This window comes from Phyllostomus discolor, chromosome 10 (assembly GCF_004126475.2).
Source record: "Phyllostomus discolor isolate MPI-MPIP mPhyDis1 chromosome 10, mPhyDis1.pri.v3, whole genome shotgun sequence".
NCBI lineage: Eukaryota > Metazoa > Chordata > Mammalia > Chiroptera > Phyllostomidae > Phyllostomus > Phyllostomus discolor.
The window spans coordinates 28,999,160-29,107,041 of record NC_040912.2 but is presented as its reverse complement, the minus strand read 5'-3'; the positions used below and the strand labels follow the sequence as shown (position 1 = coordinate 29,107,041).

General features: G+C 36.7%; 1 protein-coding gene across 1 annotated transcript; it reads left to right on the top strand.

Moving 5' to 3' along the window:
- Window positions 1–61,476: 61,476 nt before the first annotated feature.
- CASD1 (CAS1 domain containing 1) lies at window positions 61,477–107,667 on the top strand. The gene is made up of 18 exons (XM_028525335.2): window positions 61,477–61,843; window positions 69,336–69,432; window positions 69,981–70,101; window positions 78,117–78,161; window positions 79,575–79,637; window positions 85,334–85,378; window positions 85,792–85,915; window positions 87,066–87,280; window positions 89,092–89,514; window positions 90,536–90,625; window positions 95,986–96,105; window positions 97,110–97,266; window positions 98,650–98,729; window positions 100,937–101,038; window positions 102,367–102,507; window positions 103,016–103,093; window positions 104,333–104,425; window positions 106,191–107,667. The coding sequence occupies exons 1-18, from the start codon at window positions 61,711–61,713 to the stop codon at window positions 106,458–106,460; spliced, it is 2,397 nt and encodes a 798-aa protein (XP_028381136.1). The 5' UTR covers window positions 61,477–61,710; the 3' UTR covers window positions 106,461–107,667.
- The last annotated feature ends 215 nt before the right edge of the window (window positions 107,668–107,882 follow it).

Here is a 107,882-nt window from a genome sequence, read left to right as displayed (position 1 = left end):
CCCTTTAGGATTTAAACAAGGAGTTTTAGGGATTATACGAAACAGACAAGAGGACGGTGACAGAAAGAACAGAGGCTTAGGAAGCAGAGCCATCTGGATTTGAATCCTGTCTCCACCACTTCCTCACCTATCAAATGGGGCTAACCATGACAGTCCACAGGACTGTTAGGATCAGAAATAGGAATGCAGAACAGCTTGTAAACTGCGGGGAGAGCTGGTACCTAGCACCATTGCTATCATCCCCACAAGGCTGGATCTTCCCTGAAAGCCATTAACTCCATGGCTAAGGAAAGTAATCACCTTCCCACAAGTCCTATCTTCTCTGACAGCAGTGGCCTAAAATGATAGCACATCTACAATTCAATTACACTTCAATTTCTCCTACCACAAACAGATTCCAGCAAAGCTCCAAGCCCTCACAATTTTGGTGAGTCCTCCACAATACAATAAAAGGACCCCAAGCTTTTATTAAAAGCTTGGAAATGTTTTCATCTTACTTTACAAAAACCAAAACAATAATTTCTCCTTAACAGTTAAAGAATAAGTAAAGTTTCTGATATAAGTATTGCTACCCCCGGGGGTTTTTTCCTTTCTGTTTGCTTGGAATATTTTTTCCAACCCTTTATTTTCATTCTTTGTAGGTCTTTTGTTCTGAGGTGGGTCTCTTGTAGACAGCATATGTGTGAGTCATGTTTTCTTATCCATTCAGCTACCCTATGTCTTTTGATTGGACATTTAATCCATTTATATTTAAGGCTATTATTGATAGGTATTTATTCATTGCCATTTTACCCCCTTTGTACCTCAGATATTTCATGCAGCTATATTTTCACCAATATGTCCTCTTAAACAAAGGACATAAAGGAAAGAATAAACAAATGGGACTTCATCAAAATAAAAATCTTCTGCATGGCTAAAGAAAACATCAGCAAAATGAAAAAAGAACTAACTGCATGGGAAAATATATTTGCCAATGATACCTTGGACAAGGGTTTGATCTCCAAAATATGTAAAGAAGTCACACAACTCCACTCCAGGAAGACAAACAACCCAATTAAAAAATGGGCAAAGGACTTGAACAGACACTTCTCCAAGGAGATCATACAGAGGGCCCAGAGACATATGAAAGGATGCTCAGCATCACTAACCATCAGAGAGATGCAAATTAAAACCACAATGGGATATGACTTCACACAAGTCAGAATGGCCATGATAACCAAATCAACAAACAATAAGTGCTGGCAAGGTTGTGGAGGAAAGGGAACCCTAGTACATTGTTGGTGGGAATGCAGACTCATGCTGCCACTGTGGAAAAGAGTCTGGAAATTTCCTCAAAAAACTAAAAATGGGACTGCCTTTTGATCCTGCAATTCCACTGCTGGGATTATACCCTAAAAACCCTGAAACACCAATTCAAAAGAACCTATGCACCCCAATGTTCATAGCAGCACAATTTACAATAGCCAAGTGCTAGAAGCAACCTAAGTGGCCATCAGTAAAGGAATGGATCAAAAAACTATGGTGCATTCACACAATGGAATACTACACAGCAGAAAGAAAGAAGGAGCTCCTATCCTTTGCAACAACATGGATGGAACTGGAGAGCATTATGCTAAGTGAAATAAATCAGGTGGTGAATGACAAATACCATATGATCTCACCTACAAGTGGGACCTAGTGAACAAAAGAAACAAGCAAGCAAAATATAACTAGAGATACTGAAATAAAGGACAAACTGACAGTAACCAGAAAGGATGGAGAAGGGGGATTACAGGGGAAAGAAGAGGAATAGTCAAGTCAAGGAACATGTATAGAAGACCCATGGACAAAGCCAAGCGGGGAGGGATTGAGGGTGGAAGGTAGGGGAGTGGTATGGGAAAGTGGTGAGGGGAAAATGGAGACAACTGTACTTAAACAATAATAAAAAAATTGTTACATAGAAAAAAAGTGAAGTTTCTGACAAAAAGAACAAATTTGCATTCAACTGATCTCTTGCCCTGTGTCATTTGGTGCATCCAATTTTAGAGAGAGAGTTTTCTGAGCTTAGAAATGGTCCTTTTGCTTATTTGAAAGCCAGCTCTACACAAACAAACTATAATTCATACATATTAAATTAGCCAAACTTCTGACACTTAATTTTCACAATTTAATTTTCTAAAACTTTGTCTCTGTCTCTGGTAGTGGAAATCCTAATTCAACAGCTATCAGCACAAGAAATGATCATAATTATTAAATTCGTGTCCTCAGGGAAATTTCTTAGCCTATTACATCTACTCAAGGGCTTTAAACATCATTAAATCACCTATTATTGCCAGTGCTCTGAATGTCTATGTGAGTAATATTAAAGTGGATCCACTTCAAAGAAACATAGAAGAAGCTTTGATTATAGTTATTTCCAATGTAGTTTTTCTGTCACTGATTATAGGTCTCTTTCTCCCTATAACACAGAAGTCTAAAATAATTTCAAAAACTTTCATCACTATAACTAAATTAAAGTTTCCATCTTCTAGTTTGTTCATCATGATATGTTTCTAATCAAAGAATTTTTAAAAACCCGCCTCAGATAACATCTATAAAAATCACCCATTTAACCATTTCTCTGGGTTTTTTACAATGAGTATTTACTTTTAGTTATTTTGGGGCATGCCATTAAACTATAGGGAACTTAGGGTTAATTTGAAGCTCCACATGTTTTCTTAGATTTTCTTCAACTAAAATGTCACTATAAACACCTTGCCACAACAAGTTAAAAAAGGAGTGTTGCTTTTCTCTCAAGCTTGGGAGAGCTATCTATCAAACAGAGTAAATCCTTTGAACCTTTGGAGAGAGAAAAGCAAATCAATGCCCAAAATGACGTGCCTTCTCACCAATACACAAATTTAAACTGTGTATTTTATAATTTATAAGGTAAATGGGCTTCTTTTTATTATCACTTTTGCTAGGTTTCTGACAAGTGAGTCTAATTCAATAAAATGGATTGATATATTGGGGAAAATCTCTAGCCTCTACTCTGGGTTGGAGAAGATAGCATGCAGAAAGATTAGTCACCCTATGCCACTCATATTATCATTTAATTGGTCTCAAATATTGTTTTAAAAAATCCCTTGGTGATGGTAATATGCAGTCAGCCTTGAGAAAAATTGTACTAGACTAAAGCCATAGGGCGGTCGAACTCTGCATTCAAGTCACCGTACTGTCAGAAGTATGCGCACAGGTATCTTTTTCTGGGACGACAGGGTACAATATTTCTCCAAGTTTTCAAGACCCTGCACACGGTCTACCCAACCAGAATTGCCAAGGTTTCCGCATTTTCAGTGAACATACTGAGGTGATTCTCATGTATTCCTAAAGTTTGGGAACCACTCGCTGTGGCTATGATCATCTTATTGTCGTGTTCTTGGATGATTCTGTGCCCTTCTCCCCAAAATCTTTAGGACCACAGCTCTGACATCATGGACTCTCTAAGCTGCTTAAATGAAACATGGAATGGCTCATTGAACACGTAGGCAATTAATTTGGGAACAGTTGCAGTATTATAAATGTGATTACTTATTGCAAACCTAATTAATCCAGTCAGGAGGAATGTTGATTACAAAGGAATATGAAAATTAGCATGAGTGCATGACTAAATGCCTAAATTTTGACCTATTATATTGTCTTTCTGGTAATTTACTTTAGAAACACTTCCACAGGAAGTCTCAAGTATATATGTATATGTGGGTAATAAGGTAACATTAATCCAGACTTTGGGGATGACTAAGTAACCTTGGAAATAGCCTAATTAAGAAAACATACACCTTAGATGTGGCTACTCTGGTATTTCAAATAGCATTACTGAAATCTATACCAGAAGACATATTAATTAGCATAAAAGATGTTAAAAATAAATTTTTATTGTTGAAGTCATGGTCTTGAAGATATCTGACTAGCAAACAAATATTTAATATTAACACAATTTGGTCTAAGGCTTGCTCTACTTGTAGCATACCATTTAACAGCAAAATTGACAATAAAAAACATACAGTCCAATTTATTTTCCTGTCTTTATTTTTTAAATTTAGTCTTCTTGCATTTTTTCCCACTACCATTTAGTCCCTTCAATCCCCCTTCCCCCAGCAACCACCACACTGTTGTCCATGTCCATGAGTCCTTTTCCCTTATCTGTTTTCAACCACCAGAGGCTAGCTATATTTACCTAAAATTCTTGACTCACTAAATTGGCTTAGATCAGTGCACACAACAACTCCAAAACAAAACAAAACAAAATTTGAGGAATGGCCAAAGATGGCAAAAAAAAAAGACAAAAAAAGCAAAACTGTATCAATTTATTTTTTTAAATGGAATAATGCTCAAAACAATAATTGTATTTCTTTTATGAGCTTGAAATATCAATCAACAAATCCAGATATAGTAGAAAGCCATTGAGAAGGCTTCCAAAGCTCCCAAGAATCTCTCCTAATTAGGGAACAGCCTAGATAGACAAAGTCTATGCATTTACAGTCCTTCCTGTTGGGCATGCTGAAAAGAAAGAGGCAGAGCCTTAGCCAAGCTGAGCCATTCAACAACTCTCTTCTGAGAATTTAAAACTTGGAGGGGAAAATGACAGAGACTGGGGGCCACTGAACTTGAAGCTTGCTAGCGATGACACTTGAGAGACATCTTTAAACTTCTGAGAAGGTCCCAGCACTGCACTGTTTTGGGTCCAGAATCCTTCCATTGATTTTCTTTTTTTGCGTACAGAAAGTTGGTTTCTCTTACATAAAACAGGAAAAAAAGTTGTAGTATATCTATAAACAGGAGATGGCAACAACAAAGGAATATAGGACAATCTTAAATTAAGTAGGTACTTAGGGTAAGTAAAAATCAGAACATAAAGCTTAAGTGGTTTAAAAAACTGTCCAATGAAAGAACCTTGTTAGGATACAATTCCCCATGGGTAGCGGGTGTTGCTGCAAAATGCCCCGCTAGCAAAGGCACTGGAGACCTTCATTCTGGACAATCTTTTCAAGAATGTTTGTAATGACGGTAAAGAATAGTCTCAGGAGAGAGGGAGTGTGTGCGTGTCCCTGCAGAGCGGAGTGCAGGTTACTGCCCACTGTAATAAAGACAGTGTTTCACAGGGCAAATGTCAGGCTGGTGTTCCTGCAGCCCATTGTAAAAGACCTGGGTTCCCTGTGCTTGCTGACCTCAGTTACAACACAGCCACCCGGGTCACTCTGTGTTGCCCCATGGGCAAGGGGAGCAGAAGCAAGCATAAAACTTATGTTGCTTGCCTTGCTGTGAGTAATAAAGTCCTTTGTCTCTGATTCAGAAGTCACATGTCTTCTGCCAGCATCTATTAATTGTGACAGGCTAACAGCTTTAAAGTAGAGAAAATTTCAGACCCTTCACAGATCTTGACAAACATTTCAAAGAATTCATATCAGAATGAAGCTGCATCCGTTCTGTATTTCTGTCTTTCAAAGTTGCCTAGCAACTAGCTGGTCACCATTGATCTGACAGTCTGCAGTAATGAAAGACCACGCAATGTAGAAAGGTGTGATTGAACTATATGCTTCTAGATGACAGAGATGGTCTGATTCATCACTGTATTTCATTTACCACCTAACCCAATTCCTAATATAAACTGTATGCTGAATGATTTTATATTGAAGAAATTGCTGAAAGAATTAACTATAAAAATAACTGTTGAAATTTGATTAGAGTCACAGTAACTAAGATAGTTTTAAATCTGTATCATAGATACTTTTCCTAAGAACCATTCTGATCTTCAAGTTCACTTAAATCTAAATAATAGAGGCCCACGGAAGGAAGCCCAAGAAACAGGAACATACACAGAGGAAGAAGAGTGGGGAAGGTAAACAGCCTTGCTGAGAGGGGTGGGGGGGGCTCTCCATTGAAGGTGGTTTTAGAGTTCGCAGAAGCAGGACTTTGTGACTCCTTTCTCCACAGCTCCACTATGAATCTAGTTAATTCATGTTCTGCATGTTTGTCCTTTCAGACCTGCTATTAATTGGCAACCTTTTTTTTTTCTGCTTGCTAGTCTAAATCTCTCCTGGGGGAGAGATTCCAGTGCAGTTCATAAATCCCTTGGCAGCCTATTAACTGGTGACCTTTGAGTAGGTATCCCATCAACTATGATCATTAAAGTCATGTGGTATAACACGTGGCTACCCAGGCACCACAAGCCATAGGTGGGGCAATTTTGAAAGGGGGAGAAGGTGTGAAAAGCCCTAGCAACATCTCTACTTGAATGGCTGCTGCCTAGCTACCCTCGTCACCCTCTTTCTATTCCTACTTTCTCCTGAAAAACATGAACCTTATTACACAGGTTTTGAGTAGTTTGTCTATAGGTAAGAATATAAAACACAAAGAGTTCTTAGACATTAATTAAAACAAATATGCTTACACCAAAACTTGTGGGAGGTGGGGATGAAGAACAAGAATAAAATTATAAAAGACAAAGGGTCATTAAGCGTGCCAAAAAATGTTCAAGTCTTTTAGTGAAGAAACACAGAGTATAAGCTAGCCTGGTCTATGGCTATGCTTCTTTTAAAAATAATAGTGTTTTAGCCAAAAGATCAGTCTTATATACAATTGGTATGAGTATAAATTGGTACAAAATTTCTGGAGAGTAATTTATCAGTGTGTGTCAAAAGCCTTACAAAAAATTATACTTTTGACCACTTACTATTTCACACCTGGTATTACATCCTAGGAAGGGAATCTTTGATTTTTCTAAAGATTTTTGAACAAAGAGAGCCCATCTGGAAATTTCTCACGAAGCTGTGAGACCCTGGTTTTCCTTCCACTGCCGAAGTCAGAACGACACACAGCTGTCCGCCAGGTCAGCTGTCCGGAGCAACCTAAGTTCGGAGGGAGAGCTCTCTTGGCCTGAAGGGCAAGCACAGGAAGCACAAAAGTCTTCTCACTTTGAGAAATGCTATGGCTATTTGCAGCATGAAGCCAACAGAAGGAACCAGAACACTACACCTCTCCAAGAAACCACAGCAAATACAGTTTTTGAACTGGTCCACATGAGTAAGTGCCGACCCAACCATTTGCACAGGAGGTATCATGGCAAGAAGTCTCCACAACACACCGAAAGGTTGTATTAAGAATGTATGTTTTATTACTTCCTCTTCTACTGAAGGCAATCTTCTATTGGTTATTATTCAGTCAAATACTCCTCTTTCCTATATGTTATCAGCACAAGTGGTAAAAAAAAAAAAAAAAAACAAAAAAAAAACCCAACACCTGAAGGAAAGACAGAAAGACACGACAGTAGCTATAAGTATATGCACAAGAATAATGGCTGACCATTGCATCATATCAAGGGCACAGCAGTTGTTCATGGCCTTATTTATGGCAAATCTTTGGAAATCAACCAAGTGTCTAAAATTAGTGGGGTGGTTATAGTAGATATGACACATCCATATGATAGATCTCAGTGAAGTTATTAAAAATGAAAAGCGTTCTCAAAAAATCCTTAGTATGGGAAAAATTAATGCCTATATACTAAAACAAGTAGATTACAGTGAAGTTGTGTCTCATGCAGGAGATAGGTTTTAAAATCAGCAACTGATGAAAAAAATCTCATATAGTTAACATTACCATTAAAAAGCTCCTGGCTAGACACCAAATACTGTAACTCCAACACAGATTTTTTCTTTTTGGTACTAGAATAGACAACTGTTTCTGTGGTTGAGCATGGGTGCCGTTGGTTTGAGCTTGGGCCATGTAGTAGGACAAATGTGCATTTTTACCATCAGAATCACAGTCATCGCAACAAGAGGTATACGCTATGAAAGACGGCAAAACTGAGACTGATTCAGGAAACCCGAAGTCCTGTCCCCCATCTCCAGGGTCACCATTCTCGTTATTACCAGGCATACCCTCATGAACCAACTGAAGGGGAAGTTTTAAAAATCTGTTTAAATTGTTGTCTCTCTCACATACACAGAGTAAATTCCCATAGTTAAAGGTGTGTAGTGATTATCTATACAAATCATTATATACAATATAAATCCAAGTTTACTTAAAATTTTCCATTTTATACAGAGACCCATGAAAAATCCAAAAAGAATATATGCAGAAATTTTCACAGCTACCATCTCCAGGGAGATTATAGGATTGCTGGGATTTCTCTTTTATGTAGCTGTACTTTTCAAAAATTTTAAATGAACTTTTATTACTTTCATTATCAGAAAAAATAGTCCTCATTTTAAAATGGCATTCACAAAACAAAGAAGATATCTTTAAAACGAAGCCTTATTTGACTACAAATGCTTAACAATATATAGTGTTTTGGTGTGCACTTTCTGCATCAAAAGAATAAGCATTTGGTTAAACCACTGGTAAACAAGCCAGGAACACATCTATAATGCAGGAAGTTCTAATCAACAGAAATCTATTACTCTCTCTCGCTAAAGCAGTGCTATTAGGGACAATTGAACAGGACATGGAAACAGCCCCTTTCTATCGAACTGGATATTAAAAATACTTGTCAAAAGAAAAAAAAAAGGGTTCTGTCCAGATGTGTATTATATATACTTCCAAAGTCTATAGTAAATTACCTTAGAAGGTGCCTCCTGAGCCTCCATGAATTCCTACCATTTATGTACTTCCCTAAAATATCATTAAAAGACCTATTACGGCAATACTTTGTCTGCTTCATTCATAAAAGATGCATAGACGCATTCATGTAATAAAGGCAATCTCTTACTGAAACACATATATAACTCCAGCAAGTCCGATTGAAAAAAATAAATGTCTCACATGAAAAAGATTTAAAAGACAGGTCAGTTAAAATAGTTCTTTGATTATATAAAATTGCTGGCGGTTGATCCATTGTGTCAGATGTGAAGTGAGATCAAACTGTCAGAGTAAGTTTCAAATTCTCAGTGTTTAACCGAATTAATACATTGAGCAAAGATGTGGTTCAAGTAGGATTGAAAGGTTCTGCTAAACCCAGACTGTCCAGATCCATTAGCAGCACAGTTACAAAGAAAGACTCTCTTATCAGAAAGCAGTGGAGGCTGTGGAAAATTAATAAAGAGTGCTAGACCCAATCTTGGTGTCGAGTTACATGGAAGGGATTAGGAAGTGAGGGGAAGGTAATTAAGTAGAAAGAACAGCCGGAAAGAACTGAAAAGCAAAAGATCAGATGGTCTGAGGTTAAGCCCCTCACCATCTGTTGGCAATCATCAAAATTTATTTGATCTTATTATGTATTTACTTTGTAAAAGGGGAAAAAACCCTCATTCTAATGAATAGGTGATATACAAGGTGAATGCCCATTATAACAGAGCTCATTATTATAGCAAGTAAACTCATTCCCATTGCAACATAACAAGTACAATTAATGCAATCTAATTGCTCTGTCTCGGTGAAAACGTTCGTATGTGTTTCCTGGGCTTTTGTGATTTAGTTGGAGGGCTTTGTCTGTAATTTTCCTGTCATTGTTTATTGTATATCTGTCTATACAATTTGCTCTTGTAAAATTTCTGAGTAATAAAATAGAAACAGACTCAGACACAGAGCACAGACTGACGGCTATTAGAGAGGAGGGGAATTGGGGGACTGAGTGAAAAAGGTGAAGGGATTAAGGGAAAAAATCCTCGAAAACCTCAGACACAGACAACAGTATGGTGATTACTAGAGGGAAAGGAGGGTGGGGGAGGTAGAAGAGGGTAGAGGGGACAATAAATGACTTAGGGTGGTAAACGCACAATACAATATACTCAATGATGCATTAGAGAAGTGTACACCTGAACCTTGTATAATTTTATTAACCAATGTCACCCTAATAAATTCAATACAAATTTAAAAAATTTCTGAGTAACTGCACGTATCCATTAGGAAAGTAGGTCAGCCAGCCTCTTACATTCCCCTTCTAATGGCCATCAGCACCTGTGATTCCAATATCAGTGAAGGGTGCTGCTATCTACCCAGTTATATAACAAAGAAAACTCAACTCTTCCCTCTGCTTTATCTCTGGCACCCATAGTCACTCAGCTACCAATGTTCTTCCTACATGCTTTACCTTTTAAATACTTTTCTCCTTCCTCCTCTCTTTGGACTTGGACTGCAGCACTTCATTTCAAACTTTCAGTCATTCACTTAACCACTACCTGCCTCTTTCCCATCCCCCTTACACCCAGCAAATATGAATCTGACCTTTCAATCTCCTATTGAAAGAGCTCTGTTTCCACAGCACTTGTAGGATAAAGTCAAATGGCCTCTTTGTGGTGTTTGAAACCCCTAACCACAATGTCCCCTGACAGTTTACCTCTCTAGCTCTTCTCTCCCATCTCACAATTTATATCCTTCAGCAAAACCCAAGTAATTTATAAAGCAACTATCAATAAATAATTAAGCAATTTCTATTATAATCTACTGAAGACATGCCTCAGGGATGAGTATTTTCATTCATTCTTTACGCCTGTGCCATGCATTACTATTTTTAAATTAGCTGTTTGGGTTTGAGCGTGCAACTCTTGCAAGTAAGGCAGAAAGGGCTAGACAGCCAGCTGTGACACAGGAGAATCAGTACAAAAGGTCCCCGCACAGCCAGCTCGGCAAGACTAGCAGATACATCATCGTATCTCTGGGTACATATTAGTATTGTCCGCCAGTCAGGCAGTGCATAGTTCCACAGGAGGGCTATCTGGTTTTCTTTATTAAAAAATGATTAAGACAGTGTCATTCTTTGTCTACTATCATCTTTCACATAGCCAGCAACACACTTTTAACATGCCGGATATTTGAAAGCTTTATCAGAAAAAGCCAGCTGTCTCAAATCAAGGGTTTTTATTTCATTTTAGTTCTAAAGTTGCTTGAGGAAAAGAAATGGATGTCAGGTTTTTCATTTTGAAGTTACCTTTGCATCAAAGACGGACTATTTAACAGTTCACATAATCAGTAAAATTACTACTGACTCCAAGAATGTGTTAATGAGAGACTCTACAATCTGAGTATTTTCCTTTGGAAAAGTTGGATCATGTTTGCTTGCTTGTTCGTCTATTATAAGAAATCATTTTCTTTTGTATTATCCTCGCCCAAGGACATTTTTTTTTTCCATTGCTTTTTAGAGAGAGAGAGAAAGGGAGGGAGAGAGAGAAACACCAATGTGAGAGAGAAACATTGATTGGTTTCCACCCTTTTCATGCCCCAACTCGGCACTGAACGCACAACCTGGGTATGTGCCCTGACCAGGACCCTTTGGTCCATGGGACAACACTGCAATCAACTGAGTCACACTGGTCTGGGCAAGGAAATCATCTTCATTTGATGAAAAAATAAAAATAGTTGAATGTTTTCACAAGGAAGTAAACTCCTTGTACGTGATGTCAATTTTCTTTTAGGAACTAACATATTTTGATAAGTGGAAATAATCAACACCACTCCCTCCTACTCCAGAAAAGAATATGTAGATCTGAACTCATGTGAACTGGTTTAAAGCACTGATTCATTACTGTGCCAAATGCCAGTGAGGAAATATTTTTAAATGTCTCGGGTATTCTACCTACCTACAAATGGAATGAAATACCACTGAGCTAGTAAAAAGCTAACACTGATTTTTAAATATTTATTTTTTTAGAAACAAAATAGAGTCATTTTTTATTTTTTTATTGGGTAGCACACTTTTTTATTATATATTTTAGCAGCTTTATTGAAGTAATAATCAATACACAATAAGCTGCATGTACTTAAAGCATATTTGATGTACATATTTGATGTATGTGCAAGGACTTACTTTACTGTTTCTAGTTAAAAAGTTAGAAATGAATAAAGAGGAAAATACAAGGTATATCCATAGTACTATAGATAATCACAGTTAAAACTTTAGCACATACCCTCCCAAGTTTTTGAAAATCTTGTGTGAATAAAATAGATACATCAAGTTGGAAACTGCATAAAACTGCGCATACATTTTCTTCTTTTTAACTACTTTTCCTAAAACTTTCCACATCATTAAATATCTTTCTAAAGATGATCTTAACATATATAATGTACATTTTTATCAGTAGTAAAATTATTTTAAAATGAATGTCAAAGAAAATAAACACCTATAGCCATAGAAATAACAATACAAAATTACTATTAAAATTCTAAAGTAATTTTAATCTACCTATATGAATTATAAATACAGATAAATATATGCACACGTTTTTATTTATATTAAAATAATAAGCAAACTAAATGTATTCGTATACATCCTAGTTTTAAAGGAATTTTAATGAGCATTTTATATATTTACAAGTTCTTGCTTTCAAAAATTAAAAAGTAGAGAAATGAATGCAGAGGACAATTTATCACTAATAATTCTAGTCACACAGATACTATTAAAACTGGAATAACATTCTGGAGAGATAGGTATAGACAAAAATATGTTACTATTAAACACTGTAATTTAACTTTGCTACAAGCATTTTTAAAAGAATAATTTCAAACAAAAGAATAGTTCTATAACATGGAGCACTTTTGACAACACTTAGTATAATAAAATTTTATAAATTGTGGCCAATTTTATAGCTGAATTTTTCATTTTTTACAAAATGTTTAATCCTTTGATTAGTAATGAGGCTAACCTTTTCTTTTAAATGTTCATAGTCTTAAGAAATGTCTTATTTATATTGTCAGTTCTGTATGCTGTAAATATTTTTCCCAGTTATCATTTGCTTTTATGGTGATATTCACACACAAAACTTTTCAGTATGTTCCTTTATCATTTTTTTCTTTGCATTTCTGCTTAGCCTAAATATTCATGTACATCTTTTTAATTTATTTCACTTTGTATTTTTAATTTTTCACATCTGGAATTTATTTGGTAAATGATATGAGGTAACCAAGCATCCTCACGCATGAATTTGAGATGGCATCTCTATCACATAATAAATTCTCGTGTGTGCATTTGAATTTAAAATCGGTGCGAGTGGAGTGGCAAGAGCCGCAGTTCGGTCTCCAGGCTTTTGTTCCTTTTGTATCTGTTTAGTTAAATATGGCATCGCTTTGGGGTGGCGCTTTTTTCTCAACACTGCAAAACGCCTTTATTGAAGACTTACATTTCAATTTATATGCATATATACAGTTATTTTTCCTCTTCAGACTTATCTTTTCTTTTAAGGCGATACAAGCTTTCAGTGGAAAAAAAGTAACTAAATAAAAAGTGTAAATTATTTTAATCCCTCTTCTTCTTAGTACTCAACAGCAAGCAAGGATAACACTTTGGCATATTTGATTCCAAGACTTTTTTAAATCACTTCTCCCCTTTGTAGAAGAAACAAGAAATGTCAAAATAAAGGTTTTTCACTGATTTCATCATAAAGATTTTTAAAAATTTCGGTATAGCTTTCATTATTTCGTAATAAAGAAATTCTATATTCTCCTAATGACATGCCAAATATGTATTTGTAAAACTAAATGTATAAATTCCTATCTGGAAAATAGAAAACAAGCACGTTTTCTCACACTACTAATTAAAATGGAAATTCTCTATCTTACCAGCGGGTGGCAATCTCAACATATGCACAGCCCGGTATTTCCAGCAGACCCGGGTCTGGCAAAGAGGAAAACTGCCTAAAATGTCTGACCACTGCAACTCCAGCCGCTGCTGGTTGCCCTTCATTTGCTGTGATTTAAAAAAGAGAGAGAGAGAACAAGAAACCTGCAGGAATAATCACAAGGGAGAACATTTCACAACATGGAACAAAATTACCTTGACCTAATGTGGGCTGGGGGAAAATAAAAGCTATGTGGTAAAATGTTTTCATCATGTGCTCCCAAAGAACAACAAAATGTTTTAAATATAGCCAGAGAAGACCAAGAGTTTACCTCAAACAAATGTCCTGCAATAACGTGAATTACAATGATTGCTAAACAAAACAAAACAAAACAAAAAGAAATGGAGACTGGAATTGGGATGGGAAAATGGCAAATCTGAATTGTTTAGCAAAATATCCAAAACACAGCACTGAGCCACCATTGTAGTTAAAGGCAGTCAGGATGGTAGAAGGCAGGCAAGGGCAGGAGACTCCACATGGGCAAGTTACTTGCAAATAACAGTCTGAAACGGACTTACCTCCAATTTTAAAAACAAAAAATGAACATAAAATCAAAGCAACTGCCTCTGTGAGTGCAGAGTTTCAATAATCCCAAAGATCAGATCCTGAGAGACAGCAGTTTTTGAAGCTTTCACAGGTGGTTTGGATGTATGTACTCATATACTCGGTTTCCAAACCAAATGTAGTATAAATATGTCAATTATTTTTATTTTGCAGAAAAGCCACACTCCCATACTCTTTTTGCATTGGTAATTTAAACTAAACTAAACAGAAAAACCTCTGTAGAAAAAGAGAGGGGGGCACAGAGAGAAAGCAAACCTCCAAGTAAAGGGAAGCCTGAAACTGAGGGTAGGGTCATAGAAGCAAAGCTGTAGAGTTTGTCTTCAAACCAAGTGCATAACGTGAGACAGAGAGCTGTGATTTCACTCTGTCCAACCCACTTTTCTCTTATTGATTATGAATCTTGGACCCTTGGCTACCTACAGTTTGTTCGTTCCGATTTCTGACCTGTTCCCATTCCACTGGTCTAGAACATAAGGAGGAGGGCACAATGCTTGTTTCACTCAAGATTCGGCTATGATGAGGGCCTCTGGGAAACTGGTGTGCACTCTGTCAAATCAACGTCTGTCTGCCTGTCTCTCTCTGTGTTTCTCTCTCCCCCTCTTCCCTTCCTTCTTCTCTCTCTAAAATCAATAATTTTTTAAAAAATCAAAGTGTGGTTAACTCTTGACAGTAAGTACCCCCAGGCCAGCCTTAGGAACTGGTAACTTAACTATAACTAGAAACCTAAAAACTAGAAACCTCTCCAACAGCACCTAACCTAACACCAGAGGAAGAGACATTTTCATCCACTGCACCATTCAGATCTTTCAAGCATTTCTCATATAACATAAGGTGTCTGGACCCTCCTCCACTCCCTTTTTATCTGTGTCATTCTTGGGGTGTAGATTCACATAATTAAGCCCAACATCCCAACAATGATGAGTAAAGCAGCTTCTATAAGCTGGATGCTTTTTCTCCATTAATAAAACACAATAATCCTTTAGCTTTGTTAGTATTGAACTAGAGCTTTGAGTAAATATTTATCAGAGGTCAGTTTAATGTGAAAAACAGTAAAATAAATAGGCAATCTGCTACCTTAAACACTATGTGAGTCATTTTTAGCAATCTGAGGAGGATTCAAATCGCCTCAATAGATGGTGGGAGATGAATCAACGCATGTTCAGGTGCCAAAAGAAGCACTGCAGATCCCGCAAGCTTTAACAGTTCAGAGTCAAGGACCAGCTGCAGGAGAGAGGACTTAACAGCTAACATTCGCTGTGTTTATTCAGTGCCAGGCTCCATCCTGTGTTCCTCAGTGACATGATCTCATTTAATCCTCACATCAACCCTGTGAGCTAGACACTATTATTATCTCCACTTTACAAGCAAGGAAACTGAGGCTTAGAGATATTAAACAACTTATCCAACATACACATTAGTGATTGGGAAGCTCTGGTTCTTGACCCTAGACAGCCTGACTTCCTTCTGCTCGGCATTCCCCCTACACAGCTGGGCACCATCCGTTTCTCAGTCATGCTCGAAAAATCAGAGGTGTCTCATTTAGCTTAGTTCATGGTGGCTGCTTCCTAATCTCCAGGGACTGACACTTCTAGGCTCCCCTCTTTATGTGAAACCAAGCAAACTGGCCCTAATGAAACAGTCCGAAGCTTTGTCACATCTGAGTCCGCTGCATTCCCGAGGCTCCAGCCCACATTAGGCAGGTGAGGGTCCCCTGCAAACGAGCAGCATAAACACCAAAATGAGACATAACAGAAGATGTCGGATAAGAGTTAACATTATGATCCATTTTTGACTTGGGACACAGGTAATTCACAACTATTTGCATCTTATTCAGTCAAATAACAAGCAAGAAAGAGAATACACGTGGTGCGAGAGGCGCTGCCGTAGACACTGTGGGTATTCGCTCGCTGCGAGGCTTTGGGCGAGGTCCGTGGGTCTTCAGACGTGCTTCTTCAGCTCCTTCATTGTGACGTAAGTTTGCCATCCTAAGCACATAAAGTTATAGGGAGAGAAGTGAATATGGAAAATACTGTACAACATCAAAAGGGAATGCACCAAAGGAAAAAAAGCCTCTCCCCAAAATTAGTTGAGAATATTCATATTAATTAAAAGCCAATAACTTCAGACTTACTGTGATCATACCAAGCCTCAAGAAAACAGTGCTATGAATAATGATAAAAAATAATTTCTTCTACAGTAATAAAATATTTGGTCTTTTTGTACGGTTCTGGGGGGTAGGGGGAAAGCAAAACAAAAATACAGTCAACAAATATATGAATAATCCCTATTAGACTAATGAAAGGGGAAAAAAAACCTACCAAGAAAAAGTAATTTAATGTCCTTTGTTAAGCAACTCAAACATTTATCTAAACAAGTATTATATTTAAGGAGCCAAATTCTGCCTCAAAGGGAACCAGCTGGCCATGACATATAATCTCTTTGACTGGGTGGAGGATAAACAAAGTTTAGTCCTTCGTGCAGAACATGCGATGAAGATAGAAAGCACATTGCCCCCGGATTTGTCCGGAGCAGGTGTCAGCAGCCTCTGCGCAATGGCTGCCAAGTCTTTATTTATTCACTCTCCCAGAAACTGCAAGAGGGATGGCTTCAAGCATCTTTAGGTCATTCACACACACAGGCCCAGAGTCGAGGCACTTTGAGGGGGCCAGGTTAAGCCTATAAGCAGAAACACTGAGAAAAACACCTGATTTATGTTTGCTGCTCCACTGAAAATATGAGGGAAGGGCACCCCCCCACCAACCATGAAACTCTTTTCCCACAATTCCAGTTACTGTTCCTAGGGCCTCTTCAGGGTCCTCAAGAATTTCCTCTTATCATGCAAATAGTCTTTGGACAGACCACACCTTACATTTAGCATTGCAAAAGCTTTAGTGAAGCTGAAACACAGATAACACTTGACTGTAGTTATGAGCTTATGATTGGAGGGGAGAACAGTTGGGTTCCATGTGTTTATCTGGTCTCATGGGTGTGGGTGTTCCGGCAGGGACAAGGAAAGGCAAAGAATACTGTTGGTTAGGAAAGGGAGTAGCTGCTTATTTTCTTGCTGTTCTATCTTTATCTGTGTTAAGATATCAGAGGAAGGTGAGACAGATCAGCTCTGAGGCGAGAATACCTTATTACAACCATACTTTACATACATTTATGCTACTGCATGGGCCAGTAAACAAGATTAATTGCGCTCTGACCTGAAGCAGCATACTTCCATCTCCGGGATTTGGGGGAACAACCGACCATGTAGTTCGGTTTACCCGCAGTTTGCTAGCAAACAGAATTTTTCACTGTGTTTATCTGCTCACCGGAACCAAGCAGAGAGACACGTGATTGAAGTCCTCCAGGCCATAATAAATGAGGAGGGTCTTAAGTGCCCTTGCATCAGTTAAGGAAACAGTTACTCCTTCCAGTTTTCTCCTATGTATTTTGCTTTTAAAAGTTTGATCCTAAATAAATTTTCTTTAGTCTCTACATAAGAACAGAAAATATGTAAGATTGATGACAGCATACTAATTAGAGACCTTTAAAAATCTTTACAGTTTGATAAATTCTGTAATCAAATGGAAACTCACAGCCCCTTTCAGACTCTCTATACTATCTACATGACATTTTGTTGTTCTTCTTGACTACCCAATATCCATCTTCTGCTTCTGTAAGTTAAATTGCACAGTTTTCCTGTGGCAAACTCTTTATCCACCCCCGGGGCCTCTGCCTCCCAACTCTCAATCTGCATTTTTTGCACCATCCCGGTCCCCAGTGAGTCAGGGCAACAGAACCAGGAAAAGGGGTCAGGGATCACATGCCCCAAGTTGGTCCCATCATAATGGCCACCAGGATTTGTGTGGATTTAGGATTGACACTGCCAGTAACTGCCAGAAAGATACTTTCTCCCTTTTCCTCTGGACTCGAACCTCAGAGAAGCCAAGCCTATAGGTAGCCTGAGAATGAAACCAACACAGGATACTGCACCATAAGGAGAAATGGCAAAACTAGGTCCTGATGATATTATTCGAGTCCTCTGTCAAAACTCTAGATTTTCTGCTTTACAAGCCAATATATTCTTTTCCTTAAGCTGTTTGGAGTTAATGTTCCTTTCCCATGCAATCAGAGGAATCCTATCTGATACAGAGACCAATTTGGTCATTTTTTCTTAAACAGTTATAGAACTATTACATTCTTTCTGTTTCTCATCTCTAGTTCATTATATTAGGTATTTAACAAAAAATACCATATTTTCTTAACTAAAACACACTTTTTTTACACTTTGTAGCCAAAGCGACTCTGAGGAGTAAGCTATGAAGTAACTGGCATTGCCTGCACATAGACCAACTTGTCAAAGTAAAAGTAGAAGTCACGCAATGCAATTAAAGACAATAGAAATTGCCAAATCTTTTTAATAAATCATCAAATTTTCAAAGCTAGGAGCGACTTGTGCAAGCATTACATGTTTATAGAGATCACATTCAGGCCCCCAAATAGCTATCTGTCAAAAATCTTTGGCTGACTTTCAAGAGAAGCTCTTTAACTTCCAGAAACACTTATTGCAATTAAAAATAAAGAGAAAGTATGAATTTAATCAAATTGGAAGTGCAGTATAATCCTGGTGCTCTCCCATGTTACAGTACCAATGTATCTATCAATCCTAAATATGTTAAAGAAGCCAGTCTCCTAGGAAAAGTGTTTTCCTTATGGTGCTACATATGACTGCCCAGGGGTCAGACTGATTCAAAGAGCCCTTAGACTCCAAATATAGGGAAGAGTTAGATTCAATCTTTATGAAGCTAAAGATACAAAATGTCATTGATTACATAAATTTATTAACACACAAGTACTAAACTTTATTTATAGATTCTGGTTCTAAGATGCAGACTAACACTTGCTGATATCTCTTCCTCACACATAAACACAAAGAATAGGAGAAAGTAGGAAGGGAGAGAGGGAGAGGGAAGGAGATAGAGGGAGTGAGGAAAGAGGGAAAAGTAAGAAAGAAAAAAGTGGAAGGAAGGAAGGAAGGAAGGAAGGAAGGAAAAAAGAGAAGGAAAGACTTAAGAAAGGACAGGCTCAAAGATGGAGGGCAGGATGACAGCTAATTGGGTGGGGGAAGGATGTTAGGGGGGAAGGGACTGAGCAAAAAGGAAAAGGACTCATGGATGGGGACAACAGTGTGGGGATTTGGAGGGAAAGGGGGTAGAAGAGGACTAAAGATAATGGAAAAATACAATAAAGATTTTTTTTAAAGAAACTCATGATGGGCGTGAAATTCTGATATGTCATTGAGAGAAGGACTGGCGGCCACAGCAGTGAGCCAAAAACCACAGCCATAGTTTACGAGGCATCCATTGAGCGGGAAGCCGCTCAATGACAATCGATGTCATTACAGGCAGGAAATCTTTGAAGCCTTTACATCTGAAGCATGTCACAGCTGCTGTGCTATGATCAGGACAACCATCCTGAAAGAAAGTACTGTCCTTGTGATAGCCACATCATGCTGTATCAGGAGAACTACATCATCCCCTGGGAGTCAGTCTGGATACCCTGTAGGAGACTGCCACTGCCCAGGATATATGCGGGGGAATTCTATCATAGAAGATGAATGTCTACATAAGATATACTAATCTCATGGCAACACCAAGAAAGGTTGTCAACAGACTCAGCCCTTCAACTCACAAGAAAGAACTTACATCTGAGGAAATAAGTTACTAGAAAGGTCTTCAAAGAATCTTTAATCCTATAGAAAAAAATTAAGCAGGGAATTTAATCAAAAACAAAGTGGTTATGAAACAAGAATAAATACTAATAGAAATCAGTTAAAGGTTTTAAAAATGACAAATATACTCATTAAAATATACAACTTAATAAATAGAGTAACATACTACATCTACCGCAGAATAAATTGGTAAACTGGACTATAGTACTGAGGAAATCTTCCAGAACATAAAACAGAGGTAAGAGATATAAACTCCGGTGAAAATTTTCAGAAACTCAAAAAATAGATTCAGACATGCTAATATCTGACTTAAAGAATTTCCATAAGAAGAGAAGAAGGACAAAAAAGGCATAGCTATGGTCGGAGGAATTAAGGCAAAGAGTTTCTAAGTGACAGGATTACTTTACCAAGAGCGTACCAAGTGCCACCAGAAAAATAGTTCTGTATGAGAAAAATCCAAGTCAGGGTAAAACTTCAGACCATAAAGGATAAGAAGAAAGTCCTGTTCCTCTTCTTTCTCTACCTAACTGGTTTCCTGTCTTTGACTTCTCTTTGGCTGGAGGTAGGAGCGTAGCCAAAGGCACAGGAGGTAGTCATGGGCCTGAAGAGCTGGTTGGGCCATGGAGCCAGCAATGGATGCAAGGTGGCGGGGGACCCGGAAAAGGAATACACTATAAACCAAACAGCCTGTATTCTTTAAAATTCTCAACATCATAAAATACAGGGAAATGCTAAGGAACTGCTCCAAAATGAAGGAGACTAAAGTCACATGACAGCTAAATACATCTAATCCTGGACAAGAAAGGAAAAAATAACACACACATATATACCTCACTCGGACATTTGACAACATTTGAATGGAACGCGTGGACTGGATTGTAATCTTTCCTCAGCAGCAATTTCTGCTTTGGATTATGGTATTGTCGTTATGTAAAAGAGTATCTTTGTTTTGGGTAAGTATACATTTAAATATTTAAGTGTGATGGAATTTCATGTCTATAACTTGCTCTCAAATTATATTAAAAATAATGTTAATGGATCTTTGATAAAAAGTTACAGAAAGAAAAAAACAAACATTAACAATTGGGGAATCTGGGTAAAGGGGATGTGTAACTTACTTGTACTGTTTTTACAATACCTCTGTAACTTGAAAATTATTACAAAGTAACTTTTTAAAAATAGAAAAAAAATTAAAACCCACAAGTGAGAGAGAGAGGGAAACAAGATAACTCATAAAGGAAGAAGAATCAATATTAGACTCTTCATCAACAACCTAAGAATGTAATAACATTATCAGAGTGTTACAGGAGTATAACTTTGAGAATAGAAACCTATATAGAGGGAATCTTGAAGATGGCTGTCTCAGATAGCAACAGATCAAACAGATTCAAAATAAGTAAGTATGAACAATGTCTGAGTAATGTAATGACATTTGCTCATATATCTAAATGTATATGTGTGTCTATGTATATACTCATATAAACACATACATATTTATAATAAATAACCATGTGCTACCCACGAAGGATTTTCCAACAAAATACAATGAAAACACCAATGTTATATACGCCATGTTCACTGTCCACAATATGATGAGATTAAATAATGCGACTAAGCAACAAAAGTAATAATAGATGAAATAACAGTAAATAAAACATTTATTTTTGGCTATTAAAACTATCATTATATGAAATAGTGCATTTTATAATTGATAATATCTCAAATTGAGGAAAGATAAGCCCAAATCTCTTAGTTGAAATTGCAAAATCCAGAAAGCTCTGAAAATCTAAAGTAATATTCAAATTCATTTGGCAGGAAAATATAATCTGATCCAAAATCATTTGGTAGCAAAAGCTGATCTGAATTGACATGAGGCCATTGTGTTAAAAGACACTATTTATTCTAGTGTAAGAATCATCATGTTTGGGTGGCAATAATAATAATAACATTCTGGGGGAAAGCCATGCTGTCCCAGTCCCCCTGGAAGAAGTTACATTAGAAATTAAGATGTATATATTTATTTACATAATATATTTATGTTTATATAATATATATTTACATAACTTATAGATATGAATTTATAATACCATTCCACAATCCAAAAGTGTTTGAACTCTGAAACACACTTCATACCTCAGGCGGGTCTCTCCAGGAGTTGAAGACTGGGACGGTACTTCCTCTGCTTTCTGAGGGGCATTCTCAGCTCCAACGTCTTCCTCCTGAATCTTACCAAGCAAGTATTTTTCTTTGGCAAGACTTCAATTTTATGACAATTACAATATGCAAACTTAAACTGTTTAATTTCTTCTTTTTTCTTTCACGTAGAGAATAATGGAATGCAAATATTTTCCCTTGCCCAGAGGCAGTGTTTGAATATTAAGGGAAAAAAAAAAAAACCTAACAGTTTGATTGTTAATGTTTCAGCCTGTAAGGGTAATGAACCATCCAAGTTTATTGTGAAGAAAAAAACAAGGACAAAACTTGGGGGGAAAGAAAGTGCCCATGAGGGAAGTTTGAATAGAGAGAAACTGGATCCCCCCACCATCTTCCCCATCCTTGCTAAAAGGAAGTTGGGAGGGGGCGAGTAAATGAAAGAGGGCATCAGAAGGAGCCCCAGGAGCTCTGGAGCCCAGAAAGAAAGCTTGAGCTCTGGCAGGAGGCAAATGGGCAGACCTAACCAGGGACTACTGCCAAGAGCACCATTCCAGTGCCCAGTGGCGAACAGATAGTGAGGGAGCAGGAGCTTCCACTTGGGCGACAATGTCACTTCCCCACTGGGAGCTCTCTTTCTCGACAAGAAAGCGTTTCACCTATTGATTGTCCACGGGAATGTTGCCTTCCGGATTATAGGATTTTACTAAGCCCTGTCTGAATAACCCACAGAGAAAATCTTCCTCCCTACTAGGTACGTCAGGACCTCTCTAAACCCAAGGTTGGGGAGGTGACCCTCTAGACAGCTAGTGCAGTCGTAGTGACTGGGAAATCACTCCTTGCATTGCTGCTGCAGGGGGCGTGGTACAGAATGAAACAAGAATGCATTGTTTAAGTGCCCTGAGAGACTGCCTGAATAATTTGTAAATATATAATAGTTCATGCTCTTCCAACAACTCCTTATTGATAGTTGTTGTCAGAAACGTGGGCAATTTTAGTTACTCAACCAACTTATAAACCTTGAAAGAGGAGTATGACAAGGAATCGTATTAAAAATAATTGCAGCAGTATGTCACAGATTTCATGCAAAAATGGATTTTGGATAGTCACTACTAAAGCAAACAAACTCCAATAGCAATGAAACCCTGAGCAATGTCAGTAATCTTACAGACCTGTTCCTATGCTGAATAGGTCTGTATCAGAAGCCTGGAGAAGGAAACAAGCTCGAGTCTTTCATACTTTCATATACCATCATTCCACCCATTCAGATCTGCCCAAACCCCATCCACACCTGAACTCATCCCTTCCTTGAGAGTTTCTATATGTAAGTAACCAAGCCAAAGGAAGCATTATGTTAGATGATAATTTTTAAGAGCAGATGAAATCATGACTCCCATGCGAATATGAAATTAACACGTCAAAGATATTTAGCCCATTAATTAAATGAGGGGCCCATTGCAATGGGTTCAAAAGGAAGCCTCAAAGAAAACACATTTATGAATCCACCATAGTGAGATGAGCTTGCAAAACTGGCTTTCAACAGGAGGAACAATGTTTTCCCTCCAGCAGACAGAATTTTATGGCATGTCCATAGGCAAGAACGATTTGCATTATCTATTTTCTACAATTTAACTTTACTTTGTACAGAGTTGTAAAATAGCTTAGTTAGAGACAAAGTTGCATATCCCTCTAAATTCAGATAATGCCTAAATGTTCTAACATGGCATTGAATATATAGAAAATAACCTCCTTCGCTTACTCCAAAGTATTAAACTTCTCCTTATAAATATTACTCGAATACAGTTTTTAAACTGTCACAACTATTTCAGCAATTCTATAAGTCAAGCTGAAGATCCTGTTTTGAAGGAAATGCTCATTATTCATGTGGATTATAAGAAAATGTCAAGGCTTTTGAATGTTGTCAAAGTATCAATGACAGTGAGTAGGCAGAAATGACTAGTTCTGTTCTGATACTTAGTTATATTTATAGTTTGCACAAACCTAGACAAGGGCAAAGAGAAAGAAAAATATTTTGTCAATCATTACTTTAAAAACAATGTTGAGTAGAAGTAACATCTTGATAATCATCAACAGCAATGTCAATAAATATTTTTATATGTGCTGCAATATTTCTGGGTAAGTCAAGAGAAAGATTCTCTTCATTCTGAAGAAAAAAACAGAGAGAAATGTAGCAAGTAGTTCAAACTTCATTAGAGCCATTTTGAAGAGAACTAGGCCATCCAAATTATCATTACTGAGATATTCTTTACATTCTAAGACAAACAAAAAATAGTATGAATTAAATGCTAATGGTAGCTGACATATTAACTATGGATCCAAATATTGGTACAATATAGTTTTTCTTTAACTTACTACATATCACATACGTACATATCAAATATGTACATTATGTATAGCACAAAGCCTGCTTTTACAATGGTCATATCTTTGTTTAGACAATGTTATATATCAATGTTACAGCATTAATATATAATTTGGGGGAGCTTTTCTTAGGGTTAATTTGATGCCAAGCCACTTGGTCACAAATAAAATCCTGAATCATAACACCAGGGGAGTTGCAGGCAGCCAGTGGGATTAAGACTTGAAGAAGAGAAGAAAACATAAAAGTGAGGCTGGTCTGCACGCGATTTCTCTGTAAAGAGTTTGTCATCTCCAAAACTGCCCATACTCAAAGTAGGACTCCCAGAAACATAGCCCAAAGTGGTGGTATGCTGAAAACCTAAGCAAAGCTGTGAGCAGTGTAGCAGTACTGAGGACATACAGATTATAATTCAGGACTCACAAAAGTAAAGCAGACACAGGAAAAACACGTGTCTGACTGCACTTGCGATAACAGACAGGCTATATCCTAGAAATAAGGGCCATGTGAAAGGCAGGAAGGCAAGCTACTGGAGCAGTCGCATCAGATTAAGATAATCTGCCATAATTTTATCATCCTACAAAAATGAAATTTTATTATCTTTGGGGAGCAACAGAATCATCTAGGACATTTATAGTTTTTCATTCAGATGTCCAATATTGCATCAAATGTTACTAGAGAAAACAATAAATTGGAACATACAACAAAATAATAGGAAAAATTTGAGACTAGGATTAGAACTAAAGATAACCCAGATATTGAAGTTATCATTTGGGACTTTAAAATAACAATGTTGGATATATTCATGAAAATAGAAGAAATGGAGAATTTACCAAAGAAACTAAGAATAAAATAAAAAGAATTAAGTGGAAATTTTATAACTGAAAAGAAAACAATCAAAATTAAAAATCCATCCAATACATGAGTTTAATAGCAGATAAGGCAAAACCAAAGATTAGTAAACTGAGAGACAGTAACTAGGGAACATCCACATGGAAAGTCAGAAACAAAATTCAATGGGGACAATTCAGAAGGGAAAAAATAGCCTTTTTTAAAGTAGTACTGAGGCAACTTCATATCCACACATGAAACAAAGTCGAACCTCTATCTCAAAACAGACGGTGGCCATAAATATAAAGCTAAAGCCATAAAACTTTCAGAAGAAAACATAGGTATAAATCTTCAAGTCCTTAGATTTGGCAGCAGTCTCTTAGACATGCCGCCAAAAGCACAAGCAACAAAAGGAAAAAGATAAATTAGATTTATCTTTCAAATTAAAAGATAAATTTATCTTTCAAATTAAAATGCACTTCAAAGGACATTATTAAAACAATGAAAAATACAATTCACAGAATGTAAGAAAATATTAGCAAATTATATATCTGGTAAGGTACTCCTAGTATCAAGAACTTTCACAACACAACAATGAAGAGACAATGCACTTTAAAATGGGCAAAGGATTTGAAAAGCTATTTCTCCAAAGGAAATATACAAATGACCAGTAAGCACCTGATGCTCTAAAACATTAGTCAAATGCAAATCAAAACTACAATGAGAAACCATCTCTGAGCCATTAGGGTCACTCAAATAAACAGACAGGCAAAAAATGTAGGTGAGTATGTGGAGAGATTGGAATCTCCTACATTTCTTGTGGGATTATAAAATTTTCCAAGCACTTTGGGGAAAAAATAAGTTTGGCAGTTCCTCAAAAAGTTCAATATAGTATTAATATGGGACCCTGCAATGCCTCTCCTAGGTATATACGAAGGTCTGTCCGGAAAAATCCAGCCATTGTTAATATAACAAGAATGGTTGCACAGCATTGATATAACCTGGCAGCCAAGGAGAGTGGACTGGTATGTGCATGTGTGAACAATGACGACTGCAGCACTGTACTAGTCAGTGGAGGTGGTACACACCTTTGACTGAGCATGTGTACCGTGTGGCTGTCACATTCAAAATGACTGAGCAAATATAGCAACAAATTGCATCAAATTTTGCATTAAGCTTGAACATTCCTCTGTGGAAACTATCCCAGTGATTCAGAAGGCCGCAGCTATGGGCAGCTGGTGATTGGCAGCTTCATCATGACAATGTGCCCACTCATGTATCATATCTTGTGCAAAGTTTTTTGGCAAAACATCAAATCACACAGATGACTCAGCCCCCCTACAGCCCAGATTTGGTGCTCTTCAACTTCTGGCTTTTCCCAAAACTAAAATCACCTTTGAAAGAGAAGAGATCTCAGACTGTCCCTGAGATTCAGGAAAATACAACAGGGCAGCTGATGGTGATTGGGAGAATTTTGTAAGGTCCCAAGGTGTCTCCTTTGAAGGGGACTAAGGCATCATCGTCCTACGTACAATGTTTCTTGTATCTTGTACATTCTTCGATAAATGTCTCTATTTTTCATATTACATGGCTGGATACATCATATATCCAAGAGAATTGAAAGTATATGTCCTCACCAAAATGTGTGTATATGACTATTTGTAGCAATATCATTTATAATAGCCAAAAAGTAGAAAAAATCTGTATGTCACTGATAATCAATACAAAGTGTGGTATATATGCATAAAATAGAATAGCATTTAGTCATAAATACTTATACATACATGTTATATATTGATAAATCTTGAAAATATCATGCTGAGTTAAAGAAGCCACACAAAGATATTTTGTAATTCCATCTGAAATGATCAAAATAGGCAAATTCATAGTGGCAGAAAGGAGATATTCAGCTGCCAAGGGCTAGGGAGAAAATGGAATATGAACTAACTGATAATCAACGCCAGGTTTCTTACACAAGCTTTCTATTCAGGAGTAATAAACTATTCTAAAATTAGACAGTATTTACACCTCTGCAAATATAATAAAATTAGATAGTATATTGATAACTATGTAAATATAATAAAAACCACTGAGTCTTTATTATATTTATATTTAAACCACTGAGTTTTTATTATATTTACATTTGTCATACTTTAAAGGGTGCATTTTATGATATGTGAATTATATCTCAATAAAGCTGTTGTAAATTTAATTAATTATAAAACAAAGACTAAAGTGAGAGAAAGCAATGTGAATATACACTAAAAGAGTTCTTCATTTACAAGGAAAATGATGCAGTGGAAGTTTTGTGATATAGGAATTCAGGAAAAGCTCACCAAAAATTCAAAAAGTAAGTAATGATAAGTCATTAGTTGATTTTTTAAAAAGTATCTAGTGGGGTTTAAAAAATATAAAAACAAACATATCACAATAGCAGAAAGGGTGAGAGTAAATAAAATCAGACTGTAAGAGCTTTTCATTGTCCAGAAAATACTGAAAATATTCATTTAAGGAAGATTCTAACTTAATGTAGACAGTAATAATACAAGGATGCATTTAATATTTACATTAACCACAAAAGAATATTTTTAAAACCACTACCATCAAGCTAATAGAAGTAGAAAGAGAATTTTTTAAATGTATTTATTAATTCATATAAAGTTAGGAGAGAAGGAAAAGGAGGAGACAAAAGCAAGAAGTAAATTTAAATCAAGCCTAATAAATTTAAACACAAATATAATAGTAATTACATGAAACATAAATTGACTATATACTACAATTAAAGGACAAAATAGAGTTAAAAATCTATGTACTGCTTACAAGGCACTCACCTTAAGTATAAGAAAACAAAAATTAAAAGAACTGTATGGAAAAGGATATGATATGCAAACACTAACCAAAAGAGAGGTATTGTAGTTATATGAAGTTCAGACAAAGTAGACTTCAAGGCAAAAGAGTAATAATTAGAAATAAGGACATGGAAATACAAATTTTTGAAATAGTCAATTCAAAAATGTACTATAATAAATTCCAGCAGTGGAATCACTGGGTCATAGGTGAGTTCCCTTTTTAATTTTTTGAGATAACTCCATATTCTTTCCACAATGGCTGCATCAATCTGCATTTCCTCCAACAGTGTGTGAGGGTTTTTCCTTTTCTCCACATTCTTGCCAACATTTGTGGTTTGTTGATTTATTGACAATAGCCATTCTGACAGATGTGAGGTGATTTCTCAATGGAAAGAGACATGCATGACTCAGGGTGGTGAATGCACAATATAATATACAGATGATGTACTATGGAATTGTACACCTTAAACCTATGCAATTTTATTTACCAATGGAACCCCAATAAATTCAATTAGAAAAAGAATTTTTAAAAATGTACTATAATAATCTATAAAAGCATGCATGCACCTACTAACAGTGTCAGGGTATGTTAAGCAATAACAGAGCTAAAAGGAGAACTAAATAATCCACAATCCTGAATGGAGATATTAACAAAATTTAGTGATGATCAAAGAACACAAAGATATCAGTAGGAATATGGAAGACACAGTTGCCACACTTGACTCTGTTGATCTATGTAGAAAACTCCATCCCATAACAGAATTCACATCTTTTCCAGTGTGTATGAATCATTTAACAAAATATACTGTATGATCCCACCTAAACTTGAAAAGATTAAATCAAATGGAATAAATTATTTGACAAGTTTGTAATTTTGTTATTTATTGATTTGAGAGTGAGAGAGAGAGAAATAAAGGGAGAGAGACATCAATTTGTTGTTTTTATTTATGTATTCATTGGCTGATTCTTGTGTGTGCCCTGACTGGCATTCAGCCTGCAACTAGTGGGACGGCGCTCTAACCAACTGAGCTACAGGGCCAGGGCCGACCAGAATGTAATTAAGCTTAATATATTCAAAGATATCTAGAAAGCCCTCCAATGGTTTAGAAATTAAACAACACTCCTCAAAGTAACTAATCACTCATAGAAACAGTGCTTGAAAATGGAAAATATTTTAATTAAATGATAAAAATATAATGTATCAAACTTGTTTGGAAAAGTAAAGGTTTTAAATGCATATATTAGGAAAGAAAAGAGTTAAAACCCAGTGTTGTATGTTCCTGTCTCAAACGTAGAAAGCAAAAAAGAAAATAATAAGGATAAAAACAAAATCAATAAAATAGAAACATACAAAGAAAATTTTAAAAGCCAATATTTGATAAAACATGATAAAATGGATTAACTCCTAGAAAGGCTGAATAGGAAGAAAATAAAACACAAATTACAATTATAAGAAATTTATGACATGAACATCATTAAAGATTTTACAATCATTCAAAATATGATGATATTATAAATAATTTATGTCACAGAATTTGAGAATTAAGATGAAATTAAAAAATTGTGAAAAACACACCTTTATAACTTACATAAAAAGATACAGAAAATTAAAATAGTACTATATCTGTTAAAGATATTGAATCAGTAATAAAAATTCTTCCCACAAAGATGGACCCACTGGTGAACTGTTGCAAATATTAAAAAAATAATAATAGCCACATTAACTTTTCTAAGGAAGAGAGAGGGAAAAGTTCTACCTTGTTTTATGTGGCCAATATAATTTTATAAACAAATCTGTCAATATTACAAGAAAGAAAAATATAACCCAATGTACCTTACAAACATAGGTACAAACACCTTAAATAAATTAATAATAAATTGAATCCAGCAATGCATAAAATTTTAAAGAAAAAATCAGGTAATATTCCCAAACTTCACATAATTAACCTATATAGAACCCTACTTCCAACACAATAGAATACATACTCTTTTCAAGGACATATGAAGCATTTAGCAAAATAGATATTATGATAGTCAACAAACCAAGCAGGATATATTCAAGGTATGTAAAGTTGGTTTAATATACATATTCAATCAATGGAAAATGTACTTTCAATCTGATAAACTCGTACCAGATAAAAGCACCCAGAGATACAACTGTAATTACTGAATAAAAGACAACTAGCTAGAGGTACTGGAGAATGAGCAAAAGACAGACAGCTCTGGCCCTCACTGGTGTGGCTCACTTGGTTGGGCATTGTCCTGCAAAGCCAAAGGTCACCAGTTAGATTTTCCAGTCAGGACACATTAGATTCCTGGTCAGGGCACATATGAGACGCAACCGACTGATGATTCTGATGATTCTGATGATTCTCTCTCACGCTGATGTTTCTCTCCCTCTATTTTTACCTCCCTTACTCTCCCTAAAAATAAATAAATAGATAAAATCTTTATAAAGAAGATCATTCTGGACACAATTGAAACTTAGAAGAAGGAGAGCATGGTGTGAATTCCCCCCTCTTTGTAAGTTGTAGAGTAAAAAGAGGCCGCGTGCATGCCACATTTGGGTTAGTTAAAATTCCAACAGAGAACTGCAGGATTTTTAGGCTGTTGAACCCCAGGAGAGTTTGAAGTATCCATAGCTGTAGCAAGTGCCGGGGAATCTCAGAAAGAAGAAAAGAGAAACAAATTTGACAAAATCTAACACCCATTTGTGATTTTTTTTAAAAAAACTGAAAAACCATAGCAATACAAAAGAATTTCTTCATCACAACATAGGACATCTACCAAAAAACCTACAGTTAACATTGTACATTATGGTGACAGTCTGTGATCTTTCCTTCTAAGATCAATGACATTGCAAGGGTGTCCACTCTTCTTATTGCCATTCAACGCTGAACAAGCTGGGATCTCCACAATAGGAAGGCATGAAAAAGAAACCACTGGCATACAGTCGAAAAGTAAGGAGTAAATGTTTATTTGTAAATAGTATCTTTGGTGTAGAAAACCCTAAAGAATATACTTCAGAAATTACCAGAACTAATAAACAAGTTTAGCAAGATCGTGAGACACAAGATTAATATAAGAAATCTATTATACTTCCTATGCTACCAAAATAATCCAAACATAAAATTAAGAAAAAATTATAATCATAATAACATTAAAAATATATTTAATAAAAGGAGTTCAAGAACTGTACACTGAAAACTTTAAAGCACTGCTGAAAGAAATGAACAAATACTTAAATAAAAAGGAACATACGCAGTGTTCACGCACTGGAGGACACAACTTTTTTAAAGAGCAGTACTCCATACATTGAACTACAAATTCAAGTTTGAGATATATTCAAATTCGAATTCTAGTTCAACACAGTAACTATCAAAAATCCCCTTAGTTTCATTTGGTAGAAATTAAAAGTATATTTTCCAATTTATATAGGGATACAAATAACATAGAACAGTTAAAACAATTTTGAAAAAGAAGAAAGAGGAGGAGTTGCACTACCTGATTTCAAAACATATTATAAAGCTACAATAATCCGGACCATGTGGTTTTGGCATTAGGATAGACACATAGATCAATAGAACAGAAATAAACTCACAATTACAGCCAACTGACTTTTGACAAAAATCTGAAGATAATTTGATGGGAAAAGAATAATTTTTTAAAAAACAGAAAAACATACCCACCTGCTAAAAATAAACTTAGCCATATTTCACATAATACATAAAAATTAACTCAGAATGGATCAAAGTCATACATATAAGATATAAAACTATAAAATTTTTAGAACATGTAGGAGAAAATCTTTGTGACTTTGGGTTATTTATATATAATACCAATGCATGATCAGTAAGAGAAAAATGATATATCGGACTTCAACAAAATCACTTAATCTTTATCGTTTTCAAAAGTAACTAAGGAAATGAAAGTACAGGCTGGGAGAGAATACTTACAAAATATATATTTGACAAATGACTCATATCCAAAACATATAAAGAATAATTGAAACTCTGTAAGAAAACATATGACTCCATTTTTTAAGTGAATAAAAGATTCAGTGGCACATGAAGAGATGTTCAACATTATTGGTCATTAGCAAAAGGCAAATGAAACTACAACGAAACACCACTGCGCCCCTGCTAGGATGGCTGAAACTGGAAACACCAACAATAAAAAGTATCTATAAAGATGCGAAGACAATAAAATCCTTTCATGCTGCTGTAGGCTGTAAAGAAATGTAAAAAGAAATGTAAAAAGAAAAAGGAACTTTTAAAAAACAGTTCCACAGTCTCTTGAATGGTGACACTTACCATATGACCTAGAAATTTTATTTCTAGATATCTACTCATAAGGAACAAAAACATGTGCCCACACAAAGACTTGTACACAAATGCTCATAGCAGCAATATGGGAAACTGCCAAAAACTGGAAACAAGACAACTGTCCATTCACTGGTGAATGGGTGAATACCAGATGGCGTATCCATACAATGCAAAACTATGCAGCAACAAAAGGAAACTACTGAAAGCAGCAACAACGCAGGTGAACTTCAAAAATATTATACTAAGTGAAAAAGACAGGAGCAAATGTTTATACAATGCATGATTCTGTTTCTATGTAATTTCTAGAACAGTCAGAGCTATAGAGACAAAAAGCAGATCAGTGGTTACCTGGGGCCAGGAGTGGGAAGGGGGATTGACTACAAACGGGCAAAATAAACTTTGTGGATAATGGAAATGTTCTAAAACAGGACAGCGATGATGTTGCACAGATTCATAAATCCACTAACATTTATCAAACTGGACTCTTATGTTGGGTAAATTTATGCTGTATGAAATTGTAAATTAAACTCAGTTTATATGTTTAATCTCAGCTTGACTCCCAAATCATGCATGTGTCAGAAAAATCCAGAAAATTATTAAAGAACTTAACTGTGATTTTAGCAGCCACACAGGAGACAGAGTTTGAAATTTGAGTTCAACTAAGTTTATTTCGTACTAAAATGAATCAAAAAGTCTGAACTTTTCAGAGGTTATGACAGAAGCCATAGTATTAACACTGACAATATCCAGGATACATTCCAAAATTTCTGAATATATTTAAAAAACCATGAAAATGTTACCCATTCTCAAGAGACAAGACAACTGATACATATATACCAACCTCGCAGGATGCAGAAGTTGAAATTAGCAGATGTCAAAAATCCTGAAGTAGCAAAATTAAAACCACCAAACCAGTAAATACTATTTAGTAAGAGTTTATTGTACATTTAAAACAGTTCATGAGCTGGGAACTTTCTATTTAAAATTGATATAAAACTCAGTGGCATGGCATTACGGGATCGTTTATACAGTGAAAATGAGGAAACTGTTTAACTTTTACAATGATTGGCTATTACGATGGGGTTTTCAGATGATAAGGGATTGGTGGATTAAAAGTGATTATCTTATACCATTTTTAGAAAGATAACTTAAGTTTGACTTATGATTATCAAAGAAGAGGCTTTTATAACAAGCAGCCCAGGTTTTGTTTTGCTAAATTAAGCTTCACTTGTGTGACTTAAATGATTTTGTCTGCTCAGGGAATTTTCAAGTACGGTCTATATTTTGTATTTAATTTTAATACAGGCAAGGATTTTATAGTAGCTATTAAATGTATACTGAGTGAGATAAAGAAAAACATTCTGGTAATACATGAAATATTAGGAAATCTCAGCAAAGATAGAGAAACTATGCAAAAGAAACTAATGAATTCTAAACCTGAAAAATGAAATCTCTGAAACAAAAAAAAAATTATTGGATAGGTTTAGCAACAAAATAGAGATAACAGAGGAAACAGTGAAATTGATGATACAAGAATAGAAAATACTGAACTGAAAAAAAAAACCCAAAATTAGAAGAAAACGAAGAGATTTCAACACTGTACTGGTCAAAATTTCTGATTAACCAGAACATCCATTCCCCCAGCCTTGGCGGATCATGTGTCACGTAACCTCACCATGTTACGAAAGCTTTCATATTTTCAAAACATGGCTTTTGTGTCCACAATTGAAAAACAACATTGGCTCTACTGTCCTATCAGATGAAATAAGTACAATGCAGGTCAACAATCCCTTTGGGTTTTGTTATTTTTTTCCTCTTGATGTCTTTTAGAACTCAGAACTTCGTGGATTTAAGAAAGTTGCAGATATCTTATGTAACAACCTAGGGTGGTCTGGCAGCAGCTTTTAATCGTGCACATTAATATTTCTTCAACCATACATACAAATATTCACACACAAGGAGGATAAAGTATATAAATTGCCACAGAGCAGTTCATGTCAGACCTTATCACTTAATGGGTTTGCTAAAATACATCACTTTTCCCCCAGCTTTTTAATGTTAGAATTGCAAATAACGGATCAAGAACCCGTGATAGCAAACACTTAAATTACAATTATCACAAGTCAGGCATGTTTTAAAAGCTTTATGTGTCAACATATTTGAACCACAAAAAGCCTAACATGGAGACACCATGATCAGGCTCATTTTACAAATAAGGAAACTGAGGCACAAAGAAGTTAAGTAATTTACCCAAAATTACATAATTAATGAAGATGTAGAATCAGGATTCTGCTCCAGAGTTTATTCTTTAAGCACATTGCTCTGCTGGCTTTCTGAAATCCAGTTTAAATCCCAATTATCTGTAAAACAACACTTTGAAAGGTTACCCTAAACAACAGTTTCTAAATTCAGCAGGATATCAGTCAGTTTCTGGCCAAAGGGACTATTAGGGCTGCAGAAAAACGCCCCTGCTCGGCTCTCTGTGCATTCTTGCACTTCGAACAGAAATAGAAAAGCTTACTCAAAGTCCCAATATGCACAATATCCACCAATATGTACCAATAACCACATTTTTTTTCCCTCTGCTATGCCGACAGTTAAAGAAATAGCAAGGAGTGAGAAACTGGTGGGGGAGGCAGGCAGAAGGGAAAATAACGTGTGAAAATCAATAGAATCCCAGCGGGTAACATTCCCATGTGTTCACCCTTTCTGTGGAGAGAACGGGGTAGCAAGTCGTCTGGGCTTGACTAGAAATCACACTGCATTGGTCCCCTAGATCGCCTCGTGAGGGATTATGAGTCACATTAGAATGCTGGTTGTTGGTTTAGAACATTTCTCTACCTCTCCCTTACCCAATACATTAAAATGCAACTTGAAAAGCTTTATCAGAATTTTCTATAACTTAAATTCAACTGCAATGACTTTTTTGAGGTCTCTATAGTAACTGTAGCAAAGTATTACTTTTTCTTTGAAAAATCAAAGGACGAGTTTTCCAAATTGGACTTCTCCGTAAGTATGCAGTAACCATACTCTGCCATGGTATCTTCTGTTTAGGTGATTGGCTTTGCAACCTAGGATATTAGTGTTGGAAATGTATTTTTTTAATGAGATGTTTTGGTTGTTAGTCAAATACACAAGGTTCATTGTGTCCCTCGCCATCCTGGGTACAGCCGAATCTAAGCAGTGTCTGTAGGTTGACAATCATCTTAATTATATGTCTATATCCCTGTTGGAAAACAATCTACCTTATTTTATACCCTTGTTTTTCTGTTCTGATTTCCTGCCCTGGGGCCCCCAGGTAATCACAGTGCTGGCTCTTGGATGTGAAAAACAAGTTTAGTGAGATTAGATTTGATTCTCCTTGGTGAAAATGTCAGTCCACTTTAATGTTGTATTTATGGTATTCAGAGAATAGACAGAAGGAAAAGAAATTGAAGAATCAAAAGACTCAAGAAGTTACTGAGTTCTAAACCAATGGAAAGCTAAGTTAGCTGGACTTATCCTGAAAGATCTGAAAAACAAAAGAGAATCTAACAATAAATGAATGACCACCAGACCACAGCCTTAGATGACATCAAATAGTATTTTTTTCCCGAAATGAAAAATGATTTATTTTACTGAGAGATTTTAATTAATAAAATGTGGTTAATTTATTCCTCAATCTCAAATAGAATCTCCCAAATTTTTTTTCAGTTCAATGAGAATTTTAAATCTGTACAATACTATCATCACCCAAAACTAAATATAGATTATTCCCTCAATTCAAAACCACATCTATGCATAGTTTCAGTCAATCCTCTCTCAAGTTGTATTTAAAAACAAACAAAAACTTAAGATCAATAGGGCAGAAGTGGAAAAGGACCAAACTATACAGATGAAACTTTCAAATAACTCAGTAGCCCCTGTTATCTCTCCCCCAAGGACAGAAGGGCATTTATTGCCGCTGGGGGACAGTGAAATATTTTTCTCATTGAAGAACCCAACCAATCTCCTCTCTTATGGGCAATCACAGCCAGGATAAGCACTCTAAGTGAATCAGGAAAAGAGATTGCGTGTGGGGTAGGGTTGTCTGCAGAGACGCCATGAAAGCTCTTCTCTGGGTTTCACCGAGGCAATCACATTAAGGGAAGAGGAACTTTCAATCAACTAGGAGGAAAAGGTTGTTATCCCTCAAGTCCTCTTTTTCACCTGGTTGCAGCTAAACATCGTGGGCTAAGAAGAAGGAAACCAGCATGAGAACTTCACAGTCATCTAGGCACCTTGATGGGGACTTTGTTCATGTAATCGCATTTGATAGTTAGTATAAGAAATGCTGTGATTTAGACGTCTTCTCCCCTCACACTGATGAGACTAAAACAGAGAAGCCGGGCAACTTGTTCACCATCTGTGTATTAGTAAATAAAATGGGATTCGAACACAGGTCTCTGTGATGCCAAAGCATGCGTTCTTTCCACTGCATTTGGAAAACTTTGCCTCCCAACAAAGAGCTTATATCCTTGCCTCACTTCTCAGAAATGTAAGCCCATTCCTTTCTCCCTTACCTCAGGCAGGAATTCTCCTTCAAACTGCACTGTCCTCGCTTCCCCTCGAACAGAGACTCCGTGGAACATCTTCAGGGGATCCTATCTACGAAAACACTTATGGCTGGAAAGCAGCCAAGTCAGGACAAAGGGACAAAATCCTTTTAAAATGTGCTTTTTGAAATGAAGGGAATGGACAGTGTTTTTGTTTATAATATAAATAAATTCTGGCAGTTTAGGTTTAGGCTTATTCTAGATCACCCCTCAAAATGTCCCCAGACCCCCAAGTGTCAGCATTGGCCCGGAATGCCTAGAACACAGGCCTCCTCAGGGAGTTCTGCTCCACAAGGATGTCTGCATCTGGGGATGCAGACTGTGGAAATGAACACAGAGCAATCTTCGAGTCCTTTACTTTCTTCATTTTCCTTCACCCCAGACTTTGCTGAACAGGTAAAAGAAAGTTAAAGTGAGTGTGAGAAAAGGAATTTAAAACTGCCTATTAAATATGACTTTTCTAACAGTCCAGAGGCCAACCAGACATGACATATAACAGAGTTTAATCCTACCTGCACAATTGTTCCGTCAGCACAATTCAGGATACCTCCTTTGCAGTTACTAAGGTATGGGTGGTGGCGGGGTTGGGGAGGGAGGGGCAGGATGGGGCGCTGGATTCCAAGGAGATTACAGGGACAGTGTTTATGGATATTTGGTCTAGGTTATGTAGGAGCATTGTAAATTACTCACCACAGAAGTCTTCTTGAGAGACCAAAATTTTTCTGTCCTTCAGATTTGGTATCTCCCTTCTGGTCTGACAATCCTTCCAAGCTATCTTAGTCATAAGACAAATGACTTTTTATTTCCCCCCGAAAGTTAGTATTACTCAAATTTATTAAACTCTCCACCTTCTGAAAATTCTTGTGACTTCTATGGGTTGCCTATACACACATTGTTCAAACTGCAATCATAATCTTAATATGTACTTTAAAAATGATAACCAATGAGAGCAAAAGTTAAAAGTAAAATTCCCCTAAAGTCAGCACACGAAGGACTATAGTTTTCCTGAAAATTGGAAAATGAGGGAAGATAGACCTTAAATGGTTGAGTTTAGCACAGGATGACTAATAACAAGAAATATAAAAGAGAGAAGAAAAACTATCAGGCCAGTCCTGAATGCATGAACAGTTAAAGAATGTTTACTTAATCAGTTCCCTTTGTTCTGATCTCTCCTTCATCAAGTAAGCTTCAGGTTATGATCTGACATCGAATGTTCAATTATCTATGGAAAGAAAATGGACTGGCCATAGATTCTAGTTTTCTGGTTGGTGTTACAACTGCATTTCCCATTAAAAATGAATAAACTGCCACTCAGTTTTGGATATCAGCCTTGTGAGCTTGGTGTACATGCAACTGTCACTGAGAAGTGCATCTATTCTTATGAGTTGACTAAAATGCCAGGGCTTCGAGCCCAGACGAGCTCAGGGCCAGAGCATGTGCTGTGCTAAATTCACCAGAATAAAGCCCCTCACAGGGTTCTGCTGTAAGGGGTCTGGAAAGCCAGCTGATGGCGTGCCTCTGACAACACACCTCCCAGACTGGGTCTGTCCTCACATTTCTATTACTTCTGTGTCCTGGCGTTAACCATAGCGGCCCACTCATTGATGGCATCCTAGTCAGCCTTGTGCACAGGAATTCACCACAAACAGGACATATTCTCCCCATCTAACTGGGGGAGGGGGGTGCACTTTTGTTGTCCTCTCATCCACTTAGGTCAATTTTCAACTGTCACTTTTAGCAAGAAAAATGGAATTAAAGAAGAGAAAGTCAGTAATCACTGTCCTCCCCTCACCACCAAGAACACCAAGCTTAAAAATATGTGCTGGACTCACAGGCTTTTTCTAAACTACTATCCATGTTTATTTTCACAGTTATGATTTTTAAAAATTTCAAGTTTTTTTCCTGTGCAATTTTTCTCTGTCTTGAAGATTTGAAAGCAGACAGGTTTACACATCCATCATCAAGGTAGGATACTATAAATATATTTTATTCATGTTTACCCATGTTATCTAGAGAGCTGTTTGCTTTTCCCACCGTTCTGGGGAAAAGTGAGAGCTCTACTTTATAGGGCTGCCACAAACAATACTATTGTAGCTTCATGGCAGACAACATGAAGAAGCACTTCTCTACCAGTTTCCAGGTGTATTTTGAATTAAATCAACCAATATTTAGAGTCCCTCATAGGGGTGTTTAGCATAGAGTAATCCTCGAATTTATATTCATGAAACTGTTACATTAAAGTAGGCTATATTGTATCTATTTGAAATTGTGTTGGGACAGAGACAGGTGGGGTGGGCTTCATTTGTTCTCATGTTACTACCATAAAAAGTTTTTTTTCTGTGAAAAACGAAAAATAAAACCTATAAGCTTCAACTATAACTACATTCAGGAAGAGGAAAATTAAAATCAAACTTGAAAATCTCAGTCACAGAAGTGTTCGGTGTAGTCCTATTGATCACTAATAGCTTTTGAAAATGGTTGATCAGTTTTGAAACTGGAAGATGGCTGCTGCCATGCACAGCCACACAGTCCAGTGGAAGGACAGCAGGCCTCTCTGGCTAGAAATTACAGGCAACATCACAGTATAAACCAACCTATTCCAAGTCATCAATAGAATCTTGGTCAAAGGGAGAAGACAAAATACCCATAACAAAAGTATGAGTTGTTACCTTTTGTATTAATTAGCTCTTTTTAAATATAGTCTGTGCTTATTGTTTTTATAATGGAGGAGATGATATGTCAGTATCTTCTAAATGGGTGGAGAGACTGAGGAACAATAAATACCTCAGTGTCTTGGGGAATGTGACTATGCATTTTCCAGATGCCTCTGGAAAAAGAGTGAGCGATCATTGATAAGCAGGTACAATTTGCTCAGTTTAGAGAATAAACTATGCCAAGAAGTATACATTCTCTTTCTTGTGAGTGATCATAAAGCCTTTTGGAGAATGAAAAGATACAGTGTAACTAGTTAGAAACAATAATGAAAGTCTCACAGATGAATTTTTGTGGCTTAGGTATTTTGTTTGTTTGTTTGTTTACTGGTGTTTCCTTCTATCTCTGAGGTAGCATTTTTCATCTTTCTTCATCAACCTCATCTCACCCACTATTTTTTCAGGCTTTTTCATTAAGTCTTTCAATAGTTCCAGTGAAAACTTATGTAGCTTCTCTAGCCTCTGTGACTTACTGTATAGCAGACATTTGTCATTAACCATTTTACTTCTTAATAGTGCTCTAACATCCTTTTAGGGAATGGTGTCACCATTTTGTACGAGCCTAGACCGAGAGTAATAGTATGCGCCTGCCTTGTGAAGCTCCATCTTTAAGTACAGCCAAAGGGCGGACACGTGATCTGACATCAGCACATTGAACGCTTTCATTCTACACCATGAACCTGAGCAAGTGAGGCAAAAACAAAATAAGTGACTGACAGTCATTACAGCAGCATCCACAGAACAGCAGAATCCTGGCCAGACTGTCCCAGCCAAGCTATGGTGTCTGTACTCCCTGCTCCTTGGCTCACCCAGCCTCCCTGGAATCCTCCTCCTTCTCAAGCTGGGCCTCCTACCTAGTATTCAACTAGTTTTGAGAGCCTCTGACATCTTTTGAAACAACTTCATTTTTTTTTTAATTTCGTCGGTGGATTTCTTTCTTTTTTTTTTTTTTTGTAAGCAATATCCCTTACCAACATACTACATAAGTCAGTACAGATGCTCATGGACTTATTAGGGAGCCATGCCCTGATAAGCCTGTTGTAAGCTGAAAATATCACAAATCAAAAATGCATTTAACACACCTAACCTACTGAACATCCTGGCTTAGCTTAGCCTGCCTTCAGCTTTCTTGGAACACTTACATTGGCCTCCATTCGGACGAAATCCCCTGACACAATGAAGTGCTGAATATCTCATGTAATTTACTGAACACCACCCTGAAAATGAAAAGCAGAATGGTTGTGTGGGTAATCACCATTAACAACCCCAGATAAAAGCACAGAGGGCCTGAGGAATGTTTGAGGCATTGAATTAAAACTAAATTGCTGGGTGATGCAGATGCTACAGCAACAGTTTCATCAATGTCTCTCTCCTCTGATGAGGCCTGAGAGTCGCTGACAGAAAGCACTAGAGCATCAGCACGTGTTGATGGCTGAGCAGGCAGAGTGCTCTTCAGCAGGTTGTTTTTGCAGCATCGTAAAGTCAAAAATTCCTAAATCAAACCGTCATATATGGGTCAGGGACCATCGTACTTAATTACATATTTCCCCTAATTTTTGTACTTCTGTTTTGTCTCCCCAATAGGATACTACAGAGTTAATTTTTACTAAATGCTGAAAATCTTAGGATAATAGAAAACATAAACTGAAGGGGTTTAAAAATAAGTTACAGAAAATAGAAACTGACAGATACAGAGAATAGACTGATGGTTGCCAGAGGGAAGGAGAGGGACAAGGTGAAAGAGGTGATAGGAATAAGAAGTACAAATTGGTAGTTATCAAATGACTAGTCACAGAGATATAATTATAACACAGGCAATCCAGTCAATAAGACTGTACTAGTTATGTATGGGGCCAGGTGGGCACTTGAAACATTGAGGGAACCACTCTGTAAGGCATGTGATGTCCAAACACTATGCTGTACACTCAAAACTAATATAGAATAATATTGAATGCAAACTGTCATTTTAAAAAAAGATTCTATATACAGTACTAATGAAGGCTTGTTCATATGTGTGCATAGATACATATTAAAAATAATTATAAAATTTGAGTAAAAGAAATAGGACTTAAATTTAAAAAAAAAAAGAAAAATAAGTTCTAGATGAAGAAACAGACACTACAACTAAAGTAACTTGCCAGAGGTCACATACTTAGCAGTGAAATCAGGATCAGGACCAGAATTTCCCACTCTGCTCTTGGTTACTCTTCCCACTGTGACAAGTTTCCTCCTTGTTCATGAAGTGAGGTTTTTTTTTAAAACATCGAGACTAAACTATGAATCAGAATCTCAGATAACATTCAGAGAGAATATCATATGCCCTCAAACGAGGGGTCTTGAGGGGCAGTTACAGAGTACCCTCACAGAACAACAGAGTGGCATCTGTCACTTTAGGGTGTCATCCTACAGAGCTGATGGAGCACAGAAACTAACTCCCAAGAATGTGCCGAAGAAAGTCATTTCCCACAAGAACCCAAGGAAATATACGGCTCTATCGATGACTGCAATAACTGATAGGCTATTCATAAGCCTTCATTTAGCATGAGCTTTATAGAGTGATTTTCATACCGAACAGAAATTTTTCTCACAGTTTCTTCCACGAGACAGCAACAATACTTAACAGTCCAGGGTTAACTGGAAGGCACTGTGTTGGATTCCGTGTGACTATTTGTGTAAGTGGAGCAGAGAGAAGTTTAAGGAATTTAAACTTCCTAGTGGTGCTAAGAGGCCTGGAATTCCTGTTGGAGAAGAAGTCAGGAGCGTCGCTGCAACAGGACTGAGCACACCCCCGGGGCAGCCTGTGCGTCCTGTCCCATGGTTACGAGGAACGGCTCTAATGAGAGACATCACGTGTGGCTCCTGCCAGAGACAGCCAGCCCTGGAATTAAAGTCTGAATCCAAGAGGAAATCTTTCCTGTTTTGGGGTTTAAATCATAAATATCAAAGAGCAGAACTTTTAGCTGTCATGCTTTTATTATTTCCCACACATTTTCTCCATTTTCCACAAAATCCCTATAGCAAATTGATAGTTTGTTCTTCTTCCTTTGGGCTTAATATGAACTATTGGCAAGAAGACATGAACCCTGCATTTCAACCTTACAGCAAACAGATACATCATCTGGAATTTAGATGTCAATTATAACGACTTAAGTATATGCACCCCCATGAGAGACAAGAATTTAATCCTTGGGTATGAAGAGCTGAGAGAGATTAAAAAAAAGTAGAACAGCATAAATAAAATTTTTATAACTATCTTGCTATAGTAGTAGCATTGAGGTGATAAAATAACAAATATAAGATATCTTTGTATAATAGTTGCTTACCTCTGACACCAGAAGTATTTAGAATTATATGCTATGTGTGATCCATCAAACCAGCATCCTCTACAAGCAGACTAAGGCCAAGAAAATCAAGAAAATGCTAAAACTGGGGAGGAGGGGGGCAAAGTAGACATTAACACACTTCACCATGGCCTACAAGGCCTTCTACTTGCTTCTTGGACTCTACCCACTTTGCCAGACTATCTTCTATCACCATCTGCCTCACCAACCAGACTCCATCCACACTGACCTTCTTTCTCAGTCTTACCCAGGAGCACTTAACTCTTTTGCCCCAGAGTGTGGAGTGAGTGGCTCTTTCTCAGCATGGAAGTCCCCAACCCAAAGAGGCTTCCTAGACCACCACAGCTAAAGCAGCTACCTACCTACCTACTCCCATCTTACCTGTTACTCTATTTGCTTCACAGCAGTAACACCAAAAAAATTATCCCACTTATTTGTGATCAGTTTACTTACAATTTGAACTCTATAGAGGAACAAACATGAAACAGTTTTACTTTTCTTCCAGTTACTGCCTTCAACCTTGCAATGTTCAGTTTTCCTTTCCTGCCTCTTAGCAATGACTCAGGCAGCTCTCAGAGCTATTTATTGGATCACTTTCAATTATTAAAAATCCAGTTTAGTTGAATTTTAAGCCTCAGTCTCACTTCTTTTCTAGGATGTGTCTTCCCAGGAGCCTTTACATCTCCTCTCTGTTCTGTCTAGGGCTTCTGGAATTGGGAATGAAAAGGAAAAAAATATGGGAGAGCGCCAAGAGCTAACGGGCTGCCTTTGATGGCTCTCTTGCTCACAGAGGAGAGGCTTCTCTGGGTACCACCACCTGGCCTTTGATGGTCTCCGTGCAGCAAGCCTCCAAGTGCTGGTTCTTCAGAAACCCTGTGGGGTCCCCGACACAGACAACCCCCCTCTAGCTCACTCCTTCCAGCGTCTCCACAACAGCAGCCCTACAGGTACATGCTCTTGCTGTTAAGTCCTCAGGTGAGGTGCCAGGAGGTCAGCTCAAGTCCACCTGCACTTTATAATGTCTATTTGAACTGGGAACTCTCACCTCTTTGCCACACAAAGTTGGAGGACAGGTCATTTTCTCTCTGTTCTGCCATTTGTTTCTGACTTTTTCCTCCATATTGAAATAGCAAAGAGGCAGATCAGAAAGTAAGCACAAGCAGATCATCCAATAGAAAATGAGACGCAGTCTCGCTTCCTTGCAGATATCCTCCATCCCTGAAGGTGGCTCTCCAGCAATTCTCTTCACTTGGCTTCTGGGGTTAACAAACACTCCTTTGACTTTAAGGGACACCTCTCCGACTCCACCGAGTAGATGGAGGGGAAGAAAAATGCCAAGGACTCTCACTTCAGATAGTTGTTTCTTTTTCTCTCCTTCCCCTGTCCAATCTCCTCTAACAGAAACTGAAGGGGAATGAAATCATCAAAAATGGCCTGAAGTGTGGAAGAATCAGTTAAAAACCCACAAGCCTTGAGGGGATGACTGTTTCCAGTTCTTCTCTGCTGCCTTCAGAATCTGCAGCACCTGGCATTATTTTTCACCTCCGATTTTGCCTTCTAGTCATGAATTTAGGAATAACAAAGAAAAAAGGTCTCTTGTACTCATCATCCGACATTAAATTTTATGTTATTTGTGTGTGTTTATTTTTTAGCACGTCCTCCACCAATGCAAGAGGCTAAAGAAGGCAAGGGTGCCCTAGGTCACGACAACACTGCCATCCCACAGCATAGGGCTTGGCACATGTGAGGTGCTGAAAAATATCTGTTGACTGATGCCATTCTTGAAAAACTTTGGAGTTTTCTTGTAGTTTGAGGGGTTTACTATTACCCAGTGCTCCGGACAGGAAAGGGGGCCGTAGGTTTACAGTGGTGAACAGACGAACTCTTCTGTAATAAGCTACTGACCAAACTGGAGCTTTCACTCCCTCCCTCTCTTCCCTTCTTCCTCCATTCCTGAGTCCTTCCCTTCCTTTCTCCTTTCCTCCCTCCCCTGTTCCCCTTCCCTCTCCTTCTTTCTTGCATTCCTTCCTCCCTTCCTTGCTTCTTTTCTTTCTTAAACAAGGAACAAAAAAATGTAGTACCTTATATCCATATATGGAATAAACAGAGAAGCTTATACTAATTTAAGGTGAAATTTGTGAAATGTTGGGAAACCAGAACAGCAAGTTGACTAGTTCAGAATAGATCTTTGATATAACACTGAGTTTCAAAGGACCTTAAGTGAAGCAAAGAGTAATACAGCTATAAACAAAGAACACAGTGTTCTTCATACCTTTAATATAAAAAAAAATTCCTGGTCATATAATTGCCTTTTCACCCAAACTTTTAGAGGAGAAAATAAAATTTCTCCAGTTCCTTCTCCTATTTTTTTTTTAAACTCAGGATATTCTCTTATCAAATTCCCATCGGAAGAGAAAAGTACTGAGCAGTATCTGCCTTGGTTCACGGCATGACTTTCCTAAATTCCCTCCTGAACCTCTTCTGTAGGTCCATGAATGACACCTGGTCGAGTGCGTCAAAAAAGGTGATACATTCTAAACCAATTTCAAAAGGGAAATTCAAAGGACTTACCCAGGAACTGCCAAGCAGAGCAAGCAACTATTTTCACTTAGATTGCATGATTATTCGATGTAGCTTTAAAATGGAAGGTCTAATGACAATGGAGTGGATGGCAACCCTGCCCCCCCTTACCCGGTCCCAAAGGACCTCTTTTTACTGTCATAGAGCTTAAGTTTCTAAAATGACCCCTTCTTAAGATATTTCCTTGCTTTTTCTTTTCATTGCATCTGACACCACGTAGGTCATCACCTCAGTCCATGGAAAGCAACCACTAAACACTTTGGCAATTGCTGCACTTGTGATGAATGATCTTTGAGTCCTTCTTCCCACCTAACACATCTAAGCAACTAAAAATCTGTAGCTTCTACCCCTGAAGCAATTTGCAAATCTGTCCCAGCAGTTTCCCATCATCAAGCTAGTCAAGCACCGTGTAAGGAAACAATTATGCATCAATGTAAAAAAGTGTGAATCATTTAGCTCATACCCTTCTAGGTATCTGATGCTAGCCTTTCATTGGCCTTTAGTTATTTTAGGACTCCATAAATTTTAGATACCTGATAACTATGTAAAAATAATTAATATCTATAATTGTGTAAATTCTGTCTGGTGAAGAGTCAATTAAATTTCCTCCCTGTCTACCCACTCCAATGAGGCCATTTTTACCTCCATTTGCACATTTATTTCAATATTCCAATGTATAAATGTGCCTTTTAAAAAATATTTGTTTCAGTTCTGGCCAAGATGGAGGTATAGGTAGAAACCCTTCCCTTCCTCACACAACCAAGTGGCGGATAACAACCAATCTAAAATCAACTAACAACCAGGAGTGCCAGAAAATCAAACTGCATGGTTGTTATCCTCCAACAACCAAGGAAATTAAAAAAAAATCAACCAGAACAACGAGACCAGTGTGCTGAGACAAAGAAATATGACCCAAATGAAAGAAGTATGGTGCATACTATACCCAGTCTGGGCACATACAGAAGGCAACCAATGTTTCTCTCTCTCCCTTTCTCTCTCCTGTTCTCTCTCTCTCTAAAAACAATGAAATAATGTCTTCAGGTAAGTATGAGGGTAAGGATAAGGATAAGGAAAGGGGAAAGGGAAGAAATGGGGAGGGCAGGGCAGGGAAGGAAGAAACCTCTGTATAGAGAAATTTGGTTGTGCATTGCCAAAAAGTTATTCCTCACTGGTGATAGCAGCATTTGAGAATCTGGATTAATCCGTAGGCGATCTCTTGTCAGGATATCTTGGGGATCTGTTAGGTGAGAGATGATAAAGAATCTGGTTTGTTAGCCTTTTTTGTTTTTCTGTTTACTATATGTAAAGTCAGCTCAATCGAGAAAACATTATATGCTCACTGAAAGTAGAACATCCCTTTGAAATCTGCTGTAGTGAGTTTTCATGGTTCTGCATTTACTATTAACCTGTGATTGAGGTTATAGAAAACTAGAGCTACAAGCTCTCAGCAAGTCTTTGTATCTGTAATTAGGAAAAAACTTTACCTCTCAATATATGTGTTTGATGTTTTCAGACCTCTGGAATATATAAATAAATTAAAGTATGAAGTATCTCAAATCCAAATAGCTCTAATTGATTTTTTAAAGAAAAATAAATAGTACTCATATAACTCTAATATTCTCGAATTTCTCAGGAAGTAAAGAAACTGGGCTTAAAAATTTCTTACACAAGTTCACGTAATAAAGTTGAATCTTTTACAAACTAGGCTGGTTTGATAACTTTTGGTTTGAAAAACAACTATTCTTCCCTGGCTTTATTAATACAGTTGTATTGGCTTGCTAATGCTGCATGACAATGTTACCACAAACTTCCTGGCTTAAAGCACATTTATTTACTCAGAGTTTTCACTGATGGCTTCATTGATCAAAGCTACATTTATCAGACCTAAAGCAAATGGTGAAATAATTTATTTGTTTACAGCTTTATATTCCTGGGCAAGAATTTCCTGGAAAAAATTTTAAGTCAAATTGACAGCAGGGATCTGAGTTCTCAGTCACAATCACTAAACTATGTAAATACACATGGTCTAAACTCTTCAGTTATCATTTTGATCATTGATTTCTAAGTTATAGTATGTTAATTTAACCAAGATCCTTATTTAACTTTAAAATTTTGGACTAACCCTAATTATAGTTATTTAATGCATAATGTTTGACACCAGAAAATTTCTAAGCAAAATGTAACACTGAAATGTGCTCACCCAATGCATTTTTAATATATATTCTTTTATTTTTTTTTTAGATATTTTATTTATTGTTATTTTTAAAGAGAGGGGAAGGGAGGGAAAAAGAGGGAGAGAAACATAGATCGGTTGCATTTCATGTGCCCTCAACTTGGGGCCTGGCCCGCAGCCCAGACATGTGCTGTGACTGGGAATTGAACCAGTGGCAGCCTTTCAGATTGCAGGACAAGGCCCAATCTATTCAGCCACACCAGTCAGGGCTCTTTTACCTCTTATAACAGGTATTTGTTGGTCAGTTTAATGATTGTCTTCATTTTGCTAATTTAAAATGTGAAAAATGCATTGTGTGACACTAGAGGGTTTTATATGTGTATTTATGATTTAGTTAATTTGACTGGAAATTATAATTCACATAGGTAATCAAATGCTACACTAAAAGAATAGTAGCAGACACCTATGACTGTGAATGCAAGCAATGAAATGTATTTTTGCTTTTAAGAAAAGAAAGGTAGTTTTACCTTACAGTAAAAAGTCTGGTACTCCCAGAAGGTGAAAAAAAGGATTGTGTCAGACAAACTTTGAATAGATATAAAAAGTCATAAACTGGTAGAAAAAAATTATATTTGTTTCAAACTGAAAATAATGAGTCTAAAAAGGATTAAACTGTATTTAAATTATGACAAAGTTCACTCAGTCTCCATGGGTGTAATATAAACAGTAAGAAAGGGAGCTTATAAATCTTTTACTACTAAGTATAATATTAAAGGAAAACTAGAATTTAGTTTTCTGTATCTTAAAATGACAGTTTATCCAGAACCATTTGGTCTTCCCTCACGAGAGTAGGGGAAACAAGCAAAACATGCCACTTCAAAATAACCCACTTTGGCATATTGATTATTTTGAATTAAAGTTACTTAAACAGGGAAGTTGAGGCTGAGAAGGCTACATAAACAAACCTTGTTACTTCGTCACTAATTCACTACCCCAAACCCAAACTTGTTTTTCTTGTCAATTCTTCACAAATTTATTGTTTGTCTAAATGTATAAAAACTGCCTGTTTGGGTTACTTCATTGAATCTCATTTTTATGGGCTCCTAGATGTATGAAATTAAATTCATTTCTCTCCTGTTAATCTATCCATGTCAGTTTAATTAATAGACCAGCACCCCCCGCCCCCTAAAAAAAACCCTAGAAAAGAAGGGAAAAGTTTTTTTCCTTATAATCATAAATACTCTTTTATGTTTGGTGTGATCTGTCAGGATGGCAGGAATTCCATATCCCATCAAAATAGATTTCTATGTTTTGTACTGACTTTTTCAAGCCTTTGATTAAGCTTTTCAAGCCTTTGATTAAGTGTTCAGGTAAGACAAGTCTAAACCTGTACAGAATTTTTATAAGAGTTTATTTGAGCCCAAACTGACACTTGCTGGGAAGCAAGATATCAAATGCTCCAGAGAATAACAATTTTGCAACTTCTTTTATGCATTTGGAATTAAGGAGGGGATGGGCACAGGAAAGACAACTTAACAAGCTTATGTGCTCTCTGCAGGGTGGTTTTCTTCTGAAAAGAAGTAGTTCAAAAGGTGTTAACTTAGATGCACAGAAACAATGGACAGGGCTTATTGAAGGCAAAAATAAACCTTTTACTAAAAAAGTAATATACGTACACCATAAGCCAAGATTGCAGGTTCGATCACTTGATCGCTTGGTCAGGGCACTTACAAGAATCAACTAGTGAATGCATACATAAGTGGAACAACAAATCGATGTTCCTCTCTCTCACTTTCTCCCTCTCCCCGTGCTCCCCCACAAAAAGTTATATACCTGGGTTGTGACCATCCACCATGACTTGCTCATTTACAAATTTATGATCAGATCAACTTGTGAGTTTCCTTTTCGACCAGAACACCTTTTTCATCAGTATAAGCAACGAAAACATAAAGTTCCTCATATCTGAGAGAGCTAAGATTCCCTTCAATTGTGATACCTTTTTGTTATTTAGATTATTGTATTGTCACTTTGATTACTAGGTAGCCCATTTATTGTTTCTCAGGCATACCTGATTTCTGTCTTAATAGTTGATCTATTATACTTTGAAAACTCTTCTGATTTTGTTTTCCCGTGATCATATTTAAGAATCAGAAAAATAAAAATTTCAGGATTTTTTTTTACACATAAAGTTTCTTTGAAATTTGCCATAAGGCTCCTGGTAATTCATGAAGATTTTTTTCTTTTGCCTTTTAAAAGAATAATGACTAAAGTAATTGTTTCTTGACATCTTTATTTCTTAGTTCAACACTATTGTAAGAACTGATCAAAAGAGCGGTCAAATTGACAGGTAAATTTTACAGGTAAAATGTTACTCATATGTATGTACCTGAGATTGTACACATTACAGAGTGAATCGGAAGGCCCTGGAGTATTGTCAATGCCCTCCCTGTCCATGAAGCAGGAGGCTCCTTTTCTCCATGGGGGATCCATCTGAAGGCCCTCCAGTAAATGCCTGCAACCTTAGACACTACCTAATCCTATACATACACACACACTATGATAAAGTTCAGTTTATAGATTAGGCACAGTAAGAGATTAACAACAATAATAATGAAAAAGAAAAATTATAATAATCCACTGTGATAAAAGTTTGTGAATGACATTGGGGCCATTACTAAGTAAAATGAGGATTACTTGAACACAAGAACTGTGACAGTACAACAGATGACTGAGACAGCTGAGTGACGGGGGTGGGGGGAGAGGAGGTGTACATGGCATGAACATGCTGGACAAAGGAATGATTCACGTCCCAGGTGGGATGGCAAAAGATTTCATGACACTCCTCAGAATGATGTGCAATTCAAGTCTTATGGATTGTTTATTTCTGGAATTTTCCATTTAATGTTTTTGGAGCTCAAGTAACTGAAACCACAGAAAGCAAAACATCAAATAGAGTGGGATTACTGTACGTTCTTCCTCCCCAGAAAAACGTTGATCAAATTCTTACACAAAACTATGGACAGCACTCAATAAAGGATTTTACTGTCTTCAGTTTCGATAATGTTGGTTACAACAAATTAACCATAATCATTTAGTCTCATTGACAGAGGATTCTGTTATTTTCTGGTGCTCACCAAGAGGCTCAGAAGTTAAAATTTTTATTTTCAATAAAGAAGGGCAATGTCACTATGTACTCTGCTGATACTTCAATGGATAGGCTTATGCGTAACAACTTTGCTTAGATGGCATTGCTTGCACAGTCATCAGGCATGTGTGGAGACCAGTTGGATTTCCAGAACTCTAGTTCAGGAGCAGATGACTTCATGAAAATAGCCCAATGACCCAAGACGCAACAGAACAAGAAATAGATACATAAACTAAATAAACTAATAAGAGAATTTGAATTATAATTATTTGGTTTGGAATACTGATGACATCTACTTGTTAATTGTCTGTTTTCCAACGCTTGCATAAAGAAGCCCTTTTCTCTTACTTGGTAATTTATCTCTAACTCTCCAACTCTCAACAACAAATGGAACATTTAAAAAATCATTTCTTTTAGTGCCTTCTTCAGAATTTAGAATCAAGTACCTTTACTGAGTCTCCATATCTTACATGAAAATAAAGTTACTCACATGAAGTCAATCAGAAGTTATCTTCCTCTCCCTAAGTATCAAACACTTATTTAAAAAAAAAAATATGTCTCTGGCTGGTGTAGCTAAATGGATTGAGTATGGGCCTGCAAACCAAAGGGTTGGTGGTTGGATTCCCAGTCAAGGCACATGCCTGGGTTGCAGGCCAGGTCCCAGTTGAGCGTGTGCGAGGGGGCAACCACACATTGATGTTTCTCCCTCTCTTTCTCCTTTCTTTTGCCTCTCTCTAAAAAAATAAATAAATATTTTAAAAAATAAAAAATTATGTATTGCACCCCAGCAGAGACTTTTACTGTCTTCAAAGTTGGCATTATTATACAAGGTCATACCTGAGTGTTATATTTGAAAATATACAATATTTAGTTAGATACAGAAATACCATCATTAGGGAGCAAGTGTTGTGTTTTATATGTGAAAACAATGTCTACAAATCCCACCCAGGAAAACTAGCGTGGCACTGCTTTTATGGTTGAAGCCTCCAGGCTCTAAGATTATTTGAGACTTCAAGTGGAAATGAATTCACCAGAATCTAGGAGCAATGAACGTGAAGTCTTGATGGGTAGATTTTCTTGGGCTTGGTTTCCTAATCTTGAGATAGGAGGGATGCTTTTAAATGATTGAATTCTATATTACTTAATGAAATTATGCGGCAGAATTTAATGGTTTGGCCTCTCTCATTACTCAATATTTAATGCTCAATGAGGCATATGGTTAGTTAATACTTCTTGCTGTACTAGGTAAACAATCAGGCCAAATCATAATGAAACCAGCCTTTTGTATGTGTGTGATCAAAAATAATCTGTAGAAGTTATTAACGATCAAAAGAATGCACTGTTAAACCAAATTATTTAAAACTTGGAATAAAAGAAGGTGGGTGGCAGGACTTTTCCATATCATACTGGGATATTGTTTAACAGACAAAACCAAGGGTTATTTAATTATCTAAAGCAATGTATCTGTGCTTGACTTGGCTATTTTCTATTAACTAAACACCCAGCCTCTGTGTCATGTATATTAACTTGTAGATATTGACTGGCAGGGAGCAAACTTAAGAACAATTGCTGGTGAATTTACCAGTGGCAAGGAACTGTGAAAGAAGAAAGAATATTTGATTGAGCATCACCAAAATGTCAAAAACTATACATTACTCACACAGTCATAAAAACAACCTTGAGTGACAGGTGTTATTATCTTCATTTTACAAGTAAGATAGTTGAAGTTCAACAGGTAAAATGATTTGCTACATTGTTTAGCTGGTACATGCTGGAGCCAGGTGTCAAATCCTGAATGCTCTTTTCAAAACCTACTCTCTTTTTGCTACATCATTCTACCCCCGTAGTATGAACTTTTTCCTAATGACCACAAGATCATACCTGCCACTTTCGCAAAGTGAAAATTATATCTAAATGTCACCCCCCAAAACACACACACAAATATGCTACTTAGAAAGACAGATTCTCATGATGGGAAATGTAAGTACATGTTTCGTGTGCATAGAGTAAAACATCTGAGTCATCTCCTGAATCCAAGGAGATTTTGAAGATCGAAGTGTTTAGTTGAAGATTGCTCTTTATCATCTAGCTAGATGGCCATTAGAAGTGTGTGAGACAAACCGCCCCTTAGAAAAATCTGGCTAAGCAATAAATCATTTAAAGTGCTTTACAGACATCACTTAATACATTTTCACAGCTCTCTGTGAACTACGCAGCCCTGCACAGAAGGATCCTAATTTGCTTACACACATTCAAAGGTAAGAGAGTGCAAGTGGAAGGCCAAGGCACTGCTAACAACATTAAACTTACCTAAGGCCTAAGCATTTTCAGGCCATTTCAGCGGAGACACACCACTAAGTTAATTAACCTCTAGTGTTTTCCTTAACCTGCTTAATGAAAATGTCAGCACTATTTGGGCCAGAAGCCTGTGAAGCCCGGCAGGTCATTTAGAATCCCCCCCCCATTCTAGTTGTCCCCCTCTGGATATGATCAATGCCTAATTCCCTTCGCCTTAGAAACAATGGGAGATATTCATGTTCTCCTTCCCTAAGAGACATGGTACCTTTAAAAAACAGTGAACTGTGAATTTCTAGCTAATTTAAAACAACTGTTCTACAGAAAAGAGAATTTGTCTTGGCCTGTGAGGAAGTCCCAAGGGAAAATAACAGTTACACTACCATCCCTCTCTCCCTTTATTTCTTTAACTGATAGGAAATGTTGATTTCACCTGAAAAAAACAAAAGTGCACAACTCGGGAATGGAACAGGAGGTGCCATTTTCTGTCCTACAAAGGGTATTGAAGGTGGTGAGGTGGCGCCACACTTCACAAATGAAAACTTAATATGTACTGTAGTTTGAGGGGGTTAATTTTTAAACATACTTTAATATAGACAAAAAAAAAAAACCCTGAAGAAATGTTGTGATGATCTTTCCCAAGCTTGTCCCCAACTCCAGTCTTTCCCGGGTCAGCAAACGGTCCCTAAAGCCACCAGCTGCTCAAGCCAGAAACAGGAGTCACCTCGACTCTCCCTCTCCCTCGTCTCCCACATGTGACCCACCAAGTTCTATCGATTTTACTTCTGAAATCTGTGTCCAATCTGCCCACTCCTTCCTCATCTCCTCTTCTTCCACTTTGTCCAAACCAGTACAGTGAGTGAGGCTACCAGGGTAGGAGTGAAGAGCTTTCTCAAAAGTACAGACCTTTGGTAAACACTACAATTGGTGACAGAAGGAAAGGAGATAGAAGAGCTGAAAAGGTGGGAGGAACAGAACACAATTGAGATAAACAGAGAATTTAGACAGAAAGCATCATAAACACAAGATTGACTCTCAAGCATTTCCCAGTCTGAAGACAGGAACACATATAAATATAAGGTGAACTCAGGATGTGATTCTTATGTTTAAGACATATTATGTATGCCATGTTTACTGTATAAAACTTCCAAGTGACAAGATTTCTGTATTTTTTCAAAGTAAAATCCTCCAGGTTAAAAAAAATACGAAAAAACACATAATAAAATAACTGAGTGATTCAGTTTTTGAATATTCAAGTAAATACAAATTGGGCGTTTGGTTTGGTTTTGCTTGGTTTTGTGTACACTCAACTTGATCAAAGAATCCAAAGGCTGATGTTCAAGTTCACTGTGATAAAAACAAGTTTTCAGTCTTTTACAGGAAATTGTTCACTTGTTCAAACAAGCCAAAAATCAACTTGGGAAATATTTCTCTACTCCATAATCTCAAAAACTCTGAGAATACAAGTATCTCAATTTCATCCAGTTCTTCACTAAATGATATGTAATCTGAATTGTAAAATATTAATATTGATAAAGTTCAAGGGATAACATGTAGTAAAAGATAACTTTTAGAGGAGGATATAGCATGGCTTTCATACAGACATCAAATGAACACATGTCAAAGCTTTTATTTAATTCATTAACTAGTGAGGGAACCAGTGAGACATTACAACTGGTTCAAGAAAGAATTCAAAGAACCACACACACATGGGCATAAGAATGGTAAAATAAACTTGCTGAACAAATATAAAACTTCCAACTGTTCAATGTCCACAGGGCAATAATCAGCTGAGTCCCAGTGAGATACAATTTGCATTTCTATGGACAAGAATAATTTGCATTACTATAAGTATTATATAACTTGCAGGAATGTACAATAATTCAAAGACAATAAAACACTCAGAGACCCCATAGAATCAGATCGTCTGGACAATGCCCAATCTTCCTTTGAAGACAACTATAATATCTCGATCCATTTCTAAGTCTTTTACAAATTTTCCCCTACAAATAATACAAAAAGTACTAACTGCCTGTAGCCCAATGTATACAATCTGGAGGGAGGACACTGAAGGAGAGGAAGATCGGCATTAGAACTGAATAGATTATAAGGCACATGGGGACTTATCCCCAAAGACAAAACTGAGACTCTCCCAATACACATGACGCGCACAAGGAAGACCTCTGCTCTGACGATAAGTACAGACAGAAACAAAGACCTATGACAAATCAGAGGAGGGACAGAGCTACATTCCATTAGAGAGCCACGGGGCTTACTTCACGGAAGAGGCAAAATGGAGCAGGTCTTTAACGAAGGAAGTTTTTCTGACTGTGGCAATCATTTCACAAAGTATGTGTGTATCAAATCACTACATCATGCACTATAAATATAAATAATTTTATCTGTCAGCTACACTCCAGTAAAGCTGGAGGAGAAAAAGAAAGAAGAGAGATTTTAAATAAGTAGAATGTGAGTTGTAGGGGAAAAGCTTTTCAAGCAAAGGGAAGAGTAGGGGACGTGTGACACACATATGGTGTCCCCGGCTCGCAGTTCAGCATGCTTGGGTGGAATGAGAGCTGGACAGAAGAAAGGGAGGTTGAGGCCAAGTCAAGTTAGGAGGCTGGGAATTTGCTTTGTTCCAATAGGGAGCCAGTGGGTTTTTAAGCAGGGAAATGACAAGATCAATATAAGCCTAAGACAATTCTAGCAGCAATTAGTGGGGGGAAAAGAGATTGAAAGAGAAAGGGTCAAGGCAAGGAGGCCAATAGAAACCTGTTGCAATGGTCAGGTTGGAGCCTAAACCTGACCATTGTGGCAAGAAGAAGGAGGAAAAAACAAGATACGGTGGTGACGCACCAACTAAGTGATTTTAGATTTTGACCATGCATTCATATCAGTTAAAAATTTGAGCACGCAACCCTCCAACATATGAATATATTTATTATTTAATTATAAAGTGTGTACTGCTTTACCAATAAACCTATATAATGCATGTAATTTGAAACATTTCATATGGGGAGAAGGGCAAAAATTCCCCTTTCTCTCTTTTGGTTCTTTTTGGCTGGTCAAATACATCATCAGGAAGCAGATTTAATATCACGCACACGTGGACCTCACATGCATGAGAGAGTCAGACGTAGAAAGGGGGACTGAGGTATGTAATAAAACATCCGGACCGGGGGACGAGGTAAGGTGCCTTTGGGGCCTCAAACGGTCATAGCAAGATGATAAGAAAAACAGACCTTTGGTACAAAGAAGTTTTCCATGCTGTACAGATGAGTCAAAAGAAGTTATCTCTGGTAATCTCTTATGGCCAAGGTCTCTAATTTAAATTCTTCTAGGGCTGGGGACAGAAGTTTCTCTGAAGCCTGAAACCAAAATTGCCTTTAGCTCAAAATAATCTGCATACCAGTGAGGTACATCTTAGGGTGGCTCCTCTAGACTGCACGTACATGCTCATAAAACTTTTTTTTTTTTTTTTGGTCTCAAAGACAGATCTTCAATTTGTACTTGGATTAATTTTGATGGCTTCATGTAAGTAGTAACTCTTATCTCAAAGCTCCATAAACTTACAGCAAAAGCCACAGTTTACAATGAGTAGATGTAAATTCTTATTTCAAATAATTTGATAATTTCAAAATTTGTTTCTGGTTTCTTGCAGATTCAGGTTGTCTACATAGGCATATGGAGACAACTTGACATTCTATATATGTCAGGTGTGATATATAACCTGTGTCTATATATTATATATGTATCTGATACATCCACATACTTTTTTAAAACCAAGTAATATAGCTGATGAGGAGCTTGTATTTAGAGGAAAATTCTGTTCTGTATATTCTTCATATTAGGTAGGTTTTGCATAATTAGAATCCTCTTCAATTCACATTCCCTGTAGGGATTTTTAAAGTCACTCTCCATTTTGTGAGTTTAAGTGAAAGTAGATAATACAATCTGTGAATTCGTTTGAGAGGCTCATAGGCACGACATGCTGTCCCCTTGGGACTCCCTTCCAAGTGCACTTGACATGACTCTCCATAAAGACCGGATCTGAGTACCAGGGGAGGTCCTTATATTAAATACTAATGAAGCTTTATTTTATTGTACTCAGGAATGTTGAAATAACTTCCTAAGCCCAAGATGAAGCTGCTCCTTCCCCAGGGTGCCACATCAGCAAACCAAAATTTAGGTAACTTTTCTATCCCTATAAATACTCCACTGAATCAGAATGCAGTACATTCAGTCAGTCCATCCCCAAATGCCAAGTCAACTCTGGGCTCTATATTCATTTCCTTGTTTCTTCTTATCCCAGAGAAGGTTGGGTATGTGGCCTCAGCCAACTAAGTATTTTCCATTTTTCTTTTCCTTAGTCTTTATATTCTATAAAAGCTTCTTGCCTTCACCCTATTTTGCTGTTGTCTGAAAAGTGACACTAACTTTATTTTCTTTAATCACTTTTAACAGGAATTAACTGTAAATAGAGGTTTTAGTGCTTGGTTCTGACTACCCAATGCCTCATCTTGTGAACGCACCCCATCCCCATTGAAAACCATTCTTTAAATAATGCAGAGGGAAAGAGATACGTCAAAGATCAGCAGGAATGGCTTGAAGGACAGTGGTGTCAATGAACTAAATGGTAAACATAACAGCATGAATGGGTTTGGAAGGAAAATGAAACGTTTCCAACACACTGAGTCTGAGGTACCATGAGACACTCAGTGAAGCTGTCCCTGACATGTGTAAAAGAGTTCTGGAGCAGATGAGAGGATTCCAGGTTCCATACTTGGAGCCAGGGTGATAACTGAGGCCGACTTGTAATGCAGGCCTCCCAAGCAGAAAAGCAGGCAAGAGAAGTCTGGAAATCACTTTCATATAGGGGGGCTGAAAAAGCAAGATGACTCTTCTTAGAGATTTGTGGGAAAGGAAATAAGAGAACCAGAAAGATGTGGTAGCATGGAAGCCATAAAGAGAAGACTGTAAGAAAGCAAGTATTTCAACCATGCTGCACTGTCAGGAAAGGTAAAGCTAAGATAAAGACATTGGATTTGGTAATTTAGGTTGTGGTTGACATTTGAAAGAGTGGTTTAAAAAAGTAATAGGAGTAGCAGTCAGTTCTCAAGTGTTTAAAGAACCAATAAGTAGTCAAAAGAATGAGAACAATAATCATAGACTGCTAATGAACAAACTAACAAGGAAAATGGGGACAGACTCATAGATGAAGAACAAGATGACAGCTGTGGGGTGGGGAAGGTTAGGGAGTGGAGGGATTGAACAAAGAGGAAAAAGGACTTACGGACATGGACAACAGTGTGGTGATTGCAGTGGGGAGGGGGGCATAAGGGGACTAAATGGTAATGGGAAAAAATGCAATAAAGACTAAATTTAAAAAGAAGCTTGATGTTTAAGGAAGAAGGGAATTAGTGAATTAAGGAAAATGCTTTATAATAAGTAGGAAGCATTTGAGCTTCTCCGGGGCAAACAGTGAAGAGGGATAAATTGAAGGCAGAAACAAAGAAGGAAGCTTATGAGACCAAGTTCTCATATGCAATGGTACTGACACAATCAAGGGCACAGATAACAGAGATAGCTTTGGGGAGGGGGAACTACAATTAATAATACTGTACTGCATGTTTCAAAGTTGCTAAGAGAGTAGATTTCAAAAGTTCTACTCACAAGAAAAAAATTGTAACTGTGTGTTATGATAAATGCATTAACTATATTAACTAGGCTTATGGTGGTGATCATTTTGCAATACATACAAATATCAAATAATTACATTGTACATTTGAAACTAATGTTATGTCAATCATACTTGATTAAACAAAATCACATTGGTATAAAGAGTAATAAGTGAACACAGTGGAGCATGAACATCAAACTGTTAAAAAAAAAGGAAATAAAAGAAACTACTGGTAATGTTTAGGGGAAAAAAACAAACCTGTGCTCCTCTTATCACACCGACTGCTCCGTTTCAGTCTCCTTTTCCTGTCCTGTTTATCCTCGTGGCTTCCTGTGGTACAACGGGAAATAAATATTTGGTTTAAGTAAAGAGAAGGGGGTAAAATATGTTTTTTTAATAATGCACATTGAGAAGATAGGTTGAAAGAGGTCCTCTTTTTATCACACCTTTGAGAGGTGAGGTAACCCACTGAGCATCAGTAAACGTTCTGCAGGGTTTAGTGGTAGGCAAATAAACTCGGAGTCACTAACTAGTTTTTAGCATCATCCAGATCCTAGCTAAAGAAAGTTCCGTCTGGTCAAAAAGGAAGTCAAGACAACTTTTGAGCCAGAACCCAGCAAGATGAGTTAAATGGATAAAGTCAGGCAAGAAAATTTGACTTGCCCAAGGCAACAGCAAGGGGATGAGAGGAGACAACACATCTGCAAGTTATTTAGAAGGGAAAACCGGAGTGGAGCAAGTCAGCACAGCCAGGTCGACACTCCTCTTTCCACACACTTGTCTGAGAAGGAAAGAGAGATGGAGAGGTAAACCACAGAAAAACACAGTCCATGGATGTGTTTCACTCAAAAGAGCAAAAGGAGTGGTGGGAAGCAAACAGCCAGGAGAGAGGGAGAGTTTAAAAAAGACAGAACGCTGATGGGCATAGGGATAACAGATGGAATCATGGACACCCCAAGAAAGGAGGACAGGAAGAGATTCAGAGCTGAGGCAGGGATCAGCTTTAAGCTACAGTGGAAAAAGGAAGAGGTCCACAAGCTATTTACAGTATTTCATAAACCTTTTTGTAAATCGCAATTAAATAGTCAAGTTTCTTTACTTTTGGCAAGCATTAAATCAACTCTGCAGGTTAATACAACGGTTATTGCACACTGGTCAGAAATTTTAATTTGCTGTTGATGACATCCTAGGATGTGATTGGCAGACCATATATTGTTAGCAGTGTTATCCGATACCTACAATATCTGATTTAATTCTTCCAGCATGTGATCATTTTTGGATTAGGAGAGTGACAGCCAAAAATAAGCGAGCATTTCCAGGGAACAGTGCCTACTATTTGTACACTTATTTAACTTTATTGCTTATTAGCATTACACCTCTGACAGTGATATATGTGATTTCATTTAAGCGACAAAATCTTTCAAGATATGGGTTCCTGGATGAAAACATAATAAAAAAAGTCCTTGGATGAAAGGAATTGGGATGACAAGATCTCCATTGTCCCTTCATATCTAACATTCTATAATTTTCAGAGGGGCCTGTAAACACAAGCTCAGGAATGGCTAAATGGGAATGTTGTAAAGAATACTTGAAAACACCCAGCTAACCAATGACTCATGCTAAACAAGGCAAGAAGAAAGGAAGGCAACGTCAACAACCATTCCTAGGTATATACCTGGAAGGCAATACAGGCCAAGGCCAAAAATAAGAAAATAAAATAGGATAAAAGAAGGGTGAAGTGTAGAAAACAAGCGTTTAATAGGGCAAAGTAGCGCTCACTTTATTGATAACTGCAAAGTGTGAACCCACTTGAGGAGTGGGAATGGTTGTTATGAGCACACTTTACATTTGGCACACCCACCTAGCCAACCTTTGTGTAAAATAGAGTGAGGGTTCTTTTCTCACCAACACCCACACTAAGCTAGGCTCATTCTGTACCTTGTTGTATCTTCTGTACCTCATCCCGTACTTGGATGTATCTTCTCCCACTGGAACTGGGCAAACTGAGGCCTTTTAAAAAAAGTTACAAGAGAAATGGGCCAAGGTGGTGAATTGAGAGCTAATGCTATATGCGTAGCTACTTCTTATGCGTAGCCTCAATACTACAAGGCGTCGTGTGGCAGCCACATGGGCCAGACAGCCAGAAAATAAGCACCGGTAACAGCGGGGTGGCCTTGGCTCCCCGCTGGGCAGGTTCCAGGGTTAGAAAGGTCAGGAAAGTGTGTTGGAGGTTAGGAGGAAGTGGCATGATGTGTACTTTTCTTATGGAACTGTACTTTTATTGCCCCAACCTGGGCTCAGGTAAAAGCCAATAAGCTAGGAGAAAGTTCCAGGACTCGTATTCCGGTGCGGTTGGACCCCCGGTCCCCTCTCCTCTTGCCCTATGTCTGTGCCGCCACCGCTACGGCTACCGCCCGCCGGCGCCCCTGACCCGGTGACCCTAGAAGGCCATCTGGGGCCCGTGACCCCGGAGCCCCGGGCATCCGGAGCCCCCTCGCAGGCGCAGCCGCTATTAAGGCAGGAGGCTAAAGGGGAGGAGGAGGAAGGGGAGGAGACAGGCGTCCAGGGCGCCTCGGGAACCGGCACGGCGGAGCAGCGGCGGCGGGGCTGGGGGGAGGCCGCCCAGGCGGCTGGGGCCGAGGAGGGACAGGCGGAGGTCGGGGACGCCGCGGCGGCGGGGTCAGGCTCCTCGGTGGGAGGCGCGGGTGGCGGCCGCGGAGACTGGCGGCGGCTCCTCGCCTGGCTGCGGCGGCGGCAGCCCCAGTGCTGCCCCTGTGCGGCGCCCCTTCCCCGCTCCGCCGCGCACTGTTGTCATGGAGGAACCAAGATGGCGGCTCTGGCCTACAACCTGGGCAAGCGGGAGATCAACCACTACTTCAGCGTGAGAAGCGCCAAGGTGCTGGCGCTGGTGGCCGTGCTGCTGCTCGCAGTGTGCCACCTCGCCTCCCGCCGCTACCGAGGTGAGCGGGCCCTCCCCCCGGGCCCGGCTAGGGGAGGAGGCGACGCGGCGGCGGGAGGCCGCCCCCTCGCCCAACACCCGCCCACGCTCAGGCGGCCGCCCGCCCGCCCCCGCGCCCGGCCCGCGGGGGAGGCGGTGCCCCCACGTTCCCCCAGGTGTCCCTTTCCGCGGGCCAGGCGGGCTCGGCCGAGGCAGCGGACCCCAGTGTGGGGCGCGACAAGACGAGGCCCCGTGGTTCCGGGCCCCCCAGCCGCCTGCGCTGGGGTCGGGGCCGCCTACCCGGGCCTGGCCCCAGGGGCTGCCGGGGTCCCGGCTCCAGCGTGAGCGGGGCGCAGGGAGCCGCGCCAGGCCGGGGGCTCGCGGGCAGGTGGACCGGCGGCTTCGCGGCCAGCCGGGGGCGTGTGCAGGCAAAGGCCTCCTGCACGGGGACACTTCCAAATATAGTGGGGTCGCCGTTTTTCCGTGATAGGGGTCCGGCTCCTGGCTTTTGTTCGGTCTGGTCTCTGTCCTGCAACAGCGGGGCCAACCTGTTGTTGGACAGCAGCAAGGGCCGCCCTCATTTTCCTTTGCCACCGGAGACAACAGCTGGCAAAAAATGCCCTTGGCCAAATAGAGGAGGTGTCACCCAGACTTTGTGATTCAGAAATGTTTAAAGGGTTCTGGTTGCACACTTTTTACAAAGTAAAGGCACTGGGGCAGATCCCTGAAAAGAAGTTAGTAGTTGACAGTAACCCAGGTGGGCAATGGAAGCAAGTTGGAAGCAGTTTGAAAGGAGGCCTGTGCTGTTGGTTCTGAGATTAGTGTAAAGGGGAAATGGAAAGGACCTCCTTATTTGACAACGAATTACCTTTCAGTGATCAAGGAATATTTACTTATCCTTGTTGGTTGATTTGTTTAAAAATTTGTAAAAATGCTCCTAGGAGAGAGACGGACAGGCTGAGGGAGATTAATAATGATAGGATCTTTTCTTTTTTGGCGCTTAGTATTATGGAAACCATTGTCAGGACCATTCTTGGTGACTGTGAGATTGGTCAAGATGGAATGTAATGGGCAGGTGGGCATTTAACGCTATTGCCATTTAAGTAACTTCACACCCACTTTGGCAAAGTATCCAGTAAACTGGATTCTGGAATCTGAGCTGTCTTCTCATCCCAGGAAATCTTTCAAATGTAGAACATTTTGATCAGTTTTGCTATTTTGTTTTCTCCAATGTTTGAGGATTAAAAATATCTTACTGTAGTATCATACTGGATGAATAGCTTTTTGTATAAACAAACTAAATCGATTTTAAAAATAAAATTTTTATACCCTTTTGGCCCTTTTCCTCCAGCCTCCTGTAAGATCACAGCCGTATGACTTGGGAGGGCTCTGGTTCATCCGCAGTTGCTGTAACAGATCCTATGCAAAATAAAACTAGCAATGTTGATGTATTCATTTGTGATAACTTTGAAGATTTTCTAACAACTATTAATCATATGCTAGTTGGGTATAAGATGACAGTAATTGAACTCAGTTTTTTGTAACTTTGGTGCCTTATTCTTAAAGGTAAACATGTAGTCTTTCTCCTTCCACACCCTCTCCTCGTCTTTAATTGTGCTTTTACATCAGATAAGTGTGGATACTAATGACTATATTTAGATTATTTCATCTTTTCAAGATCTGTCATCAGCAAGGAAAACAGAATGTCAGATGGAACTTTATGAGTCAGTGTAGCAATCTGGGGTTGTTTGTAAAGCCTCCTCCAGAATCTAGTCATCAGCTTCCCTAGGTGTTTCAGTTCCTTGAGTGTGAAGCAGAACACCTGGTGTGTGTACTTGCCCAGACTGAATGTCAAGAACTTGAGCCAGAGACTGGGAAAAATAATCTTCCCAGGAACTTTTTAGCCATCCTTATGCTTTGGCAGTGTCAAATTCAGATGCAAAGCCCTTTGTACAAAGATAAACTGTACACTTAAACAACAATATCACATCTTTAGACTAAAAAAGGACTTATATTAGCTATAGAGGTTTAGTCTGTATATTAAAAATATCAAAAGTATGACAAAAAATGGCAAAAACACATATCTATCAACAATTGAATCTGAAAAACAAACTAAGCAAAAAAAATCAGAGACAGAATCACGAATAAGAAGAACATTTTGATTGTTGCCAGATGGGAGTGGGGAGAAGGAGAATTGGTGAATGGGTGAGGGGATTAAGAGGTACCAATAGGTAGTTACAAATTAGCCATGGGGATGTAAAGTACACATAGGAGGTATAATAGCCAAAGAATTTAGACACCTGACCCTTGGAGGTGAACAGTAGAAGGAGTGCTGAGGGAGTAGGGCATTGCTGGGTGGAGGGGGTAAAGGGGGAAAAACTTGGACAACTATAATAGCATAATCAATAAAATATAATAAAAAATTAAATAAAAATAAAATCTCCAATGTGTGGACATCAGTATGCATAGGCAAGGAAGAGTGAATGCAGTAGAATTCACATACTCAGTATCTTGCTTTCTTTGCAAACAACAGCAAGTAAAAGAATTATATACAGCAGAAAGTAAAGCTTGGCAAACACTACATACTAACATTGAACGCTTACTATATGCCAGCTACTATTCCAATGGTTTTCTATTTTAATTCATTTTGTATTTATAACCATTCTGTGAGGTAGATATACTTTACCATATTTAGTCCTCCTCCCGGCCTGTTTAGAGCACTTCTGTAATCAAGATGAGCTTTTAAATCTTTGATTGAATGTCAAAGTTTAATGGATAACATTTTTTCCTACTGCTACATAAAATAATGATGTGTCTTATAATCAATGCTCTTAGATTCTTCGAATTACAGTGTTATTTACATTTTAAAGATGAGTCATGAGGGTAAATTGCTTAAGGATGTAAATTAGTCTGACTGAGGTAGGATTTAGAACTCTGTTCGCCGCAAGCCATTCTGTTACAGTCTGGTGTGCCTTTCTCAGAGCTTCTCACCTGGTGGCGAAGTATACGGAAGATGGAATGGGAAAGCACATTCCAGAAGGACACGGATGAAACCATTCGGAAACACTAATTCACCCTCACAGTACCGGCCAAGAGTTTTCCTGTTCTTTTTCCAGTAAAGTGACTTTTTAAAAGTTACACATGTAGAACTTCCAAATCTAACCACCTTACTTTTTGTCACCTGTTTTTCTTTTTTCTTCTTCCTAAACTCCAGTCTCACAGTCTAAATATGTTCTGCCCTTTTACATACCTCACAGATATTTTATTTCTGTGCCTGCAGTGGTCTTTCTCTCCTGCAGAGAAAGTACAGGTTTTGCCTTCAAGGTCTGGTTCAAATGTCACCACCACAGAAGTAGGAATTGGGAATTCAGTGTTTTCACAGCAATTACTACATACTTATCACATTATATTGTAATAATTTGTATCTGTCTTCACACAAAACCCTTGCGTTTCCAAGGGTATTATGTTTATCTTTAAATTATCAAAGCTTAACACACAGAGCTTAAATTCATAAATAATTGTTGTATAAATAGGTTTTTAAAGTCTTTATTTCCTTCTGTTTTTCCTCCTTGCATTTGGTAATTTTTGCTTTTAATTGAATTTCATGTTCTAATAGTATGTTCTCATCTCAAATTTAGAAAGTAGGTTTTTGTTGCATTATTATTTTCACATAATTGAATGGTGTTTTAAAATAATTAAGCTTTTAACTACATTTAAAATATTTTTATCAGCCTCTAAAATGACTGAATCACAAAATGTCCATTAATATTATGGTTACAACTTGAAAACATTATGTCTTTGACAAAAGGCCAGTATCTATTGCCTTGAGGGTAGTTCCCATACAGATATATTTCAGTTTTTTAATTGATAATGTTAACTTGCTTTAATTTTGCATTAAACTTTGCATTTTAACTTGCTTTAAAGCATTTAAAATAAAGCATTAATAATGCTTTAATTTTGTTGAAATGTTACTCCTTCCTATCACTAGACATATTAAATGCAAATGTTACATATTGCATATTTTGGAGAAAAGTAAGTTCAAGGCTTCAGGAATTAAAGTGAGAAAAAGTAGCTCTAGGTCTCTTAGACTTTCCTTTGATAGAAAAATGCAATGTATGTGACACTGCTTGTAATGAGGCATGCCTAGCTTGTCTAAAGAAAAATGTAAATGGTCACTTTTCAGCACAGACTGAAGTATAACTTGTTGAGTTTTAGGCAAACAAAATATACTACAGATCATATTGTAAACTTTATGACCTAGAATTTTCATGGTTGGTAGAAAGGAACAGGCAGCTTTGGTAGGATGACTCATCCAAATGTGCAGCATTCTATCTGAAAACAGAGGCTACCCTGTAGCACAACAGATGTTTTCTTCAGTTGCATACTTTTCAGCTGTTTAAAAACTTGTTGTTTTACTTATTTTGCTTGCTTTGGGTATCTTTCTATGATAGAAATATCATGCCTTAAAACCTGAGACTTCAGATTGGCAAAAGAGAGTGCTTTTGCTTAAGATAACAATGAAGAGGAAGACAGCCATTCATCAGATAATCTTACTATTGGATATAGTGAAGTAGATGATTCTGTACTTCTAGTTGCCCTGTGTGTGTGTGTGTGTGTGTGTGTGTGTGTGTTCACAGCCTGATTTATCTGAGCACTCGGCACCTTTCATCTCACGCTGGTTGTATTCAAGTACCTATCAAAATTATATGAGGCAATTGAAAATAATGACTGGTTTTGTTGTTGTGTTCTTTTGTTTGGGATTTTTTCTGGGTAAATTTTGAAAGGAAAATAACATGCCAGTGTATATTACATATAGTTAGTATACGTAATAAAAATATGACACATTAACTTATTTAACATCTAGATTTGTGCTTATTGATTTGATCCAAAAAAAATATTTTCCCAGCAAAGGAGAGCTTCTGGAGTATGGAATTTTGTGGAGTTTTCTTTTCTAGACAAGGTTACTTTATTTTACTGACAAATATAAAATGCCAGTCTCTTCTTTTCAATTGTCTAGTTAATAATTCTTTTACCCTTCTAACAATTCTTTATACTAGATTTTATCTATTAAAACAGCTGGTATAGTTCCTGGCTTCTGACAGGACCCTAGCTGATGTACAGAAACTGTTAAGTTCAGATACAGGACTATAAAAAAACCTTTGTATCATAAAATATCTTAAGAGTCATCATCAACTACCATTCATTAGCAAATTAAGAATTTCTTCCCTGGAAAAAGTATAGCCTCAAAATCCTGTGTTTGCAGTGCTTATTTGTTAGTGACAACTTCAAATCTGTTTTGCTGTGGGGTTTTTCTAATATGGGTTCATTAGATTAGAGATGTTGCTTTCTACCCACTGAGCTACTGAAAAACAATCTGTGAGTAGTAGGAGAAAGGACTTTGTTTTTTTTTTAAGATGCTGCTGTGGTACATCCTCTACAGAAAATCTTATTGATAACCCATATAGACAGTTAACAAATGACATAATCCCACACACTGAATGTTGATCAAGGTGTGTTTCAGTTTGGACTTACATTATAGACAAAAATCAGCCTTGGCTGGTGTGGCTCAGTGGGTTGAGGGCTGACCTGTGAACCAAAGGCTCACCAGTTCGATTCCCAGTCGGGTCACATGCCTGGGTTGTGGGTCAGGTCCCCAGTAGGGGGTGCATGAGAGGCAGCCTCACATTAATGTTTTTTCTTCCTCTCTTTTTTTCTCCCTTTACCCTCTCTCTAAAAATAAATAAAATCTTTTTTTTAAAGAGAGAAAAAAACTTTACAGAATTAATACCCAATTATTTGCAACTTCTTATAACTTTTTATTTAATAGACCTATTTAAAGAGGTAGAAATGCTATAAATATAGACTTTTCATTCTAATTTTAAACTTTCAGTGTAATTTTAGTAATAGGATTTTGCTGCATTGCCATTATAAAAGAATGCAGCAGGAGTGCTGTCTTTAGGAAAATAACTTAATTATGTGATCCTATAGTTCTTTCTTTACTCTTCCTTGATTGTTTATGTAGCTTAAATTTGTTTTTTGGTTTTTTGGAACTAGAACTAGTTTTTAATAATTGTAAAGAATTAAGAACTGATTATTTATAGTTTCCTTAGCAAAATGTTATTAAAAAATCTTTGAAATACAGAAAACCTACACAGATTACATATATAATTGCAAAAATTTAATAATTGATACTCAGCTTTTCTTATCCAGTTTCCCACTAGTATAATAATGCAATATTGTTATTTTTCCCTCTTGTTCTGTTTTAGAATTTCTGACACTAAAGTAACAGTACTTTCACTCTTTATACATACCTGTCTTCCATTTGTATTGCCTTTCATCTCTGTATGTTGACTAGACAGATAGCTGGATTGAAAAAAAAAAATGTGTTCTACTTTAAATACCTTTAGGTCTTTCCTATCTCCGGTCTGAGTGATTCGGTGAAATTCTTGTTCTGTGATATTCTTCTCATCAGACTCCCTATCCTGACCTTAGCTATTTGTAAAGCAAATAGAGTATGCTGTTGACTGTAAGAATTCAAGATTAAATTAAACAATACATATCTTTTATTATAACCCTATGGCTAATCTAAACATCTTATTTTTCCCTCATCCATTTGCCGTATTTGAACTTTTTAAATGCCTCCACCCCCCTTTTTAACTCCGTGAAGCCATTTAAGATAATGTACAGTTAAACGGCCAAAGGAGGAAGGGTGACTACCTGTCCCAGGTGTGGAACTTTCCATGGAAAACTGACTGTCTCCACCAGATTGAGAGGAGTCGGTTGGTCATCCTCCAGGAAGGAAAGAGAAATCAAGAGAAGTAGAGAGGCTGATTATTAATAACTATGAAATCTGCAATTTGTTACTGGCACTATTATGTATATCTTTGGCCACCTTAACATCATTTTAAGTCTTTGTAATATTCTAAAAGAATGAAATTTCATTAAGCTTTTTAAGAGATTATTGAATAAGTCCTTTTCTCTGTTCACACATTTACAGAATGGGGTAACATGCTCACAAGGAAGTTGTGAAATTCAGGGAGTAGATTTATAAAATATTTCAGTATTAACTGGGTTTCCAAATATGCTAATGCGCTATGTATTATAATACTTGAGTAGGAAGAAGTCATTTTCAAAGTCTTCTCTTTTATCCCTTAAGCTTTTCTTTCCCAGCTAGAAGTAGGAATGGTAATTGTAAAGGCTCGTTTGTGATTGAGATGATATCCCCAGAAAGAAAACCTGAAGCAGAAAGAACTGCCAAGGCAGTGAATGTAGCATTTAGAGGCTAGGGAGTCGGTCTCTTGTAGTGTGAAGTATGTGTTATTAGTGGCTCTTATCCTCCTGAATAGTAATGTATTGATATTTACATTTCTCATGGATGAGTAATAGGCACCTAGAAGATAGAGTGAAGAATAAAGACTTTGTACTTTCTCTCCTCAAAGAGCTTACATGGGGTCAGATAACCAACATACAAAGATTTAACTTTTTTGTAATGCTGTTGTGTTTAACTATTACAGGTAATGATTCGTGTGAATACCTTCTTTCAAGTGGCAGATTTCTTGGAGAGAAAGTTTGGCAACCTCATAGTTGTATGATGCATAAATACAAAATCAGGTAAGGTTTCTCCATTTTGTTGTTTGTTTTTTCCCCTGTGATGGGTGGTAATATCCAGTGGAACACGGCTGGTGAAACAAAGAAAGCACTCCATGGTACTTCTGTGTATGGTGGTAGAGAACTGTGGAAGGAGGATAGGGGTGGAGTTGAGTTCAAATGAAGGTTCCTGCCCAGGAGCATTCAGAGACAGCTCCGGTTTCATCTCAGGTGAAAAATAAATAGGCCCATGGCAAAAGGCCTTGAATGAAGGACTCTTGCTTTGGGACTTGGATAGCTCATAGACTTATTCTGAAATAATGGATATAAAGCACCTGATATGGTTAGAGTACATCTTAAAGACTTGCTAAATGGGAGCTGTTGGGAGTTAACTAAGGTTGGTTGATCACACAGGAGCCAGTAGGTTAAACAAACATGGCCACCTATTTTTAAAGCAACGTAGTTACTATGTATATAATCATCCTGTACTACTTTCTTCACAAACTGTGTGCTTTGAAATGCCAATATGCTGCTTTTATTTACTTTAATTAATGTTTCTTTGTTGATTTCAGTGAAGCAAAGAACTGTCTTGTAGATAAACATATTGCATTTATTGGAGATTCCAGAATTCGTCAGTTATTTTATTCATTTGTAAAAATAATTAATCCTCAGTTCAAAGAAGAAGGAAATAAGGTAAAATTTTTCTGTTCTTTTCACTAAGGCATTGTTTTAGAAGTTAGCCAGCTGAATAGTTTTAGGAGGAATGTGCATCCTCACATTAAGGCAAGGCACTATAGGAGTTTCACTTTGGTTTGGGAGAGGTACAGGGAAAGGGACGATTTGCTACAGTAGGAAACAGAAGAAGGAGTGGGTATTGGAGAGCCTTTTATTAACTTGTTTTTTTTTTAGTATTCAGAAATAGTAAATTCTTTTCATGGAAAAACTTCTAAAAATTTCTTAGAAAGAAAATATCCTTATCCTCCTTTTAATGTTTGCCATATATCTTTTGTCCCTTTAAAAAATATATAATGGTAATCTTTTAGCATGTACAATTTTATGTCTTATTTCTCCACTACTTATCATAACTCACCATATTATTAAATAATCAGTGTAAGTATTTTCACAATGCCAACATATTATTGAGTGGATATAATATAATCTTATATAATCTTCCCTTTTCTTAACTTTTTGAAGTTTCCTATTTATTCACTTTGCAGTTTTTAAAAAGACATTTTAAATTACATCTTTGTTTGAAAACTTTGCTTTTTAAATTATTTCCTTAGGATGGAATCTCTACCATGTAAATATTAGGTGTTTAAATATATAAAAACTTTAAAAATTATTATATCATTAAAATATTTCTAAGTAATGTATGTCAAGGCCGCATTTCCTGCAGCCTTACTGGCACTGGCCAATCATGCTACAAAATAGAAACAACAATGTAACTACAAATCTATGCTCTTTTTATAAAATATTTCCTATTTTAAAAATATACCTTTCTTCAGTATAGTCATTCTTCTGGGAGAAAAAAAAGTAACCAGAAGATTGTGTGCGCGCGCACGTGTGTGTGTGTGTGTGTGTGTGTGTCTTTGAAAACTAACAAGTATGATCATCTATATGTTTGTTAATAGTTAATTTTTTGTGAACTATCATATTCTTCTGTTTATCCATTTTTAAGTGATCCAAATTTCGAACCCCTGTCTTCAACTGTGTATGATTGGCAGTGGGCAATGGCAAGGAGAGAAAAGTGAAATACAAGAAAGTTCAGAATTATAGGGGAACTATCTTGTTTTATCTAATTTATGATGAGAATCTGCCTGTACACATTCAATTTGCCCTGTGGTAAGGAGTTGAAAAGTCAGGGATTTCACAACTAGGACTTCACGCAGAGCTTGACGCAGAGTAGCTTGACACAGAGTGATGATGGGAGTGGATACTGGATTTTTAGGAACCATTTCTTGTGAGAAGAGCCCTTAGGCTCTTGGAGGTTTTGTTCACCAGGGAGGACTAATAAAGATTTTAAATCTGAATAATGGAAAATTATAAAGTCCACTTTTTATTTTATTTTTATCACAATTATCAAGCAAGATACATTTAAATTTATATGCATTTTAACAAGAGACAAAGACAGTTTGTCACAGTCTTAGTTATTGAGGAACTATTTAGTTCATACTGGTAGTGGAGCATTTGCTAGATTGTATTTTACTTAGTTCTCTTGTCTCTGAACAACTTGAGGACAGAGTTTGTTGTTATTATTATTATTTGCATTCTTGTGCCTAGCACAGTCTGGCATATTGTAAAAGCTGCTGCTGCTGCTGCCACTGATGATGATGATGATTTAGCCTTGGTATGGGTTTGTTTGGGTAGAATAGAAGTTTTGAAGGTAATTCTTTGTTTGAATATGTTTCTTTTCTGTGTTGAGGGAAAAATGTTTTAAAAGAAACTTTGGAGCAGGACTTTTTTCAAATGATATTTTATGGAAGACTAATTCTGTGAGAGGCTCTGGTCAAATAAGTTTGGGCAGAGCTGGATATTATATCCCTTTCTTAGATGTTTTTAATTTAGGTTAGGATATTAAAAACTGGAGAAGCCTTGCAGTAAAGAAGCTGTTTGTGTTGCTTCCAGCTGGCGGGCAAGCTAGATACTCTGGGGCCCCTTCTGCCTCAAACCAGCTAAATCCTAGATTAAAAAAATACTTGGTAATGTATTTCTAGACTTCGAGTAAATGGAAGACACTCCCCAAAAAGGAACCACTATGAGGCAAAAGCAGATATGGGAACAGTAACAGTGGGCACACAGTAGGTACTCAGGGTGCCCTGAAGACAGACGCCAATAGCTGCAACGGCCACTATACAGAGAACTAAGCTTTGGGCCGGCGTGCTTCTCAGTAGTAGTACTGGAAGCCAGAGGACAGTACTGTCTTTAACATTCTGCGGGAAAATAAGTTTCAGCCTAGAATTGTATACCTAGGATACAAATTTCTCTGTTCTTGAAATATAGAACATTTTCAGATAAATAAAAACTATAAGGGTTTTTCTAAAGATTTTTCTGAAGGGTAAACATCAGGGAAGAGGGAAATCATTCTGAAAAACTGGTTCTGAAGTATAAGAAACAGTTGTTAAAGAAAATATTAAACGTCTATGTAAATCTAAACAAATAATGCCTGTATAAAATAATAATGTCTTTCTATGCTTTATTAAAAGAAGGTACTAAAGAACTATCCAATAATATTCACATGAAAGTCAGAAGGAAATTATCACAGGTATGATAATTTATCTATCAGACAAGTACTAAAGAAAAATAAGTCTTTAATATAAGACAAAGTAAATTTTAAGGGATGAAGCATTATCAGAGATACAGGTGGTTTTTAATGATGAAAAGTTCAAAACACTATGATTTGAAACTTACAGACATTTAATAAATTAGTCTTAAAATGTATAAGGAAAAAATTAATATGATTACAATGAGAAGTTGACAAATTCTCCAGCATAGTGGGTTAACTGCCCACTGTTCATGAAAATAATCATAGAAAAAATAAGTAAAGTTAGTGAACATATAGGAGACTACTAATAGGCTGATTTTGTAAGCTTATAGCTCAATACTTAAATAATATACTGAAAATTCAGAGAATATATTTTTTCAAAGTACACATAGACCCTTTCTTGACCGTCTATTGGGCCATTAAAAAAGTTCCAAAGATTTCAAAGAACTGGTACCACTGTTTCTCTACTAGTTAAGTTCCTCTATTCTAACTTACTCCTATAAAATTTCTAGAAGTCTACAGTAAATGGTGAATGTTAGACACATTTTTATTACATTCAGAAGACAAGAATGCCCATTATTGCTGCTTATATTCAACATCATATTAGAGGTTCTTAGCCAAGGAAAGATAATTTGAAGATGTAAGCATTGGAAAGAAATAAACTCAGATGATATCAGGATATCATCTGATATAATTACCTATATAGAAATCTCTAAAGAATCTACAGGAAATTTATTAAATATAGTAAAATTTTTAATAAGAGATGATTATAAGATGAGCATACAAAAATTATAGTAACTCAATAAAACTGTTAATTAATTGCATATCAACATGACAGAAATACAGAGTTCAAAAATATTATTTAAAATATACCATATGTAATAGTAACAAAAACCATGTAGTATATAGGAATGAGATGTAGCAAATGTGAAAGATCTGTATGCAGGAAAAAATCAAATTTTATTCAAAGATAACTTAAAATGATATAATTAAATGGAAGATATATGCTGTATTCTGGAATGGGTAGATTCAATATTGTAAAGATGTCAGTTATTCCCAAATTGATCTATAGGTGCAACATAATTAAAATCCTAGTAGAATTTGTTGTGGAACTTTACTTGTTGATTATCAGTTCTACATGGAAGGGCAGTGGACAAAGAATAACCACAACAGAGCTGAAGAACAGGGTAGAAAGGACTTGTTCTCCAGTACTAAGACTAATTTTAACTCTGTATTAATACATTGTGGTGTTGGTAGGGCTAAACAGAGACACCAGTGGAACAGAATGGAGAGCTCTAAAATAGACACCTGCATGATAGACTTAATAAGTAACAGATATGCTGAAACTTTGAAACCTTTAGAAAACAAATGTAAGAGAATATCTTCATTACCTCAAGTAGGGAAAAGTTTCTTATGTAAGAAGCAAAAGTATTAACCATAAAATACAAGATAGATAAATTTACATATTTAAGATTAAGAGTATCTGTTCATCAGAAGATACCTTAAAGAAAAAAGACTAGCTATAAACTGGGAAAAGATATTTATAATATGTGTATTCGAGAGATGTAAGGAGCCACAAATTAATAAAAAAAGATGACCCAACAGAAAACAAAGGGGAAAGGTATGACCACACATTTCACAGAGGAGGAAAACATAAATCCCAGTGTCCACCTGAAAGATACTTAACCAAGGAAATGAAAATCAAGACCATAATGAGGGTACATTTTTTTTTTGTGCAGATTTTAGTTTATTTCTAGGGAGGGGAAGGGAGGGAGAAAAAGAGGGAGAGAAACATCAGTGCGTGGTTGCCTGTCATGCACCCTGCACCAGGAACCCAGCCCACAACCCAGGCATGTACCCTGACCAGGAATTGAACCGGCGACACTTTGGTTCACAGGCTGGCACTCAGTCCACTGAGCCACACCAGCCAGGGTGTGAGATACCATTTCACACCTACTTTTGTGGCAGAAATTAAATTTGACAAGGCCAAAGAATATGAAGTCTGAGGAGATGTATTAGAGAGTCTGTGTCTCATAAACTGTTGATGAGAATCTAAATTGTTACAAACACTTCAGAAAATAATTGTCTTATCATGTGAGGATGAACATTTGTATAGTCCATGAATCTGTAGAACAGCGATTTGGAACCAGTACACTGCAAGAATGTTTAAAACGTGCGATACCTGACTACTTAGTCAGGGGCACTGACCTCTTTTCCCTTAGACTGTCAAATACAAAAAATTACACCAGCCAACACAACAATAGCCCTCTGGTGTGAATGAATCAAAATTCACCTATTTTTGTCAGATCACCTATACGTCACCTATACATCAGCAAAAGACGTATTTGTTGGTGTGTGTACACCAACATTAGTAACAACTTTATGTGTTCCATGAGTTGAAAAAGGTTGAAAATCACTGCTTTAGAACTATTGGGAGGGAAACTCTACATTTGTATTAAGAGACATATAAATGAAGGTAACTGTCAGTGCCAATTATAATCTGGATTTGGTGTATCATAGTAACTGACTGAGACTTTACAAAAGTAATTGATATATTTGATGTATATTTGAGGGGGAGCTCCATCCAGCAGAGCTCTCCCAGCCGCTGTGGATGAAAATAAATCTACCAAGACATGATCTGCATGGGGAGGAAAGGCCAGCCAGTCTCAGAGGAGAAAGGCCTTGAGTTTCTTTCTCAATGGGCTTCTATTGGGTTTAGTTCACATAGGAATACAGGGTGTATATGTGAAGCTCTTCAATCATTGTCAGGCAGTAGTGATCAAGGAATAGATAACATTCAAAGAACTATAAGGGCTTATTCTGAGTCAGGGTCAGATAGAGTGACACCAAAGGACCATAAAACTTTGGGATACAAATTCATTTTATGCTTGGACCCTTATGTAAATTGAGGGCATTCTTAGCAAAGCAGTGTTCACAGGATTTTATGCATTCTTTTGTAGGCCTGATCATCCCTGGGAACTGCCCTGTTCCAGCACAAAGCCACACACCCCTCTGGCTTTGTTTTAGTCTTAAGTCAGGTGGGGGAAGTAAGGCAGCCAAGAGATTAGGAGACTTCTTACAGACAGAGTGAAAACTCAGGCTATGACAAAGCCAAAGGGTGAGGGTGCATAACCCCTTTTCTATAGTCCTCCCCTGATGGCCCCTTTGTGACTGTGTCTGTCTTAGGTTATTCCTTCCTTGAGGAATCTTTCCCATCATTGACTATCCAGCCATCCTCCAGGGGCCAAGCAGGGTGAAGTAAAGGGGGCAGAGGTTGCCTCCCTGCCAGGAGGATAAGTTTTGTCTCCTTAGTGGCTTATGGTCCCAAGGTCTTTTTACTCAGTCTTAGCCATGAGGGAGTTACAGCTTCTGAAACCAGGCAGGGCAGTTCCCAACATATATTGATACAATAAATTGATGTATGTGTTTTTAAAGGCCAGGGAATGTTCTAGATTAAATGAGGCTAAAGAGACATGACAATTAAATGTAATAGCTGATTTTAATTGAGTTTTAGATTAAAGTATAAAAACTGGAAAGGACTTTGGGAGATTAGGGAATGGGAGATTAGGGAAATTTGAACATGGGCTGTATTTTAGATTAGATAATTTTATCAATGTCAAATTTTGTACGTGGGATTGTAGTATTACAGTTATGTAAGAGAAAGTCCATGTTCTTTGGACACATTATGCTTAAGTATTTAAGGGTGAAGTGTTAAATCTGCAATTTACTCTCATATGGTTCTGCAAAAGAGTGAACTGTGTGTGTGTGTGTGTGTGTACAGAGAGACATGAAGCTAGCGTGGAACAGGTTAGTTGGTAAAGGGTATTTGGAAGTTCATTATAATTTTGTCAACTTTGCCAACTTTGTGTAAGTTTGAAATTTTTCAAAATTGAAAGTTGGAGAGAACGTTAACACTAAACAATGTATTATTTAAGGAGCCACATACTGGTAACAAAACTATATAATAAAAAAGTAAATAAAATTCAAGGTAGCTGTTTCCTTTGGGTAAAGCAAGGAATTAAGAGGGAGTGGTCCACCCATGCCATTCAGTGTATTGGTGATGCTCTAATTTGTGCCATGGGTTCAAAGGATGTGTGTATTTTTACTGTGCTTTGTGACTGACACATGAATCATATTTGTCTGTACATATCAGATGTTATCTTAAAATAATAAAGGAAGAGAAGGGTGAGTTGAATTAATTGAACTGTACAAGAGGAGGAAAAAGAAAGTTCATGACATTATTTCTCTGAGGAGAGTTTTAAAAAGTCCAGGACGGGGTAGGAGGAGGAGAACGGAATGTCTACCTGCGTGATTCTGTCTGACCCACTATTTCCCACACTTTTTTGGCCAAGAAAGCTTTTTTTCATGTAACACACCTTAAAGTTTCATTGGAGTAATTGTCCCAGGAGTCCATCCAAAAAATGATGCTTGAGCAGGACTAACAAGAATTTTAAAAGTTAGCTTGTTAGTAAAAGCAAACCTTATTTCACATAGATATAAAAATAAATGCTATCTGTCTAGCTAAATTAATGAACACAGTTCGACCTTGGCTTTAGGAATTAGGAATTACATTCTATCCTCCACCCCACTCTAACTTTTTAACCCTGAAAGGACTTCTTTTTTTATATGAAACACTTGATTATAAGAAGTTGTCTCCAGATTTTAATTTTTTCTACAGCTAGACTATGTGCTGTCCTCAAAGTGAAACCCGTAATAACCTAGAGTCATATGCATTTATTCTGGTTCAGATAGGACGTGTACTTGGACATTGGTGAGAGTGGATTGGATGTTGCTGCAGCAACAAAACGCACAAGAATTTTAGCACAACAGACGATCATGTCTCACGCTGCACGTCCCAGGAGAGGCTTTGCTCCTTTGCTCCATGCAATCACTCAGGGATTCCTCTTGGGGGATTTTTATCCTCTTTTAGTTTTACCACTTGGAACACTTATCTTCCTCTGTCTCTGCATCAGGTGAAGCTAGAGACTCAACAGTTGCCCTGGGAAATCCAGCTGGGAAGCGACCCACGTTGCAGCTGGCCATGTTATGTTGGCTGGAACTAGTCGTGTTGTCCTGTCTAATTGAAAGGGACTCGGGAAATGGAGGGGAGCAGTTCGTCTCTGCCATAGATAATAGTACTGGGACTAAATTGGAATCATGGCAAGCTTGGCAAAAAGATCATTTATATAGGCATGTTCGTATATCTGTTTGTATTGGTAGTTGAGGTTTTATCTTTGAACTGTATCTTTGATGTGGAACAGCACACGTACACAAGTTAACTAGTGTCGCTTACTTTTTAGTGTTCTGAGCAGTTCTTTCCCTCTTCAGATTGACTATAGATAATTGAGATACGATGCATAAATAAACTGACAAAAGCAACTTAAGGGAGAACTATTTACATAAAATTTATACATTACTATTTCTGGTGTCTCCTTTTTTATGGCAGCACGAAAACATTCCTTTTGAAGATAAGATTGCATCAGTCAAAGTGGTAAGTTCATATAATAGTAAGCAAAATGTTATAATGTCAAAACTATATCCATTGTTCATTTATTTACAGAACAGCTAATGCTTTGTCTATATTAAATATACTTCAGTGTATTGAGAGTAGATAAGAATAGCAAAATAATTGAAAATTGTGTGTACTATTTTGTGTAATAAAATAAAAATTTTGGACTCTCGGGTATTTAATCCAGGAAAAAATAACCTAATAATTTGAAACCAGTATATGTGCAAGATTCATGTTTGTAAAAGAATATATATGAATTTTTTGAATTACTAGTCACAGTGACCTCTCCTAGATACTGAGAATACAGGGTGGACAACAAAACACCATCCTAGACCTAGTGGAGCTTGCAGATCATTATAGTTCTGTACATACAAATAAATGGGGGATAAGGGTGGCAAAAGGGAAAAAGTGGGGCATTAGGCATATTCAAGGCAATAAATGAAAAGTAGTTGTCCTCCTCGAGGAAGTGATGTTTTAACTGAGACCTCAAAGATTAGTAAGAGCTCAGTGGAAGGGTTTATGAGCCTTTTAGGCAGAAGGAACAGTTCGTGCAAAGTCCGGGAGAAAATGGACTGGCAGAGCATTCCAGGAGCTGCCTGGTAACTGAGAGGGTATGCAGAGCCAAGGCGGGGAGGCAGGAGAAGAGGCAGAATGTCTAGGCAGAGGGCAGATCCTACACCTTCTTAGCAACTTCAAGGACTTGAACTTATCCTGAGGGCACTTGAAATTCCTTGAATATTTAAGCAGGGATGTGGCAAGATCAGATTTTAGATTTTTAAAAGGTTACTCTGACTAAAATGTGGAAAATAGATTAGAAAAAAGCATAACAAGAAAACTGTTGTGAAACTCGCCAAATTGAGGTGGGAGAGGAAGAATGCACAGTCAAGGTGGTCTTGTTTGTTTGTTTCTTGAGTTTTGTTTTTTTTTTTTGGTAGCTAGAGATAGATTTAATAAGGAAATGAATTATGTAAGTTGTTCAGACCTTTTAAATATAGTGCATTTGGCTTTAGTTTTGAGCTGTCTTAATGGTAGATTTATTTTAATACAAGTTTTTAGTAATGCTTTTTTTTTTAGTTAGAATTTACTTTCAATATTATTTTCTCTTGGGTTCAGGTATACAATATAGTGATTAGAGTCATCTACTTTATAAAGTGTTCCCTCCAATAATTCCAGCACCCACCTGGCACCATAATTATTGACTATATTTCCTATCCCCACTACTATTTTGTAACTTAATCCCTTCGCCTCCTTTCCCCAGCCCCCTCCCCCCTCCTCTCCAACAACCAACAGGTGGTAGTGTACTTTTAAGTACTGTGTAGGAAATAAGTTAATGTTACTTTTGAATGGTGGATATAACAGTTTCTTTGATTTTTTCTTTTCTTGTATGTTTCTTAGGATTTTCTGTGGCATCCAGAAGTTAATGGTTCTATGAAACAGTGTATCAAAGTGTGGACTGAGGTCTGTATTTGAAAATAGAGGTCTTTCTGGTTTTGTACAACCAAATTTTAAAAGCTCATGAGCACTCATTGCCCCCCACCCCCCCTCAGCTATCCCTCTCTCCTGTACTTTATACAGCCTTCTTGATAGCAGCTGAGCTATGCTGGGTGGGTTTTCTCACTTTACTGAGAAGAGAAAGTATGTTGATACAGTATCTCCACTATCACCATTCCAACTCTAGGGCAATTATGCTCATACTATACTTCCCAGATTTAAAATTTTCTGTTACTGCCTGTAGTTCAGTTAACAGATTACCCAAGTAATCTTTCTATCACAGTACACATTTTTTGGAGTATTTTTCTACTTCCTCCTTCAAACTCATGCCCAAAAAGTTTGGGAAACTTTTGTTTTTTTTGATAGCCTAGTTTCTTCCCTTTTATCGTTACGTTTGTGACCCAGAAGTCAAGCCTAGTATATTTGACTCATAATGTTCAAAGATGAATTGCGTATAAAGACAAGCATGCTATTAAGGTCAGAAAACCCCTAAGTTCCTACAAGTCCAGTTTAGAATCTCCATGGTAGTCTTTATATAGCTCCTCATCAGTCCTTTCATTAAAACTGTATTCTATCCCTGGCTGGCGTAGCTCAGTGGATTGAGCGCGGACTGGGAACCAAAGTGTCCCAGGTTCGATTCCCAGCCAGGGTACATGCCTGGGTTGCAGGCCATAACCCCCAGCAGCCGCACATTGATGTTTCTCTCTCTCTCTGTCTGTCTCCCTCCCTTCCCTCTAAAAATAAATAAATAAAATCTTTAAAAAAAAAAACTGTATTCTTTCCCAGAGGGATTTGCATTTGGGATGGATAAAACAGTATTCAATTTTGTTGACCTTATTTTGCTTAATTACTTGTGCTGCAATGGTACTTTTATTTGCTTCTTTCCACAGTAAGTGTTTAGTATTGCAACCACTTCATACACAAAATAAGCTTTCACACAATCTGGTGGGAACTTAGTCAACATTTCTAATTTTGTTTCTTCGAGAAAATGTGTTTAAGTTTTCAAAAAACAAACATGCAGACAATTTCTAGAATTCAAGTTTCTGATAAATTAGAGTATCACATAATTGTGTTTTGTTTTTATTGGTAAGTTTTTAAATGTCCAGAGGTGTAGAATATTATGTGTGTATTTCAAATGACTTAAAAATGTTTCATATTTGTAGTCGACCTGACAGTATATTCATTAAAGTAGTAGAAATTCACAATCAACGAAACATCAGTGTAGTGTAATCTATAAGTTCTGCAAGTTTACAGAAAACCATTGTTTTTGAAAACCATTTTTTTATTAACCTGGAAATAGCATTACATTTCCAGATTTTCAGTTTTTATAATGTGCTAAAACTAGTTTTCGGAGCTTCAGATTCTGTTATAAAATCTCTTATGATTATGAGGAAAGGAAAGTTTCAACTTATTTAGGTAGATGGTCATGTAATTACCTAAGCTTTATTTATTGATTGGTTTTATTTCTTTAAAGACCATATATGTATTTACTTTTTACTATTTCCATAGTAAACTGCTAGATCCTAAGAATACAAAGATCCATATTTTTTTAATTTATGTACTATTTCTAGCTTTATGCTGGTTATTAGGAACGTGGCAGGGAATTAGCCTCACTCTTGGCCTTCAGAATTTGCAGTCTCTTGTGTAGAGACTAGACTGTCTGATGAATGACATGGTAAAATGAATGGTAACACCAGGTTAGTCACAAAGGATGAAGGAAAGCACCACAGACGGAGGCATCCAGGATGGGGTTGGTTAGAATCTAGGTGATGATCCAAGAAAGCTTTACAGAGGAGATAATATTTCCAGAAGAACTGTGGGTTACAAAGATAAAGTTATATGCCTTATAGAAGCTTATTGGCATAAAAACAAAGTTGAATTTAAACAACTCTACTTTCACCTAACAGATATTTATAAATCACCTGCAATATTTTAGGCACTAGGCTAGACAGTGTTGATTCCCCGGGTAACGTGATAGAATTCGTCTCCTCAAAGAGCTTCTAGATGAGCGCAAATATTGATAATTAAGGAAACAACGTGACAGGTGCCAAATAGGGGACTATAGGGTATAAGAGCATTGGAGAGGAAAAGCACTAAATGTAATTTTTTAAGATTTCAAAACTAATTTTCAGAAAAAGTGGTCCTAAAGGCAAGGGTCTGAAGTGAGAAGGGAGGGTTGTCCCAAGCGAAGGAAATAACATATGCAAAGATGAAGACAGAGTAGAGCCCATTCAGGGAATCGTCAGCAGTTTCAGTGTGGCTGGAGCTAGAATTTAAAGGGCTCCTTTATTTGTGTTTGGTTTTGGTTGTTAATATCAGGTGCTTCATTTTGGATGAGAGTTGATAAGAGATGAGTTAAGCAGATAATGATTATAACATCCTAAGCTTTATTTGGTGTGGTATAGATTTACTTTTTCCATTTTTGACTACTTCTAAATACTTCAACATGTATTTTCTAAAAATAAGGATATTGGATTAAATTTATTTTGAGGTTAGTGGATAACCATTGAAAGTTTTAAATGGGAATGGTGGAAAATTAACTGGTGAAGAAACCAGCAATTTCGATTTTTTAAAGGTTTATTTATTTATTTTCAGAGAGAGTGGGACAGAGGGAGAAAGAGAGGAAGAGAAACATCAATGTGCAAGAGATACATGGATCAGTTGCCTCTTGCATGCCCCCAGCCAGGGACTTGGCCTGAAACCCAGGTGTGTGCCCTGAAGGGGAATCGAACTGGCCACCTTTCAGTTTGCAGGCCAGCGCTCAATCCACTAAGCCACACCAGCTGGGGCAGCAATTTAGATTTCATTCTGTAGGTGAATGGTAGTCATTACGAAGTGTGAGCTGCTTGGTATGAACCGAGGTGGTATTTGAAGTTACTTGAATGGAAGAAATTGAATAGGCAGAGAATTTAGAAGGTAAAGACAGTTTAGAAATGGAACTATCCAAAAGATTCTGAGAAGGGGCAGTGAAAGGGGTAAGAGGAAAAGCGGGGAGAGAGTGACGGTCACATAACACAGGAAAGAGTTTTAAGAAGTGGATAGTCAGTGCTGTCACACTGTGACATGGACCCCGGGTCCTGGGACCCACAGCATTATGGATGAGACGAGACAAATTCATACGGACTACCAAGTCCTGTGGAGGAAAAGAGACGGTGCGGCTTCTCCCTCAAGAGGAGAAAAGGCTTCGGGGCACCTTGGCCACTCTCTCAAGAGGAGATTGCCTGGACCCTTGCCTTAACAGGCTCTTATTGGGTTCAGTTAGCACAGGAATACAGGGTATATACATAAAGCTCATCAATCATTCTCAGGCAGAAATGATTAAACAACAGAAAACAGTCAAAGAACTCTGAGGACTTATTCTGAGTCAGAGTCAGATAGCTAAAGGGCCATAAAACTTTGGGGAACAAACTCACTTCCTGCTTGGACCCTTGTCATGTAAATTGAGGGCATTAGCAAAGCAGATTCCATAGGATTTTATGCATTCTTTCATAGGCCTTATTGCCCTAGGGAACCCACCCTTTTCAGCACAGGGCCGCACCCACCTCCAGCATTGTTTCAGGCTTAAGTCAAGCAGGGGAAGTAAGGCAGCCAAGAGATTAGGAGACTTCTTGCAGACAGAATAAGGACTCAGGCTACGTCAAAGCCAAGGGGCGAGGGTCCATCACCCCCTTTTTCTGTAGCCCCCCAAGTCCTTCCCTGAGGGCCCCTTCACAACAATGCCTGTCTTAGGTCCTTCCTCTTTTGAGGAATCTTACCCATCATTGTCTAACCCGTCATCTGCCCCGGGGCCAAACAGGGTGGAGAGAAAGGGGGCAGAGGTGGTGCCCCTACAAGGAAGATAAACTTTGTCTCCTAATTGGCTGATGGTCCCAAGGTCCTTTACTCAGCCTTAGCCTCCAGGGATTACAGCTTCTGAAACCAGGCAGGGCAATTCCCCACAACACTGGGAGTGAGGAATCTAGCTGACAGGACTCGGCAGTCCAGAGTTCATCAGTGGGCTCTGAGAGCACTTTTAATGGGTGTTGAAGCCCCAAATCAAAACATGATAAATTGAGGCATAAATGAGAGAGAAAGAAATTGTCATAGTGAAGGCAGAATGTTCTTTCAAGTAATCTGTTGGTTAAGTGTGCAAAATAAAAGAGTCTGAGTGTGAGAAAAGGTTGAGAATATTTTTTGAAGAGAAAGATGAACTAACACTTGCAGATTAAGGGAAGGCAGAAGAGGGAAGGGGGGTGGCATTGATCATAGGAGTAAAAAGGAAGGGGGTGTAGACACAGAGTAAAGGGTTCCCCATTAGAAGAGACAGAGACATATTTTCTTTACTTGCTTGTCAGGGAAAGATAGGCTGGGTGAGTATTTGGGTGAAGTTGTAAGAATGGAGGAAGGCAAGAACATACAGCTAGATGAATTCAGTTTTCTCTTTGAAATTTGAGAATTAGCCCTTATGTGGAAAGTGAGGAGGAGGACAAGAGGGACCTGAATAAGGAAAATAAGATTTCAGACAGCCACTGTGAACAGTGAAAAAAGGAGCCACCTAGGGATGAGGAGACGTTTCGGTATAAAATAATGTAAAATGACCACCAAGTACTTTTCCCTTAAATTGGTTCATTTTAATATAGATTCTTGCCACCCATGAGATAGGCAAGAAGATATTATACACACTTACAAAACAAGATACAGACTTAGAAAGATCGGTTAAGGGTAGTAGACTGGAAACAGAAATACCTCTGAAGAAGAAATAGGTTAATTTGTTAGTCTTCTCTAATTATATAGCTTTCTATGAAAGTATATATCACCTTTATAATGAGACACTAACCCACTTTTTATACGGGTCAGATGTTTTCCTAACTTCTTCTTTTTAATTTTTTCTTGAGCACATGATTGTACTGTCGAGTCTTCCGAGTCGTGGAAAGTGCACTGAGCCCAGGAGTCAGAAGACTTAAGCCCCGACTTTGTCCCTGCCGAGCTTCGGCAGTACCCTGTAAAGCTTTCTGAGTCTGAATCCCTGTTTTATAAGATCTGTGTAACATCTTCCTGCGTTGTATCACAGGTGGCAAGAATCTATATTAAAATGAGCTAATTTAAGAGAAAGTAATATTGGTAGGGTTATTAATAGTACACTTTGCATTTGGTGGGGATTTCTACCTAATTTCTCCTTGGTTTTTTCCCACATTGTGGTCCAGAATAATCAGTTTATTTTGTTATATACATATTGGATTTAGCTTTCCCCAAAAAGTATTTCTTTGGGGCACTAATATTTTATTTAACACTTAAACTATGTATTCCATAAATACTTTTGAATTGGCTGACATAATATACTAGAGCTTTACTCTTAAGCCATTTACTCACAGTTCAGAATGATATTCTGCCATTCGGCAATATTAGATTTCAGTAGTGGTGTGTGTGTATTTAAAGAACACCGAAGAATTGCCCATACAAGCTTCATGCCATCCTCTATAACCATGTAAGATTTTTTAGGCATTGGTTATCTGTCTTTATGTTTCTTTAAGGGTACCATCTCGTTATAATAGAAATTCAATAAGAAACTCCAGAAAATTAAAATGCATTTTCAAGGAAGAAGAACTTAAATTTAAGGAAAAGATTAATTGTGTCAGTTCTCTGAACTACATATAACACTGTTATAAAGATTTTTCTTTCTTTAGGATTCTGTTGCAAAGCCCCATGTGGTTGTAGCAGGAGCTGCCACAGTAAGTTATTGTCTGCATTCTTATATAATGATTTTCGTTCCGTACTTAAGGGCATGCTAAGAAAAAGTTAACTTATGTTAAATAGAATTCTTTATTGTACTTATGTTTTAATTCCTACTTCTATTTAATTAATGAGACTAATGAATTTTACTAAAAAGACATGAACTTAGAAAATTTGTTGTTAAATGTCAATATTTGATATCTAAAATGATATTCTTCTTGAATGTTATACGTTGAAAGCCTAATTTTATGTTAGCTTTTTCTGACTGCCTTCACATATTTCATGAAATAATGTGACCATAATTTATTCTAATACTAAAGTAAAATGGGACTTCTCTTAAAATAATAAGCTTTGTGACAGTAGAGTAAATTATATACTTAATTTTTCTGTGATAATTTCTCCTTCTTCTTAGTGGTCTATCAAGATTCACAACGGCAGCAATGAAGCACTTTCTCAGTATAAAATGAACATTACTTCCATAGCACCACTGTTAGAAAAACTGGCCAAGACCAGTGATGTTTATTGGGTCTTACAAGGTAACGGATGAGTAATGAAAAAATGTCATTTTGTGTATATTTTGAGTCATGGATTTTTATCATCTCCTATTTCAAGAAATAAAATTGCTGCTTTATGAGAATACATTTTGAAATAAGGTTTGCAAAATTAGAATAAATTTGAGTTATTTTCTTTCTTCTTTTGAATTTAAGGAAAAGACACTAATAAATATAACTAAAAAATAAGTAAGAAAAATATATTCTCCAAGGAGCCTCATCAGGCAGAATGGCTGCAGAATGTAACAAAGAGAACACGTTCTATAGGCAAATGAGATGTTTACTTCTGATGTTTTTACTTCTTACAAAGTATATTTAGTATGATTGGGAAATATAGGGAAAAAATTACAAAGTCTGTTTCATAATATTAGAATCATTGAAAGTAAATATTCTTTGGAATTGACAGAATGTATTTAAATTTATGCCATCTTGTTTATACTTGGTAATGAAATTCTTTAAGAGAAAGTTGACATTAGATCAGCTCATTTCAAGAGTTTATTGAATGCCCATTATTTAATGCTAGCACAATATGAAATGCCTTGGGGGTTTTTTTAGCAATTCAAGTTGTTTGTCAGAAACTCTTATGATTATTTCCAAGTTGAATGTCATGCTGAGAGGAATAAAAGGGCTGGTGATAATGTGTTCCACAATCTCTATTTACAGACTCCTTGTTAACCTTTCTCGTACTAACATGAGAAAAAGTGAAATTTAAATTATTTATGAGACCTTGATCCTCAATAAGATAACCTCTTAATTGTGTGAACAAAGTATGCAAAACCAAGCAGTGACTAGAGGGAAAAAAAGACTTGCTGCTCTTTCCCATCAGGCAGTCTTCCGCTCTCCAGCTTTAAATTCCCATTACCCAGTACCACCCAGCATCCCCAAACTCTAAGCCCTCAAGTCATGCTAGAGCATAAAAATTGAGGACGGTACTGATTGATTAATTCATAAATTGAATGTAAGATAAATCTGCAAATCTTGGCCAGGTTTACTTTAAAAAGAATTACTACTAAGCACCTGGAATCCTCTAACTTGAACAACAAAATATGAAATGGAGTTGACTAATGGGCATGATCATAATTTCTGCCAACAGGAATTTTTAAAATATGTTTTTAATAATATATTTCATGTACAGATCCTGTTTATGAAGATCTATTAAGTGAAAACAGGAAAATGATCACTAATGAGAAGATAGATGCCTACAATGAAGCTGCAGTCAGTATTCTGAATAGTAGCACCAGAAATTCTAAATCAAATGTTAAAATGTTCAGTGTTTCCAAATTAATTGCTCAAGAAACCATCATGGAATCTTTGGATGGCTTACATCTTCCAGAGTCAAGCAGAGAAACTGTAAGAATTCTTATATCTATCAGTAGATAGAGACTATAATATCTAATTGATTATAGCTGTAAGTCATTACAGATGGTAATAAATTATTTATTTTATTGCATTCTTAATTACTTGCAGTTATTCTATCTAAACATAAATCTAGAAGTAATTTTGCTTTCATCACCTAACTGAATATGTAAGTGAGAGTTTTCATATACTTTGAGGAAGAAGCTATGGAAAGGAGGAAATGAATCTTTATTTATTGAGTAGTAGTCACTCTTACTGTGCCTTGTCTAATCAAGAAACTTACACGTTCTCAGCCCACTCATGTTTGAAAACTACTTTATGTTCTTGCCTTAAACTGACAAGATTAAATTTCTATGATGAATACATTTTTTAATATGTAGAATAATTTTTATTATTTTTATAGGGTTTTTTTACCCTAAACATTACTCAAGGTACATAGTAGATAGTGAAAAAAATCTAGATCGACAGATGGAAAGGGATGTTAAGTCCGAAAAAAAGCTGCGTAATTACAAAGTTTCATACATAGTAAAACAGATTTGGAGTTATTTTCTTATAAAGCAGTGATTCTTAACCTTTTTGAGGATCACATGACCCCTTCAAGTGTTCAGTAAAAAGCAATGGTTCCATTCCTGCCCTGCAGAAAAATGCACGTTTGTATAAATATACACACATGTTCTTCACACACCTGAAGGGACTTTCTGGATGCCGTGCAGCTGGTTAAGAAGTTAGGGATGCGGTTGTAGGCTAGTATCCGCAAGGGTGCCAGGCACGGAACCCAGGGCCAGCAAGGTGAGATTTCCTGAACAGTTGAGTACTTTGAATGCTTAGGCTTAAATAATATAATCACCTTAGAGTTCCAAAGATGCCTAACCTATAAAGTTTTAATAAAACTAGATTTGACTGAAACTTCAACTAGACAGAATCTTGACAGCTTGCCTGGAATGTTTTTACTATAATGAAACCATGTTCAAGACTCCACATTTTGTTTAACATTAGAAATATTTAAAGTGTAGAATCCTAGTGGTCCATAAACTGTAAACCAAATGAAAGGCATATTACAAATTTGTTAGCTAAGAATTAATTATTTTTTGTGGCAATTGTTTTATATTCTTAATTCTCATCCGAGGACATGCTTTATTGATTTTAGAGAAAGGGGAAGGGAGAGAAACATCCATGTGAAAGACAAACGTTGATTGGCTGCCTCTCGCATGCGTCCTGACTGGGGACTGAACCCACACCTAGGCAGGTGCCCTGACCTGGCATCAAACCCATAACCCCTTGGTTTACTGGATGATGCTGAACCAACTGAGTCATACCAGGCAGGGCTACCTTCTTTTTTTACATTTAAAAACTGGGACCCTATCTTAAGTATCCTGGTTTTCTTCCATATTGAAAGTTTGCTAATTAAAATTCTTTGTTCTTTGACATCTTGTCACTATTTGTTTTTACCTAAGGCCCATTAGCAGCTATGAAATTAGTAATTTTTCTAAAAAAAGAAAAGAATAATAAATATCAGTGTATTATAAGTAGTAAGGGTAGGGATTGTTTCCCATATACATGTCTGGGTCACATTAGAAAATGAATTTTTCGTTATAGATCATGGCCCAAGAAGTTTGAAAAGCCCCGAACTAGCTATTACAGATTGAAGGAATGCCATCATTTGCATGAGTATTTGGGAAATGGCAGCAAAAAGTACAAAAGCATTTTGGTGTCAGCGTTGAAAAGTCAGTAGTATTCACAGGAGAAAATCTAAAGTGAACTACATTGCTGACAAGATAATAACCCCTAACTTGGTTTGTTCCCAGAGTGCGATGATTCTCATGAACGTGTGTTGCAATAAGATCCTGAAGCCTGTGGACGGTTCCTGCTGTCAGCCTCGGCCCCCTCTGACGCTCATACAGAAGCTGGCCGCTTGTTTTTTCACCTTATCTATTGTCGGATACTTAATTTTTTATATAATTCATCGTAATTCTCATCGGAAGAATAAGCCATGTACTGATTTGGAAAGTGGAGAGGAAAAGAAAAATATTATCAGTACCCCTGTGTCTCCGCTAGAAGTACTGTTACAGTCCTTCTGCAAACTTGGCCTGATTATGGCTTATTTCTACATGTGCGACCGTGCAAATCTATTTATGAAGGAAAACAAATTTTATACACATTCAACTTTCTTTATCCCAATTATTTACATCTTGGTTTTGGGAGTATTTTACAATGAAAATACTAAAGAGGTAAGAGTCATTTTCTTTTTTATCCTTTGAGTTATCCAAAGAGTTATCCTTTGTTATCTCATTACAAAGTCTAGGTTTTCAAAAATACACAAGCATGTGTGTAGAAGAGGACAGATGAACATTGTGGTTGCACTTCAGTCAGTGGACTTCGTTGCGTTTTACAAACGGCTTGGAGGAAGTGCACAGAGTTTGGTGAAGATCACTGAAAAGTTGGCAATAACGACCTGTAAAAACGATGTATGACAATGTTCTTCTGCCTGCACAGGGGTGAAGTCGGGGGGGGGCTTCCAGTTTTGTGATGGTCTTCAGACATGATCTACTACAGCCTTTTATAAAGCAAAAGTGTATAATTATATTAATAAATGCCTGTATGCACAAGCATGTTTTATATTTATGTATAGTCAGGCATATGTACACACAAATTAGAATTTACATAATAATAAGGGCACTGTTCATAATATTCTGAATTTCCTATTTTAGCATTGCTGTAACTTCTTTATAAGTATGATTTATTTGAATTAATAAATTCTATTGTAACAAATAACTCTCATATGAGAATGATTAATCAGTTCTTTATCTCCGGTAAGAAAATCCCATGTAAAATACGCTATAATAATAGAGATTTTTTTTTTCACAATGAAGTGTAACAACTGTAAAATCTCTTCTAACTGAAATCCTGAGGTTTTCTTAAAGAAAACTATAAAATGCAGATTTTTTAGATTTATAAACACATCTGTCATAGTTTAAATGTAGTCCTAATATAAAACTATAAGTATCAACTTAAATACTGTTTAAAATCTTAGTTTATATTAGTTTTCAAATTCATATTTTATTTTAAGTAGTTTTATTATCTTTTATCAAAAAATAAAATGACCATCTTTAACTCTTCCCCCACCCAAGTTCTTTTAACAAAAGCATTACCTTTATATCCTATGAGAACAATTTTAAGATACTTAAATATATACTGTCCAAATAATAGCTTCGTGATGAATTTTAATACAGATGTTGGTTCTTTACACAGACTAAAGTATTAAATAGAGAACAAACAGATGAATGGAAAGGCTGGATGCAACTTGTGATTTTGATTTATCATATCTCTGGAGCAAGTACAGTAAGTATTTTAAAGTCCAGAAAACATAGGGAATAATGCCACTTTACTGTTTCTTTAAGGGTACCAACTTTTTGTTTTATATTCTATGCCATTTAGAGACCCTTCTGATTTCCAACTCAATCTTTCTGCCTTCCCATTCTTCCCCAAGCACCTGACTCTTTGAGAATGAATAGTTTCAAAAGCAAAGTAATTTTTTTAAAAAGAGAAGGCAATAATTTATTTATATTTACTTGGCCTTAACTTTAATGTAGTAGAAACAGCTGATAATCAAAGGGTATTATTTCATGTCATCCTGTGGAACAACCAATTTCAAGTCATCAAGAGTCTTTGTAAACGCAGATTATACTTAACTGCAAAGGATTTGGAATAGGTAAGTTACACTATCAAAAGAAATCAAATCAGAGAATTGTATATTCTGCCCTTCTCTGTGTGTTAGGGAGTTTAACCAACTGTGTTTACACTTGTAACGTTTAAAACACTTAGAACGCTCTTGCCTCGTGTTCGGAGAACTCGGGCCGATGAGTGCACTGGAGACTGAGTAGGGCCTTGTCCCTGAGGTGGGGAGCGCCTCCTCCGCTCAGTGTCTGGGCAGAGCCTCTTCCTTCTCCCTGGCTGTCCTAGAAGACTTAGGATTCTCAAGGTCTGGGGACAGCTTGGATTTGGCAAGGGTAGAAAAAACATATATCAGAGTTGTACCATTGTAGCTACATTACAGTTAAAACAAGCTTTTGAGAGTGAACCTAGGTGTCTGATAACCACTTTTTACATGTTTTTAGAGTAAAGATACAAACTGATTTCTAGAAAATGTTTTAAAAATTTAAGGAACTCATTCATAATTTGGGAACTACTGAACTGTTTTATTACTGCATAATTTATTTATGTAAAGTACACATCTTTAAACAGTATTTGAATCGATGATACATTGAGATAATGGGAGTGTTTCCCAGACAGGAGTACAGTATTTTAAAATTTTCATAGCAGCAGTTAAGAAGGTAAATAACACTGGGGTTTTTCAGGTATCTCTAAGAATTTGAAAATAATGTTATTCTTCCTTAAAGTCTGTTATTTTTAAAAATTAGTGATTTTATGGATGGTTTGTTTGAAGGGCAAAAGGCAGAGGAATGAATGAAGTATAATTCTTACTGAACGTACATGACTGTGATAAGTGTATCTGTGGCCGCCGTGAAACTCCTGTGACGCTGCAGACGGAGGGACACAGCTACTGAATTCAATAGCTGTGGGAGAGGCCCAGCAGTGAAAGAGCCAAGGCAAGGGGAGACGAAGAGAGTAAGACTTAGTTTATAAGCCCAGTTCAGAATTTATAGGATAAATATGGCAAATTTCTAAAAACTAAGTAGAGATGCATATTGAATCCTAGAAATATCTCCGACATATGCACAAAGATTAAATTAATTAGAGAGGGGAAAAAAGGGTTTTAGGAAAATGCCACTTAGAGACATAATTAATTGCTGACATATTAAAGGGTGATAATAGTGTTAAAAAAATCAGATAGAATTAATGGCAGATTAAGTTCTTCAATTCAGTGATTCCAGAAAGGATTTGGATCATAAATGGATGCAGGCAACTTGGCATTCTTTTATAATCATCTGCCAAGCTAGCATTCTAATACATCTTCAACTATATCCCAATACATCCTAAATGACAATTTTTAAAAAATCCCTGTTCTGGCAGGACATGCTTTTCATTAGTAGATCATTTGTTTTGATTAATTAACATATCCCTGTTCTTTTATACTGTAAGATTTTTTTGATTAGAAATTACCTGTATCTACATCAGCAAAGCATTATTAGCATGGGTTATAACATATTTTGGGATTTAATTCATGGCTCTTTGAAGGATTACCTTAATTAAAAATTCTTTTTAACTGCCATGATTATTCTGATTACCTAATATTGTTTTTTATTTTGAGTAAAATATATGAAACTTTAGTTATTCCATGTTTTTATACTAAAATAGAAACTATATCAAAGATTACAGAGAATTCTTAAAATAATACAGATGGTCTGGCAGATTGTAATTCTTGGTATAAACATTCTTTTAAAACAATTTATATCCAGTATGGATAAAATACTATGAATGTAATATGGAAAGTACAGCAAGGTAGTTATATATGCAGTATATGATTCTGTGTTCCATTTAATTTTTTTCCTCTGACAGTTTATAAATAACTTTTATGAAGGGACCTAAATCAAAGGTCTTAAAGGGAACCCTGGCTGGGGTAGCTCAGTGGATTGAGCGTGGGCTGCGAACCAAAGTGTCCCAGGTTCGATTCCCAGTCAGGGTGCATGCCTGGGTTGCAGGCCGTGACCCCCAGCAACCGCACATTGATGTTTCTCTCCCTCTCTCTCTCTCTCCCCCTCCCTTCCCTCTCTGAAAATAAATACATAAAATCTTAAAAAAAAAGTCTTGAGGGGAATTTTGTGGGACTAGAAGAACAGAACCAGAAGTCAACCTAGCTATTAACTTTAATGAAGTTGGAATTTTAATATATTTTTATACCTAAAATTTTATTGTAAATAATACTTGACTCACGAAAGACAAAAAGAAAAACAGTTTAAAGGGGACTAAAGAAGAATGACAAGCAAGTGCTATGAGTGATCATTAATTCAAGGTTCCTAAATTGAAAGCAAAAACTTTTTAAACCATGAAGAGTATTACTGAGACAGTCAGGGAAATTTGAATGTGCATTGTACAGTAGTTACTATTATACTCATATTAAATTTCTTGGGTTTGATGATAATATGATCAGGCATTTTTACTGCCTAGGAGATACTTGCTAAAGTATTTAGGGGTAGAGTCACGTGGTCTGCAACATACTTTTAAATGGTTCAGTATAATATGTATGTAAGATATCCATTGCACTATTGCAGCTTTTCTGTTGGTTGAAAATATCATAAAATATTGATAAAACTATTACATGAAATTTGCAGTAATCCAATATTGTCAGGAATTTGGCAAATTGTTGTGATTGTGTTTAATTCATTGTTTTTACTATTTAAATAGAAGGACCAAGTCCCAACTTTATAGGCCTAGCCCTAATCTTGAAAGGACTTGAAAGCATGTTTTGTGGAGAGTGGTGAGAGTGATTAGTAATGGTTAGCCTAGGTTTGACATCTGTTTTTCAAATAGTTCTAGAACTATCAGCTGTAAGAATGACTAAGCCTGTGGCTGTGGGTCTTCGTTAAGGTAACCACTTGCCACCAGTGAGTGACCCTGGAGCCCTTGGGATGGAGCCAGTCAGAGTTAAGATGTGCTATACTATATAAAGGGAGACGCAAACCAGATTAAGTATGATTAATCATGATAAATATACTAACTTCAAAAACTTACCATAAAAATAATACGAAATATCTAATTTCATGTTGGAATGATATTTTAGGTATATTGACTTAAACTAATTTTAAGTTTCACTCGTTTCTTTTAACTTTTAAAAAGTTCACTATGTCGCTCACTTTTATTTCTCTTGCACAGTAGTGCCCTGGAGAGCAGAAGTTGGTAGTTTTACGTAGAGTTACATTTCAACTTTTCATGAAAAGCAACTTTATAGCAGCTGAGGCCCATCTGAAAATGGAATGGATTGCCTTTGGAATTTGTGTTTTCAGCTTCTAAAAAGTGCTGAAAGATACTTAAGTGCTAAGATACTTAAAGGGAATATTTTAGAGAACATCAGGAATGAAGTAAGGGCACAGGTTTAGACTAGAGAAATCCTGAGGTATTTCAGTACTGCATTTTACACCTTCATCCCTATGATTCTAATATGTTACACCTTATTGAAAATTTCTGATCTAATGATGAGATCAGACATTTTAAAAGAGCTAATGATAAAGAACAATAAATAAAAACTGTGGTTTATAGATTGTTGATAGTCTAGCAACTCAGAGAAAGAAAAAACAACTTTTATCTGAGAGTAAAGATTGGAAGTTTTGAACAGGGCTCTAAAGAAGAGTAGAATTTGAAGAAACAAAAAAGGGTCCAGGAGAACATTCCAGAATAGGATAAACAGGTAAACAAAGAAGAGGTGACAAGGGGGTGCAAAGAGGGGCAGTTCAGGAGAAAGGGAGTCTGAGCAGTTTGGCTAGAGTGTGGCTGTGGTAAAGAATTTGTGAACTATTATAGATTCAGAGTTTTCTTCCTTCCAAAAGAAAAATACTATCCCTCGGAAAAGAAAAAGGTGTGTTCAAGGATGCATTCAAGGATATATACAAAAGATGCATACATCCAAGGCCTTCTAAAGTCTGTTTAAGGTGTCTGCTTTAATTAATTTATTTTATCCTACCCAGCATGACTTGGGGAAGACACACTAACCAATGTGGCTAATAAGCAGTGTTAATGCTGATTAATTACAGAGGTGATCAGATGAGTCTATACAGTAGAAGCCAAGAAAATGTACATAAGTTTAGTAATTATACCTGAAAGGATGGCCTTATAAATGCAAGGGTTGGATGTCACTGAACATCCAGTATACTGGATGTAATTTTTAAGAGCAGTGTACTAGTTATATTATAGAGATCATGAATGTACATCTAAAGGCCCAGTGGTTGGTGGATAGAAGGAAAGACAGTGTTCTAAGGTTATGAGAATTAGGGCTTGTAAATGAGATAATGTTTCCAGTGACTCCCATAAAATACAGAGTAGAAAAATGGTATACCCCTTATTTTATTTAGCCACAAACAGAAGTGATGCTCTGAAAAACCATGGCAAGTGGTTATAAGGATCTTGGTCATAATGAACCATTTATGTAGGAGTGTAAAATAGAATTATTCTATAAAATAAGAATGGGAGAGAAATAATGTTTCTAAGTTATGTCTCTGTATATTTTTAAATATGTATATTTAGCTAACTAAATAGTTTAAGTAGTCATGTGACCATTTTATTTACAAGTCTAAAGTCTATATATTTAACAAGGTTAAAAATGTAGGCTTTTTTTGTTTTTTATCTTCTCATTGGGGAAATGTGAAAACCAGAGTGGTGATTAATGATTGCAGATTTCATACACTTGGTTCTAACTGGAAGAAATATATACTGTGCTTTATATTAACTCATGCATTTCTCACAAGAACCTGAGGAAAGAGGTGATAGTCTCACTTTGCAGTTTAGAGACCTTACACTTAAAGCCACATAGCTAGTAAGTGGCAGAACTAGAAATCGAATCTAGGTCTGATTCCAAAGTCTGCATTTTTTTAATCTCCTACTGTACTAACTTTTGAGAATAAATCGTTTCATTGAGCTAATGTCAAATGATAATGATCATTCATTATCTTGGTTAAAAGTACTGGTTATGATCATTCAGGGTACAGTTAGTGCCAATATGTGTTCCACCTGTCTGTTTTTGTCAACAGTTCTTGCCTGTGTACATGCACATTCGGGTTCTGGTTGCCGCATATCTATTTCAAACGGGGTATGGGCACTTCTCATACTTTTGGATCAAAGGAGACTTTGGAATCCATAGAGTATGTCAGGTAGGAATGCATTCAATTATTTTCTTTTTCTTTCAGTTCAACATGCTTTTGTGCCTATTAATAAAATATAGATACTGTCATTATAAGTCCATGACTAATTGGAATTTATGAAATAGCACTTTAAAGTTGTTTTATTTCTATATTCTGTGGTTAATAATTCAAGATAAATTATTACCAAGGGAAGGGAAAATATAATCAAGATGAATGTATAATAAAAGCACTGGTATGCAAGGCGAAACATTGCTGACTAACTTTAGTTTTGTAGAAATGAACAGTTACCTGGAATTATTACACAGTAGCATCCTATATTTTCTCTCCCTAAGAAGGGGAATAATATTTACTAAGTTTCTACCTTATTTGAGGTGATTTCTGAACATTATTTTACTTACCCCCCATTACAGTCTTGCGTTGTGACCTTCACGGGCACAGACAAGGACACGGAGGCTCAGAAAGGTTAAATGATCACCTGTGGTCACGTAGGACGTGGCGCTGCTCTCACACCCGTCTCTCGGGTTCTTTGTTCTTTGAATGATGTCACACTGTCTGAAATGACAGTTACATGAGTCTGGAAGATTCTGTTTAATTTGAGTAATATCATTTTGTATATATGACAACTTTCAGTTTAATCCCAAATGGGGTAAATCAACATTAAATAGAGATGAAATGGATGCCTTCCTGGAGGTAATCTAATCTCCGCTTATAAACTGGATCCCTAGGAAGGAGATTTATGATTCTTTCCCTACATTTAACATGATAGCACTTGTAGCCAGAGGACAGCTCGGGCTGGTGCTTTGCTGGGATTTAGTTAATATAGTGATGCATAAATATTTTATATTCAACTCTACAATGATTGTAGAACAAATACAATTTTAGGGATTAGTAAAATATACTTGTACAGTTGTTATTCTAGTCTTAAATAAACATTTATAATTTGTCAGAGAGAATCTGTCTTTGCTCTTCATGAATATCTGGAGTGAAAACTATTTTCTTCTCCTTTTTAATAGGTCTTATTTCGTCTCAATTTCCTGGTAGTGGTGTTATGTATAGTAATGGATCGGCCTTATCAATTCTATTACTTTGTCCCCTTGGTCACTGTATGGTTCATAGTCATATATGTTACTTTAGCACTGTGGCCTCAAATAATCCAAAAAAAAGCAAACGGTAAATATACTCTCTTACTTATGTTAATAAATATATTCTTCCAATGTACTAAATTTGTTTTTAGTTGCTAAAGACTATTTTTATTGAGACATGTAAACAGTTTACATTTATGTGTAGCATTGACATTTTGAAAGTTCTTAAAAACTGTTTCTAAAATGTCGCATCTAAGTAGTTCACATAACACTACAATGCAAATAACGGTTTATATCGTGTGTTTTTTTAATTTAAAATTTTCAAAGCCATTTTACCTATTAACTAATGCAACAGTTATCAAACAGTCTTGTACAGAGCCAGAGTGGAGAAGCTGGAAGACAGAAGGGAAAGCCAGCCAAGGCTGTAGTCTCCTACATCCTGCTTCAGTTTTGACAACTCTGCCTCATTTAATTTCATGCGCACGTGCGCGCGCGTGTGTGTGTGTGTGTGTGTGTGTGTGTGTGTGTGTGTGGAGAGAGAGAAAGAGACAGAGCAATTATAAATAAACGTTCATTTGCAAAAAGGCTTCTTATGTCAAACAAGTTTAAAAACCACTGATGTAATTTATGCTCATGTAGCCCTTTCAGCAGTTATTATAAGAAAACCTAAGTGTCCAAAAAGTTGTCACCTTCAAATTTCACATAGCCGCTTACTGATAGTGTTCAAAGTGAGGCTGCAGTCATTCATCTTAATGCTTCCCCCCACCTCAAGGTCATATCATTAAACTATTTTTTATAATGTATTCAACTTATCCAAATATTGTATATCAAAAAATATTTTCTGTTGACTTCCATTTTAATATCAAATCATTTTTCAGGAAAGTGTTGAGTTTCCAGTATTTAATAAAGTCCATTAGTGTCTTTGGACAGTCTCTGTAGTTTAATTCCTGACATAAAAACAAAATATTAAATCAAATGAATAACCAGTGTGTATACTGAACACATAATTTAAAACATGTGTATGGTAAAATATATCTTATGGTTAAATCCTATTCTATTAGGTAGTCCTTAAGCTCTCCTTTTAGAACTTGAATGTTTAAGCAGTCTTACCTAAGTTAGTATATTCCTACCTGAGTGTAAGAATTACACTGAACATATTGTTCCAAATTTTGTCGCAGCTTTCAATAATGCATAAGTATAATTGAATCCAGGAGGTGTTTTCAAATATATTTGTAGTGGATGAACAGCAGGTATTGAGATGTATGTTGTAACCTCATTCCTAGCAAGGACCATCCACCTTTTTTCCCTGTTTGTCCTACTTATAACTTACACTGCCTAGATTTATTTTGTCATCTGTAAGCAGCCTTAAATTATATTAAGAACTGTGAAGTGTATTAGTGTGTTAAATAGTATTTCATATTTTCTTATGTAAATTTACATTTTTTAGTAAATTAAGTATTTTCTCTCTTAGGAAATTGTTTCTGGCATTTTGGCTTACTGTTGAAACTAGCCTTCTTGCTGTTATGTATATGTTTTTTGGCATATTCTCAGGTTTGTACAGTCTTTTTAGTTTATATTCTATTTTATTTTAGTGTTCAAGTCTATTAAACTATGTGAGAAGAGTTAGAACTTCTTTTAGCTTCATTTTTAATGACTGTAATAAAAGTGTCATTCCGTAGTTGACTACGCAGTGTAGTTCCTTTGAGACCTACTTTTGTTACCCCTGTTTTTGTTGAAAGAGCAATTTAAGCTCTTCCTCTGGCAGTTGTTCAAAACCCATTTTACTTGATCAATCAAACATTTATTGAATGCCTCTTACAAGACACTACTCTAAGTGGAGATCAAAATTCTCTTGACAGAATTTGCAACTTGGTTTGTGCATTATTCATTGCATCAAAGTGTTACGTACTTGATTTTTCCATAACTGCATAGAGTAAAATTTTCCCAACTTAGGAGCAAAGTGATTTGTATACATGTAGTATGTTTAATTTCATTAAAATGTTGGTTATTTTCTTATCTCTAACCTTCTATGATGGTTGAGATTTTCTCAGCTACTTCAGCAGGGTGGCACACTGCTGCCTGCTGGCTTGGTCCATCAGGCAGACACATCAGTTGGGCAGCATGGTATTTGTAACAAAATGTTTTTATTTGAATGCCTAGAGTTGTGACACATTCTACAGTTTGCTTTTGTTTCCCATACTCTCTGTCTGGTACACTACCTGCTGCTTCAGATGCAAATGCTATGAAAGGGGTGGGGCAAGGGGGTATGATTCTGTAAAGCTGGTTTTTCACTTGTTTGTTTTATAGGCTTTCATACTTATTTTCATACTTAAAGTATTGATATTTCTGCCTGACCTCTAAGGTTTTTTTGCAGCAGATATATAACATAATAAGGAAACAATAGGCAAATGTGTAAAGAAATAGCCAGGTAACTGCAACAACTATTTAACAGTCATTCATTAAAGTTCCCAGCACTCTGGTACATCGGAGGGAGGAAAAGGCAGGTGGACCAGAGGTTCAGTAGACGGACTACAGAGGTTTCCCCTGCCCTGAATTAGTGTTTACCATCAGGCCAGAAAAAAGTATGTGGTCCAGTATATAGCTCAGTGTCTTTCACAAGATGGATGCTCAATAAATACTTGCTTATTGATCACATAAGAAACAATATTTTTAATCAGAAATAAAGTACCTTATAAATATGCCATGTAATGGTGATGCATAAGATCAAATCCGATAGTTATATGCCTATTGGATCATATTTCTATATTTCATACTGCATGAATGTAAGATATATAAGTACTTTGTAATGCAGATTTTGTTAAGAATCATACTTAATGTTGTGAAGCATAGTTAGGACCTAATTTTTAATAGGCTGTAAGCATTTTAAATTCTGTGATGAAATGGAGGATATTACATTTTATTAAAATAACATTTTTCTGACCTTATGATTCAGCATTACCTAAAATAATAGTTTTCATATTTTTTCTTAATTTTATTAGCCTTTTAAAAATTGTAATGTTACATTTTTTAATGCTGTGGCATTAGGTCTAATAATGGAGCTTCCCTTAATAGAGTTTGTCGTCATTCTGTAGTCTGGAAATTGAGGTTTTTGTTCTCTTCTTTGAAAGACTTCATTAATGTGCAGGAATGTACCCAAGACTTCTGCCTCTTCATTCTCAGATTTTCCAGGCTGTCAGATTAATAAAAGGGTACAATTCACTAACTTCACCAGAGTAAAATTGTAAACTTTGTTTCAAAAGCTTGTAATGGCACTTGGGAATGGTTGATTGATTAAGGTGACTAATTCAGAGGATTCTTTTAACTCATATGGTTAATTATGGATTATTAAGGACATTAGAAAAAGAAAAACATTTTTTTACATTAACCATCATTTTTTAGGTTATTTATACTATATTGACTGAAGTCTTCTGTATTTTTGTGTTTTTATCAATATAAGCTATTTGTGTCGTAGATTTAAAATATTAAGTGGAATAATTTTCCAATAACCAGCTTGTTCTTTTTATATTTTTCAGTCTCAGTAGCCTTTGATCTGCAATGAAAATAAGTAGAAAAAAATGGTTTAAGTCATTTGTATTAGCCATTAGTAAAATAAATTTATTTTCAGATGAATTTCAAATGAAGTGCTATTTTTAAATGAACCAAGTAGAATAGAAAAACTGTGAATGATCCTTATATAATCCTGTCTACAAGTATTGACTTGTACCGTCTTAATTTATTTTCTGGATTCTTTTTCTCAGGGTGCGTTTGAGAAGATCTTTTCTCTTTGGCCATTGTCCAAGTGTTTTGAACTGAAAGGGAATGTATATGAATGGTGGTTCAGATGGAGGTTAGACCGTTACGTATGTATTTACCTTGTGATCTTTGTCCACTTCAAACTGTACTTTTAAAAAATTCTTTGGAAAAAATAAATATTTTTTATTTAGTTTTAGAATATGGAAGCATGTTGATTTGGTAAATCAGAGCAGCCCTGCCCCTCTACTTTTTTACAGCAGAGAAAGGGTAGGCATATGTATGTATCTCAGCAGAAAAAAAAAAAACTATAAAAAACATTGTCTATAACATGACCTTTGTTTGAGTCATAACTTTCACTTACAGGTGATCCTTCATGTACATGCTTTAGCCACTCAGCACAATATGTGTGTTGGGCCCTAGTGTATGCCCTAATGTTGGTATTGTGAGGGATCTGTTGGAGAAAGAAGACATACCTCCAGGCTTCTAAACCTTACAATCTAGTTTAAAATCCAGGAATAGTACCTATAATTGAGTGCTAAACTGTACAGTGTGAATTTGGAGGTAGAAGTTTGCAGAGAAGAAGAGAACAGTGTCATGGATGATTCCATGAATTTAATCTCGAAGGATGGGTAAGATTCAGTTGGCCAACAGAATGTCAAACATCCAGCACAGCATTTGAAAAATAACAGACGCTGGATAAATGTTAATTATTCCTCTTCCTCTTCCCTTTTCCTCCCATCTTTTACTATTCCATTTTTCACTCAACAGATGTTTTCCTGGTGCCTATTTCTGTGTGATTCCCTGGTTTCCGACACCTGTGCACTTTCCAGTGAACTACGTTGTTTCAAAACCATGTATTAATAAAAAGTTTTGCTAAGGTCTTATCATCAAATAATTGTAAATTCTCAACTTTCTCATTAGAGCAGTGTGCTATGATATGGTAGTCTTCTTTTTTTAAGAGAGCTTTCTAGTCCACCACATTTTTCACTCTTATTTGCATATACTCTTATTTAAAAGTATGAATTTAGTGATGTTCTTATTGTGTGGTTTATTTGATTGAAAGAAGTATCAATATAAAATATTTTATCTTGGTTGAGTACAATTAAATTTTATCATTTGTCTTCAGAATAAGTTTTTATTATTATTTTTAAATTGTCTTCATTTCTTCACCTGCTGCCGAAACTGCTCAGAATGAGCCAGTTTTTCTCATGTTATTACAGGAGATGTTCGCTTGCCTGTTGCTTACAGTTCGTAACAATCACAGGGGTTTACTTCACTGCCGCAAGTTTTACTCTTGAAGTTTAAGTCCTAGAAACTCTGAAACCTCAAGCTTTTAACCTACTTACTTTTATACATGTTCTTCTCCTTTACCAGATTTTTTGCTATTTATTGGAAAGTAGCTGTTTAAAACAAATTTTGTCTCCTTATTTTTCAGGTAGTCTTTTATGGAATGTTGTTTGCTTTCATTTACCTGGCTTTACAGAAGCGTCAAGTACTTTCTGAAGGAAAGGGCGAACCTCTCTTTTCAAACAAAATATCAAATGTTCTATTGTTTATTTCAGTAGTTTCTTTCCTGGTAAGTTTCAAAATGTGATCTTCTGATTTTCCAACATCCTAATTGGTATGGAAAATTAGCTGTAAGAGATAGGAATTTGATCAATTATTTTCAATAAATAAAATCTTTACTTTAAAATTCTTTTTCTATTTTCCAGTTGAGCATAAATTTTGAAGTGAATGCATGTACACGTTAAATATGAATAATAACTGAAAGCTAAGTGAAATAGGAATTTTAAAAGTGTCATAAATTGAGGGAAAGATACAAATGTAAGCTGTTTGACATGAAAAGCCATCTCTGCCTCGTGATCACTATTTCCAGAAAAGCGGAGGCCTGAGCGCCTCTCTGCTTGTGTTTGGGGAGTTGAGACACCGAAACCAGTGATGAGCAAAACCATGGGAAGTTTCTACTGAAGCGTTTTAAATAACAAAATGGAGTATAATGTTATAAATAAAGACAGCTTTAACATTTCCTGAGAATGTAAGGCGTGGCTGTTTCTGTGAACTGATTGATGTGTGTTCTGTTTTAGACCTATTCCATCTGGGCCAGCAGCTGTAAAAACAAAGCAGAATGCAATGAGCTCCACCCGTGTGTTTCTGTAGTGCAGGTAATTGTCTGGATTTGGAGAAACTGCTTTTCTGTAATTCTTGACAAGAATGCAGTCTTTAGAGGCAAAGAAACTTGAGATCAAACTTTATAAAATGTAGGTGTATTACTTAATTTTTCCAAGCCCTACTTCCTCTATCATAACAGGGAAATTAAAATCCCTTTTAAAGGGCTATTATATTAAATGTATGGAAATGATCAGTATTTGTCACTTAATCAGCACTTAGAAAATGTCAATTGTACTTGTCATATTTGTTTTTAACAATTTTTAAATTTACTTAACAAATATTGGATCCCTAGTATGTGCTAGATATTATGTGGACAGATACAGTGGTAACCATATCAGACATACTTCCTACCCTTATTGAGCCTACATTCTTCTATTGCAGTAATAATCCTATAATTACCATGTAATTGTCCATAGAAGTACTTGATGAAGTAAGGGAACATCATGAGGAGATATGACCTAGTTGGAGTTGGAGTGATTTGGAGGGATGACGGCACGGCAGGCAGTAAGAGCTTAGGCCTGTGGTGGAAGGGAGCATAGCGCATTCAAGGGACTTGGTATAGAAGGCCAGTGGGGCTGGAGCTCAAAGAGCCCAGGACTAGAGAAGTGTGTGACAGTGACTGGGAGGTGGGCAGAGGCTAGAGGCAACTCAAATCAGATTGACATTTTTGCAGAGATACCTCTGGTTGCAAGTAGTCATAGTACATTGTGATCAGTACAGTGATGATGAAGTACAGGGTACTTTAGAAACACACATGACTTCTTCCTAACTCAGCAAGGTTCGTGGAGAAAATGGTGTCTAAGCTAAGGCCTAAAAATTGACTAGCCCAGCCAAGAGGAGCAGAGAGAATTTCTGGAGGATCTTTATGGAAGAATCAAAATTATATCATGGGAATTTATAAATTTTTCCATATAAATATGTTATCTCTTTCTACACAAAGGTCCTCAAAGTGGGTTCATATTTTTTCCAAGACAGTAAATAAAACTGTTCAGCCATGCACCACCTAATATCTACACTAGTATGCAATATACAGACCCCGTGTTTGAGAAATCCAGTTTAGGTAGATGCTAGAACAAAAATAACTTGCTAATACTTTATCTACTGGGGGAAAAAAAACATCGTGTATATATCAAGTTTAAGAATATAAAGAATTAAGTCATGACTTGAAAGCAAAAATGCTTTTAATACACAAATTATTAATATTTATGTATTTGTGTTTGTTTTTTCTTTAGATTTTAGCCTTTATTCTAATAAGGAATATCCCTGGATATGCCCGTTCTGTTTACAGTTCATTTTTTGCTTGGTTTGGGAAAATTTCATTAGAGGTTGGTACATTAACATTTTGCTCTATCTTACTTACACAGCCAAGTGTTATACATGCTTGTGTGCATGTGTGTGTGTGTGTGTGAGACTAACATTTTCTTGACCAAAGCTGTGTTATTTATGGAACTATAGGGGGAAAAGCTCAGCACCCTCAAAAGCAACAACATATTGTAGAATATTTTAAAGGTTTATTTAAGTGACTAGAGGTAGATGACTTTCACCGTGTTCTTCATATTGTTAGAAGCTTTGAGGCACACCCAGGATGCTGAGATCAGAAGAGAAAAAAATGAAGCAGATACAAATGAAATTTATAAATAGATATAAATGAAATCAAGCTGAGGGGACTTTGATTTTGTTGTTTATCTCCACAATTAAATGTGATAGTACTGGAATTTAGGTTATGCTTATCATCATAAAATTCACCCTTATTGCAAATTTGGAAATAAATGTAAAACTCATTATTATTATGCATGTAATATCTAATATTAAGTTATCTATAAAATCAGTTTAAGTAGGTTGTGAAATACATTCTGAGTGTTCTGAGCCTTATTTGAAACTATATTTTAAAACAAAATTCATATTGTAATTCATATTATCTTTTATCTTATAAAAGATAATTTTTAGAGCATAAGATTTACTTAAAAGATACATTTTTTTAGTATAAGATTAAGTTTTCTTTAAAATAAGGAAATAAATATCTGAGTTCTTGGAAAAAATGTTCTATTATTTTTAAGTCACATTCGGAAGAAAGATTACATAGAATTTAAATTCTTGGTCATGAATGACTTATCAAGTCATTCAGTGGACTAAAGAATATTTATTTTGCCAGTCCCTTAATATTTAAAGCATGAGAGGTTTTATCAACTTTACTTGAATTAATTTACTATTTAGGGTTTCTATTAAAAATATAGAAATGTCACAGTCCTCATATTTGTTGATGTAGCTTAAGCATATTTCTGCTCTGATATTTTGAAGCAGTGTGATGAAAGAACCACTTTTATAATCAGTCAAAAGAAATGGTGTCGTTACCCAATATGTATTCTCACAGAACTTGAAATACGCTGTACAAACATGTGAATGTAGTGCAGCACACTTGTTTGGCCATTCATAGCAAACATGAGGAGGTCTTAAACATCCTGCTGCCATTTTCCTCTCATGTATGTACATACCTGAACATATTCACAAATGCAGGGTCCAGCACAAATAATGCCCCTGTTTTATTACAAAATCATAAGCATGTAATTCTGTAACATAATAATGTCACACTCTGGCACACCATATGACATTTTAGGTGAAGTGTTCAAATCAAAACTATAAATTATTACACCCATGTTATTACCCTACCAACCACACCCAAGCAGGCGTTACTTCTGCCATATCCTGTATATACATGTATAGACACATTGTACACACATAGGTACCACATAGGTTTATAGCTAGATGCACGCACATACAGTCATTTATTTGAGGTCTGAATACGGGAGTCCAGACATCATTCTGTCATTTGTCTTCCATGTCATGCAAAGAAATGCATATCCAGTCAGGGTTCCTGTTCATTTATTGAGTGCTTGGATGCAGTGCTTCAGCACATAGGAGTCCTGGAGAGGAGACTCTGCAATAGACTTTTTGGGACCAGTGTGACACAATTCAATGGTTTTGGAAAAGCCTGCTACCGTAATTATGCTATCAAGTGTTTAAATTAGGAAAACATGTTATATATTCATGGACCCTCTGCAAATACCTAACTTTAAATATCTTTCCTCCTAGCTCTTTATCTGCCAATACCACATCTGGCTGGCAGCGGATACAAGGGGAATCTTGGTACTCATACCTGGAAACCCTATGCTCAACATCATTGTCAGCACTTTCATATTTGTGTGTGTGGCACATGAGATTTCTCAGATCACCAATGACCTTGCACAGATCATTATTCCTAAAGATAACTCTTCTCTGCTGAAAAGGTTGGCATGCGTAGCTGCGTTTTTTTCTGGACTCCTCATTTTATCATCCATTCAAGATAAGACTTTACGTTCCTAAAATTCTAAAAAAAATATAAACTCTTCAAGCTAACTTTGTGTCTGCCTAGAAGAGAAAAGCATCTATCTGGAGATGTACATGTAAATAACAATTGGTGTGGTCAGAGGACAGCTCAGTGATGTCTGTGGAACGTGTGTGGTTGTATATATTGGAAATGTACATATCCTGTGTGAAATAATGAAAAAAAGTGATGAAACAGACTGCATTGTATAGCATTGCATGTGAAAAGTCTTTTCTACTGGATCTATATTTCCATTTGTAAATGATTTTAAGTTAACATATGAAGGCAGGGAAATGATCACCTTTCCAGTAAAAAATAGAGATAATTTAACTAGCTTACTGTCGCACTGTTTTGATATTTACTAAATTTGTGGTAATGAGATTGTCTACACCTATATTCATCATGGAAATTCCTAGTTCATTGAAAACTTTCTCGCTCAAGAATAACTACAGTGTTGTTTTCTTATCATATGTGCAATGATGTGGAGTGATAAACAATATGCCTTTAATTTATATATGTTCTTCTGTTGTTATGTGTTTCCTGACATGATTGTTTTTCTAGCTGTGGTTTTCAGGTATACGAGCCTAAATCTTTGTACACTTTGTCTCTCAGAGTTGTTCTAGGCTCCATGACAGGGTTTATCATTGTTGATGTTTTGTTTTTGTTTTTGTTTTTTATAAAAAGGCCAAATTTTCTTTCCAGTTCAACCATTTGCCTGTTTCCTTTTCATAAGCTACACCAGTATAATATCAGTTACCCTGTGGATCCACTTAATACATTTTCCCCTGACTGATTTTTATATATTATTTCCAAAGTTTGGAAAACTCTTTATAACCATTTTGTTATTTCCTATTACTCCCTCCTATTTTTAAAAAGGTATTTATCAATCTAAACTTGTGTGGTCCTAGTAAAGATTCCAGTTGTTAGGAGTGAGATGTACGACCATCAGTAGAGTTTTAAGTAAACCGGTGACTTTGGGCAATATATGTTTTTTGGTTTGGTTTGGTTTGGTTTGGTGTTGTTACAAACTAACTATTAGAGGTATAAATTTATTTATCTGTTGTACAGATTTTATTATGACTTTTAATGTTTGAAAGATTGCACTTGTTTGCTCTTACTATGTGTGGGGTAAAATATATTTTCTGTTTGTGGTATATGAAAATATGGAGTAATTTAAACAGTAAATAAACGTTCTGTGGATGCTTATTTTTGTATTGGCAAAGTATCAATTAAACTATATGTGTTCTTTTTTTAAAAAGTTGGATCCATTAATGATTTGTTTAAATGTCTTAATTCATTTCCTCAACTTAAATTTGCTTTTTCAAACTCTCGGTATATAGGGGTAGAACATTATGATAGTTGAAAAAGGAATAATTTACTTATCAGAGCTTTGGAGAATAATGTGCCTTTCAACCCAGAAA

Coding starts and splice junctions, on each gene's coding strand:
- CASD1 (XM_028525335.2), top strand. CDS start 61,711: ATGGCGGCTCTGGCCTACAACCTGGGCAAGCGGGAGATCAACCACTAC. Junction 97,267..98,649: donor AATCCAAAAAAAAGCAAACG/GTAAATATACTC, acceptor TTTCTCTCTTAG/GAAATTGTTTCTGGCATTTT. Junction 102,508..103,015: donor TTTCAGTAGTTTCTTTCCTG/GTAAGTTTCAAA, acceptor GTTCTGTTTTAG/ACCTATTCCATCTGGGCCAG.